The 130,441-nt window shown below is 40.8% G+C and overlaps 3 protein-coding genes across 3 annotated transcripts; 2 read left to right on the top strand and 1 right to left on the bottom strand.

Moving 5' to 3' along the window:
* The first annotated feature begins 37,886 nt into the window (after positions 1-37,886).
* On the top strand, positions 37,887-52,768 carry LOC139303446 (carbohydrate sulfotransferase 15-like). Its single transcript, XM_070927268.1, has 7 exons — positions 37,887-38,432; positions 39,836-40,175; positions 43,994-44,137; positions 47,721-47,877; positions 49,574-49,730; positions 51,124-51,271; positions 52,152-52,768. The coding sequence occupies exons 1-7, from the start codon at positions 37,992-37,994 to the stop codon at positions 52,349-52,351; spliced, it is 1,587 nt and encodes a 528-aa protein (XP_070783369.1). The 5' UTR covers positions 37,887-37,991; the 3' UTR covers positions 52,352-52,768.
* A 9,746-nt stretch (positions 52,769-62,514) lies between these two features.
* Positions 62,515-86,738, top strand: cpxm2 (carboxypeptidase X (M14 family), member 2). The gene is made up of 14 exons (XM_070926780.1): positions 62,515-62,782; positions 64,974-65,075; positions 69,921-70,030; positions 72,276-72,415; positions 76,025-76,109; positions 77,266-77,416; positions 78,217-78,305; positions 80,550-80,673; positions 80,885-81,081; positions 81,923-82,102; positions 83,017-83,314; positions 83,660-83,799; positions 84,682-84,781; positions 86,482-86,738. Exons 1-14 carry the CDS (start codon positions 62,515-62,517, stop codon positions 86,736-86,738), a joined length of 2,241 nt encoding a protein of 746 aa, XP_070782881.1.
* Positions 86,739-96,808: 10,070 nt separating this feature from the next.
* LOC139303558 (G-protein coupled receptor 26-like) lies at positions 96,809-101,077 on the bottom strand. Its single transcript, XM_070927410.1, has 3 exons — positions 100,410-101,077; positions 99,491-99,604; positions 96,809-97,037 (listed from the first exon to the last, which is right to left on the bottom strand). Exons 1-3 carry the CDS (start codon positions 101,075-101,077, stop codon positions 96,809-96,811), a joined length of 1,011 nt encoding a protein of 336 aa, XP_070783511.1.
* Between the last annotated feature and the right edge of the window lie 29,364 nt (positions 101,078-130,441).

A 130,441-nucleotide genomic window follows, 5' to 3' on the forward strand; every position in this document is an offset into this window, starting at 1 on the left:
CCAGAGCATGAATAAAACATTAGCAGAACAGGGAGATTTTGCATTGTGGAGTCTCTCCATGGACTTTTTACTGTACACAGAGAAACTTTAGCAGGCGGAAGGTGATAATGCACAATGGAACACTTTCTGAGCAGTTCATTTTTGCTCTGCAGGTATTCTGCTATTCATGCAGAGTCACGGCTGCAGTTACACAGGAGTTTGGAGACTTGACTCTAAATATGGATACTGAGAGACTTTGTGACTGCGCTGTCTAAACTCAGCCTCCTGTGGACGATATTATTAAATACTCTTTAAAGGCCCTGAAAAACTATTTTCTAAACCAATCAGCTTCTTACTAGGAGTGATGGGGTCCTACGTGAAACCACTCTTTTCTGTCAAGGTTAGAACAGTTTTGGTTATTTCACATAAGAGAGATTTCAGATTTTTTTTCTGTGCTTTTCTCACTGGTTTGAAGTGACCGGGGCTCCGTTTTTGAGTATTAAACTCCTACTAAATAATACTTCATGTTTTTTTTTCAAACTTTAACTTGCTTCTGGCTCATTCAGTCATGAATATTTAATATTATAGAGAAATAATGAACATGTTGCAACCAAGTTTTCAGGGGCTTTAAAATCTGACCTTTACTTAAGTGGTCTGGTCTCTTGAGAATTGTTTTTGTTTGAGAGTCTTGGCCAAAATGGCAGGCAGTACAATTATGTTGCACGAACCAACACCCATAAGGAAGAACAGAAAGGAAAGAAGTATTAAAATACAGCATTTCCATAATAAGAAAACTTTGAATTATATAATAATTATATTTGCCAATTTCATTCCTTAAAATGTTAATCTCTGCCCAGATTACGTTATCCAACACTCTCTCTGCATGTCTTTACATGCATTATGGCTGGATGGTGCCTTGACTAGTCATAACGTTAATCCAAAATAAGGAAAATCTGATTTTTGTGTGCAGCCAGATGTGTGATTTAATGTCCTCCGGCATAACAAACATCACCAGATGGTAGGAACCACGGTGACATGATGAAATATGAAAGTGTAACCGTAGTCCATAGGTACTGAAAAATGGCCGTACCTCTGTTTGAGTAACACTGTTACTGGTACATAGGAAGTGATACATGCCATAATTGGGTCTACGGTAATGCTGCACCGTATTAAGGATAAATCAGTCACTAAACGGTTAAAGCTCCATCCTGTCTCCTCTCCTGACCGTCTAGCTCCGTGAAGGTGCCGTGATTCTATCTGCAATTTTCCTCTAGCCCCGTGAAATCTGTGAGAAGTTTGCTTTTCCACTCAGCTCGCCTGCACCTTGGTGACAGGCCTACCCAGAGTTTACATCCATGAGGGGCCCCCGGTTTTCATATTACAACATCAGAAATTCCTGTGGCCTTGTTGCACAGTGCTCTGACTGTTCAGAGCTCCTGCCAAGTCCATAGTAACAGACAAGCCTATATTTAGATGTGTTTACGGGCTGTTGGAAAACGCTTAAAATAGTTTGGAGGGAGACACTTCTATAATGCTGCCCCACAGGGGTCCATCAGGCCCGGGAATATCAAAACTGCATAAACACAGCTCTTATTGTACGACTGAATCTTGGCACTCGAACATCGACATGATTGTTTACCTGTATGCCTGTGGCAGCTGTGAAGAAGTCCAAAAACTAAATTGAAAAGTTTCTAAAACCTCATTGAATCATTTACTCCCTAAAGGTTGTCAGACAGGATTTTTCCTGCTTTGCTAGTGGATACAGGAGCTATTTAGCCCGCGGCTACAGGCTCAACTCCAGCCAAAACGCTGTGGACTTTTAATGCAGTCTTTGCCCTGGTCCTCTTATCTAACAGGTTCAGAGGGAAGCCTGAAGCTTAAAAAAAATCTGGTACCAGGCCAACTCAATAGACAGGAAACAATGACTGACAGTCCTCAACATCAAAGAAAAAACCCATAGTCAGCTCAATGCGAGAGGTTCAGAGACACAAGCAGAGGAACATCAAAACTCCAGAGTCTCCGTGCACACACATACGAACACACACACACACACACACACAGACACACAGCTCAGATGGATGTCAACCATCTTTCTACATTTTAGATGAGACTTTGAACAGCATGCACAACCAAAGGCTCAAAGGGAATTATCATATCATGAAAGACACATGGGCCGCACCTTCAACAACATACAGTACGTTACTGTTGAATTTTTAACTCCCACATTCACAATTACTTTTGAGAAGTAACCCTCTGGAGCTTCTTTCAAAACTTGGCATCAGAATGAACCACAACATACTATTGTCTCCATCACTATCCTGGGTCGATCTTAAGTCTGTGTTTATAGCTTGTTGTGAAGTGATCCATCTAATGAAACTTTACGTGAAATGTTGTGTCAACAAAACCTGACGCGAAAAGATGTTGGAACTTGCAAGCGAGCGAGCGAGTGAGCGAGCGAGCGAGCGATAAAACCCAAATCAGACCACAAAAGCAATTGCTGTTTGAACGTGGAAGGAATCCGAAGATTGCTGGAAGCTGAGATAATGATGTGGCATCAGCAGATAAACTGGTGGTATGAGCCAGTAACAGAAATTCCCACTATTGTAAACATAGGAGTGTATCGGCACTATATTCAGACTGAATTCCATAGAGCCTGTTTGGATTATGGCAACTCTTTGTATGTCACAGCCAAATTTTTCCACGAGTGGACAGAAAAATGTAATCAATCCGTCCATGTGCCGGCAATTTTCTTAACAATCCATTCCAGTCCACTGATCCACGCCTAAATAGAAAGTCTCTCCCAGTCTAAGCATGGCGTCCACAACCGCAGAGTAGACCCAGGGCTGCAGAACACCTGCTTCATACACTCAGCAATAACCTTTAACCAGCTGCAAAATCCACAACTAGTAAACATCGAAATTGAGCCTGAAAATTGTTTTTCCACCTGCAGGAACCATAAGGAGGTGGAAATTCAGGCGTGCACAGATATTGGGAGCAGAAAGGTGGAATAGTTTTTCGGGGAGCGCAGTGGGCTCGGAGTGGCATGGTGGTCCAGGCTCCGTGACCCTTGTGTGTGATGGTGTGTGGGGACTTTTCAGACAGCGTCTAATATCTAGCCAGCTGGAACAAGTTCCCAGAGCGTTCTTGGCTTGTTCACTGTGCTGCTGACAGTGAAGCCAGCGCCCTGATTGCCTCCCCTCCTTATACCTCTTTGGACCTGAATAGCTGCTCCCGTGAAGCACTGAGATGCTGATTATGCTGAGCAACGCGTGCTGGGAGAGCACCAATTACCCTGATGTGCCTTTTCATGTTTGCACATTGTTGAGCAGCACATCGGCTGGTGTCCCAGGTGTACACAACAGCACACATGTCTGGAGAGGCAGCACCAGTGACAGCAGAGGTGACTTTCTCTGAAGGATGGAGGGCATGGTCATGATGGTTTTAGCTAATTGTTGTTACCCCTAATAATAAAATGGAAAAGCAGTGTTAAAACACCTTTTCCAAATGTTCCATAAGCTATGAAAAAAAAATGTTTTAAGGCTGCAACTAATGATTATTTTCATCATCAATTAATCTCTTGATTATTTTTTTTGATTAATCGTTTAGTGTATAAAACGTGAAAGCTTGTCTTGTCGGACCAAAATGAATTTACAATGATATAAAAATAGAGAAAAGCAGCAAATCCTCAGGTGAGAAGCTGGAACCAGCGAATGTTTAGAATATTTGATAATTAATATTAAAGGGTTACTCCATAGATTTAGTATCGCTCTATATTAGAGTTGGGAGACTTGTGGGTGACACATACAAAAAATATTTTAAAAATCAATGCAACTTAGCCCAGGATATCTTGACTTTCAATTAATTATTTAAAAACATGCTTTCAAGCCCAGTCTAAGGCAACCCTGATGACATCGTTAGGGCTATTTTCTTAGACCTCATTAGCTCCCTCCAAAACACTACAGAGACCTCCATACTTTATATGACTGTTTTCATAGGTTGAGCAGTACTACCCATGACGACTAAACTGAACTTCATGTATAAACTTGGTAAAATTTTGAGAAAAAGTCCATCAACTAATACCATATTTTCTCTTAGCATTTTATCTCCCCTCCATTTTATCCTGGGGTTAAAATCTTGCCTCAAGCACTAATATCATCCTTGCACATTAGCATTAACCCCGCATCACAATTTCTAACTCAGCATTCACAAAGTGCTCGGGGTTTGATGTGAATGACGGCAATAAATAGATGACCCCACGTAAACTCTCCACCAGCACCCCGACCTTTAAGATCCTCTGTGCCGCTAATAGCCTCACTGGCACTGAGCTGATGCAGCCTCTCACATTCCCCGTTCCCCATAACAGAGAGAGGAAACATGCAGAAGGAGGCAAACTACACTATTTAAATTCAGAAGTGGTAAGCTGTAATTTTTTCCAGCTGTATGCTAAGCCGCAGGATAACTGCATTCCATTTTGTGCATTAAATGGTTTAGTATCCATTTCAGAAAAACAGCCAACTGTAATGCTTTTATGCAGCTTTTTATAATGAATACATGAAATTACGTGTTGCTATTGATGTGTACATTAGGATGAATGAGAAAGAGTCTGTCACACGTTTATCCCTGTTAAAGTCCTTTAATACCATAATCTTAGGCTGACTCACAGTATGCATTTGTGCAGTTGCTGGGGTAATCATATTCCCATTTGTTAGAATCAACAAATAGAGCACACATACTGTGAGTCTAAAAGGATTTTCTATAACAGGTCCAAACCAGTGATGTCATCCTGTTCATATCTGATAAAATCCTTGTGTGCAATTCATCTCAAAAATTGATTTGTTATTGTCTCCACGGGTCACAATTTCAATCAAATAGTGCAGGTGTTCTGTGGGAGAAGCAGGTCCACAGTTTTACTTTGGGTTATAAAGCCAATGATTTGCTTCTAGGCTTGTTTGAAAAAATATCAATTTAATTTTTGAGGTTGCTGCAGGAGGTAGCAGCCGCAAAGCTCTGTGCTGCTTCCCAGAGGGATCCAGCCCATAATGCCTCTATCTAACCTCATGTGTGAGCTGGAGGTCTCTCCGAGCGTCTGCCTCCAATAATAGCCCCTGCCTCTGTCTGCTAGAGGCGTGTGAACATGGTGGCCATGTTGGAGGGCTTTACAGGAGCACCTTTTTGTCATCGCCAGTCCCGGCCCAGGAGAGGCTGAAATGCTCGAACAGAGCCCTAGGCTTCTTCTTTAATACTAACTTTTTCAGTTCATTTTGATGAACATTTTTTGCCATAACAGCTTTTTAAGGTGATAATATGTCAATGTTGTGTTTACAGCTTCTGTTTGCTGCCCTCAAGTGGCAAAAAAATCAGTTGTTGCAGGTTTAAGGGAACGTGACAACTCATCATACCATTTCATTGCTGCTTGCATTTGTTTTTTTTCTTTCTATTGGAGTGGCAGTGTGACATGAAAGCTTTGTCTATAGAGGAAGAAGCAGATGCAGGTACTGCAACATCAAGGTATACTCGAAAAATGTTTCAAAAAGCCTGTATTGCATTTTCTCTTTTTTCACCTCGGCCAAGCAAAAAAAAAATTTTTTCCCCTTCATTTCTCTCTTCTTTTCTTTCCTTTTGTGCTCAAATTGAATATGTGCATTGAAACAGGTGAATGGAAATGTACCTTCAGTCCCTTTGGAACAGAAAAGCATGCTGGCTTAGGCCTTTGCCGTTTACTGAATACAAATGAAAACTTTTCAGTATGATTCAGGCATGAATGCAGTAAGGATATAATAAAACATTTCTCACCATCCGAGATTCAATGCTGAAACCACTTTAATGAAAAGCTGGGAGTGTTACGGGCATTGAGGAGCATCTTCCAGTGTTCATTAAAGGTGAGCAGCAACGTCTGAAGCATGTGAAATTAAGGGCTTCTGCTATTGAGTGAGCCTCTCTGCTGATTAAAAAAACAAAAGCACTACGAGTTCATTTAGGCTGCATCATTAATCAAAGACATTAGTTTGATTAAAGATTTCAGGTTAGGAGTGTGGGGCTGATAGATGATAGCTTTTTAAGGGTCAGAGATCAGCAATCTCACGTGTGATATTCAGCTATAAACGGAATAAGCAAACACAAGGGATTATCCACAATTAGGGATGCATCCTGATGAATATTCATGAGCGGCGGTTGCAAGTGTAACAGAATGTAGCTCTTTATCAGCTCTATGCAGATACTTACCTGGGGCTTTTTAGGGACTCAGAAGCCTCTTTTGATCCTCTGTGGTATCTCCTTAGTCAATTTATCTTTGCTCAAACTTTTACTTTGACAGAGATTTCTTTGGCTGATTATTTTATATGAAATCACGTGGGCGCCTCTTGTACAGTAAACAAACTTGAACCTACTTTAAGAGCTTGTATGCCTCAGGTAACATAAGAGCAATCTTTACCAGACTCATTGAACTATTTACTTGTTTCAAGGCACGCAGAGATGTGAGAAATGACAAACGCTACTTGCAGGAAGTGCACGATATCTACCTCCATCTAATTGTGTGACATCCTGTGTGTGTGTGACAGCGGTAACAAAGCATGTGGCTTCCCCACAGTTTCACTCAGAGCATCCTGAGAGGTAGAACGTGTCTGTCTATAACACTCTGCAGATGTTTTCCATAAGCACTTGATTCATAAACAAGCAAGTCTGTCAATCCAACAATTTGTCTCCTCTTCAAACTGCTTCCTGTGTCACATCCAACAACTTTGTTTTTAGAATTGCATAAGCGTGCAGTTGCCATTGCAGCTGCAAAACACAACACTGACCTTTTCTAGGAGAAATGAGCAGGAAACTCTGCGTAGATGTTCTGAGACATTCTGTACCGACTGCTCAAAAAACTTGGCGACCTAAGGGGGCATCAGCGCTGACCAGAAAGCAGTTTCCAGTGAAATGTGGCCTTCATACTTTCCACATGAAAGAAACATGAGCATAGAGAAATCCACATCTTCTTATAGTTGAAATTGCACTGACAGGCAGGAGAGTCCCTCACAGGTTCGTATGCGGTCCCATACGGTTGAGATATTTCCATTAACACACCATAACAGGCCACTGCAGCACAGATGAAAACGCTCATCGATCCCACACTCTAATGTTCTTCATCAAAGGACTGAAAGCTGTGATGTAGCCATCATACTGCGTGTAATTATGTATAGTTGCTTCACTTACAGCTTATGAATTTATGAACAAGAAAGAGACTTTTCTTGTACCAATACTCTCTCACGTTCATTCTGTTTGAAGTGTCAAATCTTGTTCTAAAAGAAGAAGCTTCAGTCCCTTAAAGGATCTGCTGTCTTGTTCAAGGGTCTCTATCACTGGACTATACTTTTATGACTTATTATTTTAAACTTTTCTTCTATTTTGCAGATGGATTTGAAATCAGTTAACTGTTGTTTAAACAGTCTGTTCTTTCTTTTAAATGGTTTTCAGTTGTTTTATCTTAATGTGAAGAACTTTGAGCTTCATTTCTCGTGTGAAAGTTACTATTCAAATAATGTAATTTAGCATGTTCAAATTTTCCCTTATCTCACCTAGTTTGACATCTATAACATGCTCTGTGACGCTGACCAATGAGAGCAAGAGTCCTTTAGTGCTCAAATGTAAACAACTCATGCAAATCATGACAGACCGCAGACTATGATTGGTCGGGGTTCAAGATGTAGTCTGACAGGTTTCTCACCAAGTCATGTTAAGGCATTACTCCTCTGCATTTTAACCAGCTTGCTTCTATTTGGCCTTTGCAACAACTATCATTTTAAATAAATGAGATAAATAAGAATGCATGCTTATTCAGCTCGAGTCATTAATGAGAATTAAAAAATATCTTCTGGCCTTCACTTTATACAATGTGACACATTATTGTACTGCCTCTCTGCTACTTCTTCTACCTCTTCTACACAAAATGAAGCATATAACTCTTACACATAACTGTAAAATGTGACTGCAATTTTGGTTGCTGGTTAATTTACACTGTTCCCTGTCTACTTGTAAACAAAAATGAATTATTCCCCGGCAGCAGCTATATGCGACAGGATAAGAATCTCAGAGAGATCAACTGCTAAGCACACGGAAATGAAATCCAATGTTTAGTGGTAAACAGCAGAAAACAAAGACGGTAACAGCGCAGATGCAGGAGAAGTAACAGATGTGGTTTCAGTTTAGAGCACAATTCATCAGATTTAATTCGAGTAATATCGGGAGTAGAGTAATGGCCCCGCTTAAAACCACTGAAGTACTGACAAACAGCTTAAATGTGTATATATATGTAAGCCGAGTCACTCTCGCATGGAAAATGTGAAGCAGTTGTGGGGAGTCTGAGCCCGCTCCGCCTGTCTTGTGGGACGCAGAGCTGAGCCCACTTTGAACTTTATGCCCCAGTTTCTCACAGTCAGACACAGCAGGCATCATCCCACTGTTCCCCCATGAAAGCAGCTCGGACTGGCCATTATCCGGCAATAAAGCCTTTGGCTACGCTGTATGGTGGCCAAAGCCCCAGGGGATGAGATAAGACGTGAGGGTGGATTTGGCTCTCAAAGCTGTAAATCTTTTTTACATGCCCTCCTCCCAGCTCATGTTGGAGACTGTTGCTGTCTGAGCTAATTGCTTGAAAGGACTCTCCGGCTCAAAGATATGAAAAGAAAATGAGTGGAGGAATCTGATTGGCTTTGCCTACACATACGGGAGCGTGGAAAATGACAAAGGGACCAAACCAGGGCGGAGAAATTAGGGAGGAAGAATAATGTCAGGGGTGTACAGTAACAATACATTGCGATACAAAAATGTGTTAATAAGAAAATGGATCACAACATTAAAGGAATAGTTGTATCACCACAACTTATAGTTTCACATTTCTTTTTTTTTTAATTATTATATTTTTTTAAAAGAGAGAGATAACATGTTCATTAGCGAGCTTTAGTGATGCCGGCAGCCTAGCTGATTCCCAAGGCTTCCAGTCTCTCTGCTAAGCTAGGCTAACTGCCTCCTGGCTGCCTGGTCCAGCTTCATACTTAATGTACAGACATGAAAGTGGTATTGATCTAACTATCTACTATCAGCAAGGCAAGTAGGTTTTGAGATCAGTGAGAGTACGGGCAGTAACACAAACACATCCTCAGCCACACTCTGCAAACACACAATTGCTAGCTAGCTAAAAGCTACTGTCTGTATAGTCATTATGATGGCTGTGTGTAACAAATAACCCCGACTGCATAATCAGTCCCGCAGTCAAATTTGTGTAAATAAAACCCAGTGAAAATGTTTAATCTGAACATATCTGATCGCAACTGCTGGCTGGAAATGATGATCGGCTTATACTCTTAGAACATGTCCTTGTCCTTCCCCAGAAATGTCAAATTAGTCTGTGAAGATTTTTAAATTGAGGTTTTATGGAAAATGAATCAAAATCACACACTGGCTCTTTATATATATATATATATATATATATATATGTTTATGAGGACATTTTTTATATTTTTACTTATATTTTTTGTAGATGAGGAATTGCATGTCAAACCAAAATCTTAATACCAAAAAATAAAGATAGAGAGATAATGGCAAAACATTTTAATCAGAGCAGGAAGTGTGCAAGAACCTGTGTTTTGGAAACAGCAGCTTGGAGGGGAATAATGACCTTGGACATGTGCCCATGTCTGTTTCAGTCAGCAGACTGTGTGCTGCTGCTGTGAGTGCTGCTGCTACAACACCTGAATGAGTGTGAAACAGCAAGCCATCACAATAATGCCCAAGAGAGACAAGGTGTGTGTGTGTGTGTGTGTGTGTGTGTGTGTGTGTGTGGGTGGGTGTGTGTGGGTGTTGGTACAGTGTGCGAGCATTGATTTGAAGGTTGCAGCCACTACAGAGTACTACATTCATAAAATCTCTGCATTAGTCGGTCTGACTAGAAATAAGCCAAAACGTCTGAATCAAACAAGAAAAGTGTTTTTGATGAGAAGCCCAATTAACCCCCTGTGGCGGGTTTCTAATTTGAGCTGTTTTTAATTATCATCCCCAGGGGAGTCACATCTGTCAGAGGTCATTGTCTCTGACTTAACTTCAGCTGTGATTTTGCATTTTGAACCCCCCAAAATGGGAACTACACGGACATGATGTACAAGTGTGCAACGTTTTCTTCGTTTTATTATTTTTGCCCTGATAGTTAGTTCTGTAATGATGAAGTCAATTAATTGGTTAGTCAATCAAAAGAAAGTAAACCGCAACCACAATCTTGATCAATGAATTCATCTGTTTTTCCCTGTTTTGTGTCATTGTGACTTGAATATCTTTGGGTTTTTAAGTGTTGTTGAACAAGAAAAGCAATTTGAAGACGTCACCTTGGGCTCTGGGCACTTGCGGTGTTTTTTTTTTACATTTTAAAGACTGAATGATTAATCAATTAACAGCAAAATTGTCAACAGATGAATCATTAATGAAAATAATCATTAGTTGCAGCCCTAATCTTGTTGACACCTCTGTAAGGTCAGTTGTGTCCTGCCCAACCAGTATTTTCCATTTTACAGGTGCAAGTGAGCACAATACGTATTTTTGCCAATTTGTTGCTGATGAATGCTCTGTGTCCACTTTCCATTTCCTTCCCCTCTTTTTTCTCAACTCTTGCCTGATCCTCCCATCCCTCCTGCTCGATATATTCTCCCAGTTGTGAATGAATGGGACTCAGTGTTAATGGAGGATGTGAAGTCACCCCCTTGGCAGGGGAACACAGGTTGGCACCTGGACGCAGCAGCTGTCCCGCTGTCTGTGACTGACAGATTGCAGCTTGGGAACCCAGACAAGCAGCCACACAGCCGGGCAGACGGCAACCTGGATACCGGCCATTCAATTAATCTCCACCACCATCAGCCTCACAGCCATTTTGACTCAGCCACTGCTCCGGTGCAGATTTACTCACCTGTGTTCCCACTCCAGACCAGTGGAGTGGAGCCCAGTTAGACAATATCCCCTTTTTCCATTTCTAGAAGCGAGGAGAAGCACAGATGCATGTCCAAACGGTTCGACAATTCAGCTGGAATGCTGAATTATACGCAGAGCTGAATGTCTCTCTAATTTAATAGATCAACATCTGACAGGCCTCATAACTGAAGTCCAGCAGGATGTATTTCTACTGTAATTTGATCAACTAATCTGTTGCACAGAGGTTGATTTTGGCTCTTGTGTGAACATGAGTGGCTGTATTTTCTTGAATCGTCAACCTCAGGACTCTTTCTTTCATTCATTCTGTCTGCTTATAATCTAAAGTTACAGTATATGGCTCCACGAAGGCATTACTGTCTGTCAACCTGCTGACCCAAGTCACTTTTCATTTGTCTTGGCATGTTTGATTCAAATGTTGAATCTGGACGATGAAGCTACATTTTAGAGAGCTGAAACAATGAAACGATTAGTTGAAAACCCATCAACTGTTTTTAAGTTGATTATTTAAGACATTTGTCAAGTAAAAATGGCAAACCTTTCCTTGATTCAACTTGTCTAATGTGAAGATTTGCTGCTTTTCTGTTTTATATCTTTGTAAATTAAATATGTTTGGGATTTGGACTGTTAATTGGACAAAACAAACAATATAAAGATTCAATAAATCTATTAATTCCTCATGACAAGTGTTAATTACAACTCTGAAATGTTCAGCTCTTGTATTAGCACTTGTTTAAAAAGTAATCAGATATATTTAGTTATGTTTAACAAAACACAATAAGTAAAAGTTAACTTTTTCACTTCCTGTTAAGCACTAGTGTCCCTTTATGAAGAACCTGAGCTCGTCCAATTTTATGCGCTGCCGCGCACAATAGACTCAGCACCTGCTCTCACTTTACTGGTCATTTAGAGATATAATAGCTCATGGTACACACGGTCCTCTGTAATGGAAGTTATCTCCATGCTCAATCTGCATATTGCATTTTCCTTGAGAAATTCAGGGCTTTATGACCTTATGCTCTTTGAGAGCCTCTTATGATCACAGAGCTAAAAAATCCAATTTGGTTTCCTCACGCAGGCCGTGAGGTTTAATGAAATGGTTGCCACTCTGCTGGGGTATCTCTGCATGCTTTGGTTCAGCAAGGCATCCCGCAGCATGTCAACGCATTAGAACCATGTTAATTTCTCCATAGTTAAATGTGGAGACGAGCAGTCATCATGCTGTTGTAAATTATACAATGCAAGGTGCAAATCTTGCATTAAACCAATTATCTATGTTTGATCTGTGACCGGAACACCAAAGAGGTCTTGTGCCTGTGAAATCTGCTTTAATCACACTTATTTGCATGGAAATGGATATTGATTGGCGGAAATAGCCACACAGCTACGCCAGCGCTGTGCCGCTGAAAACATTCCTCATTTACTTCATTCTGCTCTGTCAGGGAAGACGGCAATCACAAGATGAAAACGTGATTTTGAAGCTAAAACCGTACAACAAAGTGTGCACCTCCTCCGAGCATGAATGCCACCATCAGGATGAGGGGGTATGCAAAGGTGAGCACATCAAAACCGGATTCACTATCAAACTATTTCATGAAGCAGAGGAAATGTGATCCCCTGTGGTGCACTCCCTGAAACACTGAGCACAAGATTTGAAGTGAGCTGTGAATGAAAAATAACGTGCATCCACGCTCTGGCACACAGCAATGTAGTGCAGAATTCACAACTCGGCATCACTTCAAAAGCCTCTATGTGGTCTCCCTCACTTCAAACATAAACATCACAAAAATACACTCTTCTAGCTGCGTCTGTGGCGACTGAACCAACAGCACAGTGTTGCTGTTGCCTGTCAAACAAGTAAAGAAATATGCTGAACCAATGGCTGAAAATAATACAGATTTGACTGACGGGTTTCCATTACTCTGGAATAATTACTTCATCATAACCCTATTAGAGCCTACAGTTTATTTACATGACCGTGCCATTTAAAAATCTCATTAAATCCCCACAAAATGCAAATGGGAGCAAATGATATGTGCTTCTATTTACCCCCAGCCATCTTTCACTTCATGTTTGTGTCTCGGTTGCTATTTGAATTCCTTTGTTGGCTCATTAAAACCTTCAGTCCCAAACCAATGAGGTTTGTTTCCTGGCGTGTTTAAAATTTTCCTCATAAAGACATGGAGTGCAAGGGGAAGAATTTCTTGTCCACTAAAATGTTTACTTCGCATTATGTAGCACTTATGGGGAGAAATATAAATATTTCCTGTGAAAATGTGTTTCTTAATATATCCCAGCAATAACCTACAGAATTGACTTTACCAATAACATAATCATTCCATTAGCAAAGCCCTGTTGCCGATTATTACCGGATATGAAAACATGCAACGTTTGCAGAAAATAAAGCCGTCTGGAACGACGGAAACAACAAAGGAGCATTGTAAATGCACGGGGAGCCAAATAATCTCCAAGTGGTAAATGCCAGAAAAATGAGACATTGTCATTGCTGAGTTATACATTCGGTCAAGATCCCCCATCCCCCAAGCTCTCCTACTGACTGCTGTCTGTATGTAACTGTACTTTGGAAACTCAAATGTGCCTTTTTCTTTCAATGCTTTCAACAAACACGCTATTAAAATCTTGACAGAGAGTGATCTCAAGGTTAAGACCAGGACAATTTAACTGTTTAAACATATCAGTGTGTAACGACAAATGACCGAACGGGCCTCCAGTTTTCTGCGACACGTGAACACCACAAAGCCTCTTCTTCACTTAATTTCAAAGCAAAGAAACACTGTCAGAGGATGATTTTTGGCACAATGTTTGGTTTTGAAAAGCTTAAGTTGTGTGTGGGTGCGGCTGTGTATGAGACATTAAAAAAAGGCATTGTGCATTGGGGCTGCAACTAATGATTCCTTTCTTTTGCGATTAATCTAATCTAACTAGTTTGTGTTGATTTAATACTTTAGTTTATAAAATGTCATACAATAGTAATGTCCATCACCGTTTCCCAGAGCCCAAAGTGACTTCTTCAAATTCCTTGTTTTGTCCGACCAAATGTTATATTATATTCAATTTACAACAGAGAAAAGCAGCAAAGCAGAGTAGCTATTCATTTTCTTTCAATGAAGTACTAAATTAATTGACTAATTGTTGCCGCTCCACTGTCAATCAACAAATCCATTCATCTATTAATTGTCCTAGTACCTGTGTTTTTTCTTTCACCTTGTATTCATGCATTATTCCCAGTCGTGTTGCATTATATTGTGTTGTATACCCTTAGGGAGTGTGTATATTCATATGTGTGTATTTATGGAAACTGTGTGTATGTGTACTGTTATGGGAAAATGGGTGGCGACCCTGCCTGGTAAGCTGATGTATGGCGCCCTTTCCAACAGTGCCGGATTCAGCTCTATTGGCTTTCTCCAGAGACAGGACCTCTTCAAGAAAAAAAAAAAAAAAAGGAGCCTTTTCCCACAAGAAGCAGCTACAAACACAAGCAGGCCCTCATAAATCAAATGTGTATTTCAAGGAGAAAACTCTTCTGGTTCCCCTCCAAAGACTCTTTGAGCTCGGCTCAGTCGACGAGTGGTGTGGTTTATTGATTCTATTGAGTATTGTAACAGAAATATTCAATTTTTCCATTCATCCACCGATGTGAAAAGAGCAGCCTCCAAAGCACAGAGAGGTATGACGAAGACGATGGAGTGTGGCAGCTTCGATTGAAAAGTCCCCGTTTGCCGAAGTGCTGAGGCAGCACTGTTCTCTGTGGAGTCAGGTGCTGATGTCTCCCTCTGATTGTTGAGTCAAATATCTTAGAGAGATTACAGCAGATTAACACAGGCTATAATGTTTTCCCTTTTGATCTGGGCTAAGGACACACATCAGCTTCAGCAATCTGAACTTAGAGGAACCCCGGCATCCTAAGGAAAACGTGCACTGACGGTGGTAAATTTAGCCTGCTCTGTGTCCATCCATGGGCTAATTTGCATTATTTATTCACATGATGTTAGTCCATATCAAAACCGGACGTGGGAAAATGATGAGTTAATGTAAGATCTCTGTAATGTCATGTCTCTTTCACTAGAGCTGAGAATTTAGCTCTTATCAGGAGAAAACTTCTGGCTATGGGCATTTTTGTGTCAAGTTGACCTTATAGGGTTGAGACAACTGAACAACTCTCAGGTTTAAAAACAGTTAAAGGGTAAGGCTGGTGATAATCTATATGTTTCCTATTGTAAACAAATCGCAAGAGAAAAAACAAAACAAAACCAACAATATATAGGTCCAACCACCAAGTATTGTCTCCTAAAAGTTACGTTTATATACTACTAACTTTGTTTTGACAAATACAACAATAGCTGTATGTTCTGTGCTACCGAACACACTTGTGTATAATGTGCATGACTCCCTTGTGTCGTTATGTTTAGCTTACAAAAGCTTTGGTTAAAAGAGTACTCCATCAAGTTAGCATTGCTCCTGTAACAGTGTCGGACTCACGTTGGACAGTTTAATAAAAAATGATCAAAAGTGAAGCAGCAGAACCAGAGATTTCACCTTTTTCCTTGCCTAAGCTTGGTGCTTACATTACCCATAATGCAGCGTGACCGCAGACAGTTTGGTTGGATAGTCGGTGTATTATGCTAGCAGTCGATACCCTAATGCAGAGATGATACTAAACTTCTTTCTAACTTTAACTTCATTTTCAAACTTTTTCGTCTTCAGCCCCAACCAACGCTGCCTCAAGTGACGTCACTTGAGGCAATTTGTCAGATTTCGCACAGCTCCCTCTGGAGCCACAACAGGCTTTACACCATCTTTTTTTCACTTCCTTTGAAAGATTTTCATCTACAGTAGGAATGAATAGGCATGAGGCTGAGAGCCACAGAGATGGTTGGGAAGTCAGACAGTACTGAGACACAGATTTGAACTTTTCATGAGATTTGACAAAAAGAAAAATATAGAATAACGCAAGCCTTATCCTTTAAATGCTAATTACATTGAAAAAAGTTGACCTTTCGAAGATTTACCGTAAGAGGGACAAAGTGAAGGAAATTAGACACCATCTGTTATTTCTGAAACTTTCTCATCATCTAACTTTAAAACTAAAAATATGATGATTATCTATGATATTATTCTGTATATACTGGACTTTTTGTAGCAATCTGTTTCTTTTTAGTGTTGATTTTTAGGGAGAGCGACTATTTTTCAGCGGTATTTTTTAAAGTGTTCTCAGTTAAAGATGAATAAAGCCATTTTTGTATCTCTGTATTTGCATTCCATGATCTTTGCTCAGCCCTTATATTGGTGCTGAATAGCTTGTACAAACATCATTAGGTTTGGGCTGTAATCACTGTTCAGCCTTGACACACACAACATGGAATAAAAGAGATGAGTAATGCTCAGGCTGGAAAGAACCGCACGGCAGCTAAAACCCAGACTTAGCAACAAACACATTTGAACTGAAGACAAAATAAAGACATTTCATCCCATTTTCATGACCAAATATATTGGAAACAGTGAATCATTCAAGCATGTGGTCAGCTTCACTCTTCCCTTAGAAATGCCCTATGTGATTTTATCAGACATCTTTTCCACCCCCTCTCACTAACAGGCATGTGTAAAAGCTATTATTTCTAATCACATTAGACTGTCCTGCTTTGTTCTTTGCAGCATTTTAAACTCTTCCCATTATGCATAATACAAAAAGAAAGTGCGTTAGAGGTGACAGTAGTGTGTTGTTCATAAAAAATATTATTTAACAGAGGAGCTGTGGGGGGGCTCGCTCTGCTCAGAGACTCTTTGCCGAGTTTCTTCCTCCAGATTTAAATACGGATGGATGCAGTTTCCTCCTCTTAATCCAGGTGAGATGGAAACTAAAATACCACGAATCCTGGGATGTGTGCTACACTCTCATGAACACCGATGGGTTTATTACAGGGAATAAGCCTGACATTACAAAGTCATTCTTGACTCAACGACAAAATAAAAGCTTTGCAATTTGATTTCTTGTAGCTCCAATTTCAAGGACATATGAAACCTGAGACAACCTAACTTCATAGACTATTTTGTGGTTCTTTGATCAAATTTGGAGGCTTAAAAATCCCATAGCGCAATGGAAAACTGCCACACTATAAATTGGATTCGCTGGCCACCAATACTGTGCAGTGATGACGCTGGTTTGAGCGCCTATAAGGGAAGTAAATGTAAAATGTCAAGCCTACTGCAAAATATTAGCACTTTGATCTTTGGCACGCCGTCTTTTGAGAAGGCAATACTAGAATGTGTGTGACGAAACAAGCAATTGAATGCCACGGCCAGACTGACTTACCTGAGGTTCTGGTCCAAAATGTCTGGTGTCATTTCAGCTGAATTGGCTCGAAGGTGAAAGAACTGACACAAAAGGTCTCAGGAACAAGCTCACACAGACCCGCACGGGAACTCACATATTTCCTCCTGTCGCCTTCCTAATGTGTGTGATGAAATGCACACAAACAAATGCGCGTGTGCAATTTTCTAAGCTGAGAACACAAATAAAACAAACAAAACTTCTTCTTTTTTTCCCCGGATTTTCAGTTATTTCCACAGGGCTTTAATGGAGACAGCTGAGACCAGCTTGTTGCTGAGAGACATGTCTGACTTGGGGCACACTGCAGGCAGGGTGACTCATGTGCTCTGGATGACTTGCTGAGGAGACAACCAGCCATTACGCAATCACTTCATCATCACCATCATCATCATTGTTGTTGAAGCTTTGAGGATGAATACGTGCAAACGGTCTTACTAGTTGATTAGATTGAGATCATCCTCGGGTGAGATACACAGCAGGCAGTCACAGGAATTCATATTGTGTGAGGAGATGAAATTCCTGAAAATCTATAACCTCCCTCATGATAGTTGTTTTATTGCAATAAACGAAAATAGCATATACTGGCAATAACGGTGGATGTTGGAGGCCTTTGAAACTAGCATGTGGAAAACAGCAGGGCTTCTTGGTAGCCATTGCATTGGTTGCGATGATGATGATTGACTCGGCGACAGCAGTAAGAGACCCGTAGTGGCATCACGGAAACACGATACGAGACAAGATATTTTCCAGCTGAGCTGTGCTCTCGGTGTAACCACCTCTCGCAGACAGAATTGCAACACAGCGGTCAAGCTTCGATCTGTGTAGCTGCTGGATCGTCTGCATGACTCATGAAGAACCATCTCCCACTGGTCCACGTGCATCTGTCTCCCTCATTGCAACAGCTGGGGTAGGTGTATCTGTCTGCTGCTGAAACACCAACACACACACACACACACACACACTCTAAAATGAATGTGTGATTATTGGCTTTTTGCTTTCCCGGGTAATTGCAGTGCATTTCTGTTATTTTTCTTTGTCTGGGAGGCAAACACCTTGTTATTGTCTAAATTCTCTAATATTGAGCTCTAGCAGTTGTATTGTGGCCGCCGTGAACTCACTGCCGGGTTAAAGCAGAGCAAAGGCAGCCGAACTAACATACAGACATAATGTGGCCTCCTATAAATCCGTCGTTGCATTAATGGTCTGAATAAGCAGCCAGTGAGCAGCAGCTGTCTTGGCGGCCTCTGTCCCCTCCCCCACTGTCACCCCCCCCTTTAACCGACCCCTCTACAGACTCTCTGAGGAGAGAGCACCACAATAACACTATCACGGTCCAATAGAGACTTGGGCAATAATAGGTTTATGGTGTTTTTTGTATTTATTTCGTTCCGACGGAGATCTATAGTTCTTTTTGCACTCAGTTAATGGTGAGCTTAAAGGGTCAGTTCACCCAAATTAGAAAGGGCTTATTTTCTCATTAACCAATAGTGGTATCCAGCTGGCAGTTTTAGTCAGTTTCGAGGTATCTGTTTCTGAGATTTCTGCCTCAACCAAAGCACAGTGGACGTGAATGGAACTTTTGTGTTGCGTACGGAATTGAAAAACAACATTAAAGGATGAGGCTGGCATTACTCTACTCTCACTACTATGATTTTCTTATTGTCAACAAATCCTATAAAAAAGAACAAAAGCAAAAGTGAGATAATCCTAATAACAGTGTTGCCTGTGTAGCCAAAGCCTGACGTATCTTATTCCTCTGTGCCATTTACCACCAATGGATGTGGGGCTGAGAGCCACAGACAGGCTGGGCAAGTTGGAAAGTATTGAGAGACACATTTTGGTCTTTTCATGGGGTTTGTTGACAATAAGAAATCATAGCAGTAAATAAAGTAGATAAACATATTTTATCACCAGACTTATCCCTAATTTAACAGTATCTTGTCTTTCCAGAAACTATATCGTCCTGCTGCATGCAGGCTATAAAGTGTGTATGTTTAAAGGATGTCGTAGTACTTTCTACGAATGAAATAGTGTGTGAGCACCACAAATGAAACTCCTCTGTTGTATTAGGGTGGAATCAGAAATATGAGATCTAAAAACAAATAAAACCAAAACTACGTGCATGACTGGATGCCAGTGGCTGTAGCTGAGAAAATATATTTGTTTTTTTTGTTTTTTGACATTTTGACCTTTAAATCTGTTTTGTATGACGCTCATTCCCATTCAGTTGTAGTAGAGGTAGTTTTCCTGTTTGTACAGAGATTATAGTCTTATAGCTCTTCTTATTAAGGGACCCCTGCTCCCTCCCCCTTCACCCCTCACCCTCACCACCCCACCATTAGAGAGAGAGAGAGGGAGAGAGAGAGAGAGGGAGAGAGAGAGAGAGAGAGAGAGAGTCTGACTCCCACCGTTCATATCGGAAGCTTGAGAGAGAGAAGCAGAAGAGAAAGAGACGCTGCTGTCACCGCGCAGAGACTCTACAACTTGCTCACATGTAACCGCCATCAGAGGGAAAAGAAATAATTACACGGACTTACAAATGCCATTAATCCTGTGACCGGTGACCGGAATGGAAATATACGAGCCGGCAATGAGAAGTTGTTGGATGCGGGTGGTCGTGTGAGCGCAGCAAGAAGAAACTCATGGTAGGTTTTTATTTCACTCAGCAGTATTTCTCCACGCGTGTTTAGCCTCGTGGACTTTGGTTTCTGTCAGGGTTATTGTCTCTATCGGGTCCGCTGAAGTTCATGCCGTCGGTTTTCAGGCTGCACGACTGCGTCTCTGAAGCGAGTGAAGCTGCAGAAATGGAAAAGTTTTTTTGGGTGATCTGACTGTGTGCGTGCCCTGTATAAAACCGGAGACATCGCCAATATAACGGGCTCCTTTCAGCGGGAGAGGCGCCCGCTGCCCGTAGAGAATGAATGGGTCACTATGTATTCTAATCTAACTCAAGAGTTGACTCAGTTTTCTTCGGTTTTAAAAAGAGGCAGAAGGAGCTGCTGCTGGCAGAGTGAACAGCATGTGGACTCGCGTGTCGTGGAAGAATATCGGGGAGATTATAATCAATCGGTACTATCGGAAACATCCAATCACGTCGCCATCACCTCTGTGAGGGATTTCTTTTATTCTGAACTATCCAGAATGAGAGATTTGGCCACATTTTTCTTTGTGATTGTGCAGGAATATTTAGCTGCCATTCATGAGATGCGTTGTTCAACCGTGAGAGCCAAAACAAAAGGATCTCCTGCTGACCAATGAGAGCAGGGGGAGCCTCAGGAGGGACGGAGTGGTCCTCTCTTCTCTTTGTCCTACCTGAGACACCCAACAGACCACAGACTGCTGCGACGCAAATACGGAACTGACTGGGGGATGTTGGCCAGACGGATCATGCGTAACAGGCAGAAATGTTCTGCTTTGCTTGTTTTTTTTGGGTTTTTTTTAACACAGACGCACCTTTTACTTCCCATGCAGACCATTTGATGTCATGTAGAGCAGCGTGTTCAGGGTCTGAAGGGCCGTCAGAGCACCTACTAATAAAGCTCCCCAACAGTTCACACCGCAGCATCCTTAACTGACTTCTAAACGTGTTTACAGCTTCTCTTTTCCCAGCTGCATTTAAATGCATCACAAGACATAAACCCGCACAGTATGCGGCTGCAACACGGATTCATGTGAGGGCTGATAAGTTTTGGTTAATGGTAAAGACATGGCCTCAGGGCGCATCACATCACTTTAACCTCCTCCCTCTTCCCCTCATTACTTTCAAGTTGAATAAGTTAATGTGCAGAGTAACACAAGGGTTTTTAATTACTGTACTTGAGCTTTCAATTGCGCACATGGTAGCTGCTTGCCAGCACATTAGCCATTAAGGGTTTCAAACAGAAAGTGAAGCAAATGGAGGAAAAGGCAGGTGATGGGGATGAAATGGGGATGTGTCGAGGGAGCTGATGCTGGAGCAGGTTATCGATTAGGCAAATTACAGAAAATGAATCTGCAATTTAGATGTCGGAGTCATTTATCGAGCAAAAATGCCAAAAACTCTCAGGTTCCAGCTTTTCAAATGTATCTATTTGCCGCTTTTGTTTGATTTGCATCATTGAAGACTCAACATTTTAGGGTTTTGGACTGTTAACTGGTCAAAACAAGCAATTTGAAGACATCATCTTAAACTGTGGGGACTTGTGACGAGCATTTTTCACAGTTTCTTTTTTTTTGTTTGACATTTCAAAGAATAAACTAATAATCAAATAATCAAAATAATAATTACTTGCAACCCTAAAAAGCACTTACAGCTTTAAAGCACACATTTCATAGTGATTCACCTTTGATGTTTACATGGCGTGGCTGTATGCACACACACTCTGAGTGTGTGCCATGTCAGAGTGTGGAGCAGTGTGCTTACAAGTTGACACAGAGTCTGTGTGGGAAGCGCAGACGTAGGAGTCGTAAATACGGTGGGGATTCTCTTTCTCACTGCAATATATTATTATACAGCGAGTGGGATGGATGATTAGAATGATTTAAATGCCACGACAGGGTGTAGAGCGCGGGGCCTCTAGCAGGCACATTTTCATCTCTCCCACCGCAAATTTCTGTGCAGCGACTGAAGCACTTTGATGAATTACTCTGTCTGAGATAAGTTGAGCTATAATATTTCTGGTTGATTGTTCTTGATTTAGATGCAGCGTTAACTTCGGTCTTTGTAGTGGGTTGATGAAGTATTCATTTAAAAAGACCTTAAAGTAAATAAACAATGAATAACACATGCCACACGCTGTCAAAGCTGCATGTGAGGCAGGGCTTTGTGCAAAGAGAGACAGAACTATGAATGAACAATATTTATGTTATAACTCTTCCATTAATTGTGAAAAAGCAGGATGTTTGACCACATGTAGCTGTGATCACAGCAGGAGGTGCAGCCTTTAGCATGACTTTTGCATCATTGGTTTTCATTAGAGATTCCAGTGTTAATGCTTCTTTCAGTAATAGACCAGAATCTTAATTGTTGTATACAGACAAAGAGAGGATGCCTTTGTTATTGAAATCTTTGTTGGAGATTTCTCAAGGGAAGGGAATTCAATTGGAATGGCTGAAGGAATTTCAATTTAAATGGCCTTTTTAAAGCCACTTCATCATGAAAACGGAGGAGAATTTGGCAGCAAACATGCACAGCACTGTTGCCCTTTTCAGACTCATGGATTTAAGGTCGCTGACAGTGATAAAACATATCCTCATATTTGCGCTAATATAGAACCACAGACTGGATTAGAATGAGTCAGAAGATGAAACAGGGGGGGGGGGGGGGGGGGTTGTTCTGGGAATTGGCTGGCATTATTTGACCATCTTGTTCTCGTGTTGTTACAGGATTGTCTTTGTGCAATTTGCGCAACATGCACAGTGGATTTTGTGCAGCAGAGCAGCTTTTATTAGCAGCGACACTTGGGGTCCAGATGAAGACTTTCATGTGAATTGTTCTGCCATCCCGTATTTAATGTCACACTGACTTAACAAGCTGGTGCCCTTGTTTATTCACACAGTTTTCATTTTCAAAAAAGGAGCATGCCGTCTTTATTGCCATCCATAAATCTTAGCAAATGTGCACGTTTGGAAATAGATTCATATTTTGTCGAGGCCCTGGCTGTGTTATGATTCATCAAAATTAACTAGAAATCAGAAGCAATGATAAACTGTGCGCTGCATGGCTGCCAACTTCCTTTTGCTCCACTTTGTCTTTTGTGAGAACACAAGCTCGTCTGGGACATTTTGCACCAGACGGGGCAACTGAGTCCCAGAGCCTCAGTGTCTCATCCCAAAAACCACCAACCAGTCCTTTAGATACCCTGCATTCCTTCGTGTTCCCAGTGACTCACACATTCTGGCCCTGCTCTGATAACTCTGACACCCCCCCCCCCCCCCTTCTTTGGGATACATCTCCTTTTTCAGCCTCAGAGCCTGAAGCAGCACTCTGTGTTTCTCAAATGAGGCATTTGACCTCTCTTTTAGGGGTCTTTTATTTCAGTCACTGCTGCAGGAAGGTTAGTCTCAAGTGTGCATCAGGGGCTGCAGTGTGCAGCTCGACAGGGCTCCTCTGGGGCACAGGGCATGCAGACTGTCCATATGGACCCTCAACCCCTCAATCTATATGTATCTCAAGCTCAAAGATTTTGTGACGACATTAGAAACTGTCAGAATTGGCCTTTCGGAATACTTTACCCATCACATTTTGGTTCTAAAACACACAACACACATTCATAAATTGCACTTGATGGCATTCAGCCATGTACCCTTGCTGTTGGTGTTTGGGCATGTTTTGAAAATTGACCTCACAGGATCAGATAGTCTCCGTAATCCTTCAGCGCTTAGAGATTTTTGGTCAAATAAATTTTTTATTTAACATTTTTGACAATCAAGTAAGCGTATTAAGTCATGTAATGCCATACGATAATTGGTTACAGCTTCTCCAATGTGAGGATTTGCTGCTTTTCTATGTTATGTATCATTGTAAATGAAATATTTGGGGGTTTTAGACAGTTGGTAGGACAAAACAAGCAAGTTCAAGAAGTCCTTTTAGGCTTTGGGAAATGACTAAAATAACAATTGTTTGTTGCGCTATTATTTAAGATTTAGTTTTGATGGTTAACAAACTGTGCATCCTGAGACTGCCATAGTGGAAACATACATCTACCTCATCAGTATGCAGATAGAGCCGGAGCGTCAACATAAACAAACCGACTGTCAGATGCTGCTTTGTTCAGCGTGTCTATTTAAAAGTTCAGTCCTCAGCTATTCAGCGGCCCATCAAAACATGTCAGTTCTTAAAGATGCCATCTTTAGCCTCACGCCTGTCACCAGTAACCCTTTGTTGCATAAATGTTTCATAGACAGACTACTGTTTTTGTTCATCTAAGTGACAGCGGGCTCCAGTTTTAGACCGAGTGATCTGTGCTGGGGATGGTATCTGCGCTCAAGTGCAGGAGTTGGACTTGGAGAATAATGGTGCATGCAGGAGCCCAGTGATGGATGGGTCCTCCAATGAAGTTATGTTATGTATTCCTGATTAGAGTAGTGGATCACTGGGCAGGATTTATGTGGTGGAGCAACCACTCCAGAAGATGCTGTCTGTCTGAAGCAGCGGTCCGAGGCTATTTGTCATCGTGATTGATGAGCTTCCAGTGATTAAGCTAACACGCTGACAGACATTAATCTGCTTTATCTCTTGAATGACTTGCAATGCACGTTTTTTTTTTTCTCCAATGTTATTGGCTCTAGTAAACAAGGGGATGCGTGGCGGCATCTTGCATGCTTCATTGTCTTTCCGGTTGTGGTATGTTGTCATAGTCTGTAAGGTCAAAACTCTTTATGAGTCCTTTAAACTGGTCTTACCATCATTAATTATGAATAATAATAAATGCAACATATGATGTGAGAACACAACATGAAAACAACAGCTCACACATGGAAACCAACATGTGTGTGACTTCTTGTTTACATATCTGTAGGACACTTTGTGTAGACAGTGTGTGTAATGTGGACATCGTGCTGGGGCTTTGAGTTGCTGAGTAAGAAGGTAAATCTTGCATCCCCGGAGTTGCTGTGTGCCGCTGCCAAGTTGGGGGTCATTGCTTGTATTAATGACGCATGGGAAACTAAACTGGCTTTTATTTCCCTCACCATCTGTATCCAGTTGTGCTATATAGATGGAGTCTGGCGAATGAGAGCAGCCCCCTTTTGCAGCTAGGAGTTTGATTTATGGGACTATGTGGTGTGGGGATATTACTTATGCAGAGAAAATTGTGTGTTTACAATTATGCAAATATCCCCTGTTTACTAAATACATCACTGGTTTCATCTCTTCATTATCAACGTTGAAATTGTTGAGAAATAATGTATACTTAAGGCTCATTGTTTTTGGCTTTCACTGAATTTTATAGAGAAATATCTGGAATTTCTTTTAAAAAAGCTGATTGGTTTAAACCAAAGGTTTTCAAATTGTGAGGCACTCCTTCACAGGGGGGCACGGGAGAGTTAAAGGAGGGGGGTGGAGGGGAGACGTGGTAAAGATGCTGCGTGAGGTGAAAGGCAATTAAGGTATAAAAATATCTCTATCTCCACAACTGCCGCAATTTGTGTCAAAATTCATACTCCTTCTCGGAGTCAAATCACAGACGTGCGTCATAGTTTGAGATACAGTGTGACTTAAACTCTTTGAGGATATCATCATCTCATTATCTCTTTATGTCCATAAATCCTCTGAGAAATCATTGAAAAAAAGACATTTCAGAACGTGCCTGAGTTTTAAAAGTTTCCTTCAGTATCAAAGTAATCCAGGGATATATGTATGTACAGCCATGGGTACATTGCAAACAGGAACTACTAATAGCTAATTCGTCATACTTTGACTGGTGCCAAGCATTATGGGAACTGTAGTTCCAAACCAAATCGAAGTAAGACAAAGAATAATTATAGGAGATTAATAATAATGTAATAGATTAACATTAACTTTTTGGTGGCAGGTCAGAAACACTCATATGAATTCAGTTTTGTAATGATCGCTTTGAAAGACACTGACTAATGACCTATTTTATTGTTCAGGTATGATGACAGGTTGGTAAATGAGGGATCTTTATAGTGCCAAAGTGTCGGGTAAGATTATGCACCAATTTCCACACATAAACGGATACATTTCCATAGAGAAATCAAATTGATTTGATGGTTCTGTTTTTACACAACTTTAAAAATGTATATTAATACAGCCACCGGTTCATGAATGCTTTCATGTGCCGACATGTAATCCCTTAGGTTAGCAGAAAGGCCCAGTATTAGTGGTTGAGTGTGTGTGGTTGTGTGTGTGTGTGTGTGTAGACAGTATCTGTCTTCCAGATGTCACTCTAATGAGCCTCAACAAAGACCTGTGGGGACCTCAACAATATACAGCACTGGAGAGAAATGTGTTCATTTTCCAATTACCTCCGGCTTCTCCTTTTAAATGAGCAACTGTGACACCTTTCAATACCACAGCCATTTCTCACTCCTCTGTTTTTTTTTTTGAATGACCTACAAATCACTGAGATTGTTCCTGATAATTTCACACAGCTGACCGTTTTTCTGTCTCATCACTGAACTGCAGACAAGTTCAATTTCTGTTTACTCCATCTTCCTGGTAATGTAGCTGAATGCAAGGTTTCGGTGGTGACTGTGAGTGCAGGCAGCAGTGGCCTCAGGGGTCATTTAACCAACAGCAACAGGGGGTGTCGTAACTAACTCAGACCGGTAAACAAAAAACTTGCAAGCACTTGCCACCTAGCTACACGTCTGTTTGAGTTCAAAGGTCAACATCCCAGAGTTCCGTTTACCAGACAGCCTCGAAATGTCCAGCAGAGGCGTCAGACGCACCTGCAGGGCTGTTTGCCTTCTTCAGGCTTTTTGGCAGAGAAGAGACACACTCCGACCTGGCCCGGGTCACAAGGAATTTGTACAAATGTTATTTCCATCGCCGCAGCTATCATTTTGTGGGATTATCCCTGCCAAGTTAATTTGGAGCTGGAGTTTTATATCTGTGCAGGCAGCCTCTGCCAGTATGAACCTTTGGCGAACCAGAGAAATTTTTTATACTTTGCAAGATGGATGTGCTGTTGTAGTTAGAACATCTCTCCCCCTCCCACCATTTATCAGGACATGGCCAAGCAGGTAGAGTTGTGATTAAACTGGGTTTTTCTTTTTTCTGCTACAATCTACTTCCAGAGCATACTGAACAGGACAGCTGTATTATTATGATTTATGCTAAACCTCACACTCAAATTACAGTGTAAGTGATCCTTCTGTGAGAGAGGTGGAACATATTGGCAACCTTATAAAATTAAGATACCATGCAATTAATCCTCCGTATTAAAAGGAGACCTCTTTATGCTCACCCTGAATTTGGAGAATTAACCTGGCTGCCTGTCTGTTAAGCCTGGTGAATTTGTCCAAGCCTTCATTATTGTGGAGTCACTTGCATAATGTAGCAGGGAGAAGATAAAGCACAGCATCTTATAAGTTGAAAATCCACCGGCCGAGTTAATATTATGGATCCGCTGGGATGCCCTCGAGTAGCTTCCCTAAAACTGTTTGCATCAGGCCCCACTCCCGAGCGGCAGAGCAGTAAGCCAGCCGACTCAGTAATAGCCTACGTTTTGTTAATTCACACGTTTTCTTGGCAGTCATAGGCTAACACTCAATCCGTGCACATATCCCTATCTGGCAGGAGGCTCAGCGCAGTTCGAGATGAAACTCTGACTGTTAACTAGGTGTGAAACGCTACGGCACAGGATTACTCTACGTCTCCTGGAGAACCTTAAAAAAGCAGGGAATTAAAGACGAAACAGGAAGCCGCACCGAAAACATCACAGCCCGTGGTGCTTCTCCTCATCATCGCACATGGTCACAGATGGAAAGGCGTAGTCTTTAATAACTTGGCTGACTTTTTTGCAGTTCACTGAGTGGATGTTGTGCCTCGCTGGGCGTCAACAGCATCCAAATTGAATCTCCATAAAAAACTTGAATTCCTCTGATTGCACAGTTACTCCTGGAAACTGCAGGATTTGACAAAGGTTGTGGTTTGTTTTTTTGGGAGATACTCAAGTTTTTCTCCAGCTTTAGTCATAGTCTGATAAGTAAACACGTTTATTTGAAGACTGCTGAGAATAAGCAGAGGAACAGCTCAACTGGAAAGAAAGTTTCTCCCAAGCCTCATTTGATTTAAAAATGCTCCTTACTTGGCAGTTCAGACCTCAGTGACTTCAGCTTATATATGAGTCCAGGGTACCAGCATTATCATCATCATCATCATCATCTTCTGTCTGCTGGGCAACTACTGTAGGTTTTAAAATATATACGTCTGCTGAGAACAATGAATTACAAGCAACATGAAACATCCCAAGTGTCCCTTTCATTCTGTAGTGATAAATGAAAGACTAATAACACCTCTACACATTACAAATTCATCACGCGACCATTGTGTTAACCTCAAACGTGATGTGGAGCAGTGACGTGTAATTCAGGAATTTTATATAATCACACAGTTGGCTGCTAACAATCTGTATAGTGTTTGCTAATTAGGCTTAAGTTTGATAGATTTAAAACAATTAAGTTATGATTTAATTGAATTCCATGAGCTGGAGCCACTGAATAACAAGTCACCATTGAGAATAATGTCAGCACTGTCAGGTGAAAACCTCCTATCTTCATTTTTGATGACTTTCATTTCTTCATTTGATGGATTACGACCCCTTCTATGTATTAATAAACATTTTGAAAACCAATTAGAAGAACTCAAAACAAGTCATTCAAGTCGTTTCTTAGTGCGTAAAACTGGTTCCCTACTGGTGGGTTAGGACCTCCAACTGGCAGGTAAATCTAAGACATGAGGAGGAAGGAATCATCATTCTTTGGGGAAATTGGTTACAACCTGCGGACTTGTGCGACGATAGGTCACACGCAGACACAACTTTGTTTTAAGCGATCACAAGTCAAAAAGTTTCGGGACCATTGTCCTACAAAGATGAAGATTTTCACCTGTAAGTGATTTTTCATCCAGATGGTGACCAAATGACTTGCAGTCGTCTTTCCCAGAATGCATGTTTCTCAAACGCCTTCTGTTGGGAACACACATTCTTAGATCTACTTACTTAGATCTATGTCTCAACTTTATTGGCTCTCATGATGGTCCCATTGAGTGTTTACCAAAATACATACTGTATTTATATGTTGCACAGATGTGCCATTAAGGCACATTTTAGTAGCGGTTTACCAACTTGAAGTGCAGCGTGATTCCAGAGCATAGAAATGTTTACAGATGTGTCCTACAAATGTCAAGGGTGTCAATGGGCAACAACACGTGGATGGAAAAAAAAATACCCTACAACTGCAATATTGTTTTAAATGTAAATATAGTCTTGAAAGTTCTAGCCACAACATTTTTTCTTCTTTTTATACAAGTGTTACGGTTTTCCCCTAAATTTTCTGTGAGCTGATTTTTGATCTGAGCCATTTATGCTGCTCTGTGGGTTCAGAGGCATTCCACTGGAAACAGTAAACATTCCCATTGGATTAATTACCAACTGCTTTTCTCCAGGTCTGTCTGGCTCTTGTGAAAAAGGGGAAGATTAACAGTAGATTGAACTTTGGTCCACATGCAGAGAGCCTGCCTGTCAGCTCTCATAAAGAGAGTGAGGAGGTGAGCAGGAGCAGGCGTTGGTAGCAGGCGTCACTTTCGAGTGTTAGAACAAATGGAAAGGTGGTTGTCAGATTAGGTGAAGGGCCAAATTCTAGCATATGCAGTTGTTTCAGGGTTGTCTCCACTATGCTTGTGTTTCTCTCTTATTTTCACTTTTTAGTCAGACCGTCTGTGGGAACCCTCGCCTTTTATCTGGAAAACGGCTCTGATGCTGACTTGCTAATGGTGCTCGATATAAATGTTACAGGCTGCAGTTGCCACCCACATTATTGGCAATTTAAAACACGAGATGGACCTTAAGGGGATGAGAAACCGATTGGCACATATTTCACAAATCCCAAAAACATCAAGTCCTCCTACGCAGCAGAGTGTCAATGAATCGAAGTGATATATCACGACTTTTTGTTCACTTTTTTCCCCCACAACGTACTTACAGTGCGTTTCTATGTCTTTTATTCCAACCTACATCTCAAATTCTGTCAGCAAGACATTAATATTTCACATCAAGAGACAAAAACATCTGACCACTGACACAGAAAGCTAGACAAAAGATGAAAATGGAGAAACTGGATTAAAGTGACTAGAAGATCACTGTTAGAAAGATCTTATACCAAACAAAAAATCTCCAACAGTAGCAGGAATAAATATGGAAATACACACAAGGATGTCTCCAGAATTATTTGAATTCATCGGGGTATAAATTTTCTAAAGTTAGATAATAAGTTACAGACACATCACATCTAAGTTCATCCTGATAAATTATTCATTGGAAGCTGCTGTGCGAACACAGCACTGTTTTGCATATGCCCCTCAAACTCGAAGCTCCCTTTCATTCAGACAAGAAATCCCTGATTGTTTATTGTGTTAAAGATGCAGCTCCTCAAATAAAATGACCATCATTTATTCATAATTTGATGTAAACTAGGCTCCCATCCCAGATAAGACACATGACCTTTCACCTCTCCTCTTATCTCTGAATTATGTTTTTCAGTCTCAATTTAGCCTCATTGTATGTGTGCCGTGTAGAGACTGGAGCACCCCATGCTCTTCACAACATATCCATTATCGCAATCAATAATTTAAATGGCAGCCATTGTTTTTCCACACTTTTTTAATGACACCATCATAAGCACTTATCCACCTCAGAAGGAGCCCTGGCCGTGGGAGGCTGCCAGTGAAATTAAAACAATGAATAAAAGATAAGATGGAAGAAAGTGCTGAACTGGGACTCCGCGTGAGATCCCAGCTGAGCAGCAGTTATGAATTCCAGGGCAGAGGCCACGTTTCTTGCCACCCTCCGCCGCTGTGAAAGTGTCCGAAGGCTGTGTTGATAATTTGACCCGGCGGCTCCTCGGTCAGGTCACGGTCAGGTCCTCTGGTCTCCTGGGGGGGCCTGCTGCCTGACTTCCTGGAGATTAGATTCTGATCTTTGGTCAACAGTGTGTGTGATCTGGGGGAATGTGACGGATGACTTCTCCCTGGGTAATATGACGAATGAGTCCACTCTGAGCCACAGTGAATACTGATCTTCTCTCTCTTGCTTGTGTTACATGGTTGTGATTTACATGATTAGATTGGGCTGCAGCCCCTGGGGGCGCTGAAGAAGGAAGTGACTTATTTGACGGGTCATAGGGCTCCTGCTCGCTCTATTATCAGTGGGCTTTGTGGTACAGTGTCGAGATGTAGCCCCATGCAATCCTATTTCCAGATGTTTGTCTTGTACTCCCAAGACATTGTAAGGATTAATTTCATGCCTCAGTAGCTTCCTTTGATTCTCGCTTCATTTACTCCCACAAATGATGCTGTGATTTCATTTATTTAAATAGATACTCCATAGTTAAGGGTCACAATTGTCATTTTTATCATGTATCAATTATGAGCATTTATTTTTATGATTAAAATGGGATTTAAAAATTTTAAGCACAAACACACCAGAGTTGAACCGTTTCTTGTGTCCTTGGGAGGGACTCCGGTGCATAATCAGCTGCTCATTTGCAATTTATTAATTTTTCTCTTTACTTTCTATTACTTGAAGCATTTTGAGATGTCCTCTACCCGAGAGGACCTCATTTACTTTAAACTGCAGTGATCAATATCTTCTTTTAGCAGGAAACATAACTTTTGGGTGTGGGGGGGACATAATTATTAAATCTAAGATTTTAATAAAATCAAACCTAATTTTAATTCTATTTATGACACAGCCAGCTGTTAGGTGACACACACACACACACACACACACACACCTCTAACTCCTCAACAACACAACTTTACTGTCCCGCTGCTGTGTGTGCAAAACTACTTGCATCATGTGCAGCATGAAATCAGCTGTTATTCGCAATTATTTTTGACTGACTTATTTCTTACAACAATGTGAGTTTTGTTTGGTTGCACTGTAAACTGATACACCAGCTGTGTTTGTTGTAGTATTATACTGCACTTGCTGTTACCACGGTAACCACGTGTGTTGCCAAATCAACCAGGACTTAAATACTAAGGATTACAACTTTAAAACTTTAAAACGATCTGCTCTAAAAAATGAAAAAATGATTAGGGTATTTTTTGCTGTAAATAATAATGTATACATATGACACCACACCACAGTCGGCCCTTTAAGATCCCCATGGCAAATTAAAATAGCCTTGAGACTAGAGGAGGCGGCATAAGTGTCATCAGTAGCTATTTATCACCAGCGTTCTTCAACCAATCGCAAGGTTGTTTCAGTGTCACATGTCAGGCTGAGTCTCATCGCTGTACCACCCTAGCAGTGGCCTCATGCTGAACTTTAATTATTGTGAGTGGCCTGGTGGAAAAACATTTTTCTCCAGCTGACACAGCGGTGACACATCCTTTGTTCTTCCTTATGACACGCTCTTCCCCCAGCAGCGCTTGCTGTGTTTTTGGTGGACTATAACCAAAATCCACTTCCCGTCCCATGGAAATGTTAAGAGGTCACAGTACTTGAGGATGAGCAGATGGTTTCTCAGAAGAGAACCTACATTAAATTCATGTTTACAGCCCTTCAGCTAGTATAAGCTTTTACAGTCAGCTCATCAGCTGTTTCAGGCAGTACTGACATTCTGCTTACAGTCTGAAGTCATTAGCTGTTTACTCCGTTGTTCAGCTTTTTGGTATTTGCTTTGGAGGATCTGAAAGTGGTCCTAAAGGGGAAATGGCTTGATAATGCTTTGTGGACGGGCTTGTTCCAGAGTGACAAACGTTTCTTCAGTGTGACAGTGGATGGTTGTGAGAGTAGGTCGGGAGTACTCCTGAGTAGCTGCACACAAGGACTCTGTGGACAGAATGTGCTGTTCTATTCTCAAGGTCTCCCAAGTGTCTTCATCCAAGGTATTCAGTTCACTCCATCATTTCATGCTCATGTTTTATGTCCCTCCACACCTTGAACGTTTAGTAAAACCACCAAGCTTGCTTGCTTTGTGTCTTTTCTCTGTGGTTGTGAAGGCGAGCTAGCGGCAGATTGTTGTTTATGGCGTACACAGTCTTTTTACTACTGTCACAGATCACATGTTTGTGTCTCTATACGGAGGAAGCAACGCGTCATCATCATCCACGTAACTCATGATTATAAATTGGGTATCCAGTGATTAACTTGTCATTGAGGATTTAACCAGTTTTCACTGACTCTTTGTGGTAATATGGATCAGCCTTGCGTGGGCTTATCAATTCACTTTGTGGAAAACCTCAAATAGTATTCCACTGTGTCTCCAACACAACCTCTAATCTGCCTGATGTTCCTGCAGATAAGTGACATTTAAGCTGTCATGCTACGTAAACAACACTGAATAGTAAAAGATACTCTGACAAATAGGTGAAACCTCCCTCTTCTTGTCCTCTAAGGACAGAAATGTACTGAGGCAAATTGTCTCACAGAGTGTCTTTAAGAGTTTCCTGCACCATTTTTCAAAGAGAAAACTACCAGGAAACATTTGAGTTCCACTGTAAATGGGTTAGTGTTATACCCAATAGAGGAAAAAAAAAAGGCCTTTTAATCTTCTCCAGCAGTCGAAGATGAAGACAACAATTTAGGTCTGTGGAGGTCTGTGAGGGCAACTAAGAGATTTTAACTATTTTCTGTGATACAGAGCAGGGAGTTCTCTGTAGCCCGAGCAAGAGCTGGCGCTTTCAAAACAAAAAAAAAGGGCATTTCAGGGGCCCATCAGCAGGCTATGCAATTAATTTCCTCCATTTGAAATACCAGAGAGCCGAGGAAGTAGGACAGAGTGCTCTCCGCTGCACAGACTGCTTCTCCAGCCAGGTATAATGATCATTTGTTGCTGCCGTTCGAGGAATGAATGATTAAAGGGCTGTGGAGTGTTTTTGTCATTCCTATTGTCTGAGAGCATTTACAGTACTACAGGATATGACCACAATTAATGGACAGTATAGGAAAAATAGAGCAATATTCCTACCCTGCAAGTTAAGTCTGGACTAGTATGTTTGTGTCACCACTGGGAAATGTTTGTCTTCATATTCAATGCCATTTTCCCATTTACAGCATGAGAAAAGCTGTAATATAAGCAGTTTGAAATTTGATCTGCTACAGCAGATGGCTTAATAGTGGCTAACAACAACAGATTTCGATTGGTGCTTTTATAAAGTACAAAAAAAAATCATCTGTCCATCTATGCTTCAGCTTTTCACAAAAATAATCAATCATCTTGTATTGACAGCGATAAACACAAAGAAAGGAATTGTTTCGCGAAGAAGAAAAAGGTACACAAGAGAACAGCAATTAGCTGCCAGTGTGTGAGACTGGTTAGTTTTTCCAGAGCGGAGATGGACAGCTAGGAGCGGAGCAGACGCCGGACTTTAAACAAATCTGCCTGATTGCCTGTTTCACTGATATGTCTCTGAATGACAGGGCCAACGGTGTGGAGAGGTCTCCCTCTGATGAGTTATTACGGCCGCAGCAATTCCATTTGCACCACACAGGGAGGGAACCATCAGCACAGCATGCAGGCCATTACCACTGATGCCAGTGTCTTTGAAGTTAATTACAATCATTATGAAGTGAGTTATCTGTGTGGTCAATGTGTTTGATCTTTTCAGTCAGATGACACTTTTTGATGTGCAGACACGTTAAGTAATATTTCCTTTCTTGGTAGCAGTTTCTAATAAAGCATACTTAAAAAGGGTTTATAATTTGTGCCTAATAATGTTAGAAATTGTTAGTAAATCATTTATTAAGGATTCATAAATCAGTATTAAGTCAGTGATAACTATAAGAACAGCTTTTGGGTTGCTAGATTGTAGAAAATCCTTATTACTATTGGCCGATGTATCATTATTGGCTTTTTAAAATATCAATATAGGTATCAGCCTGAAAAACCAGTAACACCGGGCTGTTGTCATTAATTAAGAGTTCTTCCACAACAACACAGCCAAAACATTTAAATAATAATAACAGTAATACCCAAACAATGAAGTTTCACAAATGTAAAATGTCCTGCTCGGATGAATCTTCAATAGTAATACAAAAGCTACTGCTAATATTAAAAGTTAATTAAATGTTAAAGCACATTATGCTAGAGGAGGACATACACTGGCCAAAGGGATTTTTCCCACAATCTGGCAACCCAAATGTTTGTTTTATTAATGCTCATTACTGAAGCTTTAATACACATTTTGTTACCCATCAATAAAGCTATAACTTACAACTTACTTACAATAAACTTATTGGGAATAGGTACTAATTTCTCTTACAGAAAGAGGCACTAAATCATGTTGCAGGTGCAGAAATAAATGTGGTAAACATTGATCTCCAGTGGGCAAAATGTTCAAAATTATCTGAAGGTTTGTCAGCTGAAAAGGTAGATGATGCAACCTCGTGTCCTCTTTGTCCACTGTCCTCCAGCCATATTTCTGTTCCAGTTAAGCTATTTCATCATGTTTGATGGACAGGAGCAATGTATTTGCTTTATGAATAGAGCAGATCTGTCAAGCTGCCAGTCGCCCACTGCTACAGTTAGCTGACTGATTGATTTAGATGCGAGTTCCCTTGAGAGTGACATTCTCTCGTCAATGACACGGCCCCTTTTCACCTCTCTCTCCATCTTTAACCCTCTCGCCCTCTTCTCACATCCCTCCATTTTAAATAACCTTAAGCACTCCGCTGACTTCCGCCTTGATGAAGGACGCAGACAGTCAATAAGTGCTAATGGCATGACGACTACAGATGAGCGCATATGCTCATCAATAATAGCAAACAGTGGGCTTGTTACATGTACAACCCTGAAAATGCCAGCCTCCTTTTAGTGCTTTGATTAAACAGTGTAGTGTCCTCCTCTGTGATGGTGAGGACATCTGACCTGCAGTAATTACATTTCTGTTAAAAGCAAACCTCTTAGTCTTTTTGAAGCTTTCATCACTTTGGAAAATTTGAGAATTTGTTAAAAATGGGACCCCCACACCATTACAGATGATTTAAATAACAAGATGTACATGAACACTACTTGTTCTGGTGAACTATTATGCAAGACAAGCACTGATACACCATCTGCGTTGTGTGGGCAAACTTTAATTGAAGTAGCTATTGTAATTTAAAATCCATTACTCTCACGCTTTTTTTGGGGAAAAGTGATAAAAAAAAGAATCCTGCTCTAAAAGATATGTTCATTTTCTGGCTAAAAGCAAAAACATATTAATATCTGACTGTGGTTTCAGCTTCTTGCAGTGAATCGTTTATTCTTCAGCGCTCTCTTTTTCACCGACTGAAGTTGCAGAAAACTTTTTTGAGGGTTAGAAATCTGTCTTTTCAGAGCAGGGCTCGTTATTTCTCCACCTGTCTCCTGGAGAGACTGTTGCTGTTGGTCGTGATGCTGAGGGCCCAGCTGGGGGTAAATGACATTGCCTGAGCAGGCAGGCAGGCAGGCAGGCGCTCTTCAGCGGTCCTCTTATCAGCTCTGCCGCAAGTTACACGAATACAGAAATTGTGCAAAGGGTGTGGGCGTTGGGCGGTGGCAGGGGGGAGCAGACAATATCAGCAGCCGTGAGGAGGAGCTATGACTCACTTCCATAGTGCCCCTTATCTAAAGATGATGTATGCGAGCGGGAGCAGGTTGCAGGTATAACATACGTCAACCTCACGGCTGTATCCATGCAGTTTCGAGTGTGAAGGTGTGAAACATTTCCAGAGGCTTCAGCTATATTCCCAAACATCCCACTCATCCTTTAAAAGGTGTCCTAGACCTTCGGCTCTGTTGGATTTTCATCATTATGCTGTATTGTATTCACTGCCATCATGTTGGCTCAGCTCCAGACACAAAGAGAGCCTCAAGGATAAAACTAGTCGTTGCTGCTGCAGGAGCATTATCATTAAACATCCCCAATTCTTTCACCCTTTAGACATTGGCCCTCCTTTTATCTGTGGGCGGCTGTTGATCCATGTGACTTCACAGTGAGGAATACCATTTTCTGATAATATAATCCCTTCTCCGGTCCAGACCGGGTATCTCTTATATTCGTGTCTCTCCCCAGGAGAGTCTGACTCGCAGCCCCGTGGTTTCTAGGCTGAATACATCCCTCGTCCTTATCGCTTCCTCCATATTGTGACTCCGATGCACAGGGAGGATGGGAGGATGGACTGTGAGGTTGGGGGAGGGTGTTGCTGTGCTGTGTGATTAAAACAGGAAGTGTAAGAGGAAGTCAGTGAAATTAGTTTAATCCTGTGTCATGTGAATTATTAGTCGCAATCAAAATGATGGCGGATTTTCCAAGACATTGTGACATTTTGAAGTGAGTGACTTGTTACCTCTTAGTGGCATTTCATCTAAGTCGTCAATATTCAGATCAGTTTGTTTCCTCTTTTGTTCAGCCCGAGGTTATATTGCTACAGCTGCAGAAGCACAGAGGTGTAAGTGGAATTCCCTTCAGCTATACAATTGTTTTCACAAGGCAGAATTATTTTGTCATCGGGAGAGACTAAGGGATGCAATGACATGCTCTTGAGGTATAAAATGTACATTGAAAGTAAAATGGAAATTTCAAATCAGTGCCTGGCCTTAATGGCAGTCTGGCTCCTAAATAAAGCAGATACACAAATGCAAGTCAGCACTTAAACAGGAAGTTCAGTCAGTCTATTCTTTGCCAAAGTATTGCATCAATGAAACTTCTGGGGAATCTGACGCATCTCACAGCTATTTTAAATGTTACACAGGGAGCCTCAGCTACACAGAAAAGCGTAGGTGGTAACAAAAAGATTACTTCAAATGTTTCTGAGGTTTTGGAAGCTGCTGCATCAGCCCAGGCATGAAAACAGTGAGACAACGTTGACAGCTGGTCATCTCTCTTAGTTTACTTTCTTTTTTCTCTCACTAGGCAGATGTCAGTGGATGATGTGGGCTGTTCTCCACAACTCATCATGGATATCAACTATCGGCCATTCCCCCATGCTAAAACCTCCTGTCTGGCTGGCTCCTGCTCCTTAACGCCTCCCTGTGTCTGAGCTGTGGCACCTGGGACTCGCAGGCTGTTGACACCATGACGCAGATGGACTACAAATACAGCCTGCTGGGCTCCACAGTGGATGACTACCGCAAGAGGCCATTGCTTCTGCAGGTGGACGACACGCCCATGAACTTGTTTGCAGTCCTGGAGGTGAAGCGGGAGCTGCCGAGGCGCTGGAGCACCCTGGGCTGCTTCCGCAAGATCCGGCTCTACAGCTTCCTGTTCGGCCTGGCCGTCATGTTCCTCATCATGGCTTCGTACATTCTGACAGGAGACAAGAAGGGCCTCCTCCTCACCCCTTCACCCTACCACTTCAGCAGCCTGGTCAGCCCAGGACCCTTTGCCTTCAACCTCTCCTCAGTCAAGGACTACGCACATATCAAACTGGTGGTCAAGTCCATCACATCCAAGGTGGAATTTCGCAGCAGTCGACAGCTTCCAGAGCTCAAGGCACTGGTTAACAGTGAGCCACATGTGAGTACAGACAAAACATATAATAGAAAATTATATGAAAAATGTGATTTTGTTTTCAGGTCGATTGCCATGATGAATACAATACCTCAGTGCTTTTTAATGTAAATGTTATCTCTCTATTCTGATCATAATACAAACATGGCCCAGCGTGATATTGATCTCTCTTTTAATTGACAATCACAGATGTGTCTGGAGCGTAATTAAATGCTCAGTGAAAAGGAGATTCAAATCAGTATTCGTGCCTACATGATGTCTACACAGGGTTCAATACTGCTACGCCATTACGATTCCCCACTGGTTGCAGTCTCTAATTTAATTTATAAAGAGATAAAACTGTTCTGAAAACCTTGTATAACACTTCATGTCACACCAGATAATTGCATGTGTCTCTACCAATTTTCTTTCCAGGGATTTTAAGCTCAAAGTCATCCCACGGTCCTCCGACACACTGGCCCTGTAGCTTTCCTGCCATGTCCGCCTCACCTCAAAGCCTGGTTCAATTAATTGTTAATCCTAATGATAATGGCTTGTGCCAGGGCTATTTGCAACATAACTAATTTCTTATTGAACCAGCTAATGAATAGGAGAGTCTGGCCGCGGGACAATCAATACCACCTCTGTGGATGGATCCGGCATTAATTGTCCTTAAAGTAGCTGTGTCTCACAGGCAGTGAGTGAGTCATAGTAACACGGGCCTTTGTTGTGTTTGATCACCAAAAAGCACTTTGAAATGTGAGGAGAACAAGACAGGAAGTCAGAAATGTGTTGCCTCACTTTTACACCTGAGGATGAATCGCTTTACTCTGCCAGGGAAGGCTGCATTCAAAGTAATGGGATAGATATGCTTTTTATTTTGTATTTTTTCGCTTGAGTCCAGCGCATTGGATATGAAATGAATGAAACTATAAGGTTTAAGTGTTGACGTTGTGCTTGTCCATAATGGGTGAAAAGTAAAGGACTTGTAGGGCAGTGCATCAGGACAATGATTTGAACAATGTCAGTTTCTAAATACTGCCTGACTGTATGTGCCTGTATATGTGCAATCACTTGTGTCGAAGTGTCTATGCATCTAAAACTAATTTACTGGTAGTTCTGCCCCTCTAGAGACTGCATCCTGCTGCACAAACTTGTCATGAACGTGCACTTGGATCCCACACAGATGGTGTTTTCCTACACCTGCCAAAACAGTGGCCCGTACACAAAAAAAGTCTTTAAATTGTATAAACAAACTTCTTCCCTCAATATTTCTGTGAACTGACAGGGATGTATTTGTCTTCCATCATGCAGCCTTAGCAATGATAATCTCAGGGGTTTACAGAGGACTTTGCCTGAAATGTTTTTATATATTTGGGAAGTGCGGTGACTCAGCAGCTTAATGCAGTGTGCTTTCTTTGCCTTTACAGATGTTTTCTGTTGTCCCCCGCAAATTCCTGCCTGGCGTCAAGAACCCCTGCTGGTATGAAGAATACACTGGGAATATCACTTCCGACCCATACAGGACAAACTTGTATGCCCGCTACTCGAGGCGCTTCCGGACGGTGTTTCAGCACTTGAGGAACACTTTCCGGGAACACTTGTTTCACCGCGACGGAAAACCCTACCGCATGCGGTGCCTTCCTTATTTCTATATCATTGGCCAACCAAAGTGTGGCACAACGGACCTGTATGACAGACTGAGGCTTCACCCTGACGTCAAGTTCACCACTTTCAAAGAGCCACACTGGTGGACCCGCAAGAGGTTTGGTGAGTAACGAAAAAACTATAATAGAGACCTCCAGGCTGGTACACAATAATGAGAGCCCGAGAGCATTAAAAGCGGGGAATGCGACTCTCTACAGTATATCATTTTGGCAGAGCCATACCTCAGGGGGCTTCAGAAAAGCACTCAGTGACAGGCTTGGTTTGAAAGGGTCTCAGCCTTATAGGCAGGCCTGTCTGTTTCTTGAGCATAATTAAATTTATCTGCTGTATTGTTACTGTCAGCTTATTGTTGAGATGTGTGGGTTGTGGTAACCAAATTCCATAATTTCTATAGATTTCAGTAGTTAATTATGGGAGAGTTCTTTGGATACTGAGTGACAACTTCACGCTACGTCAAACTGAAAATGTTTCTACATCAAATATACCAAAAAACTGTAACTGCAATTGTTTTTTTAAATGTGAAACTTAGCCGAATGTGACATGAATTAAGTATCTCTGATGCACGCAGTTCAATCTCCGAAAGCAATTAACTGAGAAATGAATATTCAAGACCTATCTTGTGCCGGGCATGAAAATAAACTTAAACTGTTTATTTTCTACCTGAGAGTTGTCAGCCCCAAATGTACAGCTTTAAGTTCTTCATTGCCTCGTTGTTTAAATGCTAATCGTCTTTCTTTTCCTGTTCCTGTGTGCTTTTACACCATCATCAGCCTCTTAGCAGTGCAACTTCCCCATCCTGATACATAGATGGTTGAGCTCAAGCAGCGACGGTGCTCATTAGCGGCCCGAGTAGGACTATACACAGAAAGATCCAGACTGAATGTGCTTCACCATCATCTGTGACATAGATTTTTCTCTGTGGTAGAAACCACTTGAAAAGAGCACATGAAAAAATACAACGTCTGAGGCCTCCTCACACACTTTGAACCCACACGTTTCGGTGCACTGTTTCCTGTACTTGTTTAGCAAACGTTAATGTTGCACTCGTTCCTTACAGCACATCACGCAGCATGAACTTTGCTTCCTTTCGACTTCTAACTTCTTGTTTTATTTTACAGCTTTCTGGCTGCTCCCTCTTTGCACACCGTGGATTTTATAATCTCATTTAAAAGAGACAGAGCAATCATACATTTATTTAATTAAAAAGCAAATCATTTCATTTTATGAGGGAGCTGTTGCATATTTTACAAATTCTTGGAGGCGCATTTAAGGATGTTATTTCTCTCTAGTTTTAGGGAATATTTGCCTGTTGGAGGCTTATGCATTATCACATAATCACTGGCTTGTTTTAATTCAGACTTTCGAGACACACACAACCTACTGCCACAATCCAGGCTTACACTGTTGGTTGTCATGGAGTTTGAACAGGTGGTAATATGCCATTTTCTCAAACAAAGAGATAAACCCTCAAACTGTGCGTCGGGAGGTAAGAGCTGCCTCACAGCAGACATCTGGTCGTATGGTGGTTCTGTCATCTCAATGTGTGGATGCCATCGTGTGCTTCCTTCACCATGTGCATTTGTGATGTTAAAAAGAACCACCACACCACCACAGATGGGATTAAAAGCCAATGCGAGATCTGGGAGTGAGACTGTATTTGGGTGAACAGAAAACCCTCTGTATTAAACAAATCCAACCATCACTTCACTGGCAGATGCTTTGTTGCATTTGCTCCTTTGGTTTGATTTGGTGACTTTAGCCTACTGACACTAAAAATAAAAGTCTGTTCTCCCCTTAGATCTGATGTTTCAGAATAAATAATAATAATACTTGATAATTAGTGTTCAGGCCAGCAATAACAGTCTTAAAGAAGCTAAGATTGCGTTTTTGCTCTCAAAAGAAGGTCAATCAGCATTCTCAATACCTACATGCTTTTTGTTTTCTTTTATAACCGAAACAGCCATTAAGACTCATGAATAATGGAGTCCCTTCAGCAGCTCAAGAGGCAGGCATCAGGAGTGTGACTCAGTGTGTGTGTGTGTGTGTGTCAGTAATGTGTGTCTGCATTTGTGAAGGAGTGAAAGAAAGAAAAAAAAAAACGTGAAGAGCAGCAGTTAGACTGTAGGGCACCGATCTGTTCAAAGTCAACTGTGATTACGAAATGGAAAGCAGATTAGATAGATGACTTTACATGGAGTGGAAAGACGCGTACATACAGTGTGCAGATAATCTCATAATTCTCCTTTAAGAGCAGCAGCTGCACTATCTCATCAGCGCAGCATGAGGACTCAATTTTCTAATGGTGATTTCTCACTGTGGATGAGCGCTATTCTTCTGCTCGGCAATGACGGATACATTTTGTTTTGCCTGGAGCGATCTGTCTAAAAATTACTTAATGATTTCACCCGTGGGGTTTTGGCAGAGTACTTGCTGAAGGAGCTAGATACAGTATTGGCCACATTTTTGTTTTTGTTGTTGAAAATTTCATCCAAATTCTCACCACAAATATCAAAGGAGGCTTAACTGTCGCAGCCAAAGCGATCCTTTTGAAGTTCATCCAGTTGCTGACTATGCTTCTAATCCCTCTGAGATTCACAAAAAAAAAACCGATGGATTGATCAGTCTGCATGCAATACTTACTTTAATGTGTTGCATTCAGTTTGAGTTGATAATTATTTGAACCTCATAAAGCAGTGGGATGCGGATGAGTTGTTTGCTTTAATTTGTCTGCCTCGTGCTTGTGTTTTCTGCTGCCTGTGATGTTGCGTAGCAGCAAATGCTGCTGTATCCCAAGGACATAGGTCCCTCTCAGTTATTGTCCCCGCTCCCTCCCCATCCTTTCATCTCTGCTGCCACTTTCTTTTTCCCCTCTATCCCTTCTAGTGTTGCACTTAGAGCTATGCACTGGTAATCAGCACTTTTCTTTTAAGACATCCTTTGAGAACACTCTGTATTCAAATAGTCTTGTTTTATATTTTTTTAAATTCTTTTTTTATTTCATTCTCCTCAGTGCTCCACTCATCCGACGCAGTGAAAAGGTGATTTGATGCGATCCGTGCCACATAAAACTTTCTTAGAGGAGCAGTTTGAATCTTAATCAGATGTGTCTGACGTATACAGTAGCCGTCAAGAAACACAGACTATTTTAAAAAGGCGTGACGCTTCATTCATATCAAAAAGCGAAGGGATGAAAAGAAGTAAAAAAAAGAAAAAGAGAAAAAGCCCTGCAGCGGGACACACCAGCATCCTCACACCTCATACAAGTGCAATCGTTCTGTAATAATGATGCAGGCTGTGTATTTGGTTCACCAGAGTTTTCTAATCATGTTTTCCTGCTAACTAGAGAAAGGTGTTTTACTGTGACACCATCAAAGCATCACTGAAAGTAAGACGCCTGTGCTACCTCATTATCCTTATGCTGCATGGATACCCCTAAGTCCTACAACGAATATCCACAATTGCCTAGTAAATTGTAATTACACAGTAGACCACGGCAGCTCAGATGGAAAACACATTTGTCCTGCATTTAAAGCATTGACTTGACATGCTTGGCATAATTAGAAACACTGAAAACCGAGCAGGGACAGTGTTCCCTGCTGGATTTGGATTGGATCTCAACTTGGATTTTATTAGGTCACTCTACAGTTAGGACAACACAGAAGCCCTAATAACCTCCTTTTGTGTGATCACAGAAACACACGGAGAGGAGGGAGCAGGCCAGGAATAAAACCATGCTTGATGTATACACACCCACCTCAGTGCTACAGATTCCCACCCAAACCATGTCTAATCTCAATATTTGTAGCCTCATAAAGAGAAACATCTATCTGTCTCTACCTTCTACAAAAGTAAACATGCACGAGAGATGTAATTGTACCCCATAAAGTGTATTTATCACCCCTGTCTTCTTCCTCCACCAGGTATCATCCGTCTGAGCGAGGGCTTTCATGATAGATACCCAGTGGAAGACTACCTGGACTTGTTCGATCAGGCTGCTTATCAGATCCAGGGCAACCTCACAGCAAATGCCAGCGGAAGCCCCAGACAACCCAATATCATCATAGGTAAATACTCAATGGTTGAATTGAATAACAATTACAATCATTTGCAATTGCATTCAGTTTAACTCGTTCCTCACAAATGACGTTTATGAACTATATCACTATGTAGAAAATATTTCGTTGATTTGGATTGTCCAATCACGACAATGAGCAGCAGTAACTGCTGTCGCTATTTGTGGTGTTTTTATTATAGACTCTGGTATTCCCCCACTTGAAAAAAAAGCTATCCACTTTGGTACTTTCCATCCCATTTGTATTAAGGGCACTAGTTTAAATCCCAATTTTTAAAGTCTGCTCATATGTGGCTTGCTGTGGTTGCAAGTCATCTGGTTTGAGAGACTACCAGGGTGTAATATCTTTTTTCATGGGAAGTTAATAGAGAAGGAGTGCCTTTTGCTTTCCTGTGTGCAGCCCTTAACTGGCAGCAACGCTCCTTTTGGTTGCGTTCACAATCCATTATCCATGAATTTATTATAATGTGCTCCAATGTAGAGATGTCCCGAGCCGATCCTAAGGACGTGTATCGGGGATAATTCGGGCATAATTTAAAGGATCGAACTTGATCTACTGTATTTTGTCCTCCTCAGCCTGCTAGTATTGCAGAGTTGCTCGTCTTTACAACAGCCACCCGTTGCACCACTGTACAATTGTGAGTGTTTCTGTAGTTCACCAACTCCAACAGAGTGATACGTCTTCTCTCTAGCAGATCCCATCACGCCGGTTTCAGGAGTTCTCCAGATAAACTTTTACTCAAATCATATCAATTTATAAACATAATAGTTCTGAAACAGGACCTTCAGTATTTGGCTCAAGTAACTTGTGAAAAATAAGGAGTGTCAAATTTAGCTACAGCTGTTATTTAATCAACATTTAGGTAAATATAAGTATTGGATTGGACCGGGTATTGGCAGATGGACTCTGACTCAGATCTGGGCCAAAAAAACTTGATTGGGACATCCCTACTCCAGTGCCTGTGGGACTTTGAATAACGACAAGCTGAGTCTCCACCGTTTAACTTTTAGATTAACTGTCTGTAACCCGGACATGAAATGTCGAACACAGCTTTTCACACTAAGCAAGCAAAGCAAATTGTGAAACCTTTGAGTGGCACTCTGACAGGAAGCTGCTCATCAGCAATGAAGCACCACTGATCCATTACAGAATGATTATCTAAAGAGCTACATGTTAGAGGGAGGCTAAGAGAACAAGGTACAAATGATGATGACTATCTTGTTAATCAGATCTCCAGGCAGTTTGAGTTGCACAAACATTTCCTGTTTGGTGTAATCTCTGCCTTCCTGTTTTGTGTCACATCATGTCAGAGGAGAGCTTTAGCCCTCCTCCCTCTGTATCATATTAGTCACTCAGGTCATGTATCAGCGCTGTGATCTGTGTGTGGAACGTGGGACTGACGGTACTCTGTGCCCTCATCAGGCCACAACCAATAGCTTTTGGCTCGGGGTGACCCGACACTTGCCTGGAACTTCACTTGTAATCTCGCCTTCAATATTACAAAGCTGCTATCAAAGCAGCAGGTAGCGAGGGTGAAGCACAGAGCTGCTCCGTAGCAGCCACTCTCACTCCAGCGAGTGACTGTGATTTTTAAGAGAGCTGGTGACTCAGCCCTGAAGAGAGGCTCCAACAGCTTAATAATACTGGACTTCCTTCTGCTTCACTTAGCCACTTCACTGAAGTGCCACAGAAAGGAATCATTGTTCTTTTTGTGTCAGGACAGCAATAATATCCGCAGAGGGGTGGAGAAGTCTCACAAACCTCCGTCCTCTATCTGCATATCCTGCTCCCAGCGCCTCTGCTTCCATCTGTCTCTGTCTTTTCCCGTCGTCCAAACACGATCTTAAAGAGCTGCTCAGCTGCAAAGAAAAACTGATTTAAGTTTTCAACAATAGCCTTTTCACAGTGGACTGAGTTGGTGCATTGAGTGCAGCTTAGCATGCCGCCCTGTTTTGTTTCCCTCTTTAAATAAATAATCCTTGTAAGGGGGGGGGGAGTGTGCCAAAGCTCTGCTCAGTATTCACACCATGCCCTGGGAGAGCCCAGCAAGGTGCAGGCCTGTGGCCAGGATCTTGGGCTTCTGACTCTCTTCAACCACCGGCCAACACCAGAGGCACGCCGGTCTGGCTCTGCCATTTGTTTGCCCTATTACGGCCTCTCCACGTGGAGCAAAATAAGCCCTTTTAATGGACACGGAGACCTTTAAATAGGCTTGATCGCAGTGTGTATCATTTTAGGCATGACAGCATTAGCAGCGATCCTGTTTCTCTCTCACCGTTGTCATCACAGAAAATAGGTCCTGGCTATCATCCCTTTCTCTGCGGAAGGGAGGCAGATAAGGCCCATGTTGTGTTCCCTCCAAATACATCACAGCCTCACTTCACAGATAAGAGGATAATGAAGGCGCAGACAGCCTAATGAATCCTGGATATCATTTCTCAGCACAGCCTGATAAAGTTTCTGCTCTCAAATTGTTTGAGAAACGACGTCCTCTGACTCATTATGAGCACCAGTACTGTCACTGTGTGGATTGCAGTCACTCCACAATTTTGCTCACAGCTGGAGATGTAATTACTCTTGCTTTTTTTGTTTGTGCACTTGCTTTAGAATCTTTCATTTCATCGACTTGTTGCATGTGTGTTGGGAACATGCTGTGTCCGTTAGCTCCAGCCTCGATTTAGATGGATTAGATTTTTATGGTTTATCATGTTTTTCTGAAGAAACCAATTGGGGAATTTATCTGCTTATATTGATTATTGAAAAAAATGAAATATTATGAAATAATATTAGAAAACTCTAGATGAATATTGGATCATAAAAATTACATTTCTAGTGCAAACACTTATTCTTTTCCTACATACTTTGAGGGCGTGGAGCATAATCCATTCATTTGTTTTCTCCCCACGTTGTGCTACATTTTCTGTACTGTCAATGTCACAAGAGAGTCTTGTTTACTGCAAACTAAAATCTTTTTGAAACAGGAAACAACTCTTCAATGCATGAGGACATAAAATGCAGTTGAACATTGATTTATACTAGAATCTAATCTATTAATTCATTCATTTAGTAGTCTATAAAATGTAGTAAAACATAGTAAAATATACACAATTTCCCAGAGCCCAACATGATGTCTTCAAATTGTTTGTTTTGTCAGAACAACAGTCCAAAACCCAAATATATTCAATCTACGATAATCTATTAGCAGCAAATCCTCAAATTTGAGAAGCTGGAACCATGAAATATTTGGCATTTTAGCTAAATGACAAATGATTAATCAATTATCAAAATAATTGATTACATTTTCTGTTAACTAATCAATTACTCGACTTGTTTCAGTTGTAGTTGCAACCAATCTGCTGCTTTGAAAAATCATCTTTGGTGAAAATCTATAAAAGCCGGAAACAATGAGCCTTGCATTTAACTGCACACATTAAATGCAACACCAAAGAGGGGGACAAACTATGAAAATGTGTACATGCGTGTTTTGTTTTGTCTCTGAATGAATGCATAATTGTATGTGTGTGTTGGTCTGTGTGCATGTTTTTATTTGAACCACCGTGGGTGTGTTTTGCAGGAGAAGCCAGCGCGTCCACCATGTGGGATAACAACGCCTGGGTGTATTTCTATGACAACACCACAGAGGGAGAGCCTCCCTTCCTTATCCAGGACTTCGTCCACGCCCTGCAGCCCGATGCCCGCTTCATCGTCATGCTCAGGGACCCAGTGGAGAGGTGGGAGAAATCTCGGTTTCACTGCCTCCCACATCATATCTGCACTAAAATGGCAGTAACGATGCAGATACAGTTCTGACACGCACACTGCCACCTTTGTGCCTCCATCACGGATGTTTACACTGCAGACACAGACAGATACTTTCCCTGTTTATAGGAAACAAAAGACCTGTTGTTACAGAAGATGTGTTGCCTGTTGCCTCAGTCTTCCTATCACTTGAGTTTCATTATGACACCTTTATCTGAAGCGTGGAGATCTCATTGCAGAATGCCTGCAAGGCACTCTGTTTAAACTGGGATTACTTCATGCTGTTAATGTTGATTTTTACTTCAGAGAATGTCTGAATATGCTCACTATAATTGCTTTTGCCCTACTATTAAAATGTACTATTGAAATGTGTTATTGATATAACTCCATCCATCTTCCGATTCCTATTTAACTGTTCTTCAGTATAGTATAGCCATCTGTTAAAACCTATCATAAGCTGGTTTTAATGTCCACACTTTTAAATATTATTCATTCATTTTATGGAAACACCCATCAGTTCAATGTCAATCACTTACAGAAAAGTCTCTAAACATCTTTATTGTTGCAATACCTTTCTAGTTGTCCAAACAAGGACCACTATTCATTTATATTTATCAAAGTTCTCTTACCATTATTACTTTTACCTCCTCAGGTAATCCATCCAGCCGTATCCACATTTTGCAGTTCCTCATGCACGTTGCTTGTTTTTTGTTTTGCTTTTTAAAGCATGTGTGCCTGCCTGGCTATATGGCTATATCAGCGTTCTTTTTAGTTAGATATTCATTCAGGTACACTGCAGCGTTCTGGCCTGCCTCAGTATTTCAGCTTTTAATTTTCTGTTCACAAAGCAGATAACAATTGCCTCCTTTGTTTTACTGTCCTTCTGAGAAAGTGTATGGAAAGCCGAAATCGCATTGGTTTGAGTGGCTACTCTGTGGAGCGTCCTCACCTTCTTTTCCTCCGGCAGTAGCTCGGGTGTAGATTCAATTCCTAGTCTCAAATCAGCTTACAATCAAATCATCCATGCGAGAATATTGCTCCAGATCATCAACACGTTACTCCAGATATGCAATATTTTGTCCCACTCCTTGATAAGTGACTTTGAGGTCATGCACCTCCTCCCCTAGTCCAAGCAGTTTTGTTTGTTAGCCACCTTACTTAGCTCCTCCGAGAAGAAGTTAAGAGACTGATCTCTGATCGGTCCTCGTACAGATGGATTTTATTTCGTGGCATTTTGGTTTTCAGTTCAGACTTAAAGTATGTCACAGCAAACCTTTGAGGAATTCAAACTTTTGAGGAATTGGGTTTAGGCTTGTCACAGCAATTCAGTCAACTCAGACATAAACCGAAAACTTCACGGAGCAAGCGCAGCTGCTGCTGGACTGCAAACAAAACAAGGATGCCATGAAACTTGCTTGGCTGTTTGCATGTGACATTCATGCAAAGTGAGGACAAAACCTTTTCCCAATTTTTGTCTTCACTTTGTACTACTGGAAGCATTTTCTGACCGGTCAGCATTGTAGTCGCGCCTTGTTTACTGTAAACCACAGTGATCAGTGCCTGTGTTGATGCAGGAAACAGCTTTTTGATGCAAGACAAAATATGGGTGACAATAGGTTGTCATGTCTCACGTTCAAATGTGTTTACAGATCATCTCTTGTCTTGCAGGCTCTACTCTGACTACCTTTACTTCGGTATTGCCAACAAGTCTGCTGAGGACTTCCATGAGAAGGTGTCGGAGTCGCTGCAGTTATTCGAGGGGTGCCTTACAGAATACACAATGCGCTCATGTGTGTACAACACTACTGTCAACAACGCCATGCCAGTGAGTACCCTCCCTCATGCTTTTGTCTCGCAGCCCAGCATGTTAGCTGGTGGAAGAAAGATATAAAAAAGGAGCGAAAAAGACAGATGGAGTGAAATCCACACTTCATTAGCACCTGATAAAGCTGGTAGGACAGACCTTATGAAAGGGATTGGCAGGGCAGCGTCCAGAGCCTCTCTTTGTATTAGAAACTAGTTTACCAGTGGTGTGAACTTCCTTCTTACTCACAAAACAGACCAAGTCTTAGTGTCAGCCAGTGCAGGGCCCCAGTGTTGGGCCCCAGTCCAGCTTTTCCCACAGTGGCCTGGGGCAGACAGGCTGAGAGAGGGAGGAGGAGGAGACTGGCCCGTCCTCTTTTGGCTCCCCCTCCAGGCTGCGTTATATTCCTCCCTCTCCAACTGCCACTGACAAGCTTCTTGGCCCTCTGGGAGCATGCTCGCTTTCTGCCGCTGGCCTAATTGTCCATCCACTAATATCTCCTCAGAGTTATTAGACCATGTGAAGAGCATTACAGCTGTCCTTACAGCGGTCGCTCATGCCTGTGGCTCCTCGATAGACGTTTTAGAGCTCAGATTAGAGAAAAGATGAATAAACACCAGCATGAGAACATGATTGGCCTTCACTGTTGTACCAAATTGATTTAACAAAGGAAGAGTTGCTGGCCTGGCTTGTAATCATTCATTCTGAAAGGCCTTTCAGTTTTGCTAAAGAGGCAAAAGGACACAGAGATAATTCCTTTCACAGTAACAAGGTGTTTTGTTTACGCCTACTGTTCTGCAATGAGCAGTCACATGGGAATCTAAAAAAGAACAATTAGGCTACCCTCAAATGATCTGCTTAAATCTCACAAAAGATCAGAGGCCAATTTATTTTTTTGGGGGATTGTTTTTTAATGGATTTTGTACTTGTTCAATCTAGTTCCCAGAGCCCAAGCTGACATCTTCAAATTGCTGGTTTTGTCTGACCAACAGTCCAAAAAGATATTACATTTACAGTGATGTAAAACAGAGAAAAGCAATGGCACCTCACATTTGAGAAATTAGAACCAGAGAATGTTTGTCATTGCTTGAAAAAGTATGATTAAATGGATCACAATAATGTGCAGGCAGGTGGTGATGTAGGTTTCTGATTCTAGAGGAACCTCCATCTTTCTCAGGTCCCTCAACCACTCACGCCACATGATACCAGCACATGTTCACATGCCCACACAGTGCAGAGCATTACCCAGCCGAATGCATGGGGAAGATGAAAGAGAAAGCTGGAGGAATTCCCTCCCTCCTCGCTGTTCATTACCTTAAAGAAGTTTAACCATGCATGTCCCTCCGCTGAGGACGAGGTTTCTTGGATAGAGCTCGGGTTATCTCACATTGATTCTCCTGTTTTGTGTCCTCAGGTCAGATTGCAAGTTGGCCTGTACATTGTGTACTTAATGGACTGGCTGACCGTCTTCAGCAGGGAACAGATTCTGGTCCTGAGGCTGGAAGACCATGCCTCTAACAGGAAATACACAATGCACAAAGTCTTTGATTTCCTTAACCTGGGTGAGTGAGCAACACATCTTAACATATGACCTTGTCTGTAATCAGTCCCACTGATCAATAGGGATACGTAATGTTAAATGCACGTCACTGACTGTGATTATTAGCTGTAGGGATGCACCAATCTGAAATGGGGGCACAAGCCTATAGAGAATGCTGGTGTATAAAACTCTCCATTTGTTGTTAAGTACTGATGTGTAGTCCCACACAGTTTCACACAGTGAGAGAGGCAGATTTGAGGAATTGAAAAAGAAAATCAGAACAGCATGTGATATCGGCCACAAAACTTGGTTGGCCAAAGCCGGCAAAGTCAAAACATCAATCAGCCGCGAATGTCTGCTTGTAGAGCTAAAAGCACTCAAGGGATATAAGGAGTTTTGTTCTACTGTCTACCATGCTGCATTAGAACATTTTGTTGATTTTGATGTGCTTAAGACATTTACTGCCTGCTAGCTAGAAAAGAAAATCAAAAGTTCCTTCAGATACAGTTCTGAACTTTCTTACACCTTCCATATCAAAAGGTGCTATCCTTTCCTTGGCGTAGGAAGGATAGTAGACAGTAGATTGCTGTTAGTAACAGGCCAGCGTATATGTGCGACAGTCAAATACAGTTTTGCCCTGTAGTCTGGAAGCCCCCTTTACTTCTGTCTCACTGGTTCATCCCACAGTTTAATTGCCCCAAAGCTCAGACTTAGCTCTTCAAAGAGCTGCCAACACCAGCCAAGGTGCGATTACCTCCCAGAGCGTCAGATCTTCTGCTCGGAGCACTGCTGATGCACAGTGACATTTGCTAGATTTTGTTCCATTTGTTTAGTGCTGCGGCAAAATCTGAAGTGGCCCAGAAAGATGGGATGTGAAGGAAGTGTTTGTGTGTGTTTTACAGGGCCACTGACAAAAGAAAAAGAGTCAGAGATCACAAGAAGTCCAGCATCAAACACCAGGAGGCCGGCTGACAAAAACCTGGGACCCATGCTGCCCATTACTAAAGAGATCCTGCGAGATTTCTACACGCCGTTCAATGAGAAATTGGCCAAAGTGCTGCGGAATGACTCCTTCCTCTGGGAAAACAACTCCAAACTCTGAACAACCCACCTCCCCTTTACTTCAGTAAAAATAAAACAAAACAAAAAAAAAACACTGATGTGTCAGCCAGCCCCTTTGTTTGAGTTTCATCTCTCTCAAGTGCCCATGAAAATCAATGTTTTTTTTTAATTTTATTTAAATTATTTTTTAAGTTATAAAAGCAGAGATGAATCAAAGATAGAAAATAGCACAAGAGAGTATGGTGATTTTGTGGCGTGTGAGTGTGTGAGAGAGAGAGAGTGAGTGAATACAAGAGAGAAAGAGATGTTGGCAGATCTTGATTGTTTTTTTTGTGACTAGATGTACAAAATTAAATAGCGAATTCAAAGATATTAAGTCCTGTGTTGTCTTTTTAAGTTCGATTTGACTAATTAAACTGTAATAGATTTCATCCCTTTTTGTCACAGCTGGAATACATCCAAGCAGATAATAGACTTACATTGTGCCTTGATCATAACTCAGAGTCTCCAAAGTGTTTTTATATATATAGTGAGAACAAGCTCGTCTGCGAGAGCACGAGTGAAACAACACCACCCTCTACTGGAAACTACATGTAGTTGCAATCTTAAAATGACCCCCATCCAACATTATTGCTGTTCATACTAACATTAGCAGGACAAAGGCTGAAAATAAAGACATCAAATGGAATAAATGCTGTCTTAAAATGCAAACGTCAGACAGTGATCTACTGTATTTGGATATTAAATGAGTTTAAAGGAGATCTAAATTACATTTTTGTTTTTTCTGACTGAAGTTGAGTGAGTCAGTCAGCTGAAAGGCAGCCATGTAATTACTCTGATCAAGCCTTCATTATAATTTCCTCTCCTTCTTTTGAAAGGTTGTCACAAACTGAATAATAACCAATTAGTAAGAAGCTGAATCTAAATGTTCGTGGTTGGATTTGAGGCTATTAAATCTGGCAAATCCATTTAGCAACAAAGACTTTTGAAGAAGAAAGAGACACAGTTACCCAGAGGAAAAATATATGAACTAAACAACAGCAATGCCTTGAGTTTAAAAGCACTGCTGAACTATTTACATTAAGAAAATATGATATGATATTGAAGGAACATACCCTTTCTCTACACCAGAGGGCAGTCAATACTCAATATACAGCTGCAACTTGGACTTGAGGCACTTCGTAAATTATAGCAATAGTCAAATAAACACACTTCTCTATCATCAACAACATCCACATGATTTAGTGTGATTTAAACACAAAAAGGAGCCTCAATTTTAAAACAAGAAAAATGAGAGAAAAAAAGTCGACCTGTCAGCAGTCATGTCTCTCTTCTCTGGCAGCCTCTAAGCCTTCCTCCCCAGCCTTCACATCAAGACAAACTGACCCAAATACTGCTGGAAAACCTCCTTTCATAATTAAGAGGAAACCTGCAGTCACACAGATTTATTGAACAACGTGAGATCCTCTTCTTCTCGTTGAGTGCAGCTCTTTCACTGTACAATCTCAACATGCCAGCAGCTTTGACTACTTCCTTCTCACTGAAATCAAATCTGACTGGGGGGAGAAAAAAAAAGTGACTGCAAATCATTTGCATATTTTGTCTGGCGTTGGATGGTCCATCTGGCTGGCTGAAGAGGTTCTGCTTCAATGAAAGCTTCCAACCAACTTCGACTTCCTTGGAATTCACAAATATTACCAAAGCCTCTTTCATCCTAGTCTGTGCTGTATCAGGATACAGTGACTGAGAGGAAACTGGACAACGACTGCCGCTGAGAAAACTCCAGAAACTTTTTGAAACACACATTTAGCCTAAAGAGCCCACTATTTCACATGTCTTTGCATTGCATAAAATGCAACTTGTTGTCATGGCAAATTACAGTGGGTTTTTCTTTTAGATGCTGGCAGTATTCTAGCTATCGGTTGCTTATAATGGAAATACAGAGTTGATATTTGGCATCTTGGCTCTGAGATCATCATTTCCCAGCACAGCAGAGCTTGATGGAGCTTATGAAATGCTGTATGAGCAGCAGAAGCTATAGCAGCAGCAGAAAGTGGGTGCAGTGTAGCTCGAGCAGAGTCTGCAGAAGAGCGGAGCAGGAGCAGCCTAGCAGCACAAAGGGCCCCAAATGGCATCTGGTGAGCATCTTCAGTGTGCAGACTGGGCACTGTTCCCCAACAAAACATTGTGGGGAGTAAACTATCAAGTGAACTGAGATGGATAAATCTATCTCATGTGTAGCAACATGCTAAACCATGTGACTTCTGCAGCAGATAATTACCAACTTGTTCTTATTAAAATCAGATGACCATCAGTACATGGAAATGAGCAACAAAGACAAATCATACAACAGCATCTTAAAATATGATATGAATTGTAGGCAAACTGTCACTTAAACCCTTTGTTTTGAGTTAAAATATTTATATTTTATATATAAATGCTTAGTTGTGGGTGGAGAAAATGTGACTGCACACCTCACTTTAAACAGAAATAATTATATAAATGGACTGTGTGCAAGACAACAGCCATGTTTACATCCCTACAGCTAATACACATTAGCCTCAATTATAGTGAGCCAAAAGAAAAACCCTTGCCCCCCAAAAACGAGGCAATAACCACAACAATACACAATCATCAATATTCATCATCACCATAAATCAACAGCGTGAAAACATCACAGTCCAAACACGTCCAGCCATTAAATGCCGGCTAAATACTTAGTTAATAGTCTACCAATTAAAATACTTAATATTGATATGGCAGCAACATAAAAGCAGGAATTAGCTGCTTGGAGACAACAAGCAGCAACAATACAACAGCCCGAAGTGTTTTTAGCAGCCTCGCTTACTAATACGGCTAACTAAGCACAAAAACACTAACTGAGCAGAGCCTGGACATCCAGTAATATAGTCTTGTTAGCATTAGCATCACAAACTTACTGCCGAAGTGAAGGAGTGATTCACCGTGTTGTGTCGGGCATCTCAGCAACAATAAATGCTCTGGGAGCAGAGCTGCCATGGTCCCAGGACAGGACCAAAGAAAAACAGCTTCTAGGTTTAAGTGGAGTTTGGCGCAGAGAGCTAACGTTAGCTAAATCGCCGATAGCACCGACAACCTGTCACCTGGAGCACTGACCGTTTAAACAGACCGCCTCTCAGGACTGGAGAGGTTTGTCATGTGCGAGTGTCGCTGTCTGAAGAAGCTACTGCACTTCAGTAAGATAGCCTACTGAATGAATGGCTGAAGGTTTGGTTCTTATAGACTATTTATTCTTTATTATTCTTTTTAGCCACTAAGCAGTTATTGATTATTGCTAACAGTACCTATGTGTTAAAGGACAAGACTGGCTATTATAAACCAACAATTAATGGATTTTGCCTGATATTGCTTATTTCTCTGTGCAATGAAAAGTGCTCACTATGGATTATTTAGAGCAACCAGGGATATATAGATCTATATATACCTATACCAAAACTAACAATTAATTGATCCTACTACCATGAACATCTAGCTTATTCCTGTGTGCCGCAGACCTCCATTGTTGTCCAGAAAACACATGAATGAGCCACATTGTTGCACAAGATGTTCTTTCTTTACAGTTAACATAGGCACTGTAGTTTATCTAGAGTCAATCCCACATACTTTCTAGTCTTCCTGGTGTCTTAAATACTAACTAGCGCCCGAGATGTGTACTTATCCGTCCCCAACAAATGCATTATTTACACCTGATTGAGTAATAATTACTAAAAATTACAGCGCCCAGCTGTTTTAGGAAATTAGCCTTTGTTTGAAATGAAAATGTATACTTGTGACCATTTGTTAGAGATTTACATCCTCAGTAGGAACCAGTGGGCTTGGGGCTTGGAGCTTGGGGTTTCAGGTCACATTTATGGGATTCACAACAGGATGTGGCTGGAAGAAACTTTGTCCCCAGGTCCATTTCTCCTCTGTCAGATTGGATAAGCTTTGAATCAGGGCTTTAGCAGAGAGGCCTCTCTCTCCAACGTCTTTGCCAACACTTTCCTTTTCTCTCCTCATCAAGTCTCTCTTAACTCCTCTGCTCTTCCTTCTCATCGTACTTTAGCCCTCTGTCAGATTAAATTTTAATGAAATTCCTTCTGACTTCTTAATCTGAGGGATGTTTGTTGCTGGTCTCTTAAGTTACGTCCCAAGTTTGAGACCTTTGACCATCACAGTCAGTGTAGAAAATGCTGTCAAGACCACCAACAAAGTGACGATCCCTACATCTCCTGCTTGTAACTCTCCCGTGATCCTTTCAAATGAGCTGAGTGAAAATGGAAAAATCCTCCTTTGAAATACAGCTTTGTTTCTCACTGTTGTCAATGATTAATGGAGAGTTTCTTTGAGATAACAAGCAAGAACGATCTGGATAAACAAGTTTATGCAACAAACATTTGCAATCCATCATGCTGATTGAGTGCTCTGATAGCCTGCCAGTTATATTTGAAGAGGCTGTATGAGACCCGGTCATGCCCGCTGATGATGGCGAGAGCGACGAATGCAGGAAACTAACAGGTCTTTATCTTTATCTTATCTTAACTGTAGTCTTGATAGGGTGAGATTTGTTAGAGAAAATGAGTAACATAGTGATTATTCTCTTTTACATTACACACAGTAATCCTAAAGTAAGCTAAGGATATTAAACGAAAGAGTCCTGCAAGTTCTGTTCTAGCTCTCTTTCCTAGCATTTGTGGGATATTAAGGGTTCAGCCCAAAACATCTGTTTGTGATATACAGTGCTATGCAGTTTTTATCTCTTTTGGAGACATATTGTAGAAATGGAAATGGTCCCTGGCAAGGCTAGTGATTACTGATTGCCCTGCTTATTTCTTCACACAGTGTACTAAGCTAAGTTAAGACTCTATTCTGATGGCATTGTCAAACAGCTTGTAGTTATTTCTATGTTTTTCGGGAAAGTGAGCATTTTCCATGCTCTTGTAAAGAGTGTTGCCCAGGCTCTTTGAAAACTTGGACATTTCTTTTTTGGTAGGCTGTACCTCCAAAGTCAAGGGAAGCCAAAATATTTAGAAATGTCTTAAACCTCAAAAACTAATTTTCATGAATGCTTGCACCCTAATTATTTGTCCTAATGGTTCTGTTAAGCTCTGGCAATTCTCCATATGGCTTAATTTATCAATTCAGCTATTTTTATCAGACCAAAACACTTAACAATGTTTTTTCTTTCTGTCATCCCAGGCCTCTTGTGCCCTTGCAGTTGTGTCATTGTTCAACGAGGTTCAATGGATCCAGGGTCACTGCTCTGCATTAGCTCTCACCTCAGACTCCAGCCAAGCTTTTCCCAACAGGGACAGAACAGAATTTTAATGTGGTTACATCTGGGCCTGGGCGGACCATCTCCTCACTGCAGCTAAACTGCCAAATGTCCTTCAGGGATGCCCGTAGAACATGCACCACTGATTGACATTACTGTCAATACCCTGAACACAGCTATATTATCAAATGCTTGATGATGTGTTGAAGAAATCCTTTTTGTTTTAGAGATTGATAACCTTTTCATTTTGTCATCAGGGAGTCAACAAAGACCTAGGTAATGACTTCTAGTGGTAAAAAACAACTTGGCAATAAAGAACACACAGCAGCTAAATGTTGCATCAACCTTTAGCACAACCATTTAATTGTGCACATATGCAAATTCACGCTTGCGTCAGGATTCTCTTGCCATTCAAATTAAAAACTGTCACTGTTATTAGATGCAAACATCTGGCCTGTTTTAGTCACGTCCAGCTGGAACCTGTCCCAGCCGCGGTGAATGTGGACAAAGAATTGGAAACACAGGTGTTCAGGAAGGGAGCGTTTTCAGGGAGGAAACTGAGGGCGGCTCTGCTGAAATGCGTCAGGATCCAGGCCACCGGGCAGTAAAACAGACATTGTTGCAGAGCATCTTGAGGTCTAAGTGTGTGATAAATAGATATAGAGCTGTTTCATCACCCAAAGGTCTCCAAAGGGGGGACTTTTTCAGCCACTACTCCAAACCACAAACAACAATAAATTATCCAAAATTGTAGAACTGTGACAAATGTAATAGTTTCTACAGGGATCATAAAATACAGTTATAACTAGACAGCCAATGCAGAAAGTAGAAAACCATGAAGCCAGTGTAAAAGACAGATGTCCAAATATCTTCTCAATTGGCCTGAATAAACATCTTACTGTGCACTTTGACATGTTATTATTCACAAACCAGGGAAAACATTTGCTTTAACAATTTAGTTAAAGCAACTTTTACATGTTGCTGTTTAGTCAAATTCAGTCAGTAATTACTGCCACTAGGAGGTAGCAGAAACAACCTGCAAACACAATCTGACATACTGCATTATCACCTGTTTAAGTTAACTTGTTAGCAAACTGTGACGTATTTGCACACTTTGACTGGTAAAACAGGTTGGGATTGCTGAGTTCCAAGATGCATACCAGGAAAACATAAGCTGACACAGACCTCAAGACTCAAAGCATACTGCTCTGCATGTGTGCCGGTCTAGCAAATTGACCATCGCCACGTTTCACACAGTTTCCATGGACACAGGAGAAATATTGCTGAGATCCAACACCAGCCTTTTACTTTCTTCTCTGATCACACAGTGATCACAAATGTTCACAGCTATAAATGAGCCAAGTTCTGAAGCCTATACAATTAGATCTATGAAGAAATATATCTATTTTTTGTATGCAAATAATGTGTTGTGACACGCCTTTCAAGCCTACTGTAGGAAGAACTGTGCAAGTGGCTCTGATTTACTTATTCCTCGTCTGTGTCATTCAACTTTACATAGCACCAAAGTTAAATTCAGACATTGACAGCATCAATGTCATCCTTGTGGGGAAATTCAGCACGTTTGTCTTTCAGTTTAAGGTGAACCAAGATTTAGCTCGTAGATTCAGTTTCCCTGCTGGTCCGAATATCAATAATGCCAGGAGTTCATCCATAATGAAATGCACATGCTTTAAAGTAGTAAATCCAAGGTTGTAATGTGCCACGTTTTGGATCCATAAATGTGTCGCATTACATTTCAGTTGTAAATAAATACATGAGACAAGGTGGGTTCGTCCCTGTCAACCAGAGTTGTACCTGTTTGTCCTCAACAAACTCTTAACATCAGAATTCATTAGAAGTACTGGCCACAAGCCAGTTTGACACACTCAAGGTTGTATTTGATGATTACAAAATGTGTTTGCATGAGTACATTTTTTGTCTGTGCGTGTACATAATGGGTGAGATTCCACACATTAATCTGATTCTCCCCTCATGAAAAAGAGAATTGTCACTAACTACACGTTGTCTGTCAGGGAAACCTAGGCCTTGCCTTGTCCTGCTGGACAGTAGAGTTACATTATACATTATTGTTTTCACTCTCAGATTCTCTATCTCAAGCCTGTTCCCTCTTTCATCAATTACAAGGTGCCAAAGCAGCAGCAGGGAGGTATTTGCGACTGAGCCTCTAACCTGTCACTCTGGACACTGACGTCCAATTAATGAGAATTCAGCTGGGGATCCCCCCCCCCCCCCCATCCTAAGAGATTAGGGAGAGAGGCAGGAGCCATCATTCTCCCACCTCGGTGTTCTTCACTGAGAAAGACAGCTATTGTCACAGCATCCCTGCCTCAAGCTGCTCTGCTCCACAGCATGATAAGCGGCTGTTTTATCTGCCTGTTTCAGACTACAGCAGGTAGTTTAATGCAGACATTCTGTTTCAAACAGCATGTTTAGGAATTCATTTCATGCATTAATACATGTAGACTGTGACTAAATAACTTCTGCTGTACATACATGTATGTTTGTGGTGGCATAGATCACTCGAGCAGCCAGTGGAAGATAAATATGGTCCATACATATGGTTTCTCTTTGCTATAAGAAGTTTTGTGGTTTTATTTAGTTTTATAACTTGAAAGGTCATTAGAAAGGTTTTAAAAATCCACTCTAAAATGTGTAAAACGGTGTATAGATGCTAATAGGGTTCTGGTTGCTGCAGCATTATAAACTGAAGGCAGGAAAGAAATGTTTGGCTGTATAATTGCTAGATTTTGCAACAGAACTTATTTGAGAATGAGAGTTAAGATCCTAGTCAAACACCTAAAAATGAACTGCATCACAGGACTCATTCAGTCCCTCAGAGTCCTTAAGCCACAATTAAATTGCTACAGAAAGACGCTTGTTGTCAGGTTCTGTTCCTGACTTCTGTTCTGTTCTGAAATCCTTTACCATGCCATTAAGTAATGGCTCCTGTAATGTAGACCTGTCTCCAGAGGCATCGCAGCTACAGTGCAGTCATGCAGTCAGAGAAGCCTGACACTCTCAGAGTAACGGTTGTTTTAAGGTGTGCAGACAGAGAGGATATTTTGTTTCTCAAGGCCTTTGAGGTAAAAAAGCTACAGCTCTCTTGGCTGCCTTCTGCGTGTCATCCCTCCTTCGGTTTCCTCCCTCCTTCTTCCTCCCAGACAGTTTAGGATGGGTGTAGTCTAGATGAGGGGTGGGCGAACAGCGAATGCCTGCCTAGCTGGCGAAAGACTGTGCCAGCTGAGCTTGGAGTCTTCCAGCCTCGATCTGTCCACCCACTCCAGATCCTGTTCTCCTGTGATTAACCTGCAGCCTCAGTCTCCTTTAACCACCGTTCAGAAACTCTCTCAATCTCAGGTGTGAAGTCTGCTTTCAATACAACTCGGTATGCAATGTCTATCCACATCAGTTATGTGTAATGAACCAGTTCATTTAAATTGGGCAGTGTCCAGGTGGGGCACCGGGCTTGTTGGATTATTATCTTTGCCTCAGTTTGCCTTGCCTCAGGTTGATGAAATGTCAAAAGCTGTACTTATTAGTTGTGCGAATGCTCCATGAAATCCTTCTTTTCCTTATGACTAAATCTTTAAAGCCCAAGGCTAGACATTTCTCTGCTTAGCAATAACTCCAAATACTTCTTAAATGCCAGAGATAACACGTTGGGATCCTTGTGATGAAACCTTTTTTTTTTTTTTTTTTTTTTTACAATTTAACTTAAAGATAAATCTTTATAGCAAACAAAATATGGTTTTAATCAGGAGTGTGTCAGTTTGATTGCTGGCTTTGGGATTTGTTATGAAGGTGAGGCTCCATCAGCTGGCTGCTGTAGTCACAGTAGTGTGTGAGAGAGAGAAAAAAGGAGAGGAAGAGCTTCATGAGGAAGAGGCAGTGCTGATGTGATGAGCTGTGACACACGGGGGCATCGCTCCATCCCTGCGTTGGAACATGCCTGAACGCTCCACGGAGAGTTTGTTCGGTTAAATTTCAGCCACTTGTTAAAGTGTAAATTACTGCAGAGTCCAAACAGGTCTTGGCTGAAACAAGAACAGCAAATGAGGCAGCTTGAAGAGGAGCAACAAGTTAATTATCTTCCCCAGCAAAGGGATATCATGTGGTGTTAGCTGACATTCAACGTGATAACTGCACTTTTATTAAACTCTTAACAGCTGCACACCCAGTGTGATTTACTGTTCAAACTGAAAAGGGCAGATGATTGCTACTGTTTGTTTGGGAATGCATGTTTTGTGCCAGTTTGGTCTAGCACACACCCCTACATGGATCAGGAAGCTCGCCTCTGCCTCTCCTTTGGACACAGATTGGCAAACTGGTTAAGAGCTGTTTAAGTCCCCGAGTTGATTCCCCCGCAGGCAGGATGAAACTTTCCTCTGGGTAAAGCAACGCCTGCCCCAGACAGAGTGGGAGGAGATGGAGATGAAAGCAGATCCTGAATGTGTCAGTGTATGTATTCCCAGAGAGATTTCTATCCCTATTTCACTCCTACCCACACCAATTAAATGACTCAGCAGCCTGGACTGGTTTGAATCTTAAAGAGAAAAAGAAAAACGGTTTCTTTTTGAGTCACCTGCCAGCATCTGAAGGAGAGAACTGTACTGTCTGTCTCCCTGCCTCTTCCGTCTCCTCTCCCTCATCTCCTGCTCTCTGTGCTTCTCCCTCCCTCACTGCATTTTTCCCAGGCTGAGGCGCCCATGGACCCTCTGGCTCCGCTGCTTTCCTCAGTGACTTGGAGCGTTCTGAGAACTTTGTGAACTCTCCGTGCTGGAGTGGGAAGGGAGAGGAAGGGGAGCAGTTGATGGGACGCAGCCCGGCAGCAGCAGCAGGCTCCTCTGGAGACGGCATCGTGACTCTCAGCTGGGAATAATCCTTGGGTCATGACAAGACAGCGCCTCAGCCTCGTTACCCCCCTGGCTCTGCTGGGACTCCTCTTGGGGCTTGCAGACCTCAGCCGTGGCTCTCCCGGTGAGGATGAGGATTACTACATGCAGGAGCTACTGACAAGAGATCAGTACAACCAGGTCCAAATGCTGGAGAAGCCTGTGGCCTCGATACTTGACAGGCATGAGCACCCCAGCCAAAACCCTGCCAAGAAAGGGCCCAAGGGAAAGGCAGCAGATAAAACCTCAGCTGATGCAAGATCAGGTAAAAGAACTGCCATCTCTTAGAGGGACAACTTGAGAAAGTGTTGCTTTTCTTACACTTTTAGTCTCAAGCTCTCTTGTGTGTACAGTAGTAAAACTTTAAATCCTTCACAAAATCATCTTATCAGCAATAATGACTTTTAAAAATCATCATTCTGACAGTGGAGGTTTGGCTGCAACATCTGAGCTAGAAAACTCAAGTTCTGCTGAAACTTTTGAAATAACCTTATGAGTCAGTGTTGCCACTAGATGACAGTGTATGGCTAATTATTTGAGCTTTTTAAGGTACAAACAATAACACAAACATGACAGCATTGCGTATATACAAAAAGTAAGGACATGCTTGGGAATTAAACAGAAAAACAAAACTTTCATGGAAAAATAACACCTGGTTCTGTGGCCTTTTGTATCAGCTGATGCTTTTCAGTTGAGATTTGTAGTACAACACAAAGCTGAGAGATCAAAGTTGGAAGTTGCATGTTAGTGTTTAGAAAGTTACTGTTGAATTACTTTTTACAAAATCAGCTAACATGCCCCAGACACATGAGTTCAAACAGAACATTTGAGGGACTTCAGAGGAGCGGCTGAATTCAACTCACATGGTGATGGATGTGCAGAGAAAAAAAACAACAATGACCTCCACAGGTAGTCCTCCTCCTCCTCACTACCCTGTATTCATAGATCACAGCCATGTTTCTGTGTGGCCTCTGGACAACAGCAGGATTAACAGCCTCACGCACTGCATGCAGGGGCCAGAACACGTGAAATCCACGTTTTCCCAAAAGTGCTGTCCCGTTCACGTAGAAATGTACAGCTCAGAGCTCTCTGTGTGGTACTAGCTCAGCACATGCAGTAGCAGGTTTGTAGGTATGTCTGAGATCCTGCCAGGTGATTGGAGGACAGTAACAGGCGTGAGGTTTGCGGTTGGTCGGTGGCAGATAATTCAGAGCAGCTGTGTCGACAGTGACCTCATGTTTCAGGCATCTGGCTTCACGTGTCTCAGCAGGGATACCTGCTGCAGGTGGGACGAGAGGAGAAATATGATAACAGTGAAGCATACAAAAGTCACTGTTTCCCTTTGATGGGAGTTGTTTGTTTTATCTCCATCACTCTGCATCGTTTTAACAAGATAAATCATTGTTTTTATAGGCCCATGAATTCTGACTGCAAGGCCTTTTAAGTGCAATTATTTACATCGTGTTAGTTGATGGTAGAACAAAAAATGGACAATAAATTAATTCTCATTGTGCTCTGTGTCTGCTGGACAGAAATAGGCTATTGCTTGCTAACATGTTTGCCATAACAGCTTTAAAAGGTTATAATGTGTCAATTCATTATTTACAGCTCCTTCTGCTGCCCTGAAGTGGAAATAAATACATATAAAAAACAATAAAAACTGAAAAGCTTTAGGTACTGTTTTAAGGTGCTGGTTCTTGATGGTGTTTGATGACACAATTAATTTTTGACATCATTTAAAATGTTTTAGATAGGGAAAGAGGTACCGGTTCTCAACCTGTAGAGTAGCATGTGGACCTTCAACTAATCTGAAAGCATAAAATGGTGGGTTCAGTGTTAAACCTGAAATCGAGTATTGCCTGTACCTCACCAGCATCTAAATGATCACTTTCTTTCTTTCTATATCCGTTACGCTGAGCCTCATATGCAGAGAGGAGCATTGTTGAGGATTTAACCTGTCCCCAGAATGAGGCGAGGATAAATACTTTCAGATGTGAGAAGGATTGTTATCACGTGGGGGCCTATCCTGACCTGACACTCAAAAAAAGAGCACACGCCTCTCTTCCATCTTCAGCTGCAGCAATGTGACTCCCTGCCCCCGTCCTGCCTCTTGTACAGGGTGTTTCCATGACTGATTTATACCTCGAGGCAGTTATCTTATACATGGCATCACTGTATTAAGGTAGCTACTTTAGCTACTGTGAATAGGAGACATATTGTAATTGAGTGTAAGGAGCACAAGGGTTAAACGTTTTAAATTCTGTGCCCAGAGATTGTCTCTTGGTTTAGTCCCCAATCCTGAATCTATCCACATGTGTAGGACTGAATCCAGACTGTGTCAACACTATTGCTTTTCCCTCTCTATGTTAACAACAATGAATCAGCAGTTTTAAAAGTGATTCAACCTGTCAAAAAAATTCAAAAGTTTTATTTTTGTGTGTCATTTTCTTTCTCAGTGAAAACAGCCAACAAAAAGGCTGAGAAGAACAAGAAGAGCTCCCTGAAAACGCCAAACAGCATCTCAGAAGGAGAACGACAATACAACTCGATAAAAGAGGGTGAGTGAACAAACCGATGTCACTCTCCCTTGTTGTGGGAAATTCATGATCTCATAAAAATTCATCTTCCCTCCAATGTGCAGGGATCATTTCTCTGCTTTCACAGGAGCCGTTTCTTATGGGAAAAAAGAAACAAACTCTCTCAGAGATGACAAATATTTTGGAGAGGGGAAGAGTTTTCGGAGAGCATATTTTCCCTGAGAGGAAAAGTCTGGCAATACGAGATGATGCTCTCAGAAGTGGAGTCGCGCCACAGAGGCACTGATGTCCTCTTTGCCTATGAAGCATTGTGTTTGGTTTCCATGGATCACAGTATATTTGCTAAACTGAAGACAGGATGCCCCGGTAGCCGTCCTGTCATGTTGATGACAGATTAAACTTGCTCGACTGAAAGCGGGATTCGGGGCAAAGCACATGTGCTTTGACCTCAGACTTTCCACAGCTCTGAACTTGCAGATATTGCCCATATTAGACTTATTTACACAGTGTCAGACATTTGTAGCATAACGGGAAGCTGTATTTAATAATGCCGGGAGGTTAAGAGTGGCTGTGATGGCCAACTGTGAATTTATGTGTTTATGTTGAAGCTGTTGTGAGGAACCTACCGAGACAGACAGAAAGGCTGCCATTCTTAATTTGGCACTTGGGAATGAGAGCAGAAAGTTGGATATTCTTGCATGTTGGAAAATGGGAACTCCATGCCGACATGCCTGGCACAAAGGAGCCCACACAGTCAAAATCATGTTTTCACGGCTGGAACTGTGACTCAACAGCAGTCTGTTTTCCTAATTTGTTTCAGCGTCTCCTGGTTGCAGCTGATTGATCAGGGCCACACTCTGAGGGCTTCAACAATGTAAAAATCATACACTCTCTATACATCAGGAGCTCCATTACTCAGATTTAGACATTGTTTCGCCTTCATATTTTTTATTATTCTGCCATTTCGGAGGTGTAGCAGAACCTCAGTGCCTGCCACATCCACACATACCACAACAATAGGGAATCTATTAAATGTGGGTCTAAGACCAGCAGGGATTTTGATTCAGCAGATGTTTCAGCAGCTCATTCGGCTCATTGTTCCCATTAGACACAACAGAAATGTGTTGAAACAAGATGTTTCCGCTCAGATATCACAGTTTGTAATGTGCGCATTAAAGCTGCAGAGGCTTACTGTTACTGTCATTTACTGAGTTTGAGAAAATGCTTTTGAGTTTTTGAAAGACTGTGCTGTTGAAATGATGCAATGATGATTCAGGGTGGAGTCTGTCACTTTATTCTTTTAAAGTGAGACTATGTAACTTTTTAAAGAAGAAATAACACAATGGACTTCTTACAAATGAAAAGCTGAACTCATAAACAATAAAATACACTGTTGCCCAATTAAATACACTGAGGAGATTTGCTGTTACAGTCTCACTAGTTTTGATATGACCAGTAGTTTATGGTGGCTGATATAAGCTAATGTTTTTAAACTTAGATAGATATCGGCAGGTAACAATACTGTTTTTGTAATATATTTTGGGTGACATGGAAATGCAGTGTGCTACAAATCCTGCAATTGCCATTTGTGGCCACAGGAGGCACTGCTCAGCTGTTCAGTTACCTGGTCTCGCTTTAATATTTCAAGTTTACAGGACACCACTTCTGTTTGGGTTGTTGCTACAGTGCTAAGTATTTCCTCGAGAATTCACTGTGTATCAATGAAGAAAGGGCCAAAAGCTCTTTGTTTGAAAGCAGTTTAGAGCTAACATTTTCATTATAATAAGAATAAATCACATATTTACAGTATTTTAGTACTATACGACCAGATAATAAGAACTTGTGACATACTAAACTTTGATCCCAGAATTGGTTTTGGGCCTCAGCAGTACGATGGCAAGTGGCCTAGAAAGCAACATGTGAGACCTTGACTCTATGCTTTGTCATTTCTATTACACATTATTGTTGAAGCCAGATGCTGTATTCCTGTGTGGCTCCTCTTGCGAAGGATTGCATGCAGATGGTGATAATGATTTAGGGCTTTGCAACATGGCAACCACCCATATATTTTTTCATCCCGCTAACCTTGATCCTTTGGGCTGCTTTGAGGGCTGGGTTGTCCCTAATATGTTGTGATTGCTCCATTCAGAAAGCCTGTGGACTTACAGTATGTGTCTGATTCCAGGAGGACTTTAAATATAGACATACAGGGTCACAAGTAGATCAACACGTATTTTATTGCTGTATGGAGCTACTACACTAACTGGTCTTACCAGTGGCTTCGCCTCTGGCTTGTTAAACAACTTTTACGCTTCAGTTTTACAGCAGGAATTAATTTAGCCTCAAGCTATGTTTGCTTTATGCTCCAAACATAAATTGTCTCATGCATGTGTGGATTTTGGATGCTGATCTTCTTTGTCTCTGGCTCCTCTGAAAATCTTGTGATTGACGGTCTTCAGTGTCTCATATATATCAGGCTGCTGGAACAGTTATACAATGCAAAGCCAGTTTCCTTTATGGCTCAAATATGTACTTTACGTGTATGTCCACCTTCGCATGCATATATCCTGTTAAAGCAAAAGTCCAGATCCACAGTAAGAAAATTCCTTTGTGTTCTTTGTGCCTGTTACACTTCTGGGTGTTCATTTGTGAAGGCAGTCCTGGCTGTACGACAGCTACATGTGCTGCATATGCTGCATGTACAAACATACTGATGCCCAATCGGAAATTCTTGCTCTGAAATTCCATCGCTGTGAACTGGGGAAATCTGCGAAGGGCTTGATCTGACCCAAACAGCCACTGGGCAGCCGGGATTTCACACGTCACCCTTGATTTTCCCATGTGGCCCTCACCGAGTGATATCCATTGTAGTGCAAAAGATGAGCCAATCTCACACAAAGAGCTCTATTTAGTGAACACCATCTCAGTTTCTGCAATCACTTAAAGACAGGCATTTGTTCAAATGAGCTGCAAACTCCCTCCAGCAGCAAATGAAAACATTTTTAAGAGATGTGCAGCGTTCTCTTTTAAAGACTGTGTTTTTCCAAAGTAAAGGCCGAGTGACTCGAATGTGGCAGGATGCCTTCCATACCATCGCTGCGGCATCAGTGGGTGTTACTGAATAACTGGCATGCTCAAGGAGTTAATTACAAGGTGATTATTCATCTTGATGACTGCTAATTGCCATCATCAGTACAGCCAGTAAGGATATTAACTAAGGGACTCATTGCATCGTAGATGTCTCATGTCCTTCAGTTTGGGCTGGGAGGATACCTGCACAGTAACATATAGTATCATCATCTACAGTAATGAACACGTAATGTGGGCTTCAAATTCATGTTTAACACATATCATTAATTAGGAACAATACGTTAAAACATTTGAACCTTTTAACAGCAATTTAATTATTTCAGGATTTAAGTCAGAACAAGATGAGATGAGTATTGTTTACATTGCAGCATTTCTGCATGACTAAACATGAAGCCATACAACATGCATACTGCAAGACACCAAAGTCACACACTGCAGTCTGCATCACAACTCTCCAACATCACACACACCACTGTGCTCCACAGCTGTGTTTCCACTTTAGGTGTCCACAGCAAACTCCACTGATTGTACACATCACAATCAGTTTTGTCGTCACGGGGAGTGCTACTCAGCCAGTGGAAACAAGGAAATAACCCTGATTAGGTCATAGTGATGTCATCAGGGTTATTTCAGGGAGCGACCCACACTAGGGACTATCTTGGTCTCTGCTGCTTTGACTTCTTTTTTTAATCAATGGCCCCCACAACTTTATGGAGTACTTTCAACTTTAAAGGAGCTACAGACAGTTTCAGTCTTGCGTACATACCAGTATTTCAGTGGGTATGCATTAAGTAAATGTAGCAGCATTAGGATAAAGGATTAACCTTTTAGAAATTTAACTTTTCTGATTCTACGGCCTGTGGAATCATAACATCTGAAAAACAAAATCTATATCTTCATCATTTGTAAAGTCTGTTATGTAACAACAACAGCTCAAAAATCCTTTCTGACGTTGAAAAATCTTCCTTTGATCAAATTATATATCTTTTTACTAATACCTTTAAACATGTTTGACAGGTCTGCAACTATGGCTGCTGCAATTTCCCATTTTCTCCCTTTCATGATATTGCTATAGTGGTTTCAACAATGTAATAATGTATTCAGGGTGCGGTTAGATGTCTGTGATAGGTGTGCATGGCAAAATTACAAGAAGAAAGCATTCATAGTGTACAGTCATTAATCACCCATGATGCTTGACACATTTTGAAATTCATAGCAGTTTAGACATCAAAGCCTCCGTCACGCTGTTGAACTCCATTTCATTCATACAGGCTCACCTTTTGTACTTTTGATTTTCCAGGTTTTGAGAACATTAGTGTAATGTCTGAAGGCAAAGTGTGATGTGGGCTCTGCAGGTGAATTAGCTGCTAGGGAGACTTTCTTTGTGGAAAAAGTTTCCATCTTGAGTTATTGTTGTTTTTGGTTGGGAGGCAGAAAGAAGAAACATCAGCACTGATAATAGCCGCTATCATAACAATCACATTCTGCTTTAATTCCGGCATTTCACATTATTGGAATGAAACTGTTCTCTATGTGTTGACTACATTAGGGTTTCTGTATAGAGCACCTATTATTAGATCTTCTCACTAACAAACACAGAGTGCAGCTGCTGTCTTGTTTGCTTCACACATTTGAGCTCCCTGTGCAAAATTGCTCATTACTGTTGAGTAATGCTATTAACAGCCATACTGTGCAGAAAGCAATGCTCCTGGAACAATGCAGCACATGATACATAACATTATCATCACAGGCCAATCTGTCAATCTCTTTACCTAGAATGCCCTCCCATGGGACTGGAGACGTTGAAGATTGATGATTTCCAGCTCCACGCTTCAACTACGAAACGCTACGGCCTTGGTGCACATAGAGGTCGTCTTAACATTCAGGTGAGACGTGAATGTAAAGTGTTGGCGTAGCTTGGGCAAGCTTATCAGAAATGTTGGGGCTCGCATCACACCCTGGGCAATCTCACCTTTCCTCGGAAGAGTTCATGTTTTTTCCATAAAGCAGCAACACAAAAGATATATGATGGATCATATCTTTTAATTTCAGGATCAGTTTAAGTTCATATTTAAGCTCCATGGAAAGATGTCAACTGGCTTTTGCTCAGTTAAATGTGAACAAAATTATCATTCTGTTTCAGCTCGCAGCATATGTTAATTCTCCAGAGCTAACTCAACAGCGAGAGTAATAGTGTTGCCATCAAACCGGGGGCACATCCCCAAACCTAATGAAAAGGATTGGCATCTGGGAGAAGAGGTATTTCCTGTTAGTGCAGGCCTTGCTTTGAGGGTATTAGCCTGCACACAGCCTCATCTTCTGCAGGCTGCACTGCTCCAAATCCAACTGCACAATTAATGAAACACATACACACGCTCTTAATTCACTCAAGACGGTGAGGCATTATGTTTCAGGAAACCAACAAAACAAAGGATTTTTTGTTTTGGTTTGTGTGTGCACCTCTGTGCATGTGAGGGATCATAGAGGGATAGAGATAGTGTCCATTCTAGAGAACAATTATCTGTAAATCTGGAGAAACACATAGAAAGCAGATGTTGCCTGTTGAATCAGGCCTGTGGCCAGTGAACTTGTTTTTTCTTCCCCACTTTTTGAAGCTGCTATAGTTTGTTTAGATTCTAGACACCAACAGTTCTGTGATTAATTTAACTTTCTTTTGATATTAGGAGATGCTTATTAGCTGGAAAATATGTGCAAGTGAAATTCTAGTAGGCACATACCATCTAAATTTATAATTGTTGGAATAGAAATGCTTAGAAATAAAAACTGTATCCCTATCGTGCAGCAAAATACATATTATTATATGTGCCAGATTGTTTTTCATTCAAGTAGTTCATGAGAGGTCCTGGGTCTGCACCTGGATTTGAATTGGCACCAAAAAGTAATCACTTGTTCCGTGGCCAAACCTTCTTCATATTCCATTGAAATATGTTAAGTTTTTGAGACATTCTGCTAATTGACAGACAGACAAACAGGACATAAAACAGAACCTCCTTATTTGCAAAATCTCACAAATCATTCAACAGCAAACCTAGACATGCCCTTTTGCTTTAGGAATTTGTATCAAGGAAGCTGAAGAGTTGCTACTTATGTCTGAAACATGCTTCTCCTAGCTGCACTTAGATGAAAATATGGGCGTCTTTAGTTCCTTCGTACATACGTGGGCATATTTTTTTCTTTTCCATTTTGAACCCGCATCCTGACAGGAAGCTGGATCAACACGACACGTTAAGATTTGGGAGATGTGTGTGCTGGCTCCTCTACAGACCGACACCTTTCAATGCATAGACACACAGAGACATTTACGTGTATATTTGCAGAACTATAATTCCAACTTAGTTGTATTATTCTAAATGTTTCAATAATTAGCTGTTCCATGTAAAATAAGAGTGGTGTACTTCAAAGAGGCAGTGATATTATGCACTCAGCATGTACAGTGCAGTATGTCAGCATAATGTTTACGTTTGGATGAAGAAGATGAACAATGTGGCTTGTCAGCATATGAGTGTGACTGTTCCCACATCTCGCTCTGAGCCAACAGTGTCAGCTGGTACAGCCTTTAGAGAAAGTAGTCATTTTATGCATTATAATTAGTTTAACATTTTCAGCTGTTGAACCAATCAAGTGTCAAGAAAATGTGTTACATCAGTAAAACGTACACTAAAACCGTTGCAAAAAAAAAAATCAGGGTGGGAAATGGAAAAAAGCTCAGAGTGTTTTCAGCACTCAGCCCTGTCTCACAGATGTGTCCTGCGTTCATTCCTGTTACCCAACTTCACTGGCTTTGTTTTGCCCTTTTTCACGCCATGTGTGATCCGGTCTAGTTTGAGTAATGTAGCTTGTACCTGTTTTATAACATTTACAGTTGTCAATGTTCAATGAGCTAAGCTGCTTCTTATCTAGGTCAGCATATTTTAGATAGTCTCAGCCTTGTTGACTTTTACCTACTTCACCTTCTCCACCGCCAACACTTAAATAGTAACCTTTAAAAAAAACACACATATGCAAAGCAGAGGCTGTCAGTTGTTGTACCACACATGGACTGCAGGTTTGTGTTACTACATGGACATCTGGAATAAAATTCTCCTCCGCATTGCTCTTTCTGGCCCGCAGGCTGGCCTTTATGAAGATGACCTCTATGACGGGGCCTGGTGCGCAGGGAGAGATGACCCGCTGCAGTGGTTCGAGGTGGATGCCAGGAGGCTGACAAAGTTCACAGGGGTCATCACACAAGGCAGGAGCTCCCTCTGGTCGTGAGTAGGAAGCCTGCAGATATGCACGGAGAGTTGCAGATGGTCGAGGAGGAGGATTTTCTTGTTACTTAATTGTGGGGGATTGATTTCGTTCCAGTTTTCTAAGTTGCCTTAAATTCTGGTGACATTTGGTGATGTCTGTTTGAGGGTTGTTTTAAACCATTAATGGACATTCATTTGTCGAAGACAAAAAGAAACCTCTGACATAGATTGATGGTCCAGCATATTTAATATGGATCTGTTTGAGCTACTGAATGCCATTGAATTGAATGGCATTACACTCTGCATGATACAATATGTTTCACTTTATTTCAGACCTATTGTCCATACAAGAAAATAATAAAATAGAAGATAAGATATAAGAGGAAAGGATGAAAAATAGATATTATATCATGCTCTATGTTCTGTCAAACACATGGAACCTGTAAAGAAAAATTAAAGTCTCAACCAGGATATAGATTTTTGCTTTAATAACCTTCATTGCTACATCTCTGTTTTCCGTTAGTAACATACTGTTAGATCAGCAGTTAATTTCAGGCACATATTGGCATCATTAAGTTTGTTTAAAAACAAGAGTCTACAGACTTAGAATTAGCTAATTAGCTCTAAATACAGTAAATACAGTTGAGACTGATGGGGCATGAATGTGTGTACTAAATTTCATGGCAATCCATCAAATATTTGTTGAGATGAATTCTGTCTGGACCAAAGTGGCGGAGCGACCAACAGATCAACATTGTCATCCATAGAGCCATGTCGCTGGCATGGCTAATAAAAACCCAAACACAGGAAGTGGCCAAACATCTGACTACATATGGCATGAGCTTCAAAATAACTAACTGGAAGCTGACAGACAGCAATAATTGTTCCAGAACTCTAAGCGACTTTTGGTTTTGATTGATTTTCCTTTAAACCCAAGTGGAAAATTTGACTTCACAAATATAAACAAAACAAGCTTTTCAATCTCGTCCGTATGGTGCCGAACCTTCGCTGGTGTTTGCCCTTTTCATAAGTCTTTTCTGATCCCCTCACTGTGGGATTAAGGATTTATGAGTTTGATTGATTGGAGTGCAGCTTCATTCTTTCATCTCTCTTAAAAGGTCACTACATTATAAAAATAACACCGGAGCAAAAAATATTTTGCTGCTTCTTCATCACACTCAGTCATCCAACTGTGTGCTGCTAACAGTGTCTGTAAAGCTTGTTAGAATATGAATTACAGTACCAACTGGTCTCCACGGCATCTTATGTACTTAACTTCCAAATACATAGGGATGGGTATATAATCTCACCTCCCACTGCCTCAGCTCATCAGTACATTAGTTTTTTTTAAATATTTACTCTGCCTACACGTCACCATTGCTTCAATTATTGTGCCAGACTATAAATAACTTTGAGACAGCTTTTAAGGTAAAGTAAAAAAAAAAATATATATATATATATATATATATATATATATATATTTAGTAGCACCTTTTCTGACTTACTTCACACAACCATTGGGTCATCAACCATTTGAACCTGTTTCCCCCAAACTAAAATGTAGTGGTTTTGACCCAGTGTGAGACACAACAATCTCAAATTTTACCTTAAAACTGTAATGAATGTGTGTGACAAGTGTGTCTTCTTAGAAAGTGGCACCAGTCTTGGTCATAAGAAGTAGAGCCCCTTACCTAATTGTTATATATTCTTTTTAATAAAAGGGATTTTGGCAACAATAGAGTGATAAACTGAAGCCTTTTGCCTTGTTTTTTAAATTAACCATGTTCCTTTATTCAAGAAAAGCTGCTTCTAATCACATTTTTCCCTACCATCTACCACCTACCTACTCTGACTTTGCTCTGTGATAATATTTGACAACTTTTGGCCTTTGTACTGTACTTCCTAATTGGAAAGGGTGGCACAGACTTCTGGAAACTGCTGTGTAGACAGAGAGCATGGGGAGATTCTTTATCAGGCTGTGTTTGTAATTTTCCTTCAAGGCCAGCGCGATCTAAGGGCGCAGAAAACGCCGATGCCTGAGACAGAATATCTCCACAATTAGCTCTGTAGGGCATGTAACTGTCTGCGGTGCCAGCTCGGGGGCTTCTGTCTATAACGGTGCTTTAATTAGCAGAACTGGGAATTCTTACCAGGCAGGACCAGCTCAGCACTGATGTCTTTATCCAGAAGCAGGGGAGTCACTGCCAACCTACATACTGCACACACTGGGCTCTGTCTGGCATGATGGGAACATTAAGTTTTCAGTCTTTTTGCAGACAGACATAAAAATATTATATTATTTTGATGTTTCACCTCTCTGTGCTCTACTTAATACCAGTGTGTTTGCAAGGTTTAGCTCCTCAACTACCATTCCTGTATACTTTACATTTGTGTTAACATTTTTTTAAATAAATGCTGAACTTTTTTAAAGGGGTTTTCTCTTCCAAACAGCCATTTGTTTCCATTTATTTCCATTCATTATGAAAATCTCTTAGTAGACTTTCTTGATTTTTGTAAATCCACCACAGTGTACATCAATTTGAAAAATATGATTGCAGTTTCATGTTACACTAATAGATTTTTGTACTGTACAGAGATGAATGGAAACCTGTGGATGGTCAGGGAAATAGATAACAATTGCTAAAGCACACCAACATGGTTTGCAGAATGGTCAGCAATGATGTCAAGTATACATTATTCAACTAAAACATGCAAAACTTAACCAACTTAACCTACCTTACAGTAGGAAATCTATCTGAATTTGTCTAATGCAGCCACATCATCTCTACTAAACCTGATTACTGAACCTGAAGACGTAAGATGTTGTTGTCTCAGAAAGGAATTGTTTTTTGTGGAGAAATAGCCCACACTTATTTTGCTTCCTTGACAATAGTTAGATGAGACTGGAGTCTTGTCTTCACCGTGAGGTTGCCAGGCAACCAGCAGAAACTTCAGAAAGTCACAGCACGCAACTCCCCATAAATCCACAACTTGGCTATCTATTTCCCCCTGCTTCCAGTCTTTGTGCTAAGCTAAGCTAACTGGCTTTTTCATCCAACTCTCTGCAAGAGAGCAAGGAAGTGTATTTCCCAAAATGTCAAACTATACTTTTAACATTTACTGCCATTCTTAAATACAGGAATACACTAATGCTCGATTGAATTCATAATAGCATCACTCACATAAATAATACAGTGCATTGCCTTAGCCTGATTCTAAATATCTGAATCACCGCCCACATTTCTGATTTGTTCAAACGCATGAATGGATGAATGAAGTGAATCAAAATGTTTATTCAGTCTGATCATCAGGCCAATGTTTCCTGGAATTCAGAATCAAAACTCAACCCAGTTCAAATGAAAATCAGATGACTAACTTCCCTTTTGCTCACATTCCAAAACTTAAGTAATAAAGGGCTCAAGTGACACTTCTAATATAAATTCTCTGACCTCCTCCCCCCATTTTCCTATTTTTAAACTGACTTTCGCCCTGTGAGAATTAAGCTTGTCTGGATGTGTGCTGAGCGACTTTCTCGCGGTCACCTCTACATGCTACATTTGCATTGAATTCCTCCTGATCGGATATTTCTTTTCTTCCTCTCACGCCCTGATTTTCTCACGTTAACAGGAGTGACTGGGTGACCTCATACAAGGTCATGGTAAGCAATGACAGTCACACCTGGATAACACTGAAGAACGGCTCGGAGGACTTGGTGAGTAACAATCATGACATTTAAAACTAGTGTCTCCTGACATATATCTGCAAAGTAGGCAATTATTATCCCACCTTGAAGGTTGGCCTCAACCATTATTATTCTTTGTCTGCGTAAACTAGCTTCATAAGGCGTCTTGTTTTTCTGTGTGTCCCTGATTGACTGGAACATGATAGAAAAATTAATTCTTGCTTGAGAGCAATTACAGGGGAAGATTTAGATCTCTGCTTATTTCCAAGCTTAATGAGCTGAGAGGCAATAGTAAATACTGATCATCCTCAAGCAGATGGGAACCTCATCTTGGCTCATTATCAGAGTTGCATCTATTTTTTACTTGGGCACTTGATGTAATTGAGTATACAGAAACCAAATACAGGAATACCTTGACAACATGCTAAAGCAGCAAGTGATCACTGATGCATTCGGCTGTAGAATAATGACAATATTAAAAATCGTATAATCAAACGTGCAGATCAGATTAAGTGGATCTTTTTGGGGAAAATCATATCCTCATTGCTCCCTACTGTGGTTCACGTCCCAGCTAATGAAATTTTGATGTAACTTTACACTCCCTTGGCTGGTGATGTCATCGATGTGGGAGATAATACCCCTACAGTAATTTAGTCTCCGCTACAAGCTTCCCGCTCACCCACTCGCCTACCTTTCATGCCAAATGCCAAACTGCACTGTTTGCCTTTCAAAATGCCACAAGGTGCAGAGAGGAACTATAACCGTGGGTGTTAAAATTTACAATGAAAGCCCAGTGGTATCAGAATTTAATGACATTCAACAGGTACATGAATGCGTGTTTGTTTAACGATTATGTGGACCAAATCATGGAAATGCGTTTCTTTTTTCATCGTCCTGTGCATGTTCTCATTTATTGTATTTCCAAGAGCTTTTTTAACATCTGCTGCATGTTATGTCCTTTGCACATGCTGACTTCATAATTGTATTATTGTATTTTTATGGTGCATTTTAACATCTAGTCATGGGCAATGGATGACAATTAGCATTCTAGGCTACGTTTGGCTCATTTACAGCCGTCCATGAGAAATGCACTAATAAATGAAATGAAATAGCTAAAATCAACTGAGGTTCACAAAATATTCCTGTTCATTATTCACCATCTGGTTGAATGTGTTTGCCTCAGTAGATCTTCATTGGCAACAGGGAAAAGGAGATTCCGGTCCGGAACATCTTCCCAGCGCCAGTGGTTGCCCGATACATTCGAGTCAACCCTCGCTCCTGGTTTAACAGCGGCAGTATCTGTATGAGAGTGGAGATCCTTGGCTGTCCTATGCCAGGTGACGGGTTTGTATGGACAAAGCGGACACATGAATAATTCCTGCCACTGGAGGGTAGAAATATCAGAATGTTGATACAGCATTTGGGTCTTGTTCAGACGGACATTAGTCAAAAAGATATCCAGGGTCGTTGCAAAACACAACCTGGCTCAACGTCTGCCGCAAAGCAATGCAACTGGCAAGGTGCTACTTTGGCCAGTGAAATGCGCTCAAGCCCAGGGCACAGGGCTTTGTTTTTTCCTCTTAGCCATGTAACCAACTTAAAAAATAATATTTTTTTAGTTGACTTAGATCTAGACTTGTACTCAGAAATGGTTAAAAGGACAGTTCACACTAAACACAAACCTGCCACACTTACCTCTACTGGTATCTAGCCATGCAGACAGTTTTGGTTTAATGTGCTGAGGTTTTGAGACGATTTTCACTGGAACATTTTCTACTGAAAAAATAGTCCCAATGGAAACTTCGCATCGTGAGATTATCAGCTGTAACTGGGACATTGTTTCTCGAAAGACAGGTTGCTGTTGATTTATTCATGTGTAATTGTTCCTCAAAGGCAGACATCTCAAAACCATGGCACAAAATACCTAAACTTTCAGCAAAATATGTTTCTTTGTAATTTGGCTGAACTGACCCAAAAGGAAAAGGAAAGGGAGCAGGTGCTCAGCATTTATAGTCTTGACACATCTGACATGACTGATCATTTCTTTCCTTTAGTATCATTGCAAATAAAAAGTAGCTAACCCACCTTCTTTAATTTCTGAACAGCAATATCTCCTTGTTTTTTTGATTCCCCACAGATCCAAATAATTATTACCACAGACGCAATGAAGTCATAACAACAGACGACTTGGACTTCAGACACCACAGCTACAAAGAAATGAGGCAGGTGAGTCTCAGTGAACAGAAAACAACAGTCTACTTACAGAGGCCCGGCTCTTATTTCTTATTCAGCAAAGACACCAGAGCATGAAGCAATAAAACATGTTGTGTAACTGTGAGCCAACACCAGACAAGTTGTGTCCTTTGCAAGAACAAAGTGTGCAACAGTAACAAATGAACCGAGCGCTGCCAGCCACATGAAAATGCATTAAGCATCTCCTGGGTTGTGTCATTACTTATTCATATAGTTGTCATGAACAGTAGCCTATTTGAACTGAGAAGGAAGACAGCTGTATTTGTCACTGCTTACACTGAGCGGTTGTGAAGGTACAAGTGCTGTGAATCGTAATCGCCTGTAATGTAGCAGCTCCCCCGTTCAAAATAGTCGACTACAGGTGTCCTAAACTGCTGTTATGACGCCCAATGAGACTTACTGCAATTAATGCTCTGAACGTATGGCTCATTGTACATCAGCAACTTTTTTTTGTGTAACAGCCTGAAACACTAAGCCAGGAACATGAAAGTGAATTAAATGGACAGTTTTTCTTTTCTTCTTCTTCTTTTTTTTTTTATCTTTGATGCTAATCTGTGTCACGCAGGGTGTCCAACCTCAATAGGCCCTCACAAAGGAAAGAAGGACTATTTTTAAAACTCAGCTTCTAAAGCCTTTTCACTCTTGACATTTCTTTTCTCTGTGCAGGTACCTGGTACTGCATCTCCCCCTCGTCCACAGCGGTTTAAATTGTGCTGTGCCAGAAACTCAAAGTGGAAATAGTCCATTGTGGCTTCTCAAATAAAGTACATGCCCCATAAGAGGAGTGAAAAAGATATCTCCGATATTGCTTCAGGACTGTCCTTTTCTCAGATCACAACTGATTGTAATGTAGTAGCCCTGGGAATACTGATATTGTCAGCGTGGACAGTCAGAGGACATTATAAAGTAGGTGGAAAGAAAGAACATTTTCCACATTCTTCAGAGAGGAAGATGGCATTTCACCTTGCTATTGCCTGGGCACATCCTGCCCAAAAAGCTTCTCTTTTGTGACAGCATTAGTCCAAGCAGAAAGTTACTATAAGCAGATTAAAAAAACGCATTCAGTGTTATTATGTTTCTATAAGAAATCAAGTGGTGATGATAGTGTGTGTAAGAAGACCTTTAAGACAGAATGTTCTACATTGATCCTGGTAAATCCAATAGAGATATATTTATCAGGGGAATTCTGTGCTTTATTAGACTGGGAGCAAGAATTTCACTGCTGACTTGTAATACTTTGTTTCATGAACAAGATCAGATGTTTGTTTAATGATTTACTTGGTTAAAAAAAGTCAAGAATCAACCCAGACTTAATGAAAAATCCCATCATTTCGGACTGGTTAATGACTTCAGCTGCAGCTGGAAGAGCGAGTAAACACAGTTTTCTGACATTAATGCAGTTGCTTCACTTACCAGCTTGTTAAGTCTTTTTCCTGCTGCACTTCTTCTTTATGTCTCCATTCATGCCCATATGGGTAAATTATATTTGTTCCTATTTTAATCAGCTCCTCGTGATTTCATGATCACCTTGACTGCTTTTCTCACAGCCCCCCTCACTGGCTAGAGTGTTATTAAAAAAGGTCTGTGACACAGCGCCAGTTATATTGTTTTTGAAATATCCAATAACATGGAGATTATTTGTACTATTTTGAGGCTACAAGTGGAAATACCACAACATAGAAACACTTAAAGCCCCTGAAAACGTATCTATCTGGCTGCAGACGTGCAACTGAGCTAGCCACAGCTGAGAGTGCGCCCACTCATGCTGTGGTCTCAACCAGCAGCGGTCTACTACATAATGCACAATACTACATCATAATACAGCTCAGCCTTTCTGTGTGGATCAGAGGGAATGCAAAACGTATTGTGAGGTAACTCAAAAGCAGTTCAGAAGAAAAAAAATCCCATCATGACCCTTCAGGGGCTAAATTGTGATTGGTGCACAAAGATGTGTGACATCACTGTTTTTCCAAGTGAGTCCACTTCAGACCAGTAAAAAAAAAAAGCACAGACGGTAAATCAAGTACGGAAAATCTCTTGTGAAATAACCAAAATGGTTTTAATTTTGGCAGAAAATGTTATGTTCATGTAGGAGAGCATCGCTGATCAGAAGCAGATTTAAAAGTAAAAGAACTCATGAAGAATAGACCTTTTCAGACTGTTAAATTATTGATTGATTAACTGGTAAAATGAATTAAATTTGTTTACCTTCCACAGCTTATGAAGGTGGTTAACGAATTGTGCCCCAACGTCACCCGGATCTATAACATAGGAAAGAGCTACAGTGGCCTCAAGCTGTATGCCATAGAGATTTCTGACAACCCAGGAGAGCATGAAGTTGGTGAGTATATTTAAGGCAACGGTGTGCTTTGATACAACAGGACGTGATTGCTCAATGTAATGTTCAATAACAACAACATCAGAGTCATCACACTGTGTTCCTCACAGTGTTTTTTTCTCTGTGTGGCTGTACATGTAGTTGCTGTGATCTCATATTTAATCTCACTCTATCGTTCCCCCCATCTCTCCCTTCGTATAAACCTGTTGACCAGGTGAACCAGAATTTCGTTACACAGCAGGTTCCCATGGTAACGAGGTGCTGGGACGAGAGCTGCTCCTCCTGCTGATGCAGTTCATGTGCTTGGAGTATTTGTCTGGCAACCAGCGGATACGTCACCTGGTGGAAGAGACCAGAATCCATCTATTGCCATCTGTCAACCCTGATGGGTACGAGAAAGCCTTTGAAGTGGTAGGTCTGCAAGACGGCCATTAGTGACCTCATATCACGCACTGGCCTCTGGTGAAAACAGCAACATATCTGCCTGGCAGGTCTCCTCCTGATAAGAGCACATGTGGTGCAGGCGCATGCCAGAAAATTGGTTTGAATGATCTGGTGGAATATATGCAATGTATGTGCTATATGAGTGAACATAGGAGGACTTGGGCTGCCTGTTCTGCTGTAAAGTGCCACTGAAACACATGTAGTTGGGTATGGTCTTAAATCAGCTGCAGGCCTGCTAGATTAAAGGCCCAGTATTTATGAAACACAAATAGATAAAGACAAGTAAGGGCGGTCAAAAGCAAGTCTGACAGTGCTTGGCCTCTGTGCAGTCCATGACATCATGTCATTTGGTGACCTGATGTGTGAGTGCACTGTACATAATGTAATGCTCTGTTTCACAAAAGCTAACGGTGCGCCTAGCAACTAATTTCCGTGTCAGCTTGAACAGAAATTTGCATGTACAGACACAGTTAAAAGAGATGAACCCATTCAACCCTACGAGGCCTAGAAAAGGGTAGCAGACAGGCTAGTTTTATTTAGCTCAAATAATCACATTTTATCATGGCTAATGCAATGATTAAAGCTTCATTAAAATGTATTTTTGATGTTTACATTGAAACACATGACTCTCACCTGTCCCTTGACCTGATACCACTGCTGGGCCTCCACACTTACCATAAAGCCATGTGACCCACGTCTCAGGGCTCCATTTGCGATCATAGAACTGTTGTTACCACGTCGTTTCCAGGATTCATTTTTGTATGAATTTCCTTCATATTGTGTTTCTTTTTTTCCCCCCTCGTCACAGGGTTCAGAACTCAGCGGCTGGTCTCTGGGTCGATGGAGCAACGATGGAATAGACATTCACCATAACTTCCCCGATCTCAACTCCATACTGTGGGAGGCCGAGGCCAAGAAGTGGATTCCTCGCAAAATGTTCAACCACCATGTGCCCATCCCAGAGTGGTACCAGTCCAAAAACGCCTCTGTGAGTCTCATTGACTATTAGATTGACTGTATTGTATTTTAAACTTATCTAATGTGTAAATTTCAGCATCCCTACAGGTAAAGACATGCCATTTTCATGTTTGGGTTCACGGAAATGCCACATTTGTGCCCAAAATCTGAGAGATTTAACCACTAGCATTTGATTATATGAAATAATATTGTCGAATTTAATCTTCCACATGATGCATCTTTAATAATGTGACTGCCATTCAGTTTCCAATGATGATTATGACTCTGTGTCCTTGTTCTGCACCTCCTCCAGTTTAACAAACAAATCCCACAGTGAAAACCACCCTTCTCTTGAAAAGGGTAAAACAGCCACGTGGGCATATCAGCGCTGTCTATTTTGGGAGAAGCGGATGCATTTGCTATTTGTGACGAAGAGGCTGCGAGCAAAAATATAACCAGCGCTCTATTAAAAGCTCATCCTCACGAGTGTTTTGACGTTGCTGAGAGCCACGAGTGAGTCACACAGAGCCTCCAGAATAGCTGCTGCAGCTGCAGAGCTGGGATCCCCATCTGTGCCCAGGAAGCTGTGAAAACTGTCCTGGCTCGCTTCGCTGACCGGCCCAACCAGCGCTAGATAGGAGGGCTGGTTTAATTATAAGTGCCCAAACAGCAGGGGCAATTATATCAATATCCTGATTGTAGCATGCAAATTGGACGCTTGCTGCCTCTTGATGAAAATTTGTTCACTTCTCAGAATAAATATTACTGAAATGATTTTACAGCATAGGGGTGTTTGAATAGCCCTTTTGATAGCTTTATCACTCCCTCTTGAGAGCACATCACAGTGATGTTGTTTTCAGCATGAGGGAGTTAATTTAGCAATCACAGTACTGAGATGATCGCATAAATTACATCATTCTCGCCTGTCCTGTGTCCCCGCTGTAGGTTGCCGTGGAGACACGGGCTCTGATAGCATGGATGGAGAAGATGCCCTTTGTGCTGGGTGGTAACCTCCAGGGAGGGGAGCTGGTGGTGACCTTCCCGTACGACAAAACTCGCGCCCAAGGGGTGACCAGGGAGCACACCCCCACCCCGGATGACCACGTCTTCCGCTGGCTGGCCTTCTCCTATGCGTCCACCCACCGCCTGATGACTGACGCCAACCAAAGGGTCTGCCACACAGAAGATTTTGCCAAGGAAGACGGCACCATCAATGGAGCGTCTTGGCATACTGCGGCTGGCAGTCAGTGTCCATAGCTGCTGTTTTCTCACTGATCCTAACACTGTGTTATGCAGGATTTCTCTGCTCAGCTCTGAGCCTTTGAGCTGTAGCTTTGTTTAGCAGCCATGAGCACATCTGCATATTCAGTACTGAACCTCTTTGGGTGTTTTGAAGCTTCTAGGTTTTAGCTTGAAGCATCATGTAAGAATTCAAAGGCAAACAAATAAAGAAAGGCAAAAGTCAGAGTGATTCAAATCTATTTCACTCGACATTATCACCACAAACTCTGGCCAATAACTGGAAATTATTGCAAAATACTGACCTAAGTTGATGCTGGCCTACAGACATGTTTCTCTTTCTTGACAGGTATGAATGATTTCAGCTATCTGCACACCAACTGCTTTGAGTTGTCGATGTATGTGGGTTGTGACAAATTCCCTCATGAGAGCGAACTGCCTGAGGAGTGGGAGAACAATCGCGAGTCTCTTCTTGTCTTCATGGAGCAGGTACAGAGGCTAAGCAGCCCCCGCAACTCACACATATACACACAAGAAAACCAGCCATATAAACACGTGCTTTTTTTTTTTTTTTATTATTTTGGAGTTATTTTAGGAATATGGTAGTCCATATGTGACTATTAATTTGTTCCTGTTATTCTTCTCACTAAAGTATTTACCGAGAAGTGCTGTATCCAAACCATACGAGCTGATCACATACACCTAAATGGATATTATGGTAAAACTGATTACGGAAAAAATTTGCAGTGAAAGCCAAACGGAAACCAAATCACTAGATCCTGTGAGGGATGAAAGTGAGACAGTCAAACCTAACAGAGAGAAAAAGTAATGGTGCATTCAGGTGCTCCTCATTTACTTGTAAATTAGAATATTTATCCTCTCATTGCAGACAATGTTTGAATATAAGTGATAAACTCCGGCAAGTTCCATGATACATAAGTTGTGATGTTTTACTTCAACACACGATTTACAACTGGGAGAAAAAATACCTGCTTAATAGTTCCTTCTGTATTCTGCGATTAACAACGAGCCCTGGCTGATAACATGAACAAACACAACATTTTTCCGGTGCTGTCTCTATACTAGCCCACGTCAGTATGTGTGAGTATATTTACCAATAATTGTTGACAATGTAAACGCAAAAAACAAATTCCAGACTTTATTAGTTGATGAGGAATACCTGAATATTTCATTAAATAACTGACCGGCGCACCCTAGCTGATTATTAATTATAATTATTAATTCAGGCAAAATAAGGCTCCATTCTCAATGTAAAAGACATTGTGTTCAATTATGAGGTAGATGTTGATGGGGGTAAACTTGAGGCAGGATTTCACACATGGTTGCATGGATCATGCTTTTCATGTGCAGGTGCATCGTGGGATCAAAGGTGTGGTGAGGGACGTGCAGGGTCGTGGAGTAGCTAATGCCATCATCTCTGTGGAGGGCATCAGCCATGATATTCGCACAGGTAAAATATCACATTTCAACTGATTTTTATGTCTTAATGGTTAATTTGAGCAAGCAACCAATAGAAAACACTTAAAAAATGTGGTCAAAGTAAGTTTGCCTGGACACAAGTAGTTGTCATTGTCTGTTTTGCAGCATGTGGGTATTTTTTCCTCTTCATCTCTGAAATTTTATGTGAGTAAGCTTAGATTTTGCAATCACAGCACCACGAGCCACCTCAGGGCGCACTGACTCGACTGTCTCTACTCAGGAATGAGTCACTCTTACAGTAAGTTAGTATTCCAGCGTAAGATGAAATAAAAAGCATAAACAAAAGCAGATGATGTATTTGAGCAGAGCCGCAGGTTGGAGTCTCACTCAATACACAGTCATGGCCGGTGTTGGGGAGGCCTTCTGCCCTGAATTTCACTATTGATTGTACGTCCTCGAGGCAATCTCTGCTGATGCCTAAAAAATGCAGCCTTCAAAGCCAAAGTAGTTTTGTACTTAGAGCGTGAAATCGAATGTCCAAAAGGACATTAGCCATTATTATTCCTGGAACTAAGTTTAAGTCACCGCTTCCTCTCTGAAACCTTGCTACTCTCAGTTGCAGTCAGGAAGGATTTTAGGGTATTTATTTTGAAAATTGTACCTTTTCAGCTGCTTTGAATTCGCTTTGGAACTGAATAAACCTTCAAAAACAGACATTTGCAAAGCAGTTGTTCTTCCATCAGGATGAATCAACTGTAGTCACTGAGAAGGCAGGACAGACAGCCTGGATGCCACTGATGTACATCGATGTCTGAAAGATGTTTTGCCAGACTGAGAATTCATTAGCACAGTAGCATTTTATATTGAAGCATTTCAGGAAACAATTAGATTCCCTTCTGCCGTCTGAATGTGAGTGCAGATGTAACAGTTTGGATCTATAGGACAGCAGCAGAGACAGACCTGCCTTCATATTTCATTTGTCTAAGTGTTCATTCAAACGTGTCAGGTGGGTGTTTGGATGATCGGAAGGAATCGACACTGTCATTTTTTGTGAGTGAGTCAAAGGCTGAGAATACACCAGAAGCGCACTCGTGTTCCCAGGTCACATAAAGGCAGTGTTCAAGAGGGAGAGACCAAGAAAATGCAACATGACAAAGAAGAGCTATTTTTAAAAATCTAAGTAGGAATATAGAGCACCTCCCTTCTCAGAAGTAGAACACAAAGAACTCTCATACTTTTATTTTAGGCTTTAGATGAAGGCCTTTGTGACGCTTGCCTTTTGTCACTGCTTAGCAGGCCGTTTAAATTCAGCTTTCTAGGACAAGATTTGCATATTGCTGCTGTTGCAAAAAAAACATGTGACTGTTACGCTTGCTGTGAATTAACTTAACTTAATGTTTACTTGCTCCTTTATAGATATAACCCTCAAGGATACAACAACCATAGCAAAATGTTTCACCTGAGAGAAAAGTGGGTTTTGCTATTGGTGGGGCCAACAGCACAACTGACTCCCATAATATAGAGCGGAAATGAGCATAACATGGGACATTGAAATTGTTTTTTTACCATCGCTGTTTGTCGCAAAACCTTTTGCATTGCTAATAGGATACTGTCATAAACCTGCAACTTGAATGGCAAACTGGAGAGGTTAGTTTGAGCATGCAACGCCCCGACACAACAGCCAGTGAAACCACATACATAAATGCATGTTTTCTGTGTGTTTGTTTTCAGCTGCTGATGGTGATTACTGGCGCTTGCTGAACCCCGGAGAGTACAGAGTAACAGCCAGGGCTGAGGGCTACAGCCTCACCAGTAAGAAGTGCGAGGTGGGCTACGAGATGGGCGCCACCAGGTGCGACTTCATCATCGGCCGCACCAACCTGTCACGAATCAAAGAAATAATGGAAAAATTCAACAAGCAGCCCATCAGATTGCCCGTCAGGCAGCTCCAAGCTCGCAGGTCCAGAGAGAGACGCCTGGGAACATAATGACTGTATGAAGAAGAATTAAAAACAAACATCTGCTCTGATCAGACCGGGGTGAACTCAAAGCGTGGGTTTGGACCTCTGTCAGATTCCTCCAGAGTGCTGTCAGTGGAATTAGTGTTTGAAGATTGAAAATGTGGATTAATTTAAACGGGATGCTTTATTTGATTTTTTTCGTTTTGTTTGGCTTCGTTTCCTCCCCAGGCATAAGCTCTCTCTGTGTTCACTGTTGTCATCTCATCTTTCCTTGATATCCACTGTAAATGTTCAATTGTTTCATTCTTTCAAAGGCTAAGTTTAAGTTTGTGACCCCCTCTCTTTCAATTTATAAGAAACATTAAAACATCTACCATCATTCCTTGTGACATCAACTATAAATACTGGTATTGCAGATAAGAGAATGTAATCAAGTTAGAACTTATTTTTTTAAATAAAAGAAAATTGAAATATAAGTTACAGATGAGGAATCTGGACTAGCATCTCATTTTAGCCACTGTGAGGAATGGCCATGACTGTCATTATGTACATACTTATACTAACTTATGTAACACAGTTATGTAAACTATTACAAAAGCTTTATTACCTGCAAAAACATGTGGACCCAGTGACTTTTTGTGTGTCATTGATTAGTTCTTTTTATACACTTTTTGCTTTTGTCAAGTTACTAAATAAAGACTATGTTTGCACAAACTGAAATTGTTCAGTTGCTCATGTGGAAACATTTCATTCATGGTAAACACTCAAGCTTCATTTGTATAGCACTTTTCATACAGATTAATGCAATTCAAAAGTGTTGGTAAAGTTTTATTTTATTGGTAGGTTTGTAATTTCCATGATTTTCATGATAGTGCTTTATTTGATGATTCCATAATTGTCTTTTATTCTATTTTCCAAGAGGTTTCATGGAAAAAAAACAAACGTAATTTGGTATTAATTATAGAGAAAACAGTATTGAATTTGTACACTTTCAATTAACTTGTCACTACCCTGTCGGTACTGCGCATGAGCAACTCTCAACAGAGATGAGGAGGAAGTGAGATGTCTCACTCGTTAGTTACTTCCAACATCAGCTCCAGAAAAATGATTTGTTTAATTCAGAATGTTAGTTCTGTTTTAACGTCAAGATTTTCCAGATTAATTCTTTATTCCATATTAGATTCAAGTCGTGACCTGCAGTTCCACTTGTGCTTTTTGAAATATCCATTTTAATTAGATCTTTATTCGTAAATCTGCACGTTTTAACAAATCAGATAACCTTGTGGGCAGGACGTGCTGTCATCACAGCAGGTGATTACAACAGGTACAGAACGAAGGAGGAAGATACTGCTGGATAATACTCCACTTCTTTTGCCCAACTACCCATGTTTACAGTCAGACAATAGGTCCGTGACCCTGTGTTTGTTCTCGAGTTATGAAACTTGTAAACTGTAACGAAACATAAAAACTACTGAAAATCAAGCTAAACTAAATTGGACATGAAATTCAAAAATAATATAGAAATGACAATTAGGCTAACTGAAAAGAGAAAACTGTTGGGGTAATTTTTGATAAATTATGGGGTAAATATTGGAGTAATTTGGGTGTAATTCCTAAGAAATTTCAAACATGTTACTTGCTAATTATCACCTACTTACCATGATGAGATGTTTTAACCAACACACGTGTACAAGAGTTCATACAGATACATTTACACATATACAGGACATGTACATGTGTAAATAAAGACACTTTTTTCTTTTTTAGCCACTGACCTCTTTCAGGGCCACGGGGGCTGCAGCTCACCCTAGCATATTGGGTGGGTGACACGTTGAATAAGTCATCATTCCTGCACAGTGTTAACTCATATCGACAGGCAAACACTTTCCCTGAAATCCATGGGTAGCTACGAGTTATCAGCCCAGACGTAAACTCCACATAGACAGCACCAGGAATTAAAGTAAATTTATAAATCGATGAATAAAGTCAAAGCATTTGCAGTAGCGAGTGATTTACTTGGATGTTGTTGGTTATTTGTATGATAAATATTAAAATTAACTCTGATTTTACACTCACTCCTGCTTGATTGAAAGTTCCTAATGGAAAATAAACTCCATTTAATCCCCATAACTCAGCTGAATTCACTGTGGTTAATTCTAAGCATCATCTCATTTGATTTGTGCTGTAGTGAGATCGCATCTTGGGAGTGCCGAGGAGGAGAGGCTCTAATTATCTGAGCTCTGCTGGGGCTTTTACAGATCACTGCCTTATTCTGACAATAACACCAGCCTTCCTCCTCTCTGGCCAACATGCAATTAGAGGAAGACCTCAACCTCTCATCTCCTCCTCTAAAGGTTATTGAACAGTGGCTCACACACCTGTCATCATCTCAGAGCACTGGAGAGTGTAAGACACATCGGAGCCTGTTAATATTACAATGCTTTCTGTAGCTCTATACCATATACTACTGATTGCGAATGTGAAACAGAGGAAATGTATATGTAAGTCGTACAGACGGTGGGGTGTTACATATTAAAGGATTTGAAGGTTTTAATCCATTAAATACAAATTGCAAAGCATCCAATTTTTAGATTGTACAGACAGCGACTGGCTTTAGTTCCTTAAAATAAAACTAAAATAAATCTTTATTTCTTGTTGTCACAGTTACTCTTGTGATATGTTTCAGTTATGAAGGCTGTTTACCATCTTAGTTTAGCATAAGTTAGCATGCTAACATTTGCTAAACATGTGGCTAAAAACAACATTAGCTCATGTCGCTAACACATAGCTATATAGGTTTCAGGTATAACAACAACTTTGCATCTTAGTTCAAAGCTTTTCAGAGCCTGAAGTCTCCGACTTTCAAATGCTGCACCAATGTTGACTTGAGTTGCAGGGGGGGCTGGGAGGGTTCGGCATTCAAAACAAAAACAGAGCCAGGTAGGCCGTGGTGAAACAAGACACACATTTACTGAAAAAGGCAGGTTTGACCATTAAACAGTGGTGATGTTTATTAATGATTAGGACTTGTATGACAAGTTGAAGTCCAAACTTGTTCCATATGGCCTGCACACATCCCTGTGGGTTAAGGTGGGTGTGGATCGTGGGGGCATGGGGGTTGTACAGTGTGCAGGGTGTGCAGTGTAGCCGCTGTGGCCTGCAGCTGTGATACCGTGCAGATGTGTGGGAAGACACAGGCACCAGCTGACCTTGCCGGTAGTTGAAAGGCCAATGCTTCTTCAGAAGTCGGTCCAGCCTTTGAAGTGTTGAGTGTGCCGGCCTGGATATCACAGGAGTGAGTCGCCATGCGGCGTTGGTAAACCAGCTCTTAACCTCTCGCCCCTCCGCTGCTCCGGAGACTCTGAGACAGATTAGAGTCTCTGCTGGCTCGATGGACATCAAAGACGACAACCAGATCAGCAAAGAGAGGGGTGGTGGTCGAATTTAATAATTAAATTAATGTAGACTCATTGTACAGTGTTCATTTTTTCTCCCTCGTGAACAAGAGAGAAATATTGAAATGGTTGGTTTACTTGTTTCCAATTGAACTTCAGGGAAATTCCAGTTTCATGCATCCTGGATCTTTGGCCATACTTCCCATTGGCAAAAATAACATTGTACTTATTGTTTATTATAATGAAAGTAATTGCTGAGATCTGGGAATGTGGCGACATCACTAAAACAAAGTCTGATAGAGCAAGAAACATTAGCAGCCAGACGACTGGACAGGTCTTCAACAAACCTCAAGGTTATCTAAACATTTCTGGAGGAGAAAATGAAGGTGATTATTAATTAACTGTTCGTTATTAACCTCCTTCACCGTTTACAGACTTTAAATAAAGTGGTAAAACTAAGATGCAGGCTGTAATAAACCAGAGTAATCTTTTAAAATGTGTGAACCAAGTTAAGGAGATGATCATTCCAATTATAAGCAAGACACTAGTTTTTTAAACAAGTTGATAACTTTGTTAACAGATGAAATATTACTACATTTCCAAATAAAAGTCAAGCCAGGACGCTAATGCTAAATGTCTCGAAATCAACATTTGCTTGCTTTTTTTTTCACTGTTACCTCCTGGCTTCACCACACAGACAATTAGAATGAAAGTAATTTGATAATCATTAACAAAACCCAAACCATACAGCGTGTGAACAGGGCACAGATCAGTTGTGTGTGTAGAGCATGAGGCAGTAAAACTTTGGTGCTGTGTGGGAGGCTGCCTGGAACTCAAGGGGTGACTGCCCGGTGAGACAGCCCTTTTAAACTGTAGCAGCCCCAGCACAGATGTTACAGGTTTAGGTAACAAGCAAACCAACTCCACCCACCAGGCACACGCTGTGGGTGGAGTCATCACACAGCTGGTCCACGCAGGAGCTCTGGATTTAGTAAAATGTGATAGTGCTGCCACATGGGAGGTTTTGTAGGTAATATTTAGACTTATCTACATAGCATATGTTCAGCAAACAATGGTTAAAGTATGATTAGGGTGAGGCAACTAAAGCACTTGGTTAACGTTAGGAAAGATCGTGGTTAATAAAAAGGCAAATGTTAATTGCAGTCTGTGACGGGATGAAAACTCCTGCATGAAAGTCAGACATGCTACACACCCACAACCCACGTACATCACCATGACCTCCAAAGTCGTACTTTTTTCCGTGCCACATAAAGGGTGCACTCCTTCCTGCACTGGCACAGAATGCTGGCACTTGGTGTAAATTGTGCGTTGCAGAAATGTCCCCTGTGGACATAAATCCAAGGCGTACGGGCTGCTTTGGAAGAAGCCTAATCAGGCAGATAAGTAAGAACACCTGTGGGAGTGTAGGGCCTTGAGCTACAATGGCATGGTCTATACTGATGAATATCGATAGCCTACTGATAAAACAAATGATGCTTCTCATGGTTCAATACTTAATTTTCCTTTACAATTTGGAAAACTTGGAGGGAGGGAGATGTCAATCCAAAAAAGCAGTGGTTGTGTTTGGACCTTAGACACATATTGACACTAGTGGACCCTGATATGCACCAAAAACTAACCAGTACAACTTTCCACGAAATTGCATTAAAATATGTTGTTTAGCAATGACACTTTGGAATAGCAGCCACACATACAGTATGTCATAACTGCACTGTGACAATGTGCATCACAGATTTTCTAGTACACACAATCAAACAGAAAGTGACATAAGGGAGAGAAACAAGAGTACAAGTAGAATAATAACCACAGCATGCTTTTTGTTTATTGATATACGAAGCAGATCGTCCTGCTGGATTCTCCATAACAGTTTTCACAAATTCACTGGCATAGCCAAGGTGAAGTTTGTTGGGGTTTTTGGTGAGTTTGAATGAAACACAAAGCAGCATTCATAGTCTTCATTTGAGTCGTTTGTTATATTTGATAGTTTTGTGGTTTGCAGAAGAAAAAAATCCAAAAAACATTTATTCTCTGCTATCAATGGCCTCTTTTCATACCCCCTATTTTTTTTTAGTTTTTTGGAGGTTTTCCATGTACCTGTCAAAAGAAATGTTATTCAACTGCTTTTTTTTACCAATGACAGGATAAATGTGTCATTTTATATTCACACATTTAAACAGAAAATGAATCTTCTCTGCACCACTGTGCTAAATCACTTGAAAGCAAGAGTTTAGTTTTACACAGATTTCAGAGACGAAACAAAAAGATGTCTTTCAGAGCTCTGAAGTTAACCTCCTGGTCTCAAGTCAAAGGGTTACGAAGAGAAAAACAACAAACATTCCTTTGTTTTACGGAGCGAGGTATCCACTTTTCACTTTGAGTTGTGGTTTATTTTGCTCTCTGGGGGGTCAACTGTCCGAGTGGGTTGAGGCCAACCATGATTAAGTCGTGTGTTACGGTCAGTGCCGCCCACCTGAAGATAATCACCGACTCCTGGGGTGTGAATCAGTGTGCAGAATCTCAGCTGAGGCTATCTCAGTCAGCCGCTGATGTTGTTTCATTACCACCTACACTGTGGTGTGAACAGAAAAATCGCTTCCCTCTGGCTCCGACTGATTGCAGGTGGAAACGGTCCGAATTGCTGCGGATACAAAAGTTGAAAATCACATCAGTCTTGTCAAACTTCCTGTTTTGTCTCTTCCTGCCCCACTCTGATTCATTCTTCAAATCCGAAGTGGATGAAAGACGTGATTATGGCACTGATTTATCTCTTGGCCATGGTTGCGATGTAGGTGAGCAGTTTCTATAGCAGCCTTTTCTGAATAGTGAGTTAAGCTATATTTAACGGTGATGTTATTTTTATCGTTTTTCTATATTTACAACTCTGCTATACAGACTGCAAGTATTTTGAGCGACAGGCAACTTATTACTTATTTAATTAAATATCTAAAGGACTAAAGGATATGTCTCTTTAATTTATAACACTTTGTTGGAACATACACAGACTCCATTAGTGATAATAACAGTATGGAATAAAGACTGCTCTGAGACTTTGGAGGAATGCCTCTCGTTCTTCACAAAATCCAAATCATAAACTAACAAACCTGAACTTCATACATCAAACAGCATTTTATGATGAACATAACTACCTCTTCAAACTGTACCCTGTGCTATCTGAACCAAATGGGGACATTTTTACAGGATGCAGAATCTTAACCATACTCAGCTTTGGCCATCAGCATGCACAGCTGCAACCACTGCACACTCTTTTCTCGAATCAGTGGAACAGTGGAATCACTCTTTAATAGAGATTTTATCTGTGGAACTTTCTGTTGCAGAGATGAAGCAGGCAGGCCAGATGATGCTCGAGGCCAGGAAGGAGGCCCTAAACGCAGCTGGAATCATTGTATACATTTTTATTTTTTTATTTTTGTTTTGTTTCCTCAGGTCCCAGATCACGTCTCGTGTAGGAACCAAGACTCGGTCACTAGGACCTGAGAAGACCCACAAAGAAGCTCCAACCCATTTATCTTCCAGAGGGGAAGAAAACGTCTGGAACAAGTTTCAGTTAAATAAATGCTATGGGAACAGAGGCTGGCTTCAAGAGGGTGGGATTTGTGTTTCTGGGGGGTTATTTTAGAGTTTCTCTGCCTCCTATTTGTCAAAAAAATAATATAAAATACTGAGAGTCTGAGAGCAGCAGCTTTCCTGGGGAACTTGCATACCTTTTCTTTTTTTTGGAACAACAGTACAAGACCACTTTGGTAAAGTCTACAGTTTACTTTTAATCATCATGGTCAAAATCTGAAACCGTCATCCTCCTCATTTTCACCAACATTACAAAAACTATCACCAAAACCAAATATTTTCATTTTGTCATCTCAGCGTCATCATCATCATCATCACCGTCATCAACTGTTTGTCATCTCAGCCATCTTTAGCAGCAGCAGCAGCATTGAGCCAGTGGTTTAATAAATTAAGAGGTACATAACAAAACACTTCAGGCAGTCAAGTCAGTCACCATAAGAAAAATGAGGTATATTACACTCAATTCATTGTCAGCTATCAACAACGGTTAAAACTGAATTTGCATGTGAAGCAGCACATTCTGTAACACTCAAACAAATACAGTGTCGTCATAAATTACATGTACGTATATCAAAAGGACACAAAAATACTTTTCACGTTGTCATTTATCTAAATCTGTCAACATATATTGTTTTTTTTCATAGTCATCATTTATGAGAAAAATAACTACTCTACATCAGTGCAAAACATCAGCGAGAAATAACCATGGAAAGCAGAATTAGGGTACAGAAATACAGAGATTCTAGATTATGTGTTAGTGAATGGAAGTGAATAAGGCAATGATTGATCCTACCTGTATTGTTCACCATATGCCATTGTGAATGGAAAAACTCTTAACCACCATATGTTACAGAATTTAAGGCATCGGTTGTCTTCGCAATGCTTCATATGTCCAAGACAACAATTTATCCTCAATCATGAATCCTTAAACACAAAATAAAAGCAAATATGTATTAATAATACATTAATATTTTCTCTGACGTTTCTGCAGCTACTAATATTTGGCTCACTGGGCATCATTGATCATTTTGGCACTGACAGTAGATACAGAGAATCTCTCACTGTTGCTAAATGCTTTGTGTATCTAAATCCATCAAAAAGTCCCAAATTTAACATGAAACATTAAACTGAAAATCAGATGTCCATAAAGTAAACTTTCTGTATTCTGGTGTTGAAGCACCTCTATCTACAGTATGTCAACTCTATAACAAGTGGAGCCCAGTCAAAAGCCCTCTGATACAGAGCTGCCTGACTTCTGATACAGAAAAAAAATGGATATAATAGGTACAACATGTAGTGGGTCGGATAACACTTTGTCAGTCAAGAGGGCTCTTGGGCTTAGGCGTGTCTTCAGAGAAATGCCTGGAAACTACTGTACAGCACAATCAATGGGATTAAATAAATATACAGAATGTGTATTTATTCGGTGTGAGAGTAAAAAGGTGGTGTTGTCCTCCTTCAATATCAAACAGGTCATTTTCTAGTTTTAAATACATAATGGGGTACTCCCAATGCAAAAGATGTCAGTGATGATTTTTTAAAATGGCGTCTTTGGTGATGACTCCCTTCCCCTCCTATCCTTGCTAGTTTAAACCTTCTAAAAATCATTAGAGCCTGAAAATTAATCGTTACATTTTTTTGTTAAAGCCATTTCTTAAGCAAAAATGCCAAACTTTCTGTGGTTCCAGCTTCTGAAATGTCAGGGGCCCAAAAACAAGCAATTAATCTCGACTAGGAGCATGATGATTGCCGTCATTGAGCCTGATGAACATTATAAATAGTATTAGCACGTTCAATAAATTGTGACAAGGTTACCCAAATGAATAGTAGGTGGTGCCTTCATGGTGCTATCAATATATATATCACTGTTACACATCTAATGTCCGTTCAATGTTGAGAAACAGAAAGCTGAGACTCTTTCTTTAGCTTTATCACTGACTTAAGCAAAAAGATTATTTCTGCTTCCAGAGCTGCTTTATTCTAAGGATTGTTTGTATCCTTGCATGGGCGGCTGTCATGGCTATTCAATATCACATAATGTCATTTGTTTACAAGTGATCAATCTGCAAAGTAAAGGAAAATAAAGACATTATATACATCCTATATCCTTTTCCTGTCCATCTGGCCCAAATGTGTGAGAAAGCATGAAGCAGTCTCTTACTCCTCTCTGTGAGTACAAACCCGGGGTAAGTAGTACAGTCAGTCACGCTCCACTTGACTAAACAACCTGAGGGGCACACGTCAGTCATGACAGCAAAGGCAGCCGGTTTGAAGGCCCATTTTACCCATTAAAGTTCTTCTTGGCTGGGTCAGTAAGTCCCTCAAAATGGTGGCAACATGTTTACGCACATGAAACACAATGAAACACATAATCTTGCTTTTTCCTTCATTGGCCCTTACACTACAAGGCAATTTACTACAAAAATAAAAGTACCCTAAAATCTGTTTAATTGGGAGAGTGTTGTAGCCCATTAAGTCTGAAATAACCTGAGCCGAACTCTGCAGCGGCACTGTCTGTTTTTGTCTGTATTGCAATTAGGGGACTTGGTTTTGTGTCAAGTTTTGGTTAGGTTAGGTTTCAGTGCTACATACAGTATGAACGTATCAACTTGACACTTTGCACAGACTAAAACAGACATACAGCCGTTCCCTATCCTTTCTTTTTTAAAGATAATATCAATATATACTACAGTAATGTCAAAACAAACAGATATCCTGCAAATCCTATATCAGACTGAAAGCTACTCTAGTTAAAATAATGAGGCTATGAGAACTGGCCGTTCTTCTTGGGCGAGCACATCTGTCTCTCCAGGTGGAAGTGAAATCTGCCGTTGCTTATTGTCCTCACAACAAGTTCACTGCACTGATCTGCTGTTCTGGGCACTCAGTATGCAAGCACAGTGGTATTCCTGTGCAGGGATTTGCCCTTGTCTCTAGTGGCTTTTTTTTTTGGGCATGTCAGACCAAATTCAAGCAGACGTGGACAGGAACAACCAATATTTGTTCTCTTCTTCATCGACGATAAATCAGCTTCATATTTCCCTGACAGTTGCCAGGTCAACCCTCGGACCGTGTCCCATCAGAGTCCGCTCCCTGTCACTCCGCCGTCGGTATGCTGTTGCCTTGGTTCTCGTGCCTGCGCCCGGACGCGTTCAAGGAGCTACGCTTCAGCAGCCTGTTGACGATGTCAGTGCACGTCTTCTTGTACTGGTGTCGGAGCAGGGAGTACACGAAGGGGTCGCAGGCTGCCTTGCTGTAAGTTAAGCACTTGGAGACAATTCCCCAGTGGGGGTTGATAGGCACCGCTGGAAATAACTCCACGATCCTGCAGGCAAGCATAAAGAGAGGGTGGTGAGAGAGAGGGAGAGAGAGCAGTGGAAAGGCAAGTCAACATGCTGGAAAAGACATGCATGCCCTAAGCTTATTATGCAGAAATAGAAATACATTTGCAAGACATCTTTTTTTTTATAGTTGGGAGCAGGGTGCTTCTCTACTACTGCAATTATGTAAAGAACCAGTGTTTATTTCTGTACAGAGTCGCCTCAGTAAGCACTTATTCTGTCTTAAGTTATTACTTGCAATCACCCACAAGATAAAATGTAGGCAGCTGTCAAGTGAAACTACATGAAGAGTTCCCTTCTTTCTCTCATGAGTGTGGATTAACAGCGTGAGGCTCCTTTTCATCTCATTTCTCATTTGCAGCCAGCAGCATTTCCTGTCAGAAAAAGGCAGAGGCAGATTCACCGGAAGAATAAAACAGACCTGTCGAAGCAGTAATGAGTGTCTGGAAACAAGCCAATTAACTTTGATTGTTATTTAATACAGTATTACACTGAGGGCTGAGCAGAGACCCTTAAAGGACAGAGGACAGTGAGTTCTTCCAGCAGTCTGTGGGGAAAAAAAACTACTCTTCTGAACTTAAAATACTGTATATTTGATATAAAGGGGCACCTAATTAGCTTTACAGTCTTGCCTGTGGTCTGCGTCTCATAAAAGACATAAAATTGGTGCTTTCACGCAATTTTGTCAAGTGTAAAAATGTTTTACCGTACGTGGTGTCATAAGAGGTACAAAAAAAAATAGCTGATCCTCTACTCTTGCACTCTGTATGATTACTCTTTCCACAATCAAGCTCTGTCAGCACATTAACACTGGCCGTACATCGGCCAGTAGCCATCACTGACATTTTCCCTCCACAGCACTGGAGGGAACAGGAGGTTAAGTCAGCTGCCACAGCGCACAGCAGGGCTTTCACTATACACATGATGACCCCGACAACAAGTGAGCATCAGAGAGGCAGTGGAGGAGCTTTTAGCGTAATATATTCAGATTGTAATTAGTAAACTGCCATTTGCAGAATGAGAGCATGTACAGTGCTGCTATAGTCATTCATTACTGACAATTGTCAGTGCTTGAAAAAGTCATTATCAAAGCCTCCAGAGTTTTATATGACAACCAGGTTTCATTTCAAAAACTCCAACTTCTTACAATTTGATATTGTAATTAAAGATGATGATGTTAATGGAGGTGAATGGAATTTCTTTCGAAAAACAACATTTAAAATTTTCAACAGCAAAATCTTTCAACAACTGTGTCCCTGTTTCTCTGGATAATCTCGAGAACAAACAGGAACTATTTCTTCTTTGGAAATAGTCACAATGAAAAGTGTTCAAAGCAAGGCAAGAAGTTAGAAAATAGAATACAATATTTCTATTTGGGAGAACCGACCATTGAAGTCTTACACAACATGTTAACTTCTGTATTTGTTTACTTCAAATTTTGTTTTTGTGTTGTTGTTTTTTATGTAGTCTTAAAATAAAATTTTAGGGTTGTCCGTCTGTCCCATTCTCGTGAAAGCAATATCTCAGGAACGCCTTGAGGGACACAAGGATGAACTGATAAGAGTTTGGTGGTCAGAGGTCACAGGTCAAGGTCACTGTGACTTTGACTTTGAGTAAACAATAACTAGCACAGTACGGGCTTTCCTCCATCTCTTCCATTCCGCCTTTCACTTCCTGCCTCATTTTGAATTTCGAGCGTCATCAGAATCACGTGACTGCAAACAATGTGTTGGAGCGCACCGAGCTGATCGTGATCCTGTGAGTGAGTGAGTGAGTTTCACCTACAGCTCATAGAGAGGCTTCACATCTAACAATGTCGGGAGAAAACAAAACCACACCATTTTGTGTAGCTATACTAAGCAGAATAAGAATAAGAATCCGTCTTTACATAGTAATCAAGTACATGTGTACCTGTTACATCTGCAATAATCCTTCATTAGTCAGTTCAGCAATGTATGTTCACTTGAATCATACATATGTATCATCAATATGGTTCCTTGGCTGAGGCATACAACCTCGGGGCGGTAATTCTAGTTTTATATTCTCATGTCCTTTGACATGATTTTAACAAATAAGACTTCCTTCTCACATGTCCGGACATTTCTTGTGCGTCTCACTCTCTAGGCCTCATGTTACATCGTCTGTTTGTCCAGTGATTGATGCGAGTGGATTCTACCTGACTAGCTGATGCACCCGCCGAACTTGAGGAGAAAAGTGCTAATGCAGCAGCAACAGCAGAGCAGAGGCATATTACTTATCACAAGGTCAGCCAATCTCATCTTCCAACTCTGGCCGGTGTGGAGAGGAAGTAGAGAGGAGGCGGTAGGGGGGCGGGGGAGGGAGGTTTGGGGGATACCAGCAAAACAAAAGGGCTGTATACGCCGCAGTATGTCAGCTTGTGTGCCCCCCCCCCCATGGGTCTCTCTCCAACACTCACCTTGTGATCACATAGGGAGCGAAGCAGAGCATGAAGGTGCCGATGAAGGTGCTGATCTTCCTTGTCGCTCTCTGTCGTCGCCTCTTCTGCTCCTCCAGGCAACGCTGTCGAACACTGGAAACACAGAGACTTCAACTGGTTTATGATCAGTGGGACGCACTCAGGGAAGAGACCGCAAAGTGTCTCTAAACATCTCATAACAGACAGAAAGAAGAGGATGTAGCTCTCTCTTTATTTCTGTTGTGCAGGGGTTAAATACAGAGGGAGCCAGCAGAGGCTGAGCTTCAAGAATTACAATTTCAACACTTTGTGTGTGCATGTGCGACTTTGTGTGTGCATGGCTATGATGTCATAATGACAAGCTCCTTCAAGTAATATTTTATGAAACGGAGGTCACCAGTGTGAGTAACGACAGGCAGGAGTCAGACCACCAGCATGCACCTCATGGACAGTAGCTGTGATCTATGTAACCATCTGTCTCTCTCACACACGTACTATATATTGGTTTTTAGCTATACCGTATGGAGGCAGAGTAAAGCAATCACTCTGGATGACATTTCAATAGAATCAGATGTTGCATCCCCTCTAAATATGAGGACACAAATGTGAGTGGACATTCAAATGTCAGTTCAAAGATGGCAAAGCATCATTAACTGTACTGTTTCGTCAGATACAGAACAGCGTCATTTCAGGCTTTAGCATCATGTGAGAAGGAATGATGGCACCAACTACTTTTCTTCCTTTTTCATCAGAGGGCTGATTTGTACAGTTTGTTCTTTTTTTTCTAAATGCTCTCTTCTAACTGAACAGCCCTATTTGCTTCCCAAATGTGAATGTACATTGCAGATTGTTACAGGTTAGTAAGAGGTGCCTGATGCAGGAGTAATACAAACATGAGTAAAAAGTTAAGGGGGCTCACCTGGGGTGTATATCCACCAGCAGCACCAAAGTTTGCATTGTAATAACGTCGATCCTCTTACAGTGAAACCTTGCCACTTTAAGCACTTTGAGGTATGTGACACACAACACTATAAAAGACAGGAGAAAGGTGAAGGAGTGGAAGAAGACGGTGAAGATAACAAACTGGGTCCGACTGCTTGCCCTCGGGTTGGAGAGGGTGCAGGACGCGTAAAGCCGGTGGTATCCCACCCAGGAGAGGCAGGCGGCCACCGTGGAGAAGGACATGGAGTGTGCCCACGTGTACCCGAGCACAAAAGCCGCGTCTTTATGGCGCATTTTGGAGTGGTACCTCAGGGGGAACACCACCGCGATCCACCTGTCGATGCTCAGAGCTGCCATGCTCAGCATCGAGTTGGTGGACAGGAAGGTCTCCAGGAAGCCCACGATCTGGCAGAAGCCGTCTCCTCCCGGCTGAGACTTGCTGACAAGTCCCACCAAAGTGAGCGGCATGTTGGACACGGTCAGCAACAAGTTGCAGAAGGTGAGGTTGAGGTTGAACAGACCTGGGACCTGCTTGCGGATCTCCGGGTTGTACAGAAAGCAGATCAGCACCAGGACGTTGGACAGCAACGACACTATAATAATCACAACCACCAACACAGAGAGAATTACCTCTGCAGTGTCCATCCTGTGGGCCCCGAAACTCACTTATCCCCACTTTTTGTGTGCATATCCAGTCTTGTTTTGCAGCAGCAAAATGGCATTAATCACCCATAACCGTGTCCATGCATCCCCAGATCTCTCCACCGGTGGAGATCCCCTTTCTCTCTCCACTACATGGTCTCTGTACGCGAGCAAAGATGATCAGGAGGACTCCGGCATGATAAGAAGTATGTTAGGGGATTCGTAGGGACGATCTCCCCCTTTTCCTATAACTACAGGAAACCTGCTCTCGCGCCAAAGCTGCTCTATTCTGGCACTGCGTCTTGCAGTGGGGTTTTGTCGTCCTGTGATGCGCTCTCGAGGCATCACCCCTCCGCACACACTGCACAGTGTGTGGGCTTCTTCATCTCTCCCCCGTCTGCTCTGAGAAACAGGAAAAGACAAAGAACATTGATAAGAGTTAAGTGGGGATTCCTAAATTGCATTGATTCCCCGGAGAGTTTCCTTCCTTCCTTTCACGTAATCCAAACTTGTGCATGCAGAGAAAAAGTGTCTAACAGATTAATAAATAAATAAATGACACATCCGGCGTGTGTAAAACGCTTTTGATTGTATTCTTTTTTTGACTTGGAACTATAATTTATAATGAATTTCATACACATTAAATGACATCATTGTCTGATGTATTCAAGGTGTATTTTTAAGTCTATAAGTCTAGTTTAGATTTCTCTTTAAGGGAGACCTGGCTAAGAAGGCAGCAGTGCCATGACAATGAATAATATACAGACATTCATATAAAACTGTCACATACTGCACAAAAGAGCGCAATATCCTGTTAAGAAGCACACATTTGAATTTTCAAAATAAAAATCATCAAAAAAAGAATAAAAAAAACAGGTTGATGCAGAAGCAATTGTCAAGTGATTCTTTTTTAATATCGTTTATTCATTTTGGAATTAAACAGATTGATAAAAGATAAATGACATCATAAGGTGGTCATGTTCTGGTTTCATTGCTTTGAACCATCATTGCATTCCAGCAGCATCTCTTCCCTTCATGCCTCACTCAAATATCTTTACTGATTAAGTCTGCTTCATCAGATTGATGAGGAGCAACATCTTCCCTTCCCCTGGAAGCCGGATGACGCCCCCACACTCTGCTGCCCCTCTGGACTTGAATGTGGAGAATTCTTCCTCTGAAGCGTGGGACTCATCGGAGTGTGCTGCGGCACGTGAGCCACTGAAGGCGCTGGAGCAGGGTGAGGTGGTGGTTGTGGTTGCAATAAGGGGAGGGGGGGGGGGGGGGGGGGGGGGGTCAGAGTGAGAGTGTGTGAGTGGGTGGAAAGAGTTATTGTTACTGCAACACGCACATGCACTGTATTTGACTGTGGAGATGTGATGTGATGCAGGCCGCCGTGTTCTCTTCCTCCTCTCCTTGGTGGCAAAAGATGAACAGGGGGGAAAAAAGGGGAGGTTTTTCCTTGTGAGGCTCATTAAAATGCCATCTTGTAATGCTGTCTGTGGAGTATATGGGCTGATGTTTGTTCTTGATGCAAAGAGAAAGCGGCTGCAGGGGAAGGACAGACAACCCTGCCAGCTGCTTCTGGGTGTTATTAAGCTGAAATGCAGCTCCATCTTGGCCCCCGATTAAGGCTTTTGGCTATGATGGATGCATTCCCAGCGTTATACTTTCGCATGTGATGGGGCAATCAGCCTTTGGAGAAAGGCACACTCGAGCGCTGTCATGCAACTGCTTGTGCAGCTCTCTCCTGTCAGTTCAGAGGCCTTATCAGCACAGAGCCACCAGTTGATCTCAGGCACAAGTGCAGCTTTTTTGTAGGCATCATGTTAATTATTCTTTTCATAATTAAATGCCAACTCCACAGACAGTAATGTCGGTGAAACAAGTCTTTCTAAAAATACAGCTTCGAGGGGACTGAGTGATGTGGATGGTGGTTTTAATGTGCACGGGTGAGAGGATTGTACTTGAGATGGATTTTGTTGTTCTAGCTTGAAAATTTCCTTTAAAAAAGCAAAGATTTTTTGCTATAGATGTATCAGTCAGAACGAAGCTACACAAACATCCACATTAAGCGCCATGCTACATTAGACAGACGTGCATGGAAATAGCTTTTGATAAATATGGATGCTGTTATTCAGAAAGACAAAATGTCCTCTTTCATTGCACCTGAAAGAGGCTTTATTTGAGGAGAGCATTATGTCTATGCAGATCCATGTTAATGATGACTGATTCAAGGTGGACACATGGGCTTTGACGCCTCCTGGCCTCAGGTAATATCAACTTGAATGAATACAGCACAGCAGCTCCTTTGTCTGACGTTGGTAGAGTACCTCTCACAGACTAATCATGCCAGACAGAGACACAATAAACACAGAAAACATTAACGACTCTTGCATATTTTCATGAAGTAAACATTCATGAAGTCAATCCAGGTAAAAGCCATTATTATCATTTAGGATTTGATTTTCACCAGTGTGGTTAATTCCAAGTGAAAGATTCTTAACATTGTCATTATTGATCATCTTCTTAACTGTGTAAAGATGGATTTTATATCACCTAAAATCAGATTTTTTTGTGTTTACTGTGTATGAGACAAGTCAAGACATCTCAAGTCTGCAGATCTGCACTTTGAAGATAATACCTCTTGTCAGAAGGTTTATCAAGTGCAGGACTTGACTGTGAGAGACGGTGGGATGAGAGAGAGAGAGAGCCTGCAGCACTCCTGCTATGACAGTGTGGATTTGAATTCTCTGCCAGTTTCAATTCCACACTTGACTTCCCTCAGACTGGCAGGCTGGCGTCAATTTTAAACCTAGATGTATGCTTTAGCGTCTATGTTTTCCTGACTCACCTTTTGAATATAGACTTGTCACTTATATTTTGAACATATATCAATTGGTGATACATTATTTCTATGCTGAGTTGAGATTAACTTACTTTATAAAAGGTTTGGGGAATTCGGTAAATGTGACAATTGGAAAACTTGTAAAACTCTTGAGACTATACGTGTTATGTAACTACGAGCTGACTGGTAGCCCAGCTGTCTTATGGCTCATGAAGGTCTCATAGGTGAAGACAGTTAGGAGACTCACTCAGACAAGAGGTTTCATACAAAAAGAGTGAAATGCCAACCTGCAAGTGAAAGCAAAGGAAAGGTGTTGACACTGCTAATGATATTGCTGAGATGCTGGCTTCCTGTTACCCCTGGCTTAGTCATCACCACTGCAACCGGTCTGATACTGAACAGAGTTTGATATGACAGCTTGCACATATGTTAAAAAAATATAAAGGGCCAAGGGCTCATGTCCAAAGCTGCTGGATCATTTTGTGAAGCTGGTATTTGGTAAAAACAAATTCCAACGCTTTTATTGATAACTTATTGTAAAAATGTCGAGCTTGTATTTATGGTTTGTACACTTTGTTTACATTAAAGCAAATGTTCAACATTTTTGAGAAACACTTTTTGTTTTCATGCTGAGAGTTAGATTCAAAGATTGATACCACTCTCATGTCTGTTCGCTAAATCTAAAGCTACCACCAGTAGCTGGCTAACTATGGCTTTTCTCATGTCCAGCATAAGTGTAAGACCTCGCCTAGAAAACCAAAGTGTTGGACACATAGAAATGTAGATCATAGAAGAAAAGTCAGGGGATCACCAAAGTCACCGGGCTTCGTCCTCTGGGGACCACGATTGTGTATACAAAATGTGTGCCAATTCATCTAGATGATGAGATTTGACCTGCTAGTACTAGAAATAGATAAAGAAATACATAATAATAAATAGATAACTAATACAAATAAAAAATGATTCGTCCTCTGGGCACCATTAATGACTGTATGAATTTCTTGGCAATCCATCCAATAGTTGTTGAGATATTTCACTAAAAACCAAAAATGTCCCAGTGACCAGTGGTGGAAAGTAACCTTTACTCAACTACTTACGTACAATTTTTAGGTAGGATTTCTACTTTATGTCACCTTAAATTAAATGTTTATTGTAATGCATTGTTGATGATCCAGAATTACTTAAAACTAGCTTCACCTCAACCAGCTACAACATTAAAATGCTGCTTATGTTAATGCATCAGAAACATAAATCCAAAAATGTAATAACATAACACTGAGTGCTGTATATGAACGTTAGAAAAGCCTCCCCGATAAGAGGCTTTTGTCCATGTCCTCCATCTGTATGCCTGGCTGCGCAGTGCACCACCAAAAAACCCTGAACAATCGGAGGCCCCTGTCTTTTCACATTAGCTGTGGTGAGTTCGAGGAAACCCAGCACCGAGGCCCGAGCTCGCCATCAGCAATTTACAATCACAACACTGTTAATACAGGCACTGGGCGATGGAGTACAAGCTTATTTTCATTATGGATCCAGGAGGGTTTTGGCAGAGTAAGGACATGCTCAAGGCTGTAAATAATACACAGGTACAAAACCAAAGGTTTTTAGTATGACATGGTGTCACGGTTTTACAGAAGGTGCTGACAAATTGCTTTTGGCGTCCTTGTTAATATCTGGACTATAAAACGCTGAGCTGCGATTATTATCTGTAGCAAGACAGTTTTCTGCAAATATTTGTTGCTCAGCCTCTGTAGGATGGAGTCAGATTTATGGTATATAATAAAGCGTTGAACCTTACAGAAGAGACGCTGGAGTGAGCTGTATTTTTGGCTAATGTTGACAGAAGAGAAAGGGCCACTGAGTTTGATACCAGTGGGATTTTTGCCACATTACAAAATAAAAGACAGATGTTTGTTTGCACATTCACCCTTGAATGTGTCCATTCAGGTCATATAAGCTACTCAAATATGAGGCTGTCTGTCTTTCATCGGTTTATTTCACAGATGAGTTCACAGTGTCATTACAGAGTCATTTCTTTGAAGCCTGCGCTACATCAAACAGCGAAAGCAAACAATTTGCAATGTATTGATCTGTATTAGCAATTCTCCAGCAAACTACCAAGTGTCTGACAAGCTGTGAAGCTGCAGAGTTTTTGGATTCGGTAACGTTCAGATAAACATACAGCAGAGGATTTCATTTTGTCTTATGTTTCCAGAGCACAAGCTTTCAATGTATTGAAATGCTTGTAATGTATTTTTTCTAATGCAGATGACTTGAGGTTGATTAGATTTCTCCTCCACACTGGAGTGTGAATGAAAATCTTTCTTCCTGACATCAGTTGTTTGTGATTCAAACTCATGAAAGGGAAAGCAATCCTGTTTTCTAATAGACCTGTTGTGTCTACTGTCTGAGATTGAGTGATCAGTGTCAGCCAACACAATCCAAAACTACGGTAGAAGTCAAAGAGCAAACCTGACAAATACTCAGTGCGGTCTGAGTGTCATCAAGATATAAAGCCTGGAGCAACTGACTAAAAATCATTGAACTTTGACCTTTATTTGATCCAAATAAAATCCCACACATCCCTCAAACATTTCAGCACATTTCTCTTGTTTCTATGTCACTTCATTATGTCGTGAGAGAGTATAAATCATTTTTGACTATGATGGCTTGTAGCAGTTGTTTATTCAATTTGTGGCCAACAGCAAAGTGACTCGTCAAAGACTAGATCAGCAAAAATACGTGATGGTTGGAACTCCCCCCTTTGAAGAGCGAAATTATTTTTGTGGCCCAGGAAATTTAATCAATATTTGTCAATGCTCACTGTTATACACCCTAAAGCTAGAAACCTACAAACTATAACTGAAACCTGCTTCATAGACAGTAAAGGCAGGCATCCAAAAAAAAAATCCATAAAATGTTGTATTGCTGTGACAGGACAAGGCCCTTCAGGAATCGTTCCCTTGGGTAGAGCACCTCAGTGAGCAGTGAGAGCACACCAGGAGAAGTTAGTTAGTGAACAAGTTAATTATACAAAAAACAATGCTCTTTGGTTCTCTATTAGCTTTCTTGTCGAGAGCTACATGAGAAGATTGATACCACTCTCATGTTTGTGTGTTAAATATGGACCTACAGTCAGGGGGTGGTTAGCCTAGCTTAGCATAAAGACTAGAAGCAGGGGGAAGCAGCTAGTCTTGCTCTGTAAATTAAAAAATGTGCCTACCAACACCTCTAAAGCTCAGTAATTAGCGCATTGTGCCTTGATGGTTAATTTGTACACAAACAGAAATATAAAAACAACATTGTCTCACAATTAGTGAGCTTTAGAGGTGCTGGAAAGGCAGATTTTTGAGCTCTGAACAGAGCCAAGCTAGCTGTTTCCCCCTGCTTCCAGTCTTTATGCTAAGTTAAACTAAGCTAATCGCCTCTTGGCTCTGGTTCTGTATTTATAAAAGTGGTATTGATCTTCTCATTTAAAACAAATTTTTAAAAAAGACAGCAATTAAGAATATTTCCTAAAATGTTCCTTTACAACATGTGTCCTATGCAGGTACACATCAGTCTAAGATAGTGTTGAATTTGCCTTCAAGCACACACACCTTCAATGTACATCTTTATCATCATCATTCTCAGTAGTAACAGTTTTATGTTGAAAGGCAGGATACACCATGTATTACCATTTACCACGCATTAGTGCACTAAGGAAAATGTGATTTTCTGGGATGCATACCTTTGGGCATTGGTGCATTGTGGGAATGCATCGCTGTACAGTATGTCACTGAGAGGATAAATCAAGGCGCAGGAGCATCTAGGAATAAAAGCCACGTGCACCAAGGAGCCAAGGGCACTTGTCTTGTCTCAATTGAGAATTGCTCCTCTGGATCTTTGTATGGCTGCTCCGCCCCCACCTACATGTAAATGTGGCCCATGTGGCCATTTTCAGTTAAACAAGAGCTGTTGCCATCCATCCTTGATAATCATCTGAGCTCAACAACCTGCAGTGTGTCTGTGTTTTATACTAGTCCTGCCTTCTCATTCCCTGGTTTGTGTTGAGAAGTCAATTTTCTCATTCACTGATCTAATTCACTACAAGGATTAATTTGCTTCCCTAATTTGATTTCACAGTAATTTAATAAATCCCCAAAAAATTTCATCAGCGTTCCATTCACCTTTGAGAGAAACCTTAATTAGAAACGCTAATGCATAATTATTCTTTTATTTCCGGCTTAGCATAGCCAGCATGAATAGAAAGCAACAAGGGGATGACAGCAGATTCGGCTTCAGAAAATTAATTTCATATCTGCGTGATTACATGAATATGAAAGTGTAATTTGTTTTTTCCCCAGTTTGCATGGAGCCGCCTTATCTGGCTTGCTGGAGACTGCAATTAACCTCTGGTGTCCACTCCACAGCATGCAGTTCTCACACAGTGATGTAACTATCTATGGATCATTAAGGTAACAGTTTCCTTTAGGGATACATGTGAGGCTCCGCAGATGGAAACCTGATCAGATCCTTTAAAGATAAACTCTATTAAGTCTCTGAAGGAATGTGATGGAGTCTGTTATTGTTCCACAAACATATCAAACAATATGACTTATAATTACCTTGATTATATGTCATATTATATATAGAAACCTGCTTTACAGCTCAGCAACCACTGTTGGCCAGACTGAAAAGCTGAATCTGTGACTCTCCTGTTTGCTCAGGTGTTTGGCTTATAAAAGAGATATTCTTGGAAGTTCATTGTCATGATGACACAAGCTCAGTCATTAAATCATGCACTACTGCCATCTAGTGAAAGACTGTAGTATCACAAACAGACTCAAAGCCTCTGTTGAACTGTTACCAATGAGCTACGACTGCAGCAAAATTTAACCAGTGGTTCCTCCTTGTGGCAAAGCAAGGTCAGTGCTGTTTTTATCAACTTAACCATTTTCCTGCTATTTATAGTCCACGTCTTGTTGAGTGGCATTTGTAAATTGCATGTCCTGCTTGTCATAGATATATGAATAATTGGACACCTTTGGAAGTATAAGCAAGAGGTGACCTACAGATTGGGCTTTCAGCCAAAGAGGCTGTTTGACAAGCTGAAATATGATCACCAAGTTTTCTTTTTCTAATTCTACAAGACATAACAAGGTGCCGTATCAGTTTCCGTCCAAATATTTGGGCTTGCACAAAGACACTGGTTCTTTTGTAAAATAAAACGGCTGCGTCTGCTGAAAAGTGATTTAAAAGAGAACAATATTCCTGATTTTATGGACAAAATTAATGGAAAGTAAAAGTGAGCCCGCTGTTGGAACCTATTTAAATGTCACAGGTCAGAGTAAAGGGCCCAAGACAAAACTCCACTTAATCTCTGCAGTGTTTTGGGAGCCGTTGTCCTGCTTCTGCAGCTGGGATGAAGCCACTTCACTCCTTGTTGAGATTAATAGCAGGCACACACGGGGGCCATTAATGTTGAAAAGCCACTGCCCCACCTCTTCCCCAGTGCTACCCTGGGAGCCACAACCTCCATAATGGCACCTCTCTCTGAATTAATGGTGCTCACCGGCTGTATGAAAAAAAACATGATTTTAATTATAGTCCTTGGTGATACCAGAGAGGAAAAGTGAAATAGGGCAGCAGGGAAACCTTTTGTGCCTCCAGAGGCAGCACAGCCGAGCTAATTCAGGCTTTCATTGGACCCCACTCTAGAGAGTAAGGGTTGTACTACTGGTGAATTAAAGTAGGGACTTATCAAACACAGTGTGTAAATTTGAGTTGTCCCCCTAAAGTCTTACTTTTTTAGCCAACATAAGATACGGACTGTCATCAAACTCAAGTTCTAAAAACTGTAAATCTGGGAGAAAATAATGGAGTTTTCAGTTTTTTACTGAAAGGGTTTCTTTATACAGGTGTAATAGAGTAAAACCTTTGCTCTGAAGCAGTGATGAACAATTTATTGATCCAAGATTTGTTCCTTTGTCAGCTTAGACCTGGACTTTACAGTGCAACTTTGAAACAGAAACTTGAAATGAAACTTGTATCCTCTATAAAAATTCATTTTTTGTCTTCAAGCAGCAGCATAATTAAACAACAAGGGGTTCATAATTGAAAAAGTCCAGACTTTTTTGTATTTGCTTCTGAGGCAACATTAGTTTGCTTTACTTTTTTGCACTTCCACTGCTTTGTAGCCATTTGTCAGACTATACTGACGGTAGACTGCTGCTGTATAGGCCCCACTCCAGGCTCAGGATGTCCGTCTGCCAGTTCTGTAACAGTATCCAAGCAGAGATGGACGGGTGGAGTCAGCAACTACAGTAAACGTCCATAATCAGCTGTCAGCAGCCAGCAGAGGATCTCTTAAACTTCTAAGTAGTAACCAAAAGATCCCAGGATACCAATACACAGACAATCATTAAGGTAATGTTTCAAAGTGCAAAGAGAACATTTTTATAACTGGTTTTGAGCTTAATATGGCAGTTGTTATATGAGTTAACCTGAGACAAATCAGCTCGTATATTTCTCATCCATGCACAGGAATATGTCTAGATAGACAAACATTTTACATCGTTAAACAGGATTTTAGGGGGTTCCTCTTCAGCATTAACTATTAACAAGATTTTCAAATTAATGCACATGTATTAAGGTACTCGTGCTGCTGCTGCTGCTGCTGCGTAAATAGGACATTCAGTGCCTATTGAGTCCTGCAGAGGGCAGGGGAGACAGCCGGTCCATTGAACATCCCTTTCACCTGAAACCCAAGAAGCACCTCTTAAAGAGAGTCACTTGCAATCAGAAAGCCTCCATTTAATTACAACACACAGGAAATTACCGAGTGAATGGGTCAGGCGCTGATAAGAGGCTGAGCCCCGGGGATGACAGCTCCTGAAACCCGAGGAGACCCAATCTCAAAGGCGACTTATCACAAAGGCCAAGTCTGGAAGCCTGACAATCTGATTGTACTGTCATCCAGATTCATAATTAATATATTTATCAAATTAATCGCTGAAAAGAGCCCTGGCCTCCTGAACAGTAGGCAGATTCATTTGCCACTGGCTCGGCTTACCGCTAATAACAGTGTTGTCAGTGAAATAAGCCCGGAGTGGGCCGATGCCCCAGACCTCATGACAGACAAATTGCTCATCTGTGTGGAGATGATATGGGGAATTTAGAGAGTGAAAGAAAGAAAAAATGTCATTGTTTGGTGACAACCACAATTGCACCCTTGTTTCAGATTGTGAGTACCAAGTTGGAGGAACATGAAAGGGGCATTTTCTGTTTGGGCAGAGCTGAAAATACCTGTTGTTATACCTCTGGTTTTACAAATCACTCATCAAAGGGGCTGTCTCTGTCGCTGCCACATGTTGTTCAAGTGAAGAAGAATGTTCACAGCGTTTCACCACCTAAATGAAAATGAAACAGCACTATATAACTCTCAGCTGTTGGTTAACTAGAAAACACATTTATCTTCACCAAGGCTGCAAAATTTACAAAATCTGTATACACAGTGATCAACAATCATGGGACAAGTGGTGGAAGAAGTCCTCAGATTTAGTCCAACTACCAACCTAGGGGTCGGGCCCCTCTAAAGGGTCACTAGATAGATCTGAGGGGGTTGTGAGATGATCAGTGGGGGAGGAAAGAAGAAAAAAACTTCTGCTGCATAAATCAGTATTCATTTTTTTCACTTTTGTGAAATATTGGATAATTTTACCTCTTTGGGCCTCAAACTGTTGGTGGACCTGCTAACAACTCACAGACATCTGAAACATGACATGAGGCTCCAACTTCATCTACATCTTTTCTGTAAGGGGTCACAAGCCTAAAAGATTGGGACCTTAATCTTAAAAGTAACTAGTAACTATAACTGCCAGGTAAATGTAATGCATATTCTAAAATGTAGTGGAGTAGAAGTACATGGTAGCATAAAATGGAAATACTCAAGTAAACTCAAATCAAGACTTAAATGTGCTATCAAAGTTACTTTACACCACTGCATGTGCCAGATGTTTTTCATTCATGTAAATGTAGTAGCTCGTGATGAAATAGTGAAAAAGTTCACTTAAAAATGTGAGGAAATTCTCTAAGAATCCCCTGCTCTTCGAGCCTAAATTTTCAATAAATGTCAATTAGGTCTGGTAGTGTGTTTTTGAGTTATCATTCTAACTAATGGACAAACAAACAAACAAACAAACACAAATGACTGAAAACATGATCTCCTCAGCGAACTGATAACTAGCTGATTCAAGAATCTCTTTCAAACTGATCTCAGATTATAAAACATATTAATTTGATGTTTTGTGGGTTTTTTGGAACAGGAACATTTCCTGCAACAACATACAACATCTGAGCTGTACCCTGCTCGGTGCACAAAAGTTTCAACTTGGTCTTACTGTAACTTTCTTCACAGCTTTTTGTTCTTCTCCTCTATAGGTTGAAATAAAATACAGATTTCACAGTTCTGTCCATATCTGTATATAAAAAAGCCCAAATAATCTCCCTCTTACTGTGTTGTTATTGTTGTTGAGAACAGAGTGGCCTTTAATAGAGTCGTACTTCTCTCTATCAAAGACTTCATGTCACCTCTTATTCAATAGGAGTTAATTACAAATCAGACACATATGGTTCAATTTAGAGCATTAATGAGAATCTTGAAAAGCTGCTGGGTGAGAGTGAAGGGGGCCCCTTTTGTCTCCTGGATTCCCATCTGGGCCCCTGAAAAGCATGAAAAGGACAATAATCATTGGTCATCAACCCAGGTCATCCCTAACTGATTGTGGAGCTATAATTACATGATAAATGTCTGTATTAAACATACTTCCCGATCTCCCCGAAGACGAGGATCGTGGACAGAGACACGCTTTTATTTCTTATTTACCTGCTTCCTGTAGAGCCTAGATTGCATATTGAACATATTGATTATATTATATTATTAAATATGATCTCTCTTTAACATTATTATTATTTCATTACCATATATGTTATTCATCTACTGTACTCTATTTATTTTAAACTGTGCCATACACAAACGTCTCCAGTTTTGAGGCTTTGTAATTGTCTTGTTTTATAGCAGCCTGTGAATGGCAACACTAGGCGTCTTCTGTGTTAGTTAAAAAGGAGTTATATAAAATTGTATTAACAAAATTGCTATTGTACATTCACATCATTGTGGAAATATTTAAAATACATACAATATTTGTTTGACATTAAAAAAAAGAATACCTGAAAATACTAAATGTTTGGGGTTTTTTCAGAGTAACAATACAAACAGTGTGTTTCTTTTGACGGCCTTCATTGAGAGTTCACTATATGCATTCGGAGGACTTAAACATGCAAAACTCCCCAGCGTGAAGTGTAAAGTTGAGGGCTAGGCAGTAAAAAGTGTTCCAGGAAACCATTGTTTCTTCATAAGGGACTTCCTAATATCAATGAGTGCTCGACTAATCTCCTCTTGTTTACTTTGTAATAATGTTGTTTTAACATGTTGTCCTCCTCAGTACTCATACAGTTGGTGTTTATGCTGTCTATCAGCAGCTGGTTGAGCCCGGCTGGTTCAGCTCTGCTGAACTCATCACTGCCAACGACTGCAGCAGGCAGGTAGCAAAGGCTTGTCAGCGCGGCCAGCCTGCATCAATCAACTTAGTTAGAGGGCTCTCTCTGTAATTGCCAACTATTAGAATATGTGGCACGAGGGGTTCAACACTATTTTCAAACATGATGAAATGGCATCGGGGCCTCCTCTCACATCCAGTGATAATTGAACAATTAAACTTTAGCATACAAATTACCTCTTCATATGGCATAACTAATTACTGAGGCAGGCCAGTCACAAAGAAGGCTCTCTGGGGTGGATACCAAAACTGTTTTTCACACTTTCATTCATCCTTTTTTGAGCCTGGGTTTAACTGGGTTTATTTTATCTGTGGGGTAATTAGTTGTCTGTTTTGTTAGTAATTCTGCATTCAGTATTTAGCAAAAACACCCCCCAAAGGATTATTTCACCTAATTTTTACAGTCTAATTTTGCAAACCTCATTTCAGCACCCATGCTTTTTCAGGTGAAATGGTCCTAATTATACAGGTGATTGAGACCCAGGAACATTTTCAGACCATTTACTTCAGGTCATCCAGCTGCAACCCCTATTAAACATCTCGATTGGACAGGATTTAAATCACCTGGTTTGATTGGGGCAGTTAAGCTCTTTATACTCTTCACTGTAAAATGCTAATTCTCTCCCTGAAACGAATAGACAAGAATCCTCAGAGAGCATATGGAGAATCTCTCATATTAATAATTCAAAGGAAATGAGCAAAAATTAGTGAGCAGAGCATCAGCGATGTCATGTAGCCATTACTTCTGCAAATGAGATATTTGATTTGAAAGATTGAAAATGGAAATATTGTCAGTGTGAAAAATTATGATCTTTTTTTTTTTTTACAGTACTAGAAACTGAATATCATCTGCTTGTGCATGACAGTCCGTTTCTGACAAATACATGAAATTCATACCACTATCAGTGTCCAGATTAAGCTCGTCTCTTTCTACTAAGCCCCTGAAGTATGAACTCTGGTGCCTAACTGCACTTTAGAGGGGACCTGAAAACCCTCACACACACGGTGGAGCTCTTCAGGTGCATTAGGTGAAAATGACATTAATGCTGACAATGGTGGACGCAAGGTTTCAGGATCCACTTGAAGCATGCAGTGGACCTGAAGAGGGCCTGTATTTCAGTTCATGACAAAAGGCTGAAGACATCAACATGGATCTTGCAGCAGCAGCAGTATGTATAATGAAAAATAAGCAGTTGCTAATTCCTCTAAGAAATACTTAGTAGCCTGATGCTTAAAATAACATAAAATGTAGTCAGGGGAAAGTTTGTGCAGGAGAAACATGCACTCATGACCATGTTTGGCACCGTAAACAGTGGACAGTCAGAGATGAGACAGATTATGAATTTGATATTAACTCCGAACTGAAAAGGCCAAACTAGGAGCATGAAGCACATTTAATATATAAACGTGGCTGCTCACAAACACGAGTCATTTGCAAGTTCCAATACAAGATGATTATACGGGCTGATACGTCAGGGCAAGAGATGAAAATGATTGGAAATGTATCATGAGGCGGTGATTGTAGACAATATTAAACTGCACAAAGAAGCTTTTGTTCTCAAATTCCTGCAGCAGTTCAGCCAGTATTGCCTCTGCTTTAATTTAATATCTATTTATTTTACTCCATTGTATGGGTTTTATTGAGGTTACGCCTGCCTTATCGCCCCGATCTCAACCAGAAGTGAAGGTCAGGAGAGGCAGAGTGCCTCTGTTTATTGGCTTCCATTGAGCCCATATGAGCTGATTTGGCTATCTATCCTTGATATTAAGTTCTTTCACAGTATTTTGTGCTGTCCGGATATTGTTTATCACCACATTGAGATATTCACTGTGTATTTACTGCTGAATTAAATATTCTTCATCACTTTTGTAATATCCTCTCTGTAGGCTCATGCAGGATGTGAGAACCCTGTTGGATGTGCCAGCAAATTCTTAGTAGACTATCTACGAGTTCAGGGGGGAAAAAACACGACATATATTTCATCAGTGTCCTCCCATATGCTATGAAATTTAAAATCGTATTATTTTCAGCCAACTCTAGGACAAACCTCTCTACATTATTGTGATAATAATTTTATGCCTTAATTTTACCTTCAGTTAATTGGATTATACATATGACTATAACTCAATTCTGAACCAACTATATAGCTTTCTGAATGATTCCATATTTCTCTTTCAAGGCCAGACTGAAAAATATTAATACTATCACTTATCTACTTTTCACTCCTAGTTGTCCGTGGAGGCACATATTGATCAGATAGAAAGAAAAGTGATCAGATATGTAGCTCTCTGCACTGAACTAAGAATATGTAACTCGTATGTTGTGCCTCAATGACTCCTATTGTTCTAGTATTAAAGACTGCAGTAATTTTAGCAGATTTCGTTGAATATTTTAGATTCCATGATGATTTATGTCAAACAGAAATCACAAACTGTGTATCACTGCACTATTTTTGTTCAGGTTTACCATATATTACGATAAACCCCTTGAGAAGTAAAATCTCATTTTCAACTGAGTCCCATATTAGAAAACACAAGAAAAAAAATCAGGCTAACTTTTCTCCAGTGCAGCACAAGCAACACTGGATTTTGTTTATGTTTGGTGTATGCTCACTATATCCACAGTTCTGTTGAATACACTTAATACTATAGTAGACCATTGACAATTTTCTGTTCTGATGGTTTTTTATTCATTTAAGTCTGAATCTGAAGAAGAAGGCTAATTTTGCTGATATCTGCTTGGATCACAGTGAATTCCATATTCACTTGGTTGTTAGTACAGGTGTGAAGTAACCAGTCTACATGTACTGCAGCATAAATACAATTTAAGATACTGGTATAAACACTAGTTGACATTTTGGATTTTTTTCCCTCATAACCTAGTTTTTACTCCATTACTCTGGCAGCTGTTTCTAAGTTACAGACTATAGCTTCACATGTAATATGCAAGTAACTTTCAAAAGAAAGCCTATTTCTATTGTTTTCTTGCTTCTTGTTTCTCTGTCAACTTTTCATAACCTCTGAAAAAGAAGACTTTTAAAGACATCTTTCAACCTGTATACGAACATGTAATCAACTGATTCACACTGAAAATCGCAAAACTGTTGACACGAGCTGAGGTTCATTCTTCAACATGAAAACAGCAGTCGAGAAACAGTCACCACTGTCCATTTAGTAGGTGTTTTGCAGCTTTTGATCATATCACTCAACTGGGCAAACTCCAACATGAAGATCATGTGATATGATCAAAAGATCAGGAACAGCTACTAAACGGACCTCGTTGTGGGATCATATCTTAAACTTAATCTTCATCACAGTGAGTACTTTTGATACTCGAGTAGGCCTACATTATACTGCAAATACTGCAAGTATTTATGGAGTATTTTTTCCGCTGTTTCGCCGTTCCCTAAACGCATCATGCAAACACCGCCTGACGTCATGGCTCCGTGGGCGAAATATGATGCTGCAGGTGGTGCACGTGGTCTGTTGTTTACTTCTTCCAGGAAAACTGGAAGTGCTGCCGGAGAGAAGAGGGGGGTGAAGGGGGGGGGGGGGCGGTCAAATTGTGAAACAGTGTTCCTGGATAGAGTTACGTTGCTCAGCATTTGGAAAGAGACAAGTATACCGACATTAACGCCGGGAAAATGTCGAACTGAATTCCCTCATTTTTCCTCTCGAAAGGCTCTTTAAACAGCGCGAGACTTCAGCAGTATGTATTGTTGTGTTTGGGAGCATGCTGTGCTGTCTTTGCTCTTTGTTCTCCTCACAGGGTCCCGAAGTTCAAGTTCAAGTGTCGTCAACAAAGCTGTAAAGCCTGAATGTAGCACTTAGCATGCTTCCAGGGTGCTTTTAAAGCACAACAACACTGAAGAAATGGAAATAGTGTTTTCCATTGAATTTGTTTGGCTAAAAATTGGATTCAGCTGAAAAAAACACATTGTATTTAGTTAAAGTTGTACGCAAACATATTAGATTTAGCTAAATATGGGTCAAACATCATGTTGCATTTTTTGTTTTCATTTTGAGGGAAACCAAACAACTGAAGCTATGTATGTATGTAGACAAATTATTTCCTTCAGCTACATTCTTTTTACTGAATATGTTGTTGGTGTTTTTTTCAGATAAAGACCAGAATGCCTCAGCTTGGAAGCCTGTTTACTCAGTTTCATCTCAGCTCCAAAGCTTCAGAGAGTGCTGAAGGCCAGAGCCCACATCAGACACCAGCACTACCTGATTTTGTACAGCATGTCAGGTAAGTATTGTGTAAACATAAAGCTGCATTAATTCATATTTTTATATGAATAATGGCTGTGTAATGTGAAAAGGGTTTTGCTCATTGTGATGAACCCACAGAGAATTATCGCCCAACTATGCACTTCTTAGCTCCCCAGTGAGTTGTTTTGGTTTTACGGCCGCCATTTTACTGTTTTCCTCTTGTTGCAGCAGGCAGCTGTTTTCACTGAAAAAGCTCTGACAAACCTGCTGTATGGAACGTGCACCAGCACCAAACGCCAGACAGACAAAGTTAGCACCTATCTGTTGAACATAGTGGAGCATTTAGCAGCTAAAGAGCAAGATATTTCCCTCAGGAGTTGGTGGAGACTAAAACTGAGCTAAAAGTAGAGAGAATACTGGACTTACGTTTGTGGGATGGACAGAAACACAACTCCAAATGATTGCCAATGTTGCTTTGTGTCTGCTGGTCACGTAAATAGACAACTGTTTGCCAACATTCGCTGTAACAACTTTATTTTGTGTTTGCAGCTTGACCAAAGTAAAATCAATGAATGCAGCTTTAACTTTTGTTTTTACTCATGAAGTGTTCTTTTGTAATCTAACCTATGTACTTTCACTGTAGGAAACTCACCGTGCTGAGAAAGGAAGATGTTTACTGCAATCTGCGTATCCCCGACCAGTTTCAGACCACCAAAGATGACATAAACATTGTTATCCTCACAGGTTGGTATCTCGAATAAAATGGCATTTCATGGTAGAGCTGGGCAATAAATCAATATAATGCTGATATTGTGGTATAGTATTCAATATCATCTGAACAAAGGTTTTTGTTATATTGAGAATTTTGTTTTCTTTAAGGCTCTTTAATTGTTCTAATTAGCCTTTTTCAAAGCAGACATTTTGTCTTGTCATAGTAGGAAAAGCAGTGTTACTAATAACATTATCTATGGCTGTTCTATTCAAGTGTCCCAGTAAGCAATGACAGTGAGCCAGGATGCTCAAACTGAAGCAGCTAAATGGAAATCAGCCATCATTCATTTTATTATTTACAGCTGTGCTTTTCCTACTGTGACAAAATGTCTTCATATTCACATTACAGATTTGTGATCTAAGTATTGAGATATTTGGTTTATATCGCTACATTTGAGATACAGTTTTTTTGTCTAGAAATCTATTTTTTCCCGAAAATCGTGATATAAAATTACTTATACTGCGATTTTCCTTCAGGAAAGAATTAGCTTCAATAAATGTGGTTTTACCGAGTCTGTAAATCTTCACTTGGAGTAATGTTTTCTTTTCTTTTTACTAAGGCCAGGGGATCTTCTGCTTAGATGTGAAACCCTGGAGAGGGACAGTGTCCGCTCACAACCAAAACTGGCATGTGCAAGTGAAAGAAGAGGACCAAAACTTTACCAATACCTGCATCGAGCAGATAGAAGATCCCCTCAAAGCTATCATGGTAAAAAAAGACACATTCAGCTGAAATGTTGAAATGCCATCATGGAAACCTAAATGTCAAACTGTCTGGCACACTTGTGTCCAAGGTCTAATCGATTGTCCAGCACATTGTTTTCATCCAAACTCCAGGCAGGTTAAGAGATTCTGAGTCACCATAACAATTTATATGGAAATTTCAAACACTACAGCGGGGCTTCCTAAACTTCCCAAGTGGTTGCTCTTCATTTGAAAGGCCATAATTATGTTCACAGGGAGGGTGAAAGCAGGCAGGTGCCTAAACACAGCTGTCACCTTATGTGCCTGGGTTTGTTAGGAGTCATTCATTTCCATCTCTATAGATGCTCAATTTGGACTGGGAGCTTGACAGAAGAGTCCGACGGCAAACACACACTGCATTATTCAAATTGTGCTGCTTGAATTGGACGTATTAATTTCATTAATCTACACAAAGCAGATACAGCTCGAGTGTCTGTGCCAGTTTAAAGTTGTATAATTTCTTACAATGGGTCCTTTTTAGACATTGAAAAGTGAATTTGTGTTTTAGGTCATATAACAGGGCTGTTAAATACTGAGGCATCCTGTGTGAATGTTAGCACATACTGACAAATTTCTCTTTTCTGGATCAATAAACTCTCAGGCTCCATTTAACTAATGCTGAAATGATTAGTCCATTACTTGATTAGTCTATCAACAGGAAATTAATGAACAACAATACTGATAATCGATTAGTCCCTTGCTACTTTTCTCCGTGTTATATCATTGTAAATTGAGTATCTCTACAGCTACAGACCGTTGGCTCTACAGTAGGTACTGAGTTTCAGTAAAAATACCAAATCAGAATCAGAATCAGAAACTATTTATTGCCAAGTAACATACATTACAAGGAATTTGCCGTGGTCTGATGGTGCTACATATAATCTGACAGACAACAAGCATGTAAAAATATGAAAGTAAAAGATAAAAGAACAAGATAAGATCAATACTTTTACTTTCTATACTTAAAGAATACAGACATGTTTTTCCTACAAAACTGGCTTTTCATTTAACCAAATAATCTATAATCGGAGAATTACTGTTCAAATCAGAGACTGCCTGATTAAAGAGAAAGTAAACAGGACTACAAATCTGACCAGACGTTGAATACCAGTTGTCAGTGCTTCACTGTTTTTGATTGTTGATGCTACAGACACATTTTGGTCAGTACCAACCAAGTATTGATTGGTACCCAGGCCTAGTGATGGCCATTTTCACTGTTTCCCAACATCTAACTAATCCAAAACGAGTTGAGAAATGATCATTACTTGCATCCCTAAATTCTTCTCCTCTAGACCAAGACGGCTAACTTATGTGGCCATTTGAAGAGGAGCGGCGTGTCTGTGCGCCAAAGCCTCTTCTTCCCCAGGGTTATCTTCCTCTCCCCAGACTGCGAGCTGGATGAGGAGCTGAGGAAGAGGAGGGAGCTGGTCTCCCACAGCCAGATAGACGACTTCCTCAGATCTTTCAGGGAGGGCTACATGGCCTGGATATCAGATGCACTGACTCCCTCCTGGCTCTCTGGTGAGTGGGTCCTGAAAAGATATTCATTAATACTTAAGGAACTGCAAAAATCTCCATCTTAGCATGTTATTTTTGTCCTAAAACGTGAAGAAATTTGCTAGTGCAGACCGTTTGTTTCAACCTGTTTCCAAATCCGCTTGTTTCAAATGAAACATGCCCCAAAAATACTCAGAAATAATAAGAATCTTACTGACCTTTCAGATGTTTTACTTGTTTTAAGATAATGAGACTTTTAGGACTCAATAACTTGACATGTGTTTAAAGTGTAAAGGATTCAACCATCGAATGGAGGCTTCTGATGGGAATACTTGTTGTTTTTTTTGTCCTGCAGGTCATCTGTCGTACAGGCAGATGGAGTCAGTGCGGGAGGTCCTGAGGAGGGTGGGAACGTGGGATCTGGTGCGGCTGCACTGTGGTGAGCAGCTGAAAGGAGACTACCAGGGCTGCCAGTACATCGCTCTCAACCGACAGGAGACGGACATGCTTGAGTTTTCCAGAGTCAAAACCCTGTCAGCTGATTCACTGTGGGCCCTGCTGGGACACACTCCTCAGGTCAGTCTGCTGCGCTGGTTCTGTTGGGCTACCAGGACCACAGGTACTGTCTGTAAATGAGGGTTGAGTGAAGCAGAAGACCAGCAGGTGGCAGTAGCACTGTATGACTGTCTCACTCTGTCCACTCTTGTTCTGGAAACTGGAAAAACAAAGGTTTGATTTAGGCTGAAGACTGCAGGGCATGACAGAAATATTACAGTTATTTGAAAACAATTAGGGCCATTTTTAATAAAGAAATGTCAGCATATTACTGAATATTCATTATCAAGTGATAACAATACAATTTTGGTCAAGAGCCTTTCAATTCAAGAAAATTTCAGGTTTTATAGTTTTTTCACCGCATCACAGACAAATTACATTTATCAACCTAACCTAACAGGTATTATTTATTTAGAAGTAAAGCAGTTAAACTTATAGTTGTGCTTTTTTATTTCACAATCTAGAGAAAGCACAACCAGGATTTTTTTTTTTTTTTTTTTTAAACCTGCTTGGCTACCGGCACTCTAGTGTGCTCTCTCAGATCATTTCCATGAACACTCCTAGTGTTAATTACTGCCTTAACTCTTCAGTTTTTTATTGAGGTAAGTCATTCTGCCTGCCTGCAAAGTACTCATAAACTCACTTGATTGAATCAAGGCAGTTGCACAGTCTAAAAAGCTTCATTTGAGCTTATTCACGTTCTCAGATTGGTTGATGTTTTGGATTATTATTATTTTATTCCAAGATAGTGAATGGATTTGGCTAATTAGTTACATGTTGTCTCTCCAGTTGGCGTGAAAGGAAATCTTAACTGTCACTGTGGCAGTGAATGTAAAGGTTGTACTGTAGTTGTTGAATGAGTGATTATGATATTTACACAAATTGATAGTTTTTACTTATTATTTTTACCTAAAAACATTGAATTGTTTTTGCCTCTGTGCTGCTTGTTGAATGAATGTTAGACAGACAAAGGTAAGAGCTCTTAAGGTCCAGTGGGTACGACCTCTGGTCAGCATCCATTACAGATTTCACACCCACCCTCTGCACCCAAACACTGTGGGCTTTCCTTACAGACTCCACTCAGGCTTTAGTCCCCCCCCCCCCAACATCCAGACTGTATGTACTCTCCCCTCTCGCCTCCAGCTGCTGTGTATTTGATACATGACCCAACAATCATTAGACAGTCTCCAGTGGGCCCTTTTCTAGCCCAAGGGGACACATGCGGCAACAACAAAATATATTATTTTCAAAGAAATATTTGTAAATGGAGGCAGTGTGAGGTGAACCTCCTCCCCTTATTTCACAAAGAAATGTGACTTGGGGAAATGATGGTAAATATTCTGTTATGGTATCTGTTACCCCACTAAATATGTTCAAAACTAATAAAAAAACAGGCCTCTATATTTGTTTCCCATTATCAGATGCCAAGTATTCAGCCCAGTAACCCCCCAGAAAAAATAGATTTTGCCATTGGATTTGTACCATATACATAAGGAAAACATTTTAAGATTTTGCTCCATGACTGTGTCACCCACTCTGTCTTTAGAAGAAAAAAAAGATCTTTGCTCGCGTGCAGCAGCTGCGAGGGGAAGCTTGGGGGGTGGCAAAGAAACTTGATAGCTCCCCCAGGCGTATTTTCAGAGCCCAGAAATAATGCGTCCTTTTGATTTGTTACTTGTAAACACACTGGACAGAAGATCTGCGATATGACCCACGGTTTCACTCAGGCATCTGTTTGGTTGTAAGAAGTGGCACCAGATGCATCCACAAAGCCACCGCAGAGGCACTAGGTGTGTTTTCTGTGGGCTCAGTCAATTACTCTGTGGAGAATGGGATGTCTACATGTCCCCAAAGTGGAGAATGATTGAGTAGAGTGGCTGTAATTTATTAATTATGGTCTATATTCTTAGACCACGGTTCTGGCTTCATTCAATTTGTATGGATTGAGGAGTAATTACGGTGTGTGTGTGTGTGTGTGTGTGTGTGTGTGTGTGTGTGTGTGTGTGTGTGTGTGTGTGTGGCTGTCTGTGCTAGGGAGAGAGAGAAAGAGTTAAAGATTCAAATATTCATGTCATAATTTCAAGTGCAGGTTACTTATGTTGTTCATCTTCATGTCGTCTCATATTCTGAAATTTGACTGTTTGATGAGGTCTTTGTGCCAGTTTATATAATGAGGTTTATTCAGGAGGAGCAGAAATGGAGCCCCTGTGTTTAAAAAAAAAAAAAAAAAAAATACTCTTTACTCTCCTCAGCATATAGAGTGTCTACTAATTGCATAGCTGAGAAACAACAATTGAGTTCCTTCGACCGTAACTTGACTACACCACCACTGTCAGCTGATTAATAAGAAGCAAAGCCACCAGGCGAAAAGCTGCAAATTCACCGACAACATCTTGGCTAACACATGATCAGACCTCGGTTACCGGAGATACATCTTGTCTCTCTGACTGGCTACAGATTCCACACGGATGTCGCTTGTTAATTTAACTCCACGCCAACATTCCTCTTTCTTTGGCCATCTCCCAGGCTGCACGCGTCACAGGCCTGTAATGGACAGGCTGGTGCGCCTGGTGCTTAGCACAGAAAAGGCAGAGAGGGGAGACATCAACCGCTTTGTGGTGATAATGAATGGAGGCACACAAAAGGCCAGGAGCTGGCCATTTACAAAGCCTGCAAATTCTGCTGCCTAAATAGATAATATTGGCAGCCACTGTGGCTTTTTGGTCTCTTTTTATGTAGAGAAGAAAGTATTCAGCCATTTAAAGAAAATATATGCAGTTCCCATTGCTATTGACTATAAATCATTTATAATAATTATTTGCAAATATGGCAGAGTTGTATGTATGCTGTGTAAAATTTAATTTGCTCAACAAAAAATTCTATATGAACATGGTGGTGCCTGTAATGTCTCTGAAAGCCTGCGTACTAATCTGCATTTCAGTAACCAGACGTGAACCAAGAAAAGGATACATTAAAGTTGTTTCACCAAAAGTGCAATTTATCAGATTGTAAATCCCGTACAGTTCACTGTTCATCAGGTTCATCGAGTACTGAACTAAACAAGGTGGAGGGATGGTTTCTGTACTAAAGAAAGTTTCAAAGAAAAGTTTTCTGAAGAATTTCCCAGAAAGAAAGATCTGTTAGTCGCACATCATTTTCCGACAAAAATGGAAATTGTGGGGAAATTACCAGGATGTTCAGATTTCTGTAATTGCAGCATCGCTCTCGAAAGGAAACTGGAATTGGAAATAATTTGCACCAGAGTGTGTGTAGGAAGCTACAGAGGAAAGCTAACCATGCAATTACACATGAGAAGAGTGCTGCAGAATTGTCTGTAATGAACTAGTGAAGACACCAGCACTTATACAGTGGAAGGCAATGATAAAAGCTGCCTTGTAATAGCGTGTGATTAAACTTGGTAAAAATCTATTTTTTCACTCGAGCACTAAGCCACTGTGAAGAGTCCTGTGGAGAGATTCTGCATCTGTCAATTTGAAGATGACTCAATGTGTTTCCTCCAAATTCATCACCCAGCATGCAATACCAGTCATTGTAAAGGGCTCTTCAAGCACTCTTTTGTTAATTTAGTTAAACATCAACCGGTAGAGTTCATGTTTTACACATTCCTACTTAACACAGGTGGAGATTGAGTTTCAGTAAATTTGAATACATGTTTAAAATAAAGCTCCAAGCCATTAATATTCATTGGAAAATAATTTCTTTGAATGTGAAATGAGCTACGAGTAGGTAACACTATCTGTGATACCCATAAATATTGTATGTTTATACTGTTATATTGTATACTGCATGCATTATATCAAGAGCCAAACAATTCACAAAAGAAAGAGGCCTAGCTCATGTCATGATATTTGATAAGAATATTTTTATATCAATATATTGTATATCAAGATATCAGAATTATATGAAATATGATTACATTTAAAGTAATCAAATTGACAAATGCAATTAATTGTGTTCAGTTGTGATGCTTTACATCAGATGAAACAGATCAAATGTGTAAAAAAACAACCTTTAATGTCTAATTTTGTAAGGTTTTTATTACTTTTTGTTTGGAATAATTTATTTTGATAACAGAATTTTATAAAATGATGACATTGTCTATAGCTACATAACATATGTAGAGCTGAAACTATTAAATGAAGAATTTTGATGTTTGATTTATCAGTTTTTCATCAACGTCCTCTGGTTCCAGCTTCTCAAACATGAGCATTAGATGCTTTTATTGTCATGAATGACAGTAAACTGAATATCTTTTGACTGTTAGCTGGAGGCAAGTTGAAAACATCACTTTGGGCTCTGGGAAACTGATCGGCATGTTTCACTATTTTCTGACATTATGTAGACAAAAGGATTAATTGATGAGAAGATAATAAGCAGATTAATCGGTAATAAAGATGATCATTTGTTAGTAGCAGCCTGTATGTATGTGGTAATTTGCAGGTAATTTGAACAGGAGGTATCTACGTTAAAACCAAGCTACATTTGGTTAAAAAGTGAGCTTTTTTAAGACGTCTAGGTTACATATAACTGTAACTGTTTTACTTAATTTCAAGAGATGCATTTCAATGTGAAGTTACCTGCTACAAATTGAAATGTAGTCATTTAAATAATGTTGAGTCAACAGTAGTATTTTACAAAGATGTGTTTAAAAACGTTTACTTTTCCAAATTTAACCCTGTTTTGTTGTGGATGCCTATTAGTTAGTTGCAGCAGTAATGATATGATCATATCTTAGCAATACAGTTCCACTGAAACTCAATAAACGATAATATTGAATTATTCCACAGACTTTTGCAATGGCATATTTCATCATCAAGACCATGTAGGCTTAATACAGTATTTTTCCTATCAATGATTTTCTGACATCATCCAATTTGGCATCAAATCCTGGATTTAGTATCTTAACGGAAACTGTTCTTTGGTCGCTGGCCAAGATGTTAATTTTATCTCGGTAAGCTCAGCTATTTGTTTTTGGGACTCAGGATATTACAGTGATCCCCACAATATAGGTTGTAAGATATGATCAATAGGGATTCATGAATAATGAAGAGGCCGAGTGGAGCAGAGACACTTAATTACAGTTTCAAAAGCCATTCGCGTTAATTGAGGAGAATAAAGGTGGTGAAGTGGACTGAACAGCAACATTAGATTTTTTTATCTGTGACTTTCTTTTTTTTATTATTATACAGAAAGACCCTCAGTGACACCAGCTGGTAATTGGCAACTTCTCACTGTTTTCTCAAATTGACGCATTTCGGTGTTTGACATTTAATATCATAGTTTATTTTGAGTGCTCGGTCCATTTCCTCTGGCCACCTGTGAGCAGACTATCGTTCTTTTAATGTGAAGGCTAATATGCTGCATATCCAGACAGTATGTGGCCACTGTGTGCAGCAGATACAGTATATAATTGACAGCCCTGCCATCTGTTACAGTTATGTGAAATTATGGATAAACTAGTTAACAGACACTTTGGCCCATTGTCTGTTGTTTTGATAATCACCCTTAATAACGGACGGCATCAATATGGTCTTTAAACCAGATTTGGGAGTTAATGGAGTCAGATGGGGGCAGTCAGTGTATGCTCTGGGGGTAATGCTGTTAGAGATGTTCGTAAAGAGCAAATTAAATCAGTCATAGATTGTGCCCTCTCAAGTCAGCCAGACAACCAGACCCATTGAGGAGAAAAAGGAGGGGGATTCATATTTTAACCTCTCGCAGAAAATGCACTTATGTGGATGGAAATAAAGTCAGAGCTGGGTGAATGGATGTAAATGGTTATTGCAGAGAGTCTAATGGCTTCCTGTTAGCTGAGGCAGCTCGGTTGGGAGCAGAGACGTAGCTATTCCGAACTTAACCAGCCATCTTTTTGTGTGTTCATGACTTTAGACAAATGTGGTTATTGACGTAGATTGTAATTTCACCAAACCAGAGTTCAGGCATCTTACTGGATGGTCCATGTCTGGAGTTCTATTATGATGTTTTAGTATTTCATGCAGTGATTCCTATAATTTTTCAAACAAGCCGTTACTGGACTGATGCCATTAGATGAGTTGGTCAACAGGAAATGAGTCGACAACAATTTTGATCATTATTAATCAAGGAAAAATGCTTAATATTCACTGGTTGCAGATTCTCAGATTTGAGGATTTCCTGCTTGTCTCGGTCTTATATTATTGTTAATTTAATACCAGTTGGATTTGAACTCTTTGTCGGTCAAAACAAGCAATTTGAAGATTTCACCTTGGGCTGTGGGAACTTGTGATGTGCATTTTTTACCTATTTTCTGACAAACAATCAGTTAATTGGGGGAAAAAAAGATAATAAAACAGCCTCTCTTCATTTCAGCAGGTAGAAGTTCAAAGATTTGTTCTTTGCATTGATGCATCAGTTATAAATTATGCAAATTCAATGCAGTAAGAAAGGATTCAATCAAACCAAATTTCTCTGGTTTCAGTAATTATCTACATGAAACACTGCTGCCACTGTCAAAATATTGATATTACGACTACCACTGCTAATGTCACTACTGCTGCAACTTTCACAACAATCATTACTACTGCTGTGTGAAATGTGTGGTCGGGTAAGTAAACACTTTTAAAACGTGGGGAAATTGTTTAACCTTTTTTACACTCTTTTTAGTGTTTTTTCCTAATTAAAACAAATTGATACTTGGACCCTTGTGATGATTTTAGTCATCACGTTTTCAAAGATTTATGTCACTTTTGGCCAGACTGTTTGGAAGGTAGGGAGACACCGTAGTTTTTTTGGTTTCAGGTAGAAGTATTGTACCTGGATTGAACAGGTTGTTCTTTTTGAAAATGACCACAATGTCTAACAAGACATTGATACACACTTTATATGTTTATATTCATGTAACCCTCTATAGTACAGGCAGTCTGTGAAAGTTCTACTTAGTGCCAGCGCCCACGTTTTGGCAGAGTGGGTGGTAAATGGTTGATTTATCTTAAATTCCCTATAAAAGATATTGAATCTTAAGATCTATTAAAAGGCTTCAAAACCTCAGCTTGACAACTCCACTCGGTGTTTGGTATCATATCCTAATATTTTATAATGCTAAGAACATAATTCTGCAGTTTTCACATTGTTGGAGAATAGGGATAGTTTCATAGTTTCTTGAACTGCATCGCCAACTTAAAGAATCTGTCTTAATCAAAATGCTGATATTCCAGCGATTGACACCCCTCTCAGCAGGCTGTTTATTTAATGTATTCACCCAGTGAGCCAAACCACACAGTGTTTACCTAATTGCCTTGTTAAATCCGGCCAAAAATGACAACGAACCACTTTTGGTCCTATTCCATCGCATTTGGCTCGTCGACAAAGATGTTTGGTGCGCCAGAGGTGTGTTACTCAGTGTTCCTCCCCATCTGTGTCTGGTGAGACACGGCGTGGAACAAAGAGCCCGTCGTCTGAAGCTGGTGTGGCGTTACGCTCACTCAGAGTTCACCTGAAACACTGCACCCATGGCTCCAGGTAACAGCCCCCACTGACTGCTACCCCGCTGGGATTCTTTGACTTTATCAGGGGAAGAATCTGAACTTCGTGAATGGCAATACATGCAGGTGGTGACACGTCCCTACCTAGTTACACAGTTCCTCACATTATTCACGTTCATCAGACCTGTCAGACCTTTAATCACCTTTATACTTAAATTAGAGGATCTACAGTTTGTAGTCACAATGCAAAGCCCCTGATGCAAGTTTATTAGTTGTTTTTTCTAATTAGAAGAAGTCATTTGGGCTTTCTGAATCGTCATTACACCAAACTGGCTGAGAATCTGTGCCATTAACATCCCTACGTTTGTGGAGAATGAGCTGTCGTCTTGAGTTTAAGAGGGTAAAAGGTGAACAGTGAACCAGAGGCAGGATTTATGACTATTAGCAGACGGTAAATAAGGAGACGAAGTTTGTCTTGTTGAAATGTGAGGAGTGATGTCATTCACACCACTCCCCTGACACAGAAAGTGAGAGGCTGATCAGGGGTAGACACCGTTAGGTGAGCTCTCAGCCCTTTGTGTGACACCCAACCTTAGCCCCAAGGGTCCTGTCCTCATCATGAAGTGTTATAGACACACATTCAGGCCTGTCCGTGCTTGATGGTAACGATTCTTGTACACTTGTGAACAATTCACAGCCAAAAGTGAGACATTTTTTAGTAATATTGATCTGTTCATGTTGGCTTGTTAAAGTTGTGCAGCTGTGACATGCTGCATTCCATCTTAAGTGTAGGATGCAGATTGCGCTTTGAATGACGTTGTGTTTTTTGTTTGTCAGCAGCTCCTTTACACATTCTTCTACTGTAATTTAGATACTGTATCGCCTTTACCCTCAGACACTTGCCTCAAGTGGCTTAGAGGGTAACATGCAGTGACAGTTCCTGTACCTGACACACCACCTCTGCTGAACAACACCTGGCAGGCAGGTTGTCTAGACCACACACAACTCCCCTCTTTGAGTTTATGCCAGAGACGGCAGCATACTTCCTTCCTATATGGCAAAACACAGCCATTGTCAAACTTGTTTTGTCCCTTTGATTTCAAATCATACAGTATTTCTGTAGACAACTCCTCCTTACCTGTCAGGCATAGAGGTAAATCTGTTGGTATAGGATACATCCATTTTAGCCTAAATGATGTTCGCCATCTTGAGAGCCTATGATGTCTAATTTGGTTGCAATCATATGCTCTTATCAACTCGAAGTAATCCAACAAATTTGATTGCATTGTGCCTTTTGGATGATGCAACAGATAAAAGATACATTTAAATGGCTATAAATTAAATTTTGCTCAATTCATCCTCATACAAAAACGTAATATTCTCAGACAGGATTCAGGCATTCTCCAAGGAAACCATGGCCTACCATCAGCCAATCAGCATGATTGTCTATTTGGTGCAGATCTGGATCTAAATGCAGATTTCTGAACATTGAGAGGATTGTGCAGCCTTGATAGAGGTAAATGCTCTTTGGATGGGCAGTATTTGTGTTTCATATGCTCTTGCTACATGAAGTGAATAGTTTTTGCACTTCTGTCTGGATTTGAATATAATGCAGAACCAGTATTGTGTCTGCACCACAAAGATGGAGGCACTCAACTTT

The sequence above is a fragment of the Enoplosus armatus genome, chromosome 20, assembly GCF_043641665.1.
Source record: "Enoplosus armatus isolate fEnoArm2 chromosome 20, fEnoArm2.hap1, whole genome shotgun sequence".
Taxonomy (NCBI): Eukaryota; Metazoa; Chordata; class Actinopteri; order Centrarchiformes; family Enoplosidae; genus Enoplosus; species Enoplosus armatus.

Bases quoted from the DNA above. Each gene is read 5' to 3' on its own strand.
- LOC139303446 (XM_070927268.1), top strand. From the start codon at position 37,992: ATGACGCAGATGGACTACAAATACAGCCTGCTGGGCTCCACAGTGGAT. The intron at 44,138-47,720 runs GTAAATACTCAA...TGTGTTTTGCAG, and splicing joins ACAACCCAATATCATCATAG to GAGAAGCCAGCGCGTCCACC. The intron at 49,731-51,123 runs GTGAGTACCCTC...TTGTGTCCTCAG, and splicing joins CTGTCAACAACGCCATGCCA to GTCAGATTGCAAGTTGGCCT.
- cpxm2 (XM_070926780.1), top strand. From the start codon at position 62,515: ATGACAAGACAGCGCCTCAGCCTCGTTACCCCCCTGGCTCTGCTGGGA. The intron at 77,417-78,216 runs GTGACGGGTTTG...GATTCCCCACAG, and splicing joins CCTTGGCTGTCCTATGCCAG to ATCCAAATAATTATTACCAC. The intron at 83,800-84,681 runs GTACAGAGGCTA...TTTCATGTGCAG, and splicing joins TTCTTGTCTTCATGGAGCAG to GTGCATCGTGGGATCAAAGG.
- LOC139303558 (XM_070927410.1), bottom strand. From the start codon at position 101,077: ATGGACACTGCAGAGGTAATTCTCTCTGTGTTGGTGGTTGTGATTATT. The intron at 99,605-100,409 runs GTGAGCCCCCTT...CTGTGTTTCCAG, and splicing joins CTGGTGGATATACACCCCAG to TGTTCGACAGCGTTGCCTGG. The intron at 97,038-99,490 runs GTGAGTGTTGGA...GCTTGCCTGCAG, and splicing joins GCTCCCTATGTGATCACAAG to GATCGTGGAGTTATTTCCAG.